General features: G+C 36.1%; 1 protein-coding gene and 1 long non-coding RNA gene across 2 annotated transcripts; both read left to right on the forward strand.

Annotated features, from left to right (window-relative positions):
- The first annotated feature begins 2,935 nt into the window (after positions 1–2,935).
- LOC146761516 (uncharacterized) lies at positions 2,936–63,030 on the forward strand. The gene is made up of 4 exons (XR_014944221.1): positions 2,936–16,434; positions 17,358–17,422; positions 41,480–41,662; positions 56,345–63,030. It is a non-coding gene; the product is annotated as an uncharacterized LOC146761516 (long non-coding RNA).
- Positions 63,031–65,399: 2,369 nt separating this feature from the next.
- ZC3H11C (zinc finger CCCH-type containing 11C) lies at positions 65,400–72,619 on the forward strand. The gene is made up of 3 exons (XM_085542011.1): positions 65,400–69,324; positions 69,509–69,628; positions 70,155–72,619. The coding sequence occupies exons 1-3, from the start codon at positions 69,271–69,273 to the stop codon at positions 70,296–70,298; spliced, it is 318 nt and encodes a 105-aa protein (XP_085398137.1). The 5' UTR covers positions 65,400–69,270; the 3' UTR covers positions 70,299–72,619.
- Positions 72,620–144,179: the final 71,560 nt, after the last annotated feature.

Raw genomic sequence — 144,179 nt, forward strand, 5'->3', positions numbered from 1 at the left:
AAACAGAAATTGCATTTTATTTACCTGTTATCATTGTAATATCTGAATAAGCCATATGAAGACTAAGGTTGATAACAGTAATGGAAAAGTTAAAAATCACTGAAATAGATTACACGAGACAAGAGATGCCCTTTTTTGTTTAGTATGGACCTGACAGTGAGATATGAATGCTTTCCAGTACTCACTAGTGAGCAAAATAAGCTGTTTGGCCAGACTTCAAGATAATCACAATCTGTGTCTTATTTCCTATTCTTTTAGTTACTTTTCTTTTTCTCAGTAAGCATATGAAGTAAAGAAAAAAAACACAAGAGTCTGTTTCAAGAAAAAAGAACAAACACGAGATTTACAGACAATTATTACTAATGGAAGTATAACTAACTTTTATTATTTATTTACTTATTTATTTTCTCCTAGATCAAGCCTTGGCACCTCTTAGGCCAAAGAAAAATGATTTCATTAATATCAGTTTGGGTGATATGTTTGCTTAGGAATTTTGGCTATTGCTATTTAGATCCTTCTATCCTTTAACAGGAACAAAGACTTAGCCATAGGCTGTTTCTCTGCTGTGACTGTTTGCATGTGTACCGTATGTTCTTTATTGCACACAGTTCTATAATATCACAGGTTTTTGTTTGTTTTCTGTTCAATTTGCTATTTTTAATCTAGTTTAATAATGCTTACAGTTTGTGTAATCTTGACTACAACAGAATGTTTTTACATCAGCACACAAAATATAATTTCTTAAGAGGCTTCCAGATAAATGCTTATAACAAAATCAAATGGATTTTAAAATCTAACTGTTATAGTTAACATTTTTATGCCTCATATTCAATTTTTAGCATTAAGTGTAGTCTGTATGATCTTCTACTTGGTTATTTAACCAACTGCAAATTTCTATCTGCATGTTTTTTTCAATTTCCTTCCTAAATCCTCATATATTTATCAAATAAAGTATACATAGAAGAAATTTTACGTTGCACAAGGTGGTAGCTACACACTGCTCTCCACAACCATTTTTAAACAGTAGTCACTGCAGACTGATGTGTTCTAATCAAACATTTTGCAAAAACTGATGAGGAAATTTGTCAGTGATTATGCATTTTAAGAAAGATTTGAAAACACAAATTAAAACTAATATAAACTTATTAATGAATGAAAAAAATCCATCTGTGTGAATGTGCTGAAAATAATGTCAGTCATATATTATAAACTTACTTGTTGCATTTCATTTTTTTTTTTGATGGAACTCTTCCTTTGAGACAATGTAGGATGACCACACTACACCCATAATAATAGCATTACAATCTAATAGGAATCACACTTAAAGGGGTTTTTCTTTCTGCACTAGCTGAGAGGCTATGAGAAACGTAACACTTTCAAGCTGAGCAGATAAGAAGGAACATAGATATTGTCTCATTTTCTGCAGCTGGTCTATTTTTGGTCTTTTTCCATTGATCGTTTTGTTTGTTACCAGTCCGATGTAAACAGCTGAGCTGAAAACCACAGCTTGTAGAAGTTCTTCATAGGCAGCTTAGAAGCTGATGGGTTAAGCTTCTTAAATTCTGATCTTTGCTTCCTTGAACACTACTCAGAGTGGAATATATGTAAGTGTGCATTATGAACACATAATTTATTCATCCAGTGGATCACAATGATCAGGTAATAAAGATTCAGAGGTTACACTGGAAAATACAGGTTAGTGGTTGTTGTAACATGAAGTTAAGAAGATGAAACTGACTCTTTCAGAAGAGGATGAAATTAATTTAGACAAGCTCTGAATAACTAATGATCACATTTTGGCCTACGGTGCTAGTGTTTTTTTTCAGAAAGCAGGTCTCTTATGAGACCTCCATTTGTCAGAATCAGAATGTGCTGAGCAGAATAACATACCTCATTTGCTTTCTGTGATTTTGGGTCAAAATGTGAGAAGAAAAGCTCTAATAATTTCCAAAATATTGATTCTTTCTATCAGTATCAACTCTTTTCGTGATTCAGCTTCAAATGCTGAGTGAAACCACAGTATAAGCACTCTCTATTTCTACTCAAATACTTCCATCATTGTCCATTGTGATTAATATTCTCTATGAGAAGAAAAATCTTTTTTGGAAGTTTGAAAAAGAGTTGCTTACAGAGTAGTTACGTTAATACCAATTTCACTCCCAACATGTAGTTCTGTCAACACTAGAAATGCAATTCATGTGTCTAGTAAGTACAAATCCATTTACCATTCCTTTACTACTCCCCAAACACCTTTTCTTTACTGTCAGCAACTAAGCTATTATATAGTACATGAATGACAATAGAGAAATGAATATTCTTTGTTCAAAATATATGATGCAATCTTCTAAGTAGCTACATTGTGCCATGTAAAATTCAGCAGGGAATTTTTGCTTCAAGTGATGAATTGTATCTCACTATAAAAGAATTTCTTCTGTTATTTGGATCCCTGAATGCATAGCAATCTATTTGAAATAGTAGAAAATTTATACTTATTCTCCATCCCAATTTGCTAAGCTGTGAAGTTCATACAGAATCAATCACTAGTTCCAGTTGTAGCTGGACTGAACCTATGGAGTCTAGAACTGAAAGTAAAATGACGAGTTAAAGAATTTCCCCCTAACCTGTAACCAAAATTTCCCCTCTTCTATTTGGAAAACCATTCTGCCATATCCTGTTAGAGCAAGTGAACAGTCATTCTTCCTTCTGTTTATAAGCTTCATTTAAATATTGGAAGGCAACAATTAAGTCTTTTCTGGAGTCTTTTCTGTGCTGAACAAGCCCTACTCTCTCAACCCTTCTGCACAACAGAAGTGCTTCATCACACTGATATCTTTGTTGGCTCTCCTGTGAACCAGCTTCAACTGCCCCAGTTCAGTGCACTGAGGACCCCAGGCTTGGATGCAGTACTCTAGGTGGGGTCCCTGCTGGTGACCCCTCTTTTGATGCATCTCATGACACTGTTGGCCTTCTGGGCTGCAAGTACATAATAAACTTTGTGTGGTAACAAGACACACTTAAATACCACAGTCAGCTGTGGTAACATACACATGTGGTAACATAGTAACATACAGGTTTGTCATGAAAACTCCCCTAGTGCAATGAGGAAGGAAACTGCTTATCCAGTTCTGAATAAAATACAGTAAAATTGTTTCCTGAAACAGTGAATTGGCTCTATTTTTACACACAGTATTTGCTTTTCCATTTTCATTATCATTGGCTGTGTTTTTTTTTTTAAGTACTGTTGTGTGGCAAGTGAAGGAATAGGTTCCACAAAAGAATTCTTCTGTCAAATGTATGCTTTTTATTTCTGGTACTGGTTAAATAAAAGCTGTCAAACAACTGGATTTTCTTCCTTTTTCACAAAGAAATTGTCCACTGAGTATTTGTCTTTTTCTTTTCTTTTCTTTTCTTTTCTTTTCTTTTCTTTTCTTTTCTTTTCTTTTCTTTTCTTTTCTTTTCTTTTCTTTTCTTTTCTTTTCTTTTCTTTTCTTTTCTTTTCTTTTCTTTTCTTTTCTTTTCTTTTCTTTTCTTTTCTCTTCTTTTCTTTCCTTTCCTTTTTTTTCTTTTCTTTTCTCTTTTCTTTTCTTTAATTGCATTTATAGCTTCAAGTCATTAAACACTTTGCTTACAGGTGACCTAGCCTTACACATCTTTAATCGTATCTAAAGGTTGTGAAGTCACATTTGTGAAAAGAAAGAATGCTCTGAAAGCTTATACAAATACTGATTTATTTATTTTTTAAATAAATGTTTAATTAAAAATCTTGACATAAGTTAAAATACAGTGATATATACCTTTCTTTAGAGATAATTGTTGTTAATTAAAGAAAATCTTAGAATGTGTTGGAAGGGATCTCAAGGATCATCAGGTTCCAAAGCCCCTGCTTCATACAGGGCCACTAACCTCTAATCTAATACCAGGCTTCCCATCCAACCTGGCCCTGAACATCTCCTTTGGACTGGAGTTTCCACAGCTTCTCTGAGCAGCCTGTTCTAGCAACTTACCAGTCTCTTGGTAAAGAACATCCCCCTGATACCCAACCTAAGTCCTCCCTCCTTCAATCTAAAACTATTTCCCCTTGTCCTGCCATTATCTACCCTTGTAAGAGTTGATTCCTCTCCTGTTTGGAGACTCCCTTTAGGCTGCTATGAGGTCACCCTGCAGTCTTCCCTTTTGCAGGCTGAGCAAGCCCAGTTTCCTTAGCCTGTCCCAGCTCAAGACTACTATAGTGGAAAGTCATCTTGCTTCTTTAATCTGGTTTTACTAAAAGCTTTTAATAGTTCTGTTTCTACACTAGTTAAGCTGTAAATATATTTTGTGTGTCTTGAGACTCCTATTTCTAGGCAAGAAAAAGTGAGTTTCTCCTTCACCTTGACAATTAGAAAAAATAGTCTCTGAAATAATATAGTTTTTTGTTTGCTTGGTTGGTTGGTTGGTTTTTTTGTTTTTTGTTTTTCCCCTCCATTTTACTTCTTTTTGTGTTTAATCTTGTCATTAGCTTCAGGTCTGAATGTATTTACATGTATACCCTAGCATGAAAAGTGTAAATACATACATTTTGATTTCAACAGGGTAGTCAATGATAGGAACAACTTTGTGATGATGTATACTGTTCTGCTGGTAATTCTAAAGGGTAGACACGTGTGCTGGGGAAACTTGATTTTCTGGTTGGACTTGATTGATACAGTTGGATGGATAGCTATGGATAAAGTTTCAGAAGTCAGATCAGAGGTGAGAAATGCAAGTTTTTTGTTAGCTTCTATTCTTACAAGAATTCATTATCAAGAATAACTGTTGAATAATCTCTATAGTAATCTGGATTTTAGGGATCAAGGGAAGTTTTAACTCTATATTCTGAGATTTGACATTGTTTTGATAAAAAGGCATTAGACAGAGGAAAGGAATTAAATGCAGTATGAGAGAGAAAGGTGGGAAGGGAAAGTTGGGATGAAGAACTCTGGAGATAAGTAGAGCTTCCATTAGAAGTTGTTCTTTTTTGGCAGTTGGGCCCTTCCTGGATGAGACTGCTGTTTTTCTTAGGTGGTTATCTTTAGCAGTCACTCTGACTCCTGTGTGAAAACATTAATTCCACCTGCTGAAGAAAGGATGTAAGCCTGAGCATCATGTTTATTTTAACTAGGGCACAACTAGTCAAGATACTATGTTCTGATATATTTTGAAGTGTTGGTAGACATAATGGGGGCGTAAGCTCACATCTGGCTCTAAAACACAACTCTTATTAAAAAGTTTTTGTTCTTGTTTTGCTGTGCTAGCAGTTTACATTTAGCTGAATGATATTTGTTTGTTGCCATAAAAAATGAGATATAAAAAAGAAGATGTGTTTAAAAAAAATTGTGTTTTCAGTCATGATGATTTTTTTTTAATTTTTTTTTTTTTTTTTTTTTTTTTCTGGTCATATATGAGAAGAAGGAAAAGGAATGTATTTTTATTTTCTACCGATTTTTTAGTGAAGTAGAAGATTAGTCAACTTTAAGAGACTTATTCCTTTTGCTCATTTTTCTTGGTACCTTTTTGCCCATGGAGATCCATTTCAAGATTTATTTTTTCATTTTTTTATTTTTCACCAAAATTCTAAGGTGTTTACTTATCTTGTGTTGGAAGACCTAAATCTCAGAATGACATTAAGGACTTAGGTATCAAAATCACTTATGAAGGTGGAGCTTCGGCACTTTTGAAACTGTCATATAGATATACAGAACCAAATTTCTTGAAATAAGGATATTTAGAAAGGTTTAATTTTTTAAAAAGTGAACTTAAAAACCAAAACAACACAGAACATTCATTCAGCAATCTTATCCATGATAGCTCAGGGTGAGTATGACTAGGAAAGACCTTTTAAAATGTGTTTCCAGCATATAATCTGTTGACCCAGAAATTTGTACCTCAAAGAATAACAGAGTAAAAAATGTTGCCTTTAAGTATACTACCCATAATTGATCTGGTCAGTTTTATTGACTGTATCTCAAAGTGAGTGATAATTTTGCTGTGGCTTTTTTTGTAGTTACCTGTTTTAACAAATACTGTCTTCTTTCATAATTTTAGTTTCCTTTCTCTCTTCTTACCTCTGGGTAACCTTGAACTGTTAAGGAGGCAGTGTGGCACAGTTCTCTGTTCTTTTCTTAAGACTTATTTCCTTGGCTCTATAAAAAGAAAGCTGATCTATACTCACTCTATCTTATTCTCTTCTTTGCAAATATTTTAATAAGGTGAACTCTTTACTGCTGCGCTTGTGTGTTTGAAGTCATTATCATAGAATAGTTGGAAGGACCCTCAAAGGTTATCCAGTTCCAACCAACTGCCATGGGTGGGTATCCTTTGCAGTTGACTATACTGCTCACAGTCCATCTTGAACTTCAACACTTCCAAAGACAGGGCATCCAATATTTCTCTGTGCAGTCTGTTTCACCACCCACTGAGTAATGAAGTTATTCTAAGTATCTAATCTACACTCTTTTAGTTTAAAGCCCTTACCTCTCATTCTATCTCTACACTCCCTGATAAAGTCTTTGCCCATCCTCCTCAAGTTCCACTCTGAAAGAAAGATATTGAAGTGCTGGAGCTTGTCCTGAGAAGGGCAGCAAAGCTGGTGAGGGGTCTGGAGCACAAGTCTTATGAGGAGTAGCTGAGTGAGCTGGGACTGTTTAGTCTGGAGAAGAGGAGGCTCAGGGGAGACCTTTTCATTCTCTATGCTTACCTGAAGGGAGGTTGTGGTGAACTGGGGGTCAGCCTCTTCTCTTGTGTAACTAGTGATAGGAGTAGAGGGAATGGCCTCAAGTTGTAGCAGGGGAGATTCTGGCTGGACATTGAGCAGTATTACTTTTCCAAAAGAGTGGTCAGGCACTGGAATGGGCTACCCAGGGAGTCACCACTCAGAATTTAACGGTAAATTTGGTTAGGGGAACAGATGCATAGCAGTTTGCAATAATTTTCTATGGGCCATCACATCAGCATGGAAAATCCAGAAACTTGAGTGTATGCTTTTTTACTCCCTTATCAGGAAGGATAGAGAAAAGTTAGAGCTACTACTTCATTAATGAACACAGCCAACCTAAGGACATAATGTAACCACTTGTATGCCACAGGAAGAACTGTATGACTTCTTAAAGGAAGGAGATGACTGAGTAACATACTTGTAGAAACTCACAAAAAAGTCTTGTTGACAGATTTAAAGATGAGAACCAGAGTCTGGTTTAATCATGTCTTCAGTTTAATTCTTCACAGTTAGATTTAGCAACTGCAACAAGACCATCGCTTTTGTATGGCCATTGTACACTGGCCTCATTAAACTTCTTTGGACTGTACTGAAGTGGTTTTTCAAAGGACAGTGAGTACATACTGAATTACCATATCCTTAGTGTAATGATCAGAAAATGATTTCCTTGGCCACTTTGGTACAGGAAAGCAAAATGGAAAGAAAAAAAGAAAAAAAAGAAAAGGATGTTACATTAAGTATCTCTTTGACACAAACATCATAATGCTTTGTCTTGGCTAGCAAATCCTCTAGATAGGGAGCATATTTGACGTAGTATAAAATAAATAAAATCAGAATAGGGCATTATTCAACACTAGCAGTATGCCAGACATTACAGCAATGGTGGTTTTTTGTTTCATTTTTTTCTTTGTTTGGTTGGTTGTTGTTTGTTTTTTTTTTCTTTTTTCCTTTGGTGTATCTAGATTCTTAAAAATGAAGTAATAATTCAGTGCCCATTCACAGTGCCACTATTTTTTACAGAGATAATGTGCAACATATACAGTAGAATGTGTCCCTTTGAATTTATTTTAGAGTTACTGATCCCACCTATTTATTTACCTACATTTAAGCATTTCTTAGCAATTTACACTGTAGCATCTGCCACATAGAAGGGCATCATGATTTATCTGCAGCTCTGAATACATTACTTGTTAACCTTTACAAACACCTAGCGTGACTCATTCTGTCTTATCACAGCAGACGTCAGTGGGAGTAAGCATCACTCAACAGGACAACCAGTTTGTACAAGATATAGGCACATGTACCAAATGTACCCAGATAAAAGAGTTGGTTAATTTTTAAAGTGTTGAAAAGGAACACGAACACAACAATACAGTCTGTGATGGGATTTGTGGCATATGTATTGGTAGTCATACTGAGGGGACCAAGTACTAAATGGTAGCCCAAGTAATGAATGAGAGAAAGATTGCTTATAATCACCTCCTTTAAGTATCTCTCCTTAAAAAAGCATCTAACTTTAGCCCTTAATTTCTTCATTTCTTCCAGACCATTCAGTGTTGTTGAACAAGTTGCTGCAGTTTGCCTGAGTAGAATTTTTTTTTTTGCTGCATTTTGCCACATTTCTCTGCCTAATGCTAATTTACACAGGCTTGGGAAGCACGGTACTTACACAGCTTATCTTTCAAGGAGTTTGGCCATGCCACAATTTATAACCTTGTCATGGTCATGGAGAACAGAAATTTCCTAAAACATATATATCTATGTGGCCTGTACTTTTGACTGATTTTATTGTTAGATTGATAGCTATTTTAAGACCAAACAAAATTTATGGCAATTTGCACTAAAATGGGTAAAATACCAAATTAGAAAAACATGTATGTATCAGATGAAAATCCAGAAACAAAGAAAAAATCAGTCATCTGGGAAGAATATTCTCTTTATTTCTCCTTCAAGTTTGTCCATTGGTACAGTTTTCAATTTAAAAAACAAACAAACAAACAACAACAACAACAACTAATTAATAAGAGCCTTTGGGTAACTTTTCCATGTTTGTTTTCTGAAGTGGCAGGTATTACTGGAATTGTCCCAATCAAGCTGTTAAAAAGAATAATCAGATACGGTCACCCACTCAGATTTTGTTAAAAAGTCAAACCGGAGCCCACTAAGAGGAAATGGCCTTTTGTAATGAACTCGACACCCACTGCCTGTTAATAAGAAATACATCTCTCTTTTTTTATTTTTTTTTTTTTAAGCATACCAAATGACATTTTTAATATGATTATTTCTATACAGAATTGCTATTGTTTGAATTGGAAGGGGCCTGACTCCAAGGGTAGGGTATTGACTACCTCATTGGCAACCTGTTCCAGTGCTTCACTGCCCTTACTGTAAAAATTTTTTTTTCTTACATGTAGTCTAAATCTTTCCTCTTTTAGTTTGACACTATTTCCCCTTGCCTTATTGCAACAGACCTTGCTAAAGCATTTATTCCCCTCTTTCTAATAGCCCCTTTCTGGATATTAAAAGGTCACTATCAGGTCTCCCAGAAACATTCTCTTGTCCAGGCTGAACAGCACCAGCTCTCTCAGCATGCCCTTGTAAAAGAGTTTTTTTCTTTTATATATTGCATTACATCTTCTTTGTAAAGTCTAATAATTTTCTTTAAAAAGCAAGTAACATCTTTCATCAGAACCAGCAAATCATCAAAAGAGAAATCAAGAAAGGCTTAAGCTTAGATCTAGATGCCTGAATTAGAGACTTGTTTCCTATAAAAACTTCAATGTCAAAGAAAAGCTATAAGGTATTATAATTTTTGGACTTCCAATAAAGTTTAGAAGCACTAGAGACTCTATACATTGCTGTAGGTAACAAAATAGCATCCTAAATTGAATGCTCCATTCAAAGTTGTATGAATATTTTCTTGTATTATCAAGGCCAAACAATATTAGACTATGCAGAACTCTTAAGCATTTTTTCTTACTTACCTCTTTCCTAGTCACACATTGCTGACTGTGAGAATTTGACTGATGTGATTACATATTAGCTTTACATCGTATTACTTTGTTGTATTTAATTGATTTTTATACAGAAAATTATGGGTGTTATATTTGAAACACAACAGTTTTTCCTCACAGCTCCATAAAGGGCTAGTTTTGAGCTTAGCATTTAAACCTTTTATAACATTGTGTAAAAAGTTTTTAAGACTAGAGGAGAACTTTGTAATCACAGCTTTTCTGCACTGAAAATTTTAGATAATGAAGTTATCATAGGTTGGATTACCTTGGTAATGATGTACCAGATTCTGACATACAATGTCAGGTTGTGGCATTTTCATAAAGTTTCTTTGTGCATTGTATTCTGACATGGTGTGACTCACATAATTTGACTTGATATGTCTTACAGTGACACTTTGCCATAGATATGCAAATGCTCCCATTTTCTGAAAAGAACAATAACAATACTCTTGATAAATCAATCAGAAAAACACTGATATTTTTCACATTTTCAGGATATAAATAGTATTGCATAGAATTCACTGGGTCATGTTAGCATTTATTCATGTTCCTATAGGTACATATACAACACCAACTGAGCGACAGTGCTTAGAAAACAATATTCTGTTTAAAACCATAAACACTTTTGTAAGAAGTAATGCTTCTTTTTTATATACTTTGCACTTATTTTTGAAAATGTAGCACACATGCACATAAGAACACAAAGCTATTATAAATTCAGCATGCTATATTTGCTTCTAAATATTCTCGTGTTTTGTGCTTTCTAACAAGCTCCCATGATAGTGGTGCTCTTCTGCTGATAAAGAACAAGGGCAGTTAGGCTTTGTCAAGACTCTTTTGTGGGTGCCTCAGAGAGCTCAGACAGTAGAAAAAGTTGGGAAGAAACCTTTGGTAGGTAAAGTTGCAGCACATATTATTCTACCTGGAACAAGGAGAACCCAAGAACTACTTTGACTTCCTGAACTGAAATGTAGTTTCGGGTCAACTAAAGTCAGAATACAATATCTTTAGCCTTTAAATTACTTTTATCAAGAACATTTATTAATTTGCATTCTTAACAGGGAATGCAACAAGTCACTTTTCAATAGAGAATACATTTGTTTGTATTGCTAAGAAAGTCTAATCCCATTTCAGATATTTTGGATGAAAACAAACAAAACAAAATGACAACAGCAAAGAGAGAAATACAGCTAAATATTCCATGAATTTATGAGCTGTCTTCAGAATCTGAAACCAAATAGCCAAGCATGCAACCAACCAAATGAAAAAATATATATATATTATCCAGGAAGGTAAGATAGTGCCCAAAACAAGAATACTGGTTTCAAGTTCTTTAGGAACTATATTGTAAAATTATTATTTTTTTAATTAAAAAGGAAAAAAAAAAAAGTGTTCTATCTAAATCTAAACCTAAATCACTAAAGAATCATAGTTTTTCTGCTGGGTTCTCAAGCATAATATCTGCAAATATTAAAAAAAAAAAAAAAGGTAGTTGTAACAGACAGTGCTTTAAGATAAATTTGTATTTGCTCATTATTAAGTTGAAACTGCGCTAAGCCATGTTTAGTTAGCATAAGGATTAAAATAATTTTATAAATGTTTTTATAAAAATAAATTTGAAAAGATCGTGAAGTGCTTTGTTAAGCTTGCTGTATACTTTTAGGAAAAGTATGAAAAGGGGAATATAATTTTCCAACTTTCATGTACCGCAATTAACAAAAAAAAACAAAAAACAAGAGAAAGGAATTTTACCGTGTGTGTGTTTGTGTGTGTGTGTGTGTGTGTGTAGAAGGATATGAACTGAGAATTTCAAAGCATTTGGTTTAGGTTATTGATTAGAAATTAAAACTGGATACACAGCACAATTCATATATTATAAGAGAAAAGGAAAAGATAAATGAAATAATAAAAAGGTCATTAACAACAAGAGCTTTGCTACTATAGAGGCATGTCTCAGTAATATAGCAGGTTACAGGTCTATTCTCTGGGTAGCCACGTGTTGCATGTATCTTAAGTATTTAAATATACTATTTGTTACAATATTAGGTTGTAAATTATTATAAATACATTTATTATAAGACATACCGTGAAATATAATGTGAAAAGGGGGATGTAGAAGTTGGTTCTTACATGAAATTATCTCTGAAAACATGATTTCATTAAAGAAGTATCTGATTTTAACAACAAGAGATTCTTAACACGAGCTTCAAGTAGGACAAACTGTTCTTAGGCTAGAAATAATCCATAACAGATTGAACATTCAAAAAAAAATTACAAATGTACACCAATGATATTTCAGATATAAAATGAAAATCTCTAAGATACATAATAAAAAAGAGCAAATATTCATAGGACTGCTCGGATTGGAAAAGACAACTAAGTCCAGTCTCAACCAGACCATACTACCCTCCACTAAATCATGTCCCTGAGTACCACATCCAAACAGTTTTTAAATACGTTCAGGGATGGTGACTCAACCACCTCCCTGGGGAGCCTATTCCAGTGCTTAACAACCCTTTCTGTGAAGAAGTTTTTCCTTATATCCAGCCTAAATTTCTTCTGGCTCAAAGTAAGTCCATTTCCCCTTGTCCTGTCACCTGTCACCAGTGAGAAGAGACCAACCTAGCTCTCTCTGCAATCACCTTTCAGGTATTTGAAAAGAGCAATAAGGTCTCACCTCAGCCTAGTTCCTTCAGTCGTTTGTCATAGTGCATATTCTCCAAGCCCTTCATAAGCCTTGTCTTGCCTTTCTTTTTTGCTCTACCAAAACAGATTGTTATGAAATTATAGCAAAATTATTTAAAAGTGTGTAGGGCCAGATTATGAGTTACTGAAAAGTATCTGGAGAGCTGTTAATTGTTTTTCTTCAGGTACATTTGTATATGAGCCTAATAGTTTGCAATGTACTGCTGGAGCAGAAGTACTCAACTGTATCTAGATACTTCCTATACCTGCAATGCTAGAGATATTGCAAAATGGTCTCTGTATCCAGGAAATATTATAAGCTCTTTTGAATGTACTTAAGTTTTAGTAAGACATTCACAGATAATTGTCAAAAAGATTTGTATTCTTTACTTGAAAAATACCAAGCTTGTATGTATTGTAGGAGAAATGTGTGTAATTCTTTTTCCTACTGAGATTGAAAAGAGAAATCAGATTATGTTTGGGAACACTTGTGTTTTCCCGAGGGAAACAACAGACAATAAATTGATTGTGACTATCTGTATCTCTAGTAGGACTTAAAGGAGCAAGTTTCAAATGGAAAGAAATAAAAAAGAAAGGAATGTTTATTGTCATTTTGATAAAGTTTATAGTGTTTCATCTATTTCTGGAAAGCTTGTCATGCATACTGCATTTTAACTCTGAAATACAGAAATATTTAAAGATTAATTTAAATAAAAACTAAATGAGTTTTGTAAGGAAAAGCAAACACAAATCATACAGGGACATCTTTTTAAATATTAGACTCAAAGAGAAAGACAAATACCTACATATGTATCATTTTTGTCAGAATAAATGTGAATTGGAAAATGAAAAGGGAAAAAATGAGTGAGCATAGTAAGAACACAATTTAAAGTTGTATCTTTATTCTTATTATGGAGTGTTTTTTTCTTTATAAAGAGGACATGTTAAGCGTATGGTTAAGGTTTGCTTTGAAATCTTTTTTTTTTTTTTTTTTTTTTTAAATTTTTCTTCCATATTTTCCTCCAAATTTACAGACCCAGTGGTGTCAAAATGCCTCAGTGTTCAAAATGATGCAAGTACTCCATATGTTTATAATGCTTACTTTTGAATTTTATTTTTAATAGAAGAGCTAAAGGACAAAACCTTTTACTTAAGGAGTAATACAACATGGATATTTGTCAGAAAGTAATATAGCCCATGGTATTTAACACATATTAGTCCACTATAGATACCTACAATAGAGATGACTGAGACAGAACAGGAGCTATGTACCCTTTATCAGATATAGAAGTCAACTCAAGGACATAAGTTGGTTCCTTAAATTTGAAAACATGAGTTAATAACATATTGTTCAACCAGTTCTTGCACTATATATGAGAGTGCTTTGCCTCAGAAGACAGAATGATTACTTGAAATGGAGTGGAGAAAATGTTAGAATTTAATCTGAAGAGAGCTTGTTTATAGGTGACCTGGAAGAAATTAATGACCAAACACTGCAGAAAAAGGAAATGGGAAATTTAAGAAACTTGAAAACTTAGATGTATACTGATGTGGGAGAAGGATAATTAGAAATCAAATGGTGCATCAGGACCTCTTAATGATTTGTAGATAAAAAATGATTGAACATAAAGTGAAAAGGATTAGTAAGAAAGAGTAACAGCAATGTGAAGAAAATACAATAACAAGACTTAGACATAAAAAGAATTGCAAAAGCCAGAATCATAAGAACAGTAATAAAAAATAAAAAGTGAGGACTAAGTGAGAGGCAGCACTGTTGCAGAAAAATACACAATGGGTTGCAAACTTACCAAAAATAAGCCTAAATGAATCAGAAAGAACCTCTTTACAGGGGAAAAAACTTCATTGTTTTAACAAAATGATACTACAGCAGATGTGATAATCTAAATTATATTCATTTGGCTAGTAAAACATCCTTTCTTTCCCTACAACCTCTGCTTCATTAAGTGAAATAATGCATGTAAGACATAGATGGTAATTATGGTACTTTGCTTGTAGGCAAAAAAAAAAAAAAAAGAAAAGAAAAGAAAAGAAAAGAAAAGAAAAGAAAAGAAAAGAAAAGAAAAGAAAAGACAAGACATTAACAGGAGAGAATTTAGAGGACAAAAATACAGTTAAGGTTGTGAAAGAAAATAATAACAGGAAACAATAAACTGAGGCACCATGGTGATACTTGGATGGAAATATTAAATGAAGTGTTAGGGAGAGGGCTGATTCAATATGCTTCATATCTACTAGTAGAACAAGAAATACTGCATTTAGTTTTCAACAAAATTGATACTGTTTTGATCTTTGCAAATAAACTGTGAAGTAACTTGATGACTACATAGGTAGGTAGGCTGTAGAGTTTAATTGCTGGCAGGTTTTTCAAGTGTTGTGATTTAACTTGCCTTTTTCTCACTCTCCCTCACCCTCCTGCCCCTCACCCACAATGGGACAGGGGAGAGAAATTAGAAAAAAAGGTAGGACTCATAGGTTGAGATAAGAACAATTTGATAAGACAAAAAAAGGAAGTGAGAAATAACAGTAATAATACATATCTATACGGTGCATTAAAAATAGCGTGGCCTGCAGGTTGAGGGAGGTGATCCTCCCCCTCTACTCTACCCTGGCGAGCTCACATTTGGAATACTGTGACTAGTTCTGGGTTCCTCAGTTCAAAAAAGACAGCGATCTCCTAGAAGGAATCCAGCAGAGGCCCACAAAAACGTCAAAGGGCCTGGAGCATCTGCCGCACAAGTAAAGGCTGAGTAACATGGGTTACTGAGTTCAGCCTAGGGAAAAGATCTGATTTATCTTTATAAATATCTAAAGGGAAGTGACAGACAAATGGATGAAGCCAGGCTCTTCTTGGTGGTGCAGACAAGGAGCAATGGCCTAAAACTTGAACATAGGAAGTTCCATACAAATTTGTGGAAGATTTTCCATGTGGTAAAGGTGATGGAGACTGGAACAGGTTGCCTGGATTGGTTGTGGAGTCTCCTTCAATGCAGATATTTAAAACCTGAAAAAAAAAGCTGAAACCAGGACATCAGGATAGATGTCAGATGTGAGTAATAAAAAATCTTTAAGTCAATATGAAAACTCACTTATCACAGAAAATCCTGGCATCTTCCTTCAAGCATGCTTGTCCATTAATTTTCTGCGTGTATGTGCCATGTTGCTGCCATTGCAACATAACTGCACAGTGTTCCTGTGATCACCACAATGACAGCCATCTGACATCATCTGTGTCAGTTGTTTGCAGCTTTTGCTGGCTGTGTAGTTTTGATGGGTTAACCTTGGCTGGCTTCCAGAACCCCACCAAGCTTCTCTCTCATTCATATTACTCAACAAGACAAGGGGAGAAAACAGGGTAAAAAACCCATGGCTTGGGACAGAGACAGGGAGATGATAACTTTTTCTATCCACCATTGTGGGCAAAATAGGCAGAATTTATGGAAGATTATTTTTACTTACTGCCAATTAAAAATAAGAGTGTATAGTAAGAGAAAAATGCAAAACTAGAAATACCTTTCCCATGACACTAGATGAACTTCATGCCTTCCTTTCCAGCTTTCCACTTCCTCTGCTTCTTCAAGCAGTGCAGAAGAATGGAGGTTGCAATCAGAACATAACAGTTCCTTTCTGCCTAAGTTTTCTCCTCACACTTTTGATATTTTCTAGCATGGGATCCCATGGGATAAAATCCTTCAAAAATTGCTCTCGTTATTCCTTCTCTACCCGAGGCTGCAGGTCCTGCCAGACAACATGTTCCTGTGCGGGCTTATCTCCATGGACTGCATCTCTTGCCAGGAAGCAGATGCTTTCTATCCCTTCTAAAATGTGTCTTCCAGAGGCACAACAACCTTGGCTGGTATGCCTAGCCCCACACTGACACTGCTGAAGCCAGCTGGAACCTACTGTGTATGGCACGGGGTAGTACTGGACATCTCCACATCTCACAGAGGAGTCCTGTAGCTCCTGCTGCCAACACCTGCCCAGGTACAGTAGTCATTACAATAGCCAAGACAGTCCTGGACTACAGTAAGTGCCAGTTTGGAAACAGTATATCTACTGATTAAGAGTAATGTCTGTTATCTTCCAATAATTAAAGATAAACTGGGATGCCAGTTCCTCTCAGAAAGGAACAGGAGTTGATTGATTTGCACTGTTGAAGAAGGGTAAGGACTGTGAATTACAACTGTATGCTTAACTCCCTGTATGTATTGTTGCAGTGTCTCTAAATAGCTAATACCACTGTTTCCTTTTGTGTTTTCAGTCTGTTAACAACATTTGTTTTCATCACAAATCCATCCATCCAAATCTCCAAAGGCTGTTCAGCAAATCTGTGTTCTCTGTCAGAAAAGCCAATCTCAGTCAGATAAGATCAGATAATCCAGACATGAGTTAAACATTTCAACTTAAATTATTGACACAATCTTAGACAATGAAATCAAGGGTTTTGTTCTGTTGAGCGGGTGTTGAAGATTAGAAAGATGTTTCAGATATCTAGGAAAACAAACCTGTTTTGTTTTTTTTTTTTTTCTTTTTTCTTCCCGCCCCCCAAAATATTTCAACTCCTGATTATGGTATAAATACAAGATCTGTGCCAGATTTTCAAGGAAGGGAAGAAAAGTATTTTCTGAAATTCAGATGTTATATTTTAGTATATTTAGTGTTCTTATAAGCAAGTGTTTTGGCTGTCCATAAATCACGAATAATTTTTCTGTTAGCTGAACTCCTTTATAATTATATAAAATTTACTTTTCAGGAAAAGTTGAGATCTTCATTGAAATGCAAAGTGTGGGATTGTTTTCTTGGTGTTTTGTTTGTTTGTTTGTTTGGTTTTTAGTGTTTTTTGTTTGTTTGTTTGTTTTTCCTTTGTTAAAATCTTAACATCTTGTGAATTCTTATTCTTTTTACAGATTCTGGATCAAATTTTCTACGTGTCTTCATCACCCAGATTTGCATGGAGGACAGAAACAGAAAGGTAAGAGGGTGAGAACTCATTTTTTGATGTTAAGACAGTTTACTAGGTAACGCAAAAGCTGTGCATGCAAGCAAGAAAAACAAGGAATTCAATCACTGCTTCCCATGGGAAAGCAAATGTTCGTACACTTCTGGGGAAACAGGGTCCCTCACATGTAGTCGTTTACTGGGAAGACAGATGCTATCATTTTGAATGTTCCCCACTTTCTACTTCTTTCCCAACAGTTTTATTGTGGAACATGGCACTATATGCTATGAAGTATCCCTTTGGACAGTCAGGATCAGCTATCCTGTGTCACTTCCAAACTTCTTTTGCACTCCACCCTGCTTGCTAGCAGGGCAGCACTAGAAGCAGAAGCAGTAGAAGAGACCTTGATTCTGCGCAAGGACTACTCTGCAACAACTAGAAATATTTGTCTATTATCATCACTACTTTCATCACAGATTCAAAACACACCACCTAACAACCCTCCACAAACAAAATTATCCTAGACAAAAACATGACACTGCATTGTGCCAAGGAATCGTAACTTGGTCACCATTCCTAAAAACCTACTATGTTGCATTTTATGACTGAATATCAGTTTGAGAAAAAATTCTGTGCTGCCTGCTGGTAAACATTCCTCTATGCAAGACTTCCCTGGAAGAAAGAGTGGTGAAATTAATGATGAAAAGGAGACAGAGGAGACCTGATCCAGCTCTACAAATATCTCAGGTGTGGGGGCAAAGTGGTGAGGCCAGACTCTTCAGCAGTGTGTGGAGACAGGACAAGGGGAAACAGACAGAAACTGGAGGAAGTTCTGCACAAATGTGCCCAAGAACTTCTTTACAGTGAGGGTGACGGAGCGCTGGAACAGGCTGCCCAGTGCGGTTGTGGAGTCTCCTTCTCTGGAGATATTCAAGACCAACCTGGACCTGGTGTAGGTACCAACTGGCCTACCTGTGTGACCTGGTTTAGGGAATCTGCTTTGCCAGGGGCTTGGACTCGGTGATCTCTGGAGGTCCCTTCCAACCCCTATGATTCTGTGATTCTGTGAAAGAGCATGTGAGAACAAAGTAAAATAGATAAAAATCAATAAGAAAATAACAAATCTGGAGAAAGCAATCAACAACTTGAAATAATGAAATTATTTTTGAAGATGGAATGTGTCGTGTGGAAAGAAGAATTGGTATGATATTTACAATCTTTACTTGTCTTAAATAGAAAATAAATACAGAGATAAAACATCAGGTTAGTGAGAGAAAATGATGAAGCATTAATCAACACTTTTAAATAAAAATGATCATATGCTGTATATTTTTGAAAATCAAAAAAATATTCTTCAGTTTCCCCGCAATGTATATTGTTTTTTGGTTTTATTTTCTATGAGCATGTAATTCTTGCAACAAGGGAGAAATTAAAAATTCAACTTAAAATTAATCTTCTCTTTTGGTTCATTTGGTCTTTTAGGCAAATGAACACTCCATTCTATAAGATGAGTTCATGATTATTTCTTTAGAACAAGTGATTACTTAGACTAAGAATTACTGTTGCTTTACCTTTCTGTACATTCTTTATTTTTACTTTTTGTAGGCAATGTTATTCAAGAAATGCTTGAATAGGCAATATCTCTTTAATTTTTATAGTATTCAGTAAATTCATTTTATATGCAGAATTTGGGATGTGAGTATTTCAGCTTTTTAAAATACCGTCTTTCCTATATATTGACACTGTAGGGAAAATTACTTTGGATCACAGCAGCCAGCTATTCATTCTTATACTCTATTACACTGCAGATAGTTTAAGATGAAGGGCTCAATTCTCTGCTGCAATGTCACTTCATAGGTTAAACAAACAAATCTCTAGTAAACAGCTTCTCAGCTTCAGAAAGAGCAAAATCTTTTCTTCCTTTTTTTTTTCTCTGTAGCAATGCTTTAATTTCTTATTCTCAGTGTTCAGCTGCTGAGCATTTTACTTCATTAGTCAGTTCTGTTCTTCCAGAGCTTGATTTCACAAGTCATCTTCTGAAGAAGCATGAACAGAGGAAGTTGCTAGGGAAGGAGTGAGAGCAGCATCTATATTTAGTCCAACAATCTCACAGTGCTATTCTAAACAAGAGATTTTAGTGTCCATCATAAGTGGTAATTTTTGTCCATATTTGTGCCACATTTTCTGTGTTCTCCCATCTTCTCAGGTATGCCTATTGAAGAGTCAGGAGCAAGGCTGTGGTGGAGAATGCATCTTGCGTGAGTGATAAAGCTCTGGTTTGGATGCAGTTCAATCAGTTTTTCTCATTGATATGGCATAGATAACAGGTTCATGAGCAGTCTCTGTGACTGGGTGGCTCCTTACTTCATAAACTTTTCTAATTTTACCTCTTATTCTGTCTATATGGTTATCCATCTTTAACTCTGAAAATGATTTTCAAAGATGAATTAAGAAGTTAAAACACAGCTATTGATATTTCTCTTGTAGTCTGATATTCTTCCTGTGTAACAGAAGATGAATAGTCAGTTATCAGTTGCATGTCAGAAGGGAAATGGAAATGCTTATTTTTAACTAAAAAACAGAACTTTGTGAGATTGTTGTTGTCTCCTTTACTATAATGCAATTCTACACTTAATGTTGCACAAGGGTGCAGAATTATGACCCTAATAGACATGACTTGGAAAAGCTCTCCTAAGGACAGGGGTAACTGAATTAAATTAATGTCTCTGAAATAATACTTCTTTTATACACCCTAGAACTTGATTTATTTATTTATTTTGTAGAGGGATGACCTTTTCAAAGTACTTTGTCATGCATCTGAAACACACGATGCCTAGTGATGGTATATTGGATAATAGTGTAAGTGTATTTGATATATGGGATGTATTAAAAAGTTATATGTTTAATTTATTTAGTTTCCTCAGTATTTTTATTTTTTTTTTTCCTCTTCTTGAAGGTCCTGGAGAGCCTAAACAGCTGAAAATGTTTATATTATGAGGTAAATTCCACTTCTTTGATTAAGCAAATAATAGTTACATCCATTTCACTAGCACAGTTCCTGAAGTATATGACAGTGGTAAATCATCACAAATTTTGCACTGATTTTTACTAAATCTGTACTCCTTTTTTATTCTTTTCTGATATTACCAGGAGATATTACAAGATAAATTCAAAATTAATCACGCATTTTATAAAAAGTGTCAGTCTGCCATCTTTATATACTATTTCCTTACTCATCTTCCATCCCATTACAGATTTACATAATTTAATGGCAAATTCATTAGGAGTGACAAATTCTTTCATCTTAAACTTGTATTATTCAATATTCAGGACATATTTAGCTGTCATATAGAGTAAGAAATCGAATCTATGCAAATTCTGTCTCAGTAATGAAGAGTTTGAATTTGGTCCACAAGTGTCCATGTTTGAAATGCTTTGTGAAGCTTCAGGTCTGAGAGTATTTAACAGATGAGCATCTCCCAAAGTTAGCATATGTAGAAATAGATTAAATCAACAAATGTTACTATGTTTAAGGTATTGATCAATATTTTACTAATTGTAGTTAGACAGGATATCTTTACTGTAAAATGTCCCTGGAGAAAATCTCAGTATTTTTGTTTTAATAAAATACTAATTTCATGAGCAGCAGGAACACTGTTGTGATTAACAAAGGAAACAGTAATAAATTAATGTAATAAAGCCTGATTTTGCTTTAAGCTGACCTTGACTTGAAGGGCCAGAACCTGAGTCTTGGTGCATATGCGTACATTTTAAAACATTTATGAAGAAAAACATAATGTAGTATTACTTGCTACTTACTGTTTCGTCTGCTAATCTGGGCCATGATATAGAAAGAAGAATACAACTGGTACTAATAGCAGAAAACCAACATATGTATCATTATAAGAAAAAACCACAGTGAATAACATCCTAATGAACAGAAGAAAGGGGTGTCATGCTGTAGAAGGAATGATTAAATATTATGTAAACCACGGTTATTAAAGGCAAGCGGTATTAGTCATGTAACACATGCAGAACTTTTTCAGTTAGCTTTTGATGAAATTGGATGTAAGTATTTCCACTTAAATAGACTACAGTATGTGCAGGCCATTTTCAGTGATAATGTAGAGTTAATAAATTAGTTTTATTTTCTACATTTTATTTTCTATAATTTTCTTCATCTCTCAGCTTAAAACTAGTGTACTTTAAGTACAATGCCTCTAACTCCTATTAATGTACCAAGGAAAGCTAGAATCTGTAAGCTGATGGACAAACTTTGTGAGAGCATGCATGCATACATCTGTGTAAAAGACAGAACAGCCACAGAGGCTAAGCAATGAAAGTGGTATGTCAAAAAGTATTTCTTTATTAACAAATAATATCTAAACATTGTAGCTGAATGCCAAATTCAGCATGTACTTCTTTGCTGTAGAACTCCAGTCTGCATAATGTTTCTTAATTGTTAATTGCAAGAGATTTAAGGTGTTACAAATAAGTACATTACAAGATTTTTTTCTTTTTTAAAATAGGATACTTTCCTTATTATAGTACAATACCAGCAATAATGAAAATTTTTATATTACCCTCTTCTTTAATTTTTCATGATAAAAAATAAACTTTTCACCTAAAAGGTATTCCTGCTACTTCTTCTTTTCATCTTGACATTCCTCTTTTTCTTGACAGTTCCATACAAGTGCTAAGATCAAACCTCTTCTGCAAGACTAATATGTTAAAAAGCATAAACTGCTTTTTGAAGAGTCAAAAAATCTGAAAACACTCAACAGTTGAAAACTTTTCTACAGAGGGCAAAGCAAAAATCTTCACCTTATTTTAAGAAGTACTGAGTTAGATGCACTGTATAAAATATACTCTGGTATTTTGGCTTCTTCCAAAAGTCAGAATGCTTGTAATTCTTTGTTGTTGTTGTTTGTTTTTTGTTTTTTGTTCGTGTTTAAAATAATAATAATAATGATTTAAAAAAATAGGACAGAGAAGCAAATTACAATCTAGAAAATTGAAATGGAAAGATTTTTGTTGAAATTTTTCTCTTGAAGAGGAAATGTAAAGGATAAGAAACCAAGAAAAAAAGAAAGAATTTCAGAAGAACTACATGGGAAGTGTTATCTCTCTTAGCTACTGAGTGAAGAACTCTAGTTCCCTTGACTTTTAAGTTTCTTCAGTACATAAATTTGTCAGTCATTTGCTTTTCAGAAACAGCTATTTCATTTACCAGAGATTTGATTCCCATAACAAACCTGTACAAGTGCCACACCCAAAGGCAGTATTTTCTAAGAGATTTAGAATTTAACTCCTTGAAGTGTCTGAAATTCACTTTGCTTTGTTATCTCTTTCATGAAAAGGCTGCTTGAACTCAGCTAATCTTCTAAGCAGTAGATTTAGGATCTGATTTGATTCTTATTACTTGTCAGTAGAATGCTGATACTTACTTCGGATGAGAGCAGGACCAAGTCTGCAGTCCTGTGGTAAGTGTGACTGGAGTCTTATAAGCTTTCTATTTCTTTCTATTAGTGCTGTGGCCACCAGTGTTTTGGAATCACTATTTTGTAATTAGACACTTTGTTTTTTAAAAGCCAGCCTTTATGGTATAACTTGTTTTTTGTAGCACAAGAAAACACTGGATTTAAAGCTTTTACATCCAGTCTTGCTAAATTAATTAAAATTTGAAGTAGAAATTATATCCCAAAACATCTAGAATAGACTATGGAGCCCAAATCCCACAGGATTTTGAATTTTAGTATTTGTGTGCAGTTATATGTCGTCTTCTCAATGCAAATAGAATATGAGATTTTTAAAAAATCATGAATACTCTCTACATGTATTTTTATAAATATCTTCAATAGAAAACTCCTTATTCACTTTGGCAACTGGCACCGTCTAGCTACAAATGTCTTGATTATGATAGTGTTGACTCCTGAGCAAAAAGTGCATGGAAAGTATTACTAGCATACATTTCTATGATAAAATCACAAAGGATTATCTGCTATCATACTGAGGCACTTTTACAGAAATGCCTTTAAAATAACCAGCTTGTGAAGTTACTAGTTATACAATGAGAAAACTGTTCATTTAGTGCATGCAGCTTTCTACATGTAGTAGCTAGACTACAAAGTTCTTTGAGCATAGCCTGTCTATCTAAAGCAAAATTTATTATTTTGTTATTAAACCACATCTTCACAAAACAAATGATTGTGGCTCTTTTGGATTTAAAAGCAGAAAAACAGTAACAGCAAATTAAGTACAGTTTCAATTACTATAATTAGTCAAGTACGTGGAGTCTTTCACAGTGCTGTTATAATTAAGTTTCTGTCAGAGTAATCTTTGTTATTCCTTGTTATCAGAGGATTATAACTCTACAGTGAACACTGAATAATTTCTGAACAAGCTTTCTTTTGAATTATAAACTATTTTCCCCTTAAGTAAACAAACATAACTGTAATCACTCAGTTGCTTAATGTACAAATGTCTTGGAAAGTGAAGCTTGAGACTTTTTTTTCTCTGAAAACATTGTGTTCTGCCTAAAGCAACATGAGATATAATTTAATGTTATGCTTCTTGTCTGCACCATGATGTTTTTTGAAATGGACTCAATTTGTGAGAGCTGGAGCTAATGTTATATGGTGCAGTGGGATTTGTACAGCTCATGCCATCTCTGGGCTATGAATTGGTAGATGAAAGCCTCTAGAAGCAGACCAGTTTTCCAGCCTGTAAGAATCTTGTGAGGGAGTGCCAGTTTATTCACTGTTCTGACTAGTATACATTAAAATGTTGCTTGAGCTGATGGGTCAAGAAAATGGAATGCAATCATTAGTGTAATACAGTTACTGCACACACAAATTTGGTGTAGGACTTACTGTACCGAGGCCTTACTCTGATATCTCTGAAAGTACACTGTGGCACTTTACTCTTTATGTTTTTGATTCTTCCTTAAGGTGATATTTATCCAGGTTCAGAAATATTTTGGAAAAAATTTAAGTCCCTTGTCATGTTGAATTCATTTTATATACATTGCAAAAAAAAAAAAAAAAAAAAAAAAAAAAGATCTGACTAAACTATTTTTGCATTAATGCATTTCTCACATGTGTCTTTTTAGTTGCTCTGCTTTAACCAAAAATTAATTGAGACTTTTGAGACAATTTTTTTTTTTTTTATAGCATCATTTTGAGATTTAAAACTCTAGTCAACTTTGAGTCACTTTGGTCCATATTTATGGCTTTTCACTTAGAGCTCTACCAGAGACAAATGGAACTCATTAACTATTATGGTAATATCAATTATTATGATGAAGATTGCACAAACAAGAGATTTTATATTTTAAGTAGTTTCGACAGACAGATAATGAAAGTTGGAAGAGAACTAGAGGCACCTACGCGTTACAGACCTGGTTTCTAAGCCCAAAATTTAGAGTCTTAAAGTCATTACTGCTGTCTAGACTTGTGTATAGAGAGTTTATATTCTATTCTCTTTCCCCTTAAAGGAGAGTTGGAGAGTTTTTATGACACTGAACTGTATGTTTCTAAGCGTATACCAAACTGAACAGCAAAATGCAAAATTTTGAGCCCTGAATTGTTTACCTTTACCTTGTTCACAAAGTGGAATTCCTGCTTCCTAGCCTGCACCATAGCCACGAGCTGGGATACATGCTTCTGTCTGCAAGAAGTTATTCACTTGTGCTCTTTATGTGACTGAAAGATTATTTAATTACTTCATGTAAAGTGGAGTACATTCAGTGATTAAAAGTATATTAATGATCTAGCTAAATGGTGACTGATTCTTGTATAAATATATATTGACTTAGCTTTTTATTTGTTTAGGTACCAAATATAATCTTACTCATTGTGGCCTTGCAATATTTGAAGGGAGCGTATGGACAGGAGGGGGAATGACTGTTTATGAGATTGGATAGTGATAGGACAAAGGAGAATGGTTTTAAACTAGAACAGGTGAAGTTCAGTTGACATATTAGGAGGAAGTTTTTTACTCAGTGTGGTGATGCACTGAAACAAGTTGCCCAAGGAGGTTGTGACTGATCCCTGGAGGCATTCAAGGCCAGTCTGGATGTGGCTCTGGGCAGCCTGGTCTAGTGATTGGCGACGCTGCACATTGCAGGGAGGTTGAAACTAGATGATCATTGTAGTCTTTTCCAACCCAGGCCATTCTATGATTCTAACAGAAAAAACAAACACACAAACAACAACAACAATAAATAAAAATTAAAAAAAAACAACAAAGGTCATTGTGACACACGACACATTTACCTAACTGGAATCCCTCAGAGGTGGGATTTTACTATGCTATCCTGTTACAAATTTTTACATGGATTGGTTAAGTTAGGTCGAGTATGTCTGCAAGGTCTGCATCTTATGCCTTTATTTATAGAGAACACTGAATCTGGGTAAATTGTAAATCAGAACAAGTGGAGGCAAAACTGGGAAAGAAATACTCTTTCTCATCCATGTTTTCTAGAGATTAAAAATTACATATTCAGTAAACTAAAGAAATGCTAAATTTGTGGATCACAGTTTTAGATAGTACAGAGTCCTTAAAATACTAACCGTTAAATCATAGTTTCAAAGTAACCTTGCTTATTTATGAGATATAAATTTAAGCATATTTATTATGAGATGACTTTAGGAGTTAAGCTAGAATTTCAAAAATGTTTAAGAACCTTGCAGATCTATTAATACTTGTTCAGCGCTTCTGGAAAATCCAAAATCCTAGAGTCTGGAATAAAAAATTCCTGTCTGGTAGAGAGTTCAAATGGAAGTTGTGTTTCCTTAGTGCAATGACTTTCTCTGTGAAATTCTACTATGAAGTGCAAGCTTTTCCTAATTTTCATAGAGGAAGGAGAGCTAAAATGTAGTTTACATGTTTGATGTGATATGGGCCCGCTTCAAATATGGAAACAGTTTTAGCTAAATTAGACACCAGATTGCTGCTTAGTTTGCTCTCTTGGTTCCACCAGCTGCATTTACTAGCTCTTCTTTTTCTAAAATGTAAGTCTTGATACCTTTTGTGTCTATAGATCATTTCACGTAGACAACTAAACATAAAATGATTTAATCTTGAACTGAATTCTGCCCTAGACATTCACTCTTAGATGTTAACATCTGAACTAGTCACTCCACTGTCTTTTACAGTGGAAATTTTAGACCCATTTTAAATTTCTGATTTTGATTAGATGAAGTATTTCTCTACTTTTATATAAAGAAACCCTGGGTTGACAAGGTAAGCCTCCAGTATCTACTAGATCCTGAGATTTACCAAATTAGCAGTTTACCATATCTTTATCATTAGTATTTCTCATAATCTAAAATTTAATAACATTCTAAAGTGCACTGATGTCCTGGAAAGAATCTAAAAAGTTAAAACACTTCTTGCCAAAGAATCTGAGAGATCAGTGAGAGCTACTGAGTATAAAACATCTTCTAATTGCGTTAACTATTCAAATACCTTATTCTAACCAGGAAAAAAAAAAAAAAAAAAAAAAAAGATATGGAATTAATACTGAAGTGAATTACAGACATGTATGTCTCAGCTAGATATGTATAAGATCAGTCATATAACTGAACAAAATTTGAAATGGTACTTAACGTGATTACATAAGTTTTTCTTTTTAGGATTTACTATATTACATTTATAATGTAAAAAATTCAGGATTTAAAAAAAAAAAAAAGGTACAAAAAACCTAGGTGGAAAAATGCTAAATGGTACCTACCTTGTTTTTCATATACAGGTGTTTTTCATTGTATTGTTCTTACATATAGTGGGCCTGTAGTCTCAGGAAAAAAAATCATTTCATTGAAGCTGTGTGTTTTAAGATTGAATATAAAGAAAAATTGACCATTACAAATGCAAATGTTTTCTTACACTGTCAGTAGTGTTTTTGTGTGCACCTGTATTTGCATGCACAATTTATGTTATTTTCCAGAACCTCGCTGAATCAGGACTCCCTACGATTTCTCAAGCTTCCTGTATGGAGGCACCTAAAACTCAAAAATGTAGGCTGTCATAGCCATACGATTTGATATTCTTCATACAGTATTTGAGAATGAGCACTATAATGTTATATTAATAATCAGGTTCTCTATGACAACAGTTTTTCCATAAAATTTACAAAACATACAGCTTCAATTTTATTATATTTCCCTGAGGAGTTAGCAGTGAAAGCATTTCAATATTTTTTTATTGTATCAGATGCAGAACTGGAAGGCTTTTAGAAATAAACTAGTCTGACTTACCTAAGTAAGATGAAATGGTAAAAAAAAAACCAACAAACAGTGTAGTTTGTTAGAAGCAATATAGATTAAAAGAAAATATTTCACATGTAAAATGTCATTTAAAGCAGAAACCAAGAGTGATTTTTAAAAACTGTTACAGAATAGAGCTAGTATGAATTGGCAGCTCTCCACTGATTGCATTGGAACTTTGCCGATAACATTAGCTGATGATCTGACTTTATATGAGTAAACTTCACAGCATCCCTTAAATCAGCAGGAATAAGATGCCTGAGTGACTCAGTAAATCAAGGAAAGTTCAAATAATTATTAAAAAATAAATAAGAATGGCTCTTTAATGCAATACAGTTTTATTCTGAGTGGCATTTCATAAATATGCATCCCAAGAATCTTTACAAAAAAATGCTATAAATAATTCAATTATGTGTTTTAATAATTAGTAGTGTACTTTGATACCATAGTAACATATATTCAGCCAGCACATCTGATAATCCATGCTGAGGAATTTTTTTATGAGTGACCCTTCCCCTTGCATCTTAGTCCCCAAATCAATTTTATTTTCCCTATTGATGGGAAATGTGGGCAGGAGTGCAGAATAGTTTGTGGCCTGTAACAATAAGATATTAAAAAACCTTTGCTGTAAATTAAGGAACCAAATGGCTGCAGGAAAAATGCAAAACTTTTGATTTCTGACAGTGGCTACTCTTCAGTTGTCATACTGAGGCTTTTCATTATACATTTATGTTTAGTAACTAAGGATTACAAAGATATTGATTCAAAATAGTTAAGTAGTAAGTGTTTTCATGTAAAAGGGATTTGTGATCATAGTTTTACCTAAACATGGTCACCTGTTAAGTTGAGGTAAGTTGATAATGGAAAGAGAATTTTAGAATTGCAAAACTATTCTCATAATAAACTGGCTTTCTCCAGTTTTACTTCATTTTTCAAGAAGATTATTATTCAAGGGATGGCATGAATCAAAACACATTCATACACTCACAAAGATGAAGGATGTCTTCAAGCCCCATGTTGAGCAACTTCCACAACTACTTTACTTATTGCAGTTTCCTGTTCCCCTTGAGAACTCATTTCCCTGCACTTTAAAATTATTTTCACAAGACTTCCCATCTTCTTTATATGTGCATCTATTTAAAGTCAAATGTACTTTTGAAATTAATTTATACTGATTTATCATTGAACAGAGTACTTTGGAAGACATGACAAAGGATTTTCTTAATGCTTATAGTCTCTAATGCAAAATTTAAAATATCAGTACCTTTTTGTTGTGTGGAATCATTTATCCTCTTTAAAGTGCCAAAGGCCAAAACAAACAAACAACCACCAAACAAAAAACAAACAACAACAACAAAAAAAAACAAACAAAAACCCCTATACTTTTTATACTAAAATACTATACAAAAGGTTTTTTTATGTAACTATAGTAAGAAAGGCTCTTTTCCCAGTAGGAAAGACCTCTTTAACTTACCTGACAAAGATCTCTTCCATACACTTATCATTCCTGCACGTTTTGGTGATTAGTTGAGAGGCTGAGAGTTATTTGCATCTTTCTTCCCTGCTACAGCATTGCTGCCTGGGGATACATGGAAACCTTGGTTAATATTAAAGAAATAATTTGGAACATAAAGCAGCACACTAACTCCTTCTGCCTGGGCAGTAACATTACTCCTCATTAAAGCTTGAGGAAGTTCATCTCACATTCAATTACAGATGCCTAAAAACTGTTTTCCAGGCAATCTATGCTCCTTAGACAAGAGAAAAGGGAGGAAAGGATCTGCTTTTCCCCTGGGATTTTCTGATCTCTTTGCTTATGATGCTTCCAGCCAGCTGGGAGAATTTGCTAAGTGACTTGTTGGTCATAGAGATGTCATACTGAGAGATGATGAATGACTCTGAGCTTCTGCTGTAAGGTCTAGAAGAAATAATGCAGTAGTCTCAAAGGAATATTCGAAGTTTCATCTTTAACAGCTTTAGAAAAACAGCAACATCTATAACATTCTAAATTCTACAGAAAGAGAAGCCCAGCTATTTTTTTTTTTAATTTATTTTTTTTCTCCTTGAGGGCAGAATACTTTGTATGATTTTAACCCTTTTGAATATGAATCTTATATTTTTGCCTTTGTTTAGGCTGCAGGGGATAGAAGTTCAGGAAGACAGAAATCAGGCAGATTATGTACCACATTGGCTTTCCATGCCTCAACATGTTTTCTATTAGCAGGATTTTCTCTGATCAATAAACTATGATACGTTTGTTAATACAACAATTTAGAACCACAACACAGGGCAAATTCTCATCAGTAATGAAAACAGTAGGCAAATAAAAGGTAGGATATAGACTGTTACAAACTGAATTTGGACTGTGTTTTGATTCAAGTGCTTTATTTCTCAGAAGCTGTACAATTTGCAATATTTTTTTCCTAAGTATTCCTTTTGGCCTTGTATATGTCACTTTCTCAAACTTTCTTTCAGATTTTTGTCAAAACATTCATTCACATTAGAAATTATTTAGTGTTCTTTGATACTGGATAATTTATCAGTTAGAAAACAAAGTCTACTTGCAGCTGAAAAAAGTCTGGTTTGAAGCTCAAAAGTATTCCTCCTGAATGATTTTTTTAGAAGATAATTTTGAAGCTGAAAATGGTAACTACATACAATATATTTTACATGTATTGTTTCCCTACTTTGAACTGAGTTCTCATCTCTGGATGACAGGCAGTTCTTACTATTTATTAGTGGAGTGTAATTTCCTAGAATAAATTACTAAGTCTAGAAAAGACCTCCAGGGTCATCTAGTCCAACGAGCCACCTACCACCAGTATAACTCCACTAAACCAGTACCCTTAGTACAGTGTCTAAATGTTTCTTGAACACCTCCAGGGATGGTGAATGCACCATCTTCCTAGGCAGCCCATTCTAGTGCCTCCTTCAGAGAGAATCTAGTGCCATCCTTCAGAGAAGAATTTTTTCCTAATATCCAACCTCAGCCTCCCATGGTGCAACTTGAGACCATTCCCTCTAGTCTTGTCACTAGTTACGAGGGAGAAGAGACTTACCCCCACCTTGAGACAGCCTCCTTTCAGGAATCTGTGGAGAACGATAAGGTCACTCCAGAGCTTCCTCTTCTCTAGTCTAAAGAATCTGAGTTCCCTCAGCCGATCTCCATAAGACTTGTGCTCTAGACTCCTCACCAGATTCATTGCCCTTCTTGGAACATGCTGCAGGGCTTCAATGTCTTCCTTGTAGTGAGGGGCCCAAAACTGAATACAGTACTCAAGGTGCAGCCTCTCCAGTGCTGAGTATGAATGGATGATCACTTCCCTGCTCCTGTTGGCAACACAATTTCTGTTACAAACCAGGATGCTATTGGCCTCCTTGGCTACCTGGGCATACTACTGGCTCACGTTTAGCCAAGCTTTAACTAACATGCCCAGGTCCATGTCTTCTACAATGTCTTCCAGCCACCCTGTCCAAAGCCTGTAGTATTGTCTCAGGTAGTTGTGATCATAGTGCAGGACCTGGTACTTGGTCTTGTTGAACTTCATCCCACTGACCTCAGCCCAGATATCCAGCCTGTTCAAATCTCTCTGAAGGGCCTTCCTACCCCAGGAAGATCAGTGCTTCTTTCAAACTTGGTGTCATTGGTCTTATTTCCACCTGAAGAAGAATTTAAAATTTTCTTTGTAAGTCTGCATTGCAGATGTATATTTGATGTCAACTGCTAACCTGTGCAGCAGTTTTTGCTGTTTGAAAAGGTAATTAGTTTTCTTTCCTTTGATAAACTTCAATGTCATCTATTCAATGTTATTTAATGATTTTATATAGCTTAAAAGAATAGATAGATTCATATGTTTAACACTACTTAAGAGTTACTTTTGATGAAACAGGAAACTAAAAATTTTCAGAATGTAAAAATCTGTAGCTCCAGTGATCTGCTTGACACCAAAAAAGTATCTTGTTCCAGTGCTAATGCATAGTGTACAGTGTTCTTCACCTTGAAGACTGATGATGCATCGACTACACCTAAAAAGCAAAGAAGGAATTGCTTTGCATGGTTCAATTCCTTTTTTAAGATTTCCCAAATGCTCATCAACTCTAAAGCCTCTTTCATGTAGTTTAAGCTTTCCTTGTTGAATCTGATCATGACTTCATTTGCAGGTTTAGAAAACATGTCAGAGGCATAGCATGCTTGGCATCCTGATGACAAACAGATCCATAACTATACAACCTGACAAAATACTTTAGTCAAAGATATTTTTACTTTGGTAGTTCAAGCATCTATCTTTTTAAAGTTCTTAATTTTAAAAAGCTTCTACATGATTTACAACAACAACAAAAAAACATGATGACTTTTATAAGAATTTTTTTGTTTTTAGTTTTTTGAGAGGTTTTTTTTTTCATTCTTAACATTAATTTTACTTTCAAAATATACATTTTTAGCAGCTTATTTACAATATAACTTAGCTGATTTGGATACTGAAAATAATATCTTTTAGGTAAACTTAGAAAACAATATGCTGAGCACATAGAACAAAGGTTTCAAGGACATTTTGTGTTGAGTTTGAACAGAGAAGCTGAATGCTCACTTTCAATGGCTGGTTTGAAATGACATACCATAATGGCTCCAAAGGAGCTGTAACAATCTACCCAGTCAATGATCCATGAACAAAAAAGGATTTACTCAATTTGAAACCAATACCTTCTAACATGTTAAAAAATAAACAAACAAAATCTCCTATGCTCTGCTGATTCACACAGTTTTCTTCATTTCCTCATAGGTACTGCACTTTTCCCTTGTCAGTATAATTCTCTCTGCTGTAGAGAGAGTGGAGCTTCAGGAGAGCTCAAAGGACTTAAAATGGGGGAATGTGTTGGTCTGTTTGTTCAGTAGGACAGTGATATTTTTTCTCTCAGGAAGAAAGATAAGCCTTTTTTTTTCTTTTTCTTTTCCTTTTCCTTTTCCTTTTCCTTTTTCTTTTTCTTTTTCTTTTTCTTTTTCTTTTTCTTTTTCTTTTTCTTTTTCTTTTTCTTTTTCTTTTTCTTTCTTTTTCTTTTTCTTCTTTTCCTTTTTCTACCTTACTAGTGATTTTAGAAAAATGTGCTTTCATACCCACCTGAGCCCCTGACAAGAGCACCTTTGGATGAATTATCTATTTTACCTAAATCTTTTTCTTACTATATGAAGATTTAGACTTATTAAATGAAACTTCTTTAAGTAATAATTAGCTGAAAGAAAAATATGCAAATATCTTCATTGTGCAAAGGTAAGAATCATGCTATGAACATGCACATTTAGAAGTACTAAGTAATACTGAGAAATGAAAATCATGTTAGTATTATATATTTAAGCACAGAGTCAGTTTTGAGACTTGCATTTGAAAAATAATCCCTGAAGGTTACTGCCAAATGAAATCATTTTCTCTATTGGAGTTTGATGGACAACAAACGTATAGAGAATTAGTAAATCTTTAAGATGCAATCGACTAATGAATATACAGAAAACTTTTAATAATGGAGTAATATAATTATGGGGGGGAGCGCTTGAATCCTAATATTTCTGCTGAAACTTACATTTAGTTTTGAAAACACGACATAATAGTATACACAGAAGTCCCTGATCCTTCATAAATATATTTTCTTTCCTTTACAGCATCTTAAAATGCCAGCAGTTGTAAATCAAAGTTAAACAGGAAGGGTTAAGAGAAGCATAAAAATTATTCCAACTCATAAGTTCCCTGATGTCTGCTTACTAGAATCTGAAGTCAACATAAACTAATATACATTCCTGAACAGTCTGACAGTTTCAATTATATACTTGACTTAAAAAGAAATTCCATCAGCTATGTGTTGAATTTTATATATCCATAATACATAAAAAGGGGAAAGGTAAGATTAATACCCAGTAGCTTCTTCAGGCCTATGTGTTTTTTGAATTCTGATAAGAGTAAGTAAAGAAGGAGAGTGTTTATAAAAAAGAGTTTATTAAAAACAAAAATATACAAACAAAAGCCCGCAACAGAATACTGGTATTCTTCTTAAATAAGGAAGTTCTGTTAGTTTGAAATAAAGATTAAGTATTATTATTAATTATTTTTTCCTAAAACTGATTAGGCTTATTTCCCTAGTATTTAAAACATAAATACAAATCCTACATGCTAGTTAAAATCTCAGCAAGAACTGCATTTTCACATATAATCATAAATTTTCAAAAGTTAAACACAGCATTAAAGTACCACAGTACTAATGGTATATTTTAAAATGACTTATAATTGTAGTCAGATTCCCATTAATGACTTTAATATCATTCTTAGTATCTACTTTCATGTGTAACAAATATGTTTCCATAAGCAATACCTGTCTTAGGCTTTTGTTTATGGAAACACATGCATTCCATAAACACGTGTTTATGGAAATACATGCATACAGAAGCATTCTGTCATCCATCCATCCACATGCCTGTTCTACTATCTCTCTGTATATGAAAGAAGTGTATTCATCAAATACAAACCCAACTAAAATAATGATAGAAGAGATGCATTAAACTAAGCAACGACACTAGCTTTTTGTGTTTTCTGTCCTTAATTTCTCAATCATTTTTCTGTATTTAAAAACATAATAAAAAATTCTCATTCTAAACAAAGTACAATACACTGAAAAGAACTGATATACGTAGTCACAAATCCAACCAGATCAATCAAATGCCTATCCATTGCACACATTTAGCTACCAGACTTGGGAGTCTTTTTACTGACTCCCCTGATGGACTTAATAGCAGATTTCTTTATTTCTATTTTGCAGAACTTCAAAGTGAGCATGCTGGGCATGCAGAATTGTCTGTTTTCAGATGTAACCTGAGGGAGCTGAGTAGTTGTATTATTGTTTAGTGCTTTCGTTTAACAATTCTTGTGATATATATTCTACCTACCTTGAAATACAATAGTGACTATTTCACAGCTTCTTTTAGAACCCCTTGTCATTTCTGTAAAAGAGCTAGAATTTCAGGTTCATCTTTTCTTGATGTGAAATAGTAGTCTTTTCAATAATTATTAATTCAATAATAAAGATAGTTTGTGATAACAGCAGTATCAAAATAGGTGTGCTCAATAAACTAGTGGTCATACCCTCATACTTGTCTGTTTTCTTTGTAGCAAATTTGAAAACTCATCAAATCTGTAAATATTAAATCAAGTCGGGCAATAGTTGTGGAAATCTCAAAGTTATCACAGAAATATCCTTTCCCTTTTTTAATTATGAAGTTATTTTGTTGAAGTGTCTCTTCTCATTTGTGTGAATGTGGAAAGAGCTGTGAGGTATGCATCTAGCTTAAATCACTATAATATTAATAAACAACAATAAAAAGACAGTAGTGAAGCTAGCTGTTACAGCAGTGAAAGGTCATTATGTTGCCTGCTAATTGTGTAGCTTGTCAGATTTTAAGTAAAAGTAAATAAGGACTGAAATTGTCCAAGAAGTTTCTGACATATGGTGCCATTATAAATTGCGATTGTGTTTTTATTACTTACATAGAAATGGCACAAAAATAGTCATGACTTTGTCAAAAATCACTTGTCTCAAATATTATAATCCATGAGGTGGAATGAATGGAGCATTGCTTTGTAATTAATTTTGTAAGTGACATTGTAGACTTTTTCAAAATTTCTTCTGTAAATATTGCCTACTACTATCTTGCACTACTTATGTTTTACACATATGTGAAATAGCATATATGCATAAATTATGTATAGATCCCATGTGAAAAAGAAAGTCGATGATATTTCATTTGCAGATCTGAGCACGGATTTGAAAATCCTTACAAACACTTGACAGATGCTACCGAGTTTTACAGAAAAACCTCTAAACATAACAACATGTACTGCAATATGTTTTCAAGTTCTGAAAGCGAGTTAGTGCCCAGAGTTCTAGTAACATTTTTCTATTTATTTTGATTTGTATTTGTGGTTTCAGGTAAATTATATACCTTACAGCCTGCAGTGCTTTTTATTATTATTATTATTACTATAATTTGTTTGTTTATATTCTTTTGTAATTACAATTTAAATAGTTTCTGAAATGTCATTAAATGTCTTAAATAAGGTTTTTTGAATTTCTGAAAAAAGCAGCATACCAAAAATGATGCATGAAAAATGATTCTGGGCAGTAATGACACAGTAACCATCAGAGAACCTGTTTACCAGTCCCTTGGGTGTCATAATAATATAGTGGAGCAGTAATTCAAATTTCTTTTATAAAGGAATGTTCCCATAACCTGTAATCAGTGATGTTTTAAACTATGAAAAGGAGGGTGCACTAAGATGGCTTTGAAAACAAGGAAATAATCAAACTGGCTATGTCTGCAGCAGTAAACTGTGTTGTGCAGTGGAAGATGACTTGCTCAGCAAAGTAGATGAGGCTGAGAACTTGATACCAAATAAAGGTTTCAGTAACCAACTCTTATGTCTTAAACCAACTCTAATCTGACCAGGTGGACTGAACTCCATTTAGTGCTTGGAGCATGTGAGGAAAAGAATCCATTCTGAGCATGCTAAATTTGTAAGGTGATGCAATCAAAACCGCAGAAGAAGGGGAGACTGGCTTCAGAAGCACCCTCCTCATTTAAAGTGCTTGTGTAGACATGTTCTATGGGTACTGCTGCAATTTCTGTCTTAAATATTATGCTGTTTAGCAAGATATAAAAGAAACAGTATTATTTTCCCTGACCCCTAAAAGTGGCTCTTCAGCATAGTTCAATTAACTTATTTTGCTCATTCAGTCTCATGCAAAATAGTGTTTTATACACTTGCAGGTACAAGCAGTATATTTTAACAGAATACGAGCTGTATCTTAAAAGTCTATCTGATGATAAATAGCAAATAATATATGCCACATTAATTATGTGAGCTCTTGATAATTAAATGCAATCAAAATTCTACCACTTTTCCATTTCTTCCTATCTGATTTATCTTTTCTTAAAAATTAACTACGGTGATGGTTCAGAATGTAACTGTATTGCTACAGCAATGGCCTCTCCTGTAGCAAATCTGAACATATCTGGCAGAAACCATTAGTATTTGTATGTGGTGATGAAGCTCATTCTACTCATAGCAGCATTCCTGATTTGGCAACTCACCATGGAAAAGGAAGAACTAAACTGAATAGGGCCACAGTGATCTCTGTGACTTTTTTTTTTTTTTTTAAATTTATTTTTATTTTTTAATATATATATTTTTTTATTATTCCCATAGCTGAGAGGCCCAATCATAAAATAGACACTGGAAATAAAAGTGGGAAAAAATGGTATAGCTGAGACTCTATTTTATGCTTTTATGGCTGCAAAGGAGATATTCTTAACTATGTCAAAATAAAGCCAGCCAAAAGATAGGGCACACAGGTAATTCATGACTATAAAAGAAGTAGCATGAAGTGTCTTTCTTACTGATTTTGAAAATCTATTCCCTACACAGCTGATATCAGGGTGAGTATTCTGTTGCATAGTGACTTCTAAGATTCTGAAACTTTTTTCCCTTTCACTGAAGTCTCTGTAACAAAATATTAAATTGATACGGAGGGCAAACTAGGGTTTTCAGTATGAGGTGAGTGTTCTCCTTGTATCTGAGTAGTTTTGAACTGAATTGAGCTGGATAATAACTTGAACTTCAGCCTTCAATATATATTTGTACCCCAACCATCAGACAAAATTATCTTTCCATCTTCCATATGAATACTTTATAAAAAAAAATACATTAGTGAGCACACTAACAGTATTCAAATAGCTATTTATTATAATTGAGTAAATTAAAATTAAAATTAAACAAACACTTCTAGACACTTGGAGAATGTTTTCTTAGTTTTCTGTCCAAGTAGGGAAAGGATATAGCGGAAAGAAGAACAGACTTAGATATGGGCATGTGAAATGACTTTGTCTGTATTAACTAACCTTTTTTAAAGTACTTACAAGTTCCTTCACATTATGCAAAGTAGAGTTGCATATGAAATGGTTTACTTGTAAAAATAATTATTTTTGTTTTGAATGATACACTTTTTTTCTCTTATTATTTTTATACACTATATTTTCTCCATAGTATGCACTGGAAAAGTAAACCCTTCAAATGAAGAAATATCAGTCATGCCTTTACATAAAAAAATCAATATTCTCTGTGGTTTATTCTCCTGCTTACTTAGACTTTGACAAATGCATAATATGCCCCAGAAAGCCCTTCAAGTGCTCATCAATAATTGTTTCACTTCAAAAACAATAAAAACCTAAAATATACTTTCATTTGACAAATGATGAAAGAACTTGGGCACTTTATTATAGTGCGCTTACAATATGAATTTCTCGGGGACAGAGAAATGTGCAATATCACAATTCTGACTACTGCATGGCAAAGAAGAGCGGTTGGTTCCCCTACTTCTTCAATCACTTCTAGCATAAAGGCTTTTTCACTAGAATTTGAAAGAAGAACAGATGGAGAAACTTTCTTATTTTAAATAAGAACATCTTACTGAAAGCCTAAGGTAGGTATGCTGCTTCAGTTAACATCTACCAGTTAGATTTATGGTGTTATATATACAGTTTCAGAGCTTTTTTTTTTTTTTTCTCTAGCAATTTATCCAATTTACTGCACTCTGAGTAACAACATATGGTAATGAAAAGCTGATTTAAGAATACAAAATGGAAAAAAAAAAAAAGGCAAAAAAATATTTTGTATCAAGGCATATCTAATTAATCCTCAACCACTGTATAGAAATATCTGCACAGAAATTTAAGATAAAGACAATTAGTATTTTAAAGCTGTTGCTCTATGACTCATCAAATCAGAAATTGTTTAGTTTAAAGAATGGGGGTATGAGGATGCTGATATATAAAATAATGCAAGTACAGAGGGGCTGTATGAGCAAGAGAGAAAAATCTAAAGAAATGAAAGTTAGTAAATTTAAAATTGATAAAATAGGATTTTTGTTTGTCTCTTGTCTTTCACAAAAAGTCTAATCAAATTTTAGAAGTAATTGGACCAACTAAAGTTCCATCAGTACAAGCCTTTTTAAACTTAAAATTTATAATACTACTGAAAATCCTCAAATGTGATGAGGCAAATTCCTGGAAAAGGTTGGGGGGTGGAACTTTTCTTGTTTTCTTCTTTTTCTTTATTATTTCTTATAAAATGTATTTTTACTTCCTTTGGTTTTGTTTTTAATAATTGCTTTCCAGAAAAGAACACAAATTTCTTGAAATATTTGAGTGTGGTCTACAATCAATTGAAATGAAATTAAACTAAATCAAAATGATTTATGTCCTTTCTATATTAGAAATAAAACAGAATCCATTAGACAAAAATGACCTTTCCAAATTGTTCTGATTTTATAAGTAAAATGTGCACAGAGGGAAAAAGTTATCTCTATTTTTTGGAGAATGGGAGGGGGATAAAAAGACCCATCTCTGCGTCTAAAGGAGTAAAAACTCCTGAATAGTTAATCCATATGTGTAATAGCAAGTTGTAGTTATTCAGAAATAGAAACAGTAATTGGGGAGAATGTTCAGTGACATGATTCACACACTAAGCTTATTAGTGTGTAATTGGTGTGATTTGGCAAAATATTCATTGTGGGAAAATCACGTCAATACTTGCACAAAAGACACATTGCAGTTGTGGTGCAAGTTGTTTTTGTTGTTGGTGGGGTTTTTTTTTGTTTTTTTTTTTTTTTGTTTTGTTTGTTTAATTTTATCCAAGAAATTATTTCTCCTTGTACTTCTTATGTTACAAGGATCTCGTAGATGCTCCAGAGGAAGTAGTAACTTCTTAAGGGGAAATTTTTTGCTTTTGTGTGGATCTTTCAAAAGGCTATTCATAAATGTCAATAAGATCATACAGCAACGCACAAAAGAATAGTACATGGAAAAGTGGTCTGTCAGGGACTGTAAAATGCTATGTAGTCCATGCCCTTATCGCAAGATTAATAATATCTGTATATTTATAGTCATATAATCTTAAAATGTTTGAACATTTACAGTAATGGCATCTATGGGAAATACATTTTTTAAGTATACAAACTAAAGATTGAAAAGCAACATCTCGCCCCCACCAAAAAAAAAAAGAAACAAAAAACCAAAAACAAAGAACAACAAAAAAACCCACCAAAACCTTATGAGAGTATTTTAGAAGAAGTTATATTTACTACACGTAGATATCAATGCATTTGTGAATTATGCAATTCCAGTCACTCTTAGTAACAACTGTAGCTGTGTAAAGCTATCTGGACAAGCTCCAAAAATAAAACTCTAATGTGCTGTATCCTGCAAAATAGCAAGAGGTACACAGGCAGTGTACAGTAACAATGATAATTCTTCCAACACCCATCAAGCAATTAATCACAGTCTGGTGCGGGTTGGAAGGGACATTAGAGATCATCGAGTCCAACCCCCGGGATTCAAGCCTCCTGTGTAGCAGAGCGGCACTTCTACCACTTGTGCCACAGGGGGGATTCGAACCCGGGTCACCGGGGTTGCAAGCGGCATTCCTATCACTGCGCCATTGGGTCATCCTTTTTACCCTTCTTAAAAATGAGCGCGATGTTATATTTTTTTTCCTGTCAACAGCAACTTCTCTGAATTGCCATGAATTTCCAAATATCATTGAGAGTTGCTTGGTACTACATAATCTAATTCCCTCAGGACATTGGAACCCATAGACTTGTTCAGGTTCCTCAGGTGGTCACAAGCCTGATCTTTGCTTACAGTGGGAGGGATGTCTCTTCTCCAATCCTTTCCTACCAAACCAAACAGTGAAGGATGCATGTTGAGCAGTTATCAGAAAAGACCAAGGCAAACAAGCTGTTAAAATGTATCAACACTGCATGGACAGTTAAGGTAGTTCAAGTTTGGATTTTTTTTTTTTCGTGTTGTTTCCACATGGTGATATTTATGTCCATCATCACTTACATTCCTCTTTCAAACCACACAAAGAGAATATCAATAATTGGTGTACCATACTGCCATATAGTAGCTTGTGAAAAAGAGCTGGCTAAAAAACACAGTTATAGTTTCCATTAAATTTCCTTTAAGTTTGTTGTTGTTTTGTTCTGAATTAGCTTGAAATGGAAAAAACATTAGAATTTCCTGTGAGCTGGAAGATTCCCAAACTTTGCAGCTGCTCAGTGAAATAAGCACTGAGCCATGATACTGGCAAGAATGCAAAACTTGTCAAACCTCATGCACTGATTGTAAGATGTACAGTGTTGACTCCGTTCTCATAATTGCCTCATGTATTTCTAGAATGGCACCTCGGCCTTTCTCCTTTTCCATGACCTCACGTGCCAGACAGAGTAAATTGGAGAACTGCTGATCTGATAACCAGATGCTCCTGACATGTGTGTCAAGGGGTGGAAAAGAAACCAGAGCTCTGCGAGGAGAGAAGGAAAAAAAAAAAAAAAAAAAAAAAAAAAAGCTGGAACAATGTTTTTGGGGAAACAGTTTATGATAAAAAGACCTATTTGAAGGCATACAGTTTGGCTACTATCTTAAAATCTCTCTTACTGCATAAAAATTTGATATCTGCTGTCCTACATCACTGTTCTTCCAGTATATAACTTGATGCAGCGTACCCTCATGAGCTGGGGAAAATCAAGGTTAAACAGTTGAAAACAGATGTTTAGCTGAGGTTCTCAAAAGAGTTCCACATTTTCATTTATTCTCATGTGATATTCTGTACTTGATATCTTGAACTGAATAAGGGGACCTTTTATGTATGTGAGATATCATAACTGAAATATAGGAGACAGTAAATTAAAGATTGTTTTCTGACAAGGAATTTTGTTCCCTCAGAAAATCCTTGGACATCTGAACTGCTGAAATTTAAAGAGATTCAAAGGAAGAAAATCCTGACAGAATCAGTGCTACATTTAAGAAACTACCTATCACCTGTCCAGAGGAAGAATCAGAATGATACTCAGGGTGTTTGGAAACAAAGGGAAAAGAACAAGAGGTGTCCACAATTATAAAATTATAGTAAGTACACAACTTGATAACTGTATTAAAGTCTATTATACTCTCTTAGGGTCACTTACCTGAAACAGTATTTAGGAATCCATATTTATCCACACTTTTTCAAGGAACTCAAGTTTAGGAACTATGAACCAAGAAACTAGAAACATGACCTAAAGAACCACAGTGAACTTTTTAAGGCATAAGTAGTGTAAGAGAAGCCAAGCCTTGCTTCATGGAAAAAGTGGAACAGATTGAAGAGATGAGAAGAACACAATGAAACACATCAGTTAGGCAGCCTGGGGCAGCCAAGTGGGGTGAATTGAATGAAAGGAAATAAAAATTGAACTTGATAGAAAAGGCATAGAGGAAGCAGAGTAGGAGCTAAAGGAAATAATGAATAAGAAATTGCATCAAATCACATTCCTTTATTCTGTTATTGCTTATTTTGTAAAGTTTCATAAACTTTGTATCAGTAGCAGAACTGGAAAAGGCAAAGAAACTATTTGGAAAATGGAAATGTGTGCTGTTATATTATTCAAAATTCATAAATCAATAAGTTATGATTTTATTTATTTATTTATTTGTCTTGTACACGTTTTTCACATTAGTTGTTCAACATTTTTTTTATACGTCTACCTTGAACTTTTCTGTTCTGATATTATGTTTTAACAAGGGGTAAAATAACAAAGTCAATTTCTGGTATGCCATTTTAAACTTTTACCTTCCAAAATCCAGCCTTGTGCCAGTAATTTTCTGAGTGCTTTGCTTATTACAGGCTTGACAGAAAACTTTGGGTGAAAATAGTTTGATAGTAGCCTGACATAGTAATTATACATAATAAAAGCACTCTTTTCATATCAGAACTGGACTACCTTTCATAAAATATCATTAACACTCAGAAATGTTGTTTGGGAATGAAGTATTAGAGTAACAAAATTTAGGGTTGTTCCTGTGCAAATCTGTGGTATTCCACAGATTCATTCCATGGTGCTCTTTAACAGTAGAAGGACAAAATGCATACTTAAAGAAAACTGATAGCTGTTGTCCAGCTACCTGACTTAAACACATTTTTCTAACAATATTTTTCTTTTTTTCCTCTGGTCTAAAATATTCTATGAGCTTCTTAGCACTTCCTTCAAAATCTTTACCATTCTCTTTACCATTCTGTTCTTGTTGTTGTTGTTGTTTGTTTGTTTGTTTTTGTTTGTTTGTTTGTTTTCCTGAGGTAGAAAAACCATCTATGAGGTGAGACAACCTAAAGTACATTTCTCAGAGGCATATGTAATAACTGAACTAGTTGTGAAAATTTTAAGTATCAGACCTTGAGCTTACATCAGTCCAAAAGACATTAGACATTCAGAATAGTCAAACGTGTATGAGGTAGAATTTCTAAAATTATTACTGCATCATTCAAAGCTGAAAATCTCATTATACAACTAGAAACAAGACTTTGACACTGGCATATGAAGCTCTGTGGTATGGAATGTACAGTCTAATTCCACTTATTACCAGTTCTGGGCATTATAAAAAGAAGTTAAAGTTGCCACTTATAGTTTTCTGCCTGTGCCTTTATGGTTTCATGATCAGCCATAGAATAATAACAGTTTCTCAATAGTGATTGTGGTTTTGATTCGTGTCTATGACTTCGGTATTTGACAAATAAGCATTATTTGGGATAAAGGTATACTGAAAGATGATAGTGGCCTCTCACTTGCTGTTCCTGTGGACTTCGATTCTGAACTGAACATGCCATATGAAATCTACCCTAAAATTCTCATTCTCAGAAAACAACATTTAATCAGTCCTTATATATCTCTTTAGTAGCTACTTAATATAGTTTAAAGTAATCTAAATAGAATACCAAACAAGACTGCTTAGCATCTCTTTTCAGAGATCTTATGTGTGCATCAAATCAGGTGACCTGTGTTTGGTTCTCTTTTTGGGGAAAAAATAAAACCTAAAGCAGGCATGCTTTTGATGCTTATCACATTTTTAAAAAAATGTATATATAAATATCCCTGTTTCTTTCTACCTAAGGGGAATCTAATCAGACCATTTCTTTCATCTGACTCCAAGACATTCTACCTAGACTTTATCCCAAATGTCTTTTCTCAGAATACTATTCTAGTCCATATATTTCTAACCAGCACTTCTATTCATGTGAGTCCTTTGTATTTATGTCTATTTTCTGCAAGCAGAAAGAGTTTCAGCAGATAACATTCAATATTTTGAAGCTAATCATAATTTCCATAAGCTTTTCCCTCTGTATTTAGACTTGGTGATGGACAGTCATTATTCTCACGAGTTTCAATAAGATTTAACCCAATTTAAAGCATCAAAGAAGGAGATTTGTATATATTCAGGATCTGTGAGGATCAGTAAAGTTTTGAGGAAAACACTGACAAGAAAATTTGATCATGTTCATATACTTAGCAGAAGAATAAGAGTGGATAATGACAAAAACAAATTACTGAAATCAGACATGTTTTGGAAAAAGATATACTGAAACTTAATGTGAAGACACTACAGTCACTTGAAAGAAAAATGGCTTCGCTCTTCATTGGTTTACAGAACTACTGCAAGCGTAGCCTGAAAAGATTAATTTCCTTGCACAGATAAGACACAGAAGGAACTAGAAGTAGGAAATGATCTCTTTCTGAAAAAAAAAAAAAAAAAAAAAAGCTTCATACACAGCTGTAATATAAAATCTTAACATACTAAGCTGATAAATAAATTAGTTGGGTGAAGCACGGCCAGTTATAAAGAGCAGGGATGCATTATCATTCTGTTTTCTGTTCAGGCGGTACAAAGCAATATTTGCTGCTAAACATAAAATCATATGTGCCTTGGATTACAAAACTATATGTAGAGTATCAGTATGAACCAATATCTTCATGCTTATGATAAAACTCCTGTTACCAAAATGAATTTGGGCATTCAGAAATAAGAGAGACTCTTCATTTTTCTTTATAGAAAACATTTCAAATCTTGTTTTGAGTCCTTTAAACAGAATACATTCTGAGACCAAGAGAGAAAGAACTGAAAATTCCTTCAGGCATATAGAAATGTTAAAGAGCAAGCTCCATAAAAAAGACCTTTGGGAAAGAGGGAAAATATATTCCAGAGTTATTTAGCTAAGTTGTATTGTGTTCAATCAGCTGTTAATGTAAGCTACAAGGAAGACTGGTTGATGAACTTCTGCAAGTCATATGCTCCTACAGGTAAAATCTTACTCTACTTATCTGTTCACCCTCAGTGAGACACTTTCCTGAAGTGTTGAAAAACCTATCCCAAGTCAGGTTCTGCACTGTTGTAACAACATATGAAGTGGCAATAAGTGTTAGGGAATGGACAGATGAAGTCAGTACAGAAGAAATTTAGACACGTGTACTATTTCAGCTTTGTGTCTTTGATGGTAGAACTTTCAGGTGGACAGTTTAATTATAGTGCTTAGCACTTACATATATACACTAAGCAAGATTAAAATGCTATAATCTTGATAAATATGAAATCACCAGCCACTGTTGATATGATGTAATAAGATATTTACATATATAATTATGTAGAACTAATAACACAATAAAAATGTACAGTTTCTTAACTGTTGCTTGGTAATCAAAGAAGAAGGAAGAAAACTCATTAAATTGCTTCCTCAGAGGAGTGCCTAAACAGGTACAATTTCCCATGTAATTTATTTTTGGAATACTCCAGTATTTTTTAAGACATCTCTGATGAGATACACATATGCACCACTGGCAGTTTTCTTGGTATCGCTACTTCTGTTTGGAAAAGTGTCTGAAAGTAGATTCAGTTCTATGTAACAAAGCACAGATGAGTTTTATTTAGCAGTGGCAGGACCCACATAAAGGTAAGATTTTTATAAAGTTCATTTGGACATCAGAGTCTATTCTTGGAGAAAATAATTCTTTCTCTTGACTAGAAGAAAGAATGATGGATTAAAATAGTCCTTCAGGTAAACTCAGTGGTTTAGTAGTTTAAGAGAATGCTGTAACTGGAGATGGATACATTTCCCTTTTGAAATATGCATGGATGCATGTATGTTTGTGGTTGCATGTATGTCCACAGGTATTCAAACTTACTCTTTTCCTTTCTGTGTTTGACAATATCAAACAGCCTTGCATCTATGATTAAAACTATAATTTGCGATTTCATAAACCTATTCTTTGCTCTGTATCTATGCCAAGTGTAAAACTTCATCATAAACATTAGAGGAAAATAGATTTGTTGTTATTTGTCCTTATAGATCAAATAATGGATGTTATTTGCAATATTATTTTAATCATTACATGTTTCACCTAGTGTTGACCCACACTCTTGAGTTAATGTGACAGTTACTTTTACAAATAAACTGAAGACGGAATGAAAGGCATAATATTAGGAGAGATGCATACAGAATAAAAATGATGAAATGTGGCAAGGTTCTTCAAATTATAATATGCACAGTTAAGAAATGCTTTGAGATATTCTCAACAAACAGTAACAATATTTAATTAATGTCAAAGGAGACCAAGATTGAAAGTGGAATATTCAAAGTTTGTGAAACACACCTAATATATTACATGGGAATAAAAAGTACATTTTTCATTGTTTACCAGCTGATGCTAGATATATAGTAGACAGTCTCTTTGGTGTACAGAAAAGTATGATTTTTTTCTCTCAAGTTAGCCTTTAAGATAATTTTTTACTCCTCTCAGTTTCTGTCCTTTAAAAATCTGGATTTCTAGGAATCTAGAACAGGCTGCTATATTATGGTTTTTGTTTTTTTTTTCTTCAGTAGATTCTTAGGATTTTCCAACAAACTCTCTTGCTGTTATGATCACATAACACCAAACCTGCAAGAAAATATTGAACATCTGCATGTTATTTCTGTACACAGCAGAACACCTAGAAAAGTATTATGTGGGATGCAAGAAAATCAGTATGTGAGCTGTGATAGGTTGTCTGTGACTGACCACCCCCAAGAGAAAAAATAAGATAAGGTCATCTTTATGATTCATCAGATAGAACAGAAAATGTGTTCCATTTTACACCTACATTTTCTCTTTTCTGACGGATCCATTTACTAAAAAAGAAAACAAAAAGATGCAATGAAATGGGTTGTGACAAGGCTTCTACAGTTGTAACAAAACTCTGCTAAAATGATGTTTAGTAATCTAGAGTTTAATTTATCATTTCACATTCAAACACAAGGTTTGTACATATCTGTTGAGGCAGCATTAATCTTGATATATGTAGAAGAAAATTGTGTTGTTTATAGTAGCAGCAAAGCAGCTGCTAGCAAGATAAAAATCCCTTACAGTAGAAAGAATGAGATGCTCTAAAACAGTTGTTGCAGTATCTAAAATATTATTTACTGGATGGGCGTTTGTTGTCATAAGAGATTATGCTACTTTACCATGTGTATTTTCTATAAAACAAAAAAGAAAAATAAGTAACAAAAAGGAAGACCAAAAAGGAATATATAAAATCTGAGCAGTATGGAATAAGAAGCCAAAACTGGAGTCATCCCTGTACATGGCAGGCTGGTTGGAACTTCATGAACTTAAAGTTCCCTTACCATTCTTTGATTTTATGGTGCAAATGTAAAATACAATTTTGGGGATTTTTATTTGTTTTTACTTTTTGTTATTTCTCTGCTTAGGCATTTGGGGGAATTCTGCAATAGCATGTGTTTTAACATACACTGAAGATAGTAAAAACTTTGTCTAAAGTTTAAAAGTAAAGCTGTTCACACACATTTCTACTTAAATGATATTTTGTTTTCAGGTTTTTTTGTCTTTGAGGCAAATAATGTAAGTGGAATAGTGATATGAGAAATTCTTGGAGAGCAAGAGACAGATACATTTATCTCCCCTAATTCGGTCAAATTATTTCTCATTTGTTTTTGAGAGGTATTTTTTTTCCTTTAGCATCAGAAGACTGTCAAAGTCTTAGGAGCTTTTAATATTTACAGTATCGTGGTTTAATAATTTTGTAATTTTGCTATCAGTATTCTACATCGTAACAACATATAAAGCATGAATAATTTTACTGAATCTGCAACTTACAGAAGAAGACTACATCTCACAGAGAACATCATGGTCAGAGATGGGTCACGGGACCTGGACACTATATTATCTCTCTCGCAGGCTAGACTGATGTCTTTTGAATTCTGGCGTTCAGGAGAGCAGTGTGTGGGAGCCTTCAGCCATTTTGCCTAGATTCACAGTAGGCCTCTCGGTTTCGGGACTCATTCTCCTATTTTGCTTGATTCGTTAGCTTAATTTCAATTATATTATATTATATTGTTTTATCCTGTATTTCGATATAGTATTTAGTAAATAAGTGTGCCTCTGTTTTCTTTTCCTAATTAACTTTTCCTTTCGGCCTAGGGCCCCTGTAGGGCCTGCAGCCCCTCCCCCTGTCATGGACGCAGGTAGATTTTGTTTAAACCGTGACAACAGCTTTTATTTTACTCGTTTCATTAATCTTCTTTCTGACCGTCACTATCTAGAGATGTTTTTGTAGATTAAGATTTTTAATCTCAAAAGTAAACCTATAGAATTTTGTATAAATAAATTTGAAATGAGAACTTTCTAGTTTTCATATAAACACATTTGAAAGTTTCTAAAGCCCTTACGGATGAGAAATTTAATTCAGACACTGCATCTTTATTTGAATGTTTCTAAAGAGGTTATAAGTAAGTAAGTTTAATTATTTGACTGGTATACATTTTTCTTAGGCAATATCTCTCTTACAGTATTTTATTGATTTTAATAAGTGTGAAATGATTGGAGCTATAATGAACACTTTATGCCTGAGTGTGCAAGGACTCTAGATATTTATAAATGACAGGTCTACAGAATACCTATGAATGAAAATGACTCCAGGTAACTGAACCCTGCTTGCATTGCAGGTATATACAGAGCCAGATAATGAAATTAAACCCTTAGAGGAGTCTCAGCATATTTGACATGAGGTAATTTGTGGTTAGTTCTGAAGTAGAGAAAATGACATTCAGATTTCCTACAGATCCTACACAGGCTGTAGTAGCTGTATCTAAGACAAGACAATATAATGCTGTTTTTAGTGTTTAACGTAAACATGTACATTGTTTGCAGTACTGGGTATCTTTACAGCAACAAGTATTAGATCATCTACTAGTTTCATGAGTTTGACACAGAGTACCACATAAACAAAACCTTTTTTTTCTACTATAAATACACAGACATGCTGACAAATACTCATGACTCATGTTATCTGATATTATTTTGGGTCATTTTTCAGAAAATGCATTATATATGTGTGCTTGACCTGGCAGTCTGCTAGGAAGTATCAGTACCATGAGAATTATTACATACATGCCAGCACTGTGACACTGTCCAAAGGCTGAAGAAGAAAGAAAAAAAAAACTAAAAACAAGTCTTCCTCTGTCCCAAATGGTAAAACTGAAAAGAATATAGAAAAACTTTTTTTTCGATTGAACATAGAACTAATTGCCACCCTCACTGAACCCCTCGGTACATTTGTGCAGCAGCAGAGCTCATAGCCAATGATCTCAGCTAAATGAAGATTAATGCCAAGATTCAAGCTAAACAGTTCAGTTGGTGTACTAGCAGAAAACCTGAGAATTCAAAATCTGAGTTTGAAGAAAACTTTAGGAAATTCCCTGTGAGTCAGATGGTTTATACAACTGGATCAAGGACAAAACTGTATTGACAATATTTAGCACTTGATGTTCTATGCTTTCACTTTCCTTTTTTTCCCCCAAAGAAGACTTTTCTTCTGTTTTCATGTAAATTCTGTCTCTTCAGTATTGCACATCTTGGGGTATCTGCAATCTAAGATTTTTTTCTAGACATGATCGAAGTGCATGATGCACAATGTGCCATCCATGGAAACATATGGCCTTTCTATTGTGAAAGCTGTTGCTGCTCCCTTCAGCATCTTGCAGGGATGTCTCTGTTTGCTGACTACTCCAGAGCACAGCTGTTCAAATACTGGGCAATGGCCAACTCCTCCAAGGTATCTTTCTGGGACACTAAAGCATCTAGTCACTAGATCATTTCAATACTGATTTCATTGCTTAGACTCCTTGAGTGTTCTAGGGCTCTTCTTACATTAGATGGATTTATTTTGTTTCTGTTATTTCTCCTTCCACCAGACACTTATGTTCTATGAGTGTTGTACTTGCCAGTCAGATACTGCTCCAGCTATGAGAGCTGTCAGGGAGACCCTATGAGGGCAAGCAGATGGCAGCGGTGGCTGAGTACAGCCCTGAAAGGATGAGCACAGGGGAACAGCTTTGGTGATGGCCACTGGGTTCAGCCAGGAGTCTAGATCATCAGGCAGATCCATAAAGGTGAGATAGAGTCCAAGGTCAGACACAAATCAAGGGAGAAAGTCTGAGCTTAAAAGCAGCTTCCAGACAAAAGGGAACACGTCCCCTCCAAGACATCCAAATGTCAGAGAGCAACATCTCAAAAGTTGGGCCTGAGCCTGAGCAGCTGAACGTTGTGTGCAGCAGAGATGGATCTAGTTGTGGCCATGAAAACATCCAGTGCTTTCAAGAGCTGAATGTAAGATACAATAAAAGTAGATCAGATGTATAAGTAGGTCAGCCAAACCTGTCTTTTTTCTTAGAGGTCTTCGGTGAATCACTGGGCCACAGCCTCCTTGTATCCTTTTTACACAGCCACAGCTAAATCCACACTTATATTTCAGACTTGCATTAGAGTCTCCTTTACACATATAGCTGTCATTGTTGATTAGTCACACCAGGTTCACATTAGCCAGTAAAAGTATTGTTTTTCCTCTTTCCATGGTAAATTTTAAGTCAGTGTTTGCTCAGAAAACAGATTTCAAGTAAGGATCATAGAATCTAGACTTTTCTTTGTATATACTATTATTTAGTCTGGCTGCTTTGGATTTTTAAAATAATAAGGGAAATATCTGTATAAATGAAGTAGACTGGATGCACAGATTAATATTGTTCAATAATTAGAAACAGGCTTTACAGTGCATCTGAATAACAGAGGAATATAATCATAGAGGAATATAAGAATCTGAAGGAAATAAATTGTTTCCAGTAGAACAAGGAGAGAAAATCAAATTAAAAAAGGAAATTGAAACTCTCTCTTTAGTTAGAGGCAGGATTTGAGGATAGAGAAGTCTGAAGCATGTACATTAGGGAAGATATTAAGGTTCAGAATGATACCAGTGTTTGCAGACAGACTGAACTTGACAGAAGACAGAAAAAATGAGAAGTGCATTTGGAGACAGCACATTTAAGATGACCTCAGAGAAATGTTAGGGAAAAGCCATGAAAGGAAACAACCTGAAAGAGACTGAATCTCTTCTGCAGGCAGTAAAGAAAGAAGCTGGAGCTCAGGAGAAAAAAAAAATAAAAAAAATCATGTCTTCGTCTGTCTCAAGGGCTTTCCTCACAAAGAACAGCAATGGCTGCTATTTGCATGGTGCGTGCCTTTGTCATGAGTTCCCACAATATGTAAATTCCTAAGATAGTAAATGTGAATGACATGTGATGTTATTTAATAAGGCCCAAGGCAGGGAGATAAAGTGAAATAACTTATTCTGGATCAGAAATTCTGCTACATTTTTGCACTTCACATCTTGTCTACTTTTCTAGCAATTATAGATCATTTCCATTTTAAAAATAGTACGTTCCTACACCATTATGATTTTTATTTTTTTTTCCTTGAAATAAATAAGGATAACATTTGCAGCTTAGTTAGCATACCTTGCATAATCTTATGGCACAAAGATCTTACAGGGAAAAGTTCATCTGGGCTGAAGTAAGTGTGGCTTTTAACCAAGGAGATCCTCAAAATTTTGCAATCTCCATTAAAAGGCTAAGGAGTTGTATTTAACATGCTCATTAACTGAAGTCCCATTAAGTATCATTGCATAAATGGAGCTTGAAAACAAATCAGGCAAACAATAAGGGGACAGAAAAACTACTTTAATTGCTTGGAAGAGTAAATCACTGATGGTAATGGCTGTATGCTATGGAAGGTGCCAGGGTGAGAATCAGTTGCCTGTTAACCTTGCCCAGTGATAGTTTATTTTATACAGGTGTCTGGCAGAGCTTGAATCTCTACCACTTGCAGATTTAAAATTAAATTTTGACTGTGTGGTCCTTTCTTTACTACAGCTGACACTGACTAACACAGTTCATTAAGAATTTCCATGGCATCCACAGGAAATTTTGGATGTAGGGATCAAACTCACAGCACTGTACTGTCAGGTTCAAAACCTAGAAATGTCTCTCAGAAGTATTTTTTTGTTGTGGTTTGTTTAAGAAGGAATAATTAAGACTAGAAAATCACTAGAAGAGAGCCACTGTTGCCTTTTATGATCCCGTGTTACACTACAAGTGTCAGCTGGAAGCATGTAGTACGGTACTACAAACATCTTCCAAATAGAAAGAATAAAAGGGATACTCTGAAGCAGTGAAAGACTTTATTTGATTTCACAAACACAAATTTTAGCAGTCTTTTGAAGCACACACACACAAGAATTGTTTGGCTGAAGTTTAGTAGATGCAAGAACATTTCATCAGGAGATAGCTAACAGGAAGTTGAGAAATTATTCTGTTTCCCAAGAGCTAAAGTAGGTCAAGACAAAGAAATGGTATGCCTCTTTTATAAAGAAATGTCATGCTCTGATACAGGATACACTTATAAGGGAAATAAAATAAACATGCAAGTGGCAGCTATATGGAATAAATAATATTTCTTTCCTTTATGAGCCTTAAAATTCCTTTAGAAAATGATTGGACATGGTACCTAGCACAGTAAATAATGTTAAAATTACTTGGTTTTTTTCTTGACAAAATAAACCCAATTCCCTCTTGTAACTTTGTCAGTGGTTTATGGGCTGGTCCTGCCCAGTTCCATGACTAGTGAGGTGGACAGTATTCGCAAAATCCACGCCTCCAGGAAAGGGAAACAGGGGACCTTAAAATAATTAAAAACAGTGGTAGTGATCTGAGGAGAAACAAACTAATTTACTAAATAGGGTATTGGAATGCAAGATAACACACTATAATACAATATAATTAAAATTGAAGCTAATAGATCAAATATTATGAGAGAGAGACTGTCCAAACAGCTGAAGGCCTTACACTGATTCTGAAGCAATGTACACAGTCAGGATGGGCAGTGGCAAGGAGAGGTGAAGAAGAGGAGTGCTGAGATGAAAAGCCCCATCAGGTGACCTTGCCAGGAGTTATATCTCCTCTCTGACCACAAAGTAACCCTGGGAACTGTAGTAAAAAGAAATAGCTATGGATTCCTTTCCTGGCTTGTAGAAGTTTGCAGCAGAAAGAAATATCATTAAAAATTTTCTACCGGTCTTCTAGTAATGTGCTATCTTTTCAATGCATTGTAACGTTTTAAAACAAAAGTATATGACTTCTGCTGCTTACTAAAAGCACCATTTGATACTGTGAGAGGAAGAGTTCTTAAGCATATATAGGCTTTAGTCTTTGTTAAAATGTGATGTGTTAGCTTAATTTGAACATAATTTTCCTTGAAGCCAAATCTTAAATCCCTGGTGACAGAATCTGAGAGAGAAGTACAGTCCTTGAGACTGGGAGTAGTGAGAAAAGTACAAAGGTGGAAAACAATTTGGCAGAAAATTACAAAACAAGATACAGACAGTCAGTCACAAAAGATGAGGGAGAGAAGTTGAAAAAGAAGTTAAGCATCAAGTATAATCAGATGGAAAGTCAAAGACAGACCTTCATAGTTTAAACAAGTCAAAGCCCAGGATAGTGCTTCTGGGATTCCTTGGTGGAAAGGTTTAAAATGAAGATTTTCTCAAGTGATTTGTACCTTTAGAGGAGTTTCCAAAAAACCTTGAAAGAACAGAATGAGTAAAGCCATGGATTCTGTTGCTCATTGCTCAAAATGAACAAGTGAGATGATCAGTTTTCTGTCTTGAGAATGGAACCAGGATATAAAGGTAGAATTAACTCAACTTTATCTAGTGACTGCTAAGAAAACTGTTTACAAAGGCTCTTCTGTTGCTTTCCTTCATATTTCTTTCTCAAAAGACTATTCATTGCGAATGAATCATGTTCCCACAGCTTATCATGCAACAAACAATTTCCAACATCCATTCCAAATGTTTTGAATATTGTTAATAAATATTGATTCCAATAGAAATACTTCTATCTTATTCATTTAGTTGCTTAGTGTTTCTATTCTAGTAAGTGTAGGCTGTGGCAATTTTATGTCAATCCATATGTTTCTAATTTTCTTTTTCCTTGTGTTGCATTCTGCGAGTACAATTTATAGGACTGTATGCTCTTTGATCTGAATCTTCTTATCCCTTTCTGCAACAATTATCATGACTGAAAATCCTGAATTTGGTCTTTGAAATGCATAAATGGTTGCTAAAGAAGATTTATAAGAAGCAAAGCAGGAAATAAAATCAGTCTTAGAACATGCTTTATATTATGTTAATTGGTAGCAACTGAAGATTAGTCTGCCACACTTACTTTCTGATCCAGTTTCTTCTTGTGTAATAAAATTGTTTCTCCCCTGCATATTAGAGGCAATAAAAATGCCCTCCATGGCCCCAGTCTTTCAGACAGCTATGTATTCTGCTGACAGTTCCATTAACTTTGCTGAAACTACCTGAGTGATCTTAGTTGGGCAGGCAAGTGAATAGAAAACTGAAATAATATTTAATGCACCTTGCAGAAAATTTTCTGTATAGATTTTTTTTTTCTTTCCAAATCATCAGACATTATTGGATCATGCAGATATTTAGCAGAATGGTTTGCATTCTTTATTCTGAAGTATATCTCATTTGATATTGATAATGATTATAATTTTCATATTGTTGCAGTTAGTACTTTTTTTGATATACAAAAACTTGTCTACTGGTTTATTTAACTTTGGAGGCTGAGGATATTGCACTGTAATTACTCTATATCATTTATCATTTTCATTAAGTATTGCTCAGACCATCCAAAAAAACTTCCTGTGAAACAACAACAATCAAAAAACACAAGTGTTTTTAACAGCATAGTTCAAATTTATTCATTCATTTATTTATTTGTTTGTTTGTTTGTTTATTTATTTCCACATACTTGTTTTGAATAAAATGAATTACTTATTTACTGTCCTCAAACATGTTTGCATTTCTGCATAAAACAAACATTTTCCTTGGTACTCCATCAACTCTGGTTCCATCCTTTCTACTTACAGAGCATGTAATTTTTTTATTGTCTTAAATGTGCTTTGTATCCTCTATGAAGAGATCAGCAGCACCCTGGCATAGATTGCTGTCACCAGGAGCATCTAGTCAGATCAGAGAGAATGACCTGCTGTTCCTGTAGAAAAAGGAAGGGTGGACGTCAAAGGCCGTTTGATGGAGAATAGTCATATTTTCAACTGATCCTGAAAATACTACTGGAGTTTGGAGTTGAATCTCTGTGGTTGTTTTAGATCAAATTAAGACACACTTTTATGACCAAATGCAAATGTTTCTATTTAAGAACCAGTCACATAAAACTGTTTTCATGGTCAATGGAGAGACAGCAGAAAACTCAAGGAAAAATACACCTTACTTAAGAGCATAGATTAAAATATTTTATCAAAAGTAAATTGGAGTAATTCTGGCTAATTCAGCTATAGCAGGAGTTATATAAATATCTACAGATAGGTGAGAAAATTCCCATTCCTCTGGAGTAGGAGAAAGAAACAGTTCAACAAAACTGAGAATTCACAGGAATTTGAGATCTGTGAATTTCAGTGTCACCAAAATGTTACAAAATAGCCATTTTGATAACACATTGATGTTATCATCAAGTCCATCCTTATTCTACTTCATTGCCACTGTTTTCCAGTTTGCAAAAGAACTTTCTTATTCAATTCTTTATTGTCAATGTAAAAGTTACCCATCAGTGAATTGTAAATGCACACAGCAAACTGTAAAAATGAAACAAATACAAATATATTGAACTGAGTTTCAAAAGAAATGTTCTGGTTTCTGTAGTAGTTGTGTCTTCATATTACACAAGAACAGACATAACCTTCTGTCCTCTTCTTTTTACAAGAAGATAATGTCCAAGTTTTCGGTTATTTTTACTATAGTGGAATCGAATCTGTGATTAGGATGAACAATACAAACTCATCCTCCTTCAAAGAACATAAACAACATAGATACTGAATTTCATGATATTGAATGGAAGCATAATCAATTATAGTCACAGTGTTATATTTCTTATAGTAATTACTACTCTTCTAGCTGTATTAGTTTCACTGTTTGTTTTGGGTTTTTTTGGTTGTTGTTGTTGTTGTTTACTTGTTTTTTACAAAAGAAACCAGTTTTTAGAATATTTTCCCAGTGCTTGATTTTGCTCTTTTTTAAGCATTTCTTCAATGCTTAGAATTTCAATCATTTAAAAGATTAAAAACAATTATTTTTAAACAATTGAAATCTTCACACTCCTTTGTTCCCTCCCCTCCACTAACAGTTATAAAGATCAAAAGTAATTTTATTGTTTCTATTTAAACAACTTCTGTTTCTGTAAATCATTATCATCCTACATTCTGACAGCCTGTTTTTTTTCTTTTCTTTTTTTTTTTTCTCTCTCTTTTTCCATCTTAAAAGTGCAAATAATATAATTCAACTTTTACCTGAGCTGTTGTCTCTTCCCATTTTCAGATGGATTGCTACCAGTACACTAACTGGCTGGTTGACAGTGAATTGGACAAGATCTTCTTCTGGAAGTGTCTATTTCCATGGCCATTTGTAAGATTCCTGGATCAATCCTATTCAGCAGCATCTAACACCAAGCATCAAGCATGAGGCTATTGACAGATTCTCTGTTTGCACAATGCACTGAATCATGCCAAGCAGCCTCTGACAGCTCAATGCCATATACACTGGAGCTCCTGCTACTTTTCAGTGACCTGCAGCTAAACAAAGTTTTCAAGAACTTTGTCTCCATGATAAATTTAAGTATTGACGTTCATTTTCTCAGAGGGGATGATCTTCAGACGTAGCATAATGTGGCTGCATGTCAGTGTCCAGGTGCAATGTAGAGACGGATGCTTCTGAATTTGAGCTGAGAGGGACAGTTCTGAGAGAAAAGCATAATACAATTGATATACGTTGTGGAGCTGAGAAAAATGATTACTCGATTCAAATAAGACCAAGGGAAACAAGACTAATTTTGAATTGAGTTTGGCTTCCCAGTGGTATTGAATTCTGTACACAGATATGTTCTTCGTATTATTCCTTTCAACTTGAAAAATTTCTAATCACTTTATTGGTCTATAGGCACCCGCCTTTGAGATACATGCAAGTGCATTTTACTGTCCAGTAAAATATTTTAGGAATGAAGGGCAACTCTATGTTTTTGTATTTTAGATCTATTGTATAAAAAACCACCTGTGCTTTGGACTGTTTGAGTTAAAAGTAAAAAGATGAAAAAATCTTCACTAAAGAATGATCTGCTGGGGGCTGAGAGCTAGAGTTAATTTAAAATATCTTGCCTATATTTAGATTATTTATTTTGTATTTGAGAATACTATGTACTTAAAATAATAGTTCTATCATAACTTAGCTTAAGCCGTATAATGTGGATTAAACACCACATGTTAAAAACACACCTTTTCATTTATTCACAGTGCAGACATATCTTCTAGGGCATAGAAAAATAGCCTTACAGAGGATTAATTCAGGATCCTAAATCATAGGATTATACATCTTCAGTCAGAAGATACTATGAACTCTTAAAGTAAGAGATATTATTGGAAATGATGTTCAAGAAACAAGTAGAAATGTCCTTGTAGAGACTAATGATTTATTTACTTATCAGGAAACTTCACTGATTTGTAATACTTCCTGATTTGTTCTGTTTGAAGAATAAACTGGGTCTTGAAACAAAGGCCCTGAAACAGATTCTTGAATAGCATAGTTTCTTTCCTGAAATGCTGAAGTAACTCAGAAGTACGTGTAGTCTACTATACTATTTATGTTACCACTGGGAAATATATATATATATGTGTGTGTGTGTGTATACATATACATATACATATATAAATATATAATTTCTAATCTAATTTCTATTTCTAATATATATATTATAACATATATATATATATATAATGTATAAACTTTGACTTATTCTTTGAAACATGCTACAATGAAGAGTCCTAGTATCGGAAAAAGCCCCTCTTTTGAATATATTTTTGTGTACCAAGGTGCCTATAAAATATTATTACAAAGTCTAGGAAAGTTATTTTTGTGAAATCCAGTCCTTTGATATGTTTCAGCTTTCCCTTTCTAAGTATATTTGAGCTTGTGAGCTAATGTGCACAAGCCTTTTGATAATATTACCTGTTAGAATTGTGATTCTTAGGTACAAGCACACTTTCTCTTCACACTTTCATCCTGGAACTAAAAATATTCAAGAGTCCTTAAGGTTATTAGTTATTTTCACTGCTGCCTTTGCATTTAGACTTCTGAAAATTAACTCAGCTTGGGGGGAAGGGTGGGATGTCTTTTTTGTGAAGAGGAAGTCTTAATATTTAGTCAAAGGAATTCAAATTCCTGCATGACTAATGTCAGATAGTATCACTGAGAGTCAAGTATTCTTTTTATATTATTTTCCTTTCTTCAGTTTTTCATATTGACATTTAGTGTCTTAGCATTATTGCTTTGCTCTAGTTTTAATTAAAATGGCAGATCATTTTTTATGTTTTGTGTAACTTGCAATGAACTACTTGTCGGAGAGTATTGACTTCCACTACTTTCTAACATGATTTTCTGAGTACTTCTTGAAACAGCCCCTACTACATTATATATTAGAACTTTAAGGACCCTAAAAATTACCTTTGAGATTTGCAAAAAAATCAATTTTTGAAATTTAGACTGTGTCTCCTTTATCTCCTCAATGATAAAGCCATATAATATTTCTTGTATTATTGCTCTTTATCACAGCCTTTGTAACTGGTCTTCGTTTAGCATATTTAACATTTGTTGTTGGTGGTGGTGTTGTTTTTAATGAAGTTTCCACAAATCCCTTCTTATCCCTTCTGCAATATCTTTACACAGAAAAGTTTCATTTTGGGTACAAATTCATGTCTAATTTGGCCTTACTTTCCAAACTGTCAACATTTTAACAGGAATTTAATGAAACTTCTTGCTTATCCCATTAATTTCTAATGCCACCATAATATTTCTTTTTAATATCTTTAACTCTTTAGAAAATCACTGACATTTGGTTTGTCTGAGTGAAGTAAGCCATTTCTAAGCTCTTATCAAAATATACTGTAAACTAACAGGGCCTTTGTGAGTTTTTAGGTTGTTGTTGTTCTGGTTTTTTGTTGTTGTTGTTGTTCTTTTTTAAAGTTTTAGGTATAATGACATGCATTTTATCACTGATGTGATGATTCATGCTGGTTTACAAATAATAATGTTAATGAACTCTTAATATGTATTTGTTACCAGCTGCTTACAAAGGAAGTCTTAATTTCTTGTATAAGCACTTAATCTCATAGATTTTCAAATATCTCTGAAAATTTTAAAAGCATATTTTTTGTATTCTGCTTCTGAAAATCTTCACATCATTTTGCCTGGAGAACAATTCTCCAGTGACTTTGAAATATCAGGAACATCATCTACTTATGAATAAACTGGTGACAAAAAGCACTTCAGCCTCTCCATTTGACAATCAACATTCAGTTTGCTAAGTGTAAGTGTTCTGCAGTCAGTCAATGGACAAAAGCCAAAAACACTTAAAAATGTTGTTTCAGTAACCCTGTTTTCTTTTTGTTGTTGTTGTTTAAATACTGCCAGAAATATGAATAATTCTTAAGGAAATTAATGTACTTTAAACCAGTCTGCAGGAATATTTCATGCTTCTCAAATTCATTGCAGCTTTCTTGACTTGGCTATAGCGCTGATGTGGGTTGACCCTGTATAGAGGCTTAGTACCCTCACAGTGGCCTGCTCACTTTCCCCACAGTGGTATGGAGGAGAGTTCTAGAAGAGCAAAAAGTGAGAAAAACTCTTGTGTCAAGATAAATGCAATTTATTATGTAAAATAAAAGGTGTGTCGACACAAGAAACAAATAATGAATTCATTCACTAATTCCCGTTGGCAGACGAATGTTCAGTAGTTTCTAGAAATGTAAGGCCCATTGTTCTTGCTTACACTCTGTCATTACATCAAGAATGCAAAGCTGAGATGGGTGTTTTTCTGGTAAGATGAAACATTCAGAAAACATTGAATTTTAAGTGGTTATAGACTATGAATTCACAAAAAGACTTGAGTGTGGCAAGACTGATCATTACAAGGTCTTAGCACAATTTCTCAGTGATAAGTGTATGTGTTCAAGACAATACAACTGTAAAACCTGTTGACACCAAGCTGAGCAGTGTGGATGACGCGATGGAAGGAATGACATTCAGAGGGACCTCAACAGACTTGAAAGGTGAGCCCAGGTGAGCCTAATGAGGTTCAACATAGCAAAGTGCAAAGTTTTGCACTTGGGCTAGAGAAATCCCAGACATCTATACAGACTGAAAGGAGTAGTCCTTGAGAGCAGCCCTGCAGAGAAGGACCTGGGAGTCCTAATTGATGAGAAACTTAACATGAGCCAGCAGTGAGCTCTTGCAGCTCAGAAAGCAAATGGTATCCTGGACTCCATCAGGAGAGGGATGGCTAGCAGGGACAGAGAGGTAATTGTCCCTCTCTGCTCTGCTCTTGCAAGGCCCCATCTGGAATACTGTGTCCAGGTATGGAGCCCCCAGTACAAGAAAGACAAAGAGCTGATGGAGACGGTCCAGATGAGAGCCACAAAGATGACCATGGGGCTGGAACACGTCCCCTACGAAGGGAGGTTGAGGGAGCTGGGCTTGTTCAGCCTGGAGAAAAGAAGGCTGCGGGGCGACCTAATTGCAGCCTTTCAGTACCTGAAGGGAGCCTATAAACAGGAGCAGAGTGAACTCTTTAAAAGGGTGGACAACAGCAGGACAAAGGGAAATGGTTTTAAGTTGAAAGAGGGAAGATTTAGGTTGGATGTTAGGGGAAAGTTCTTTACTATGAGAGTTGTGAGGTGTTCGAGCAGACTGCCTAGAGAGGTTGTGGATGCCCCATCCCTGAAGGTGTTCAAGGCCAGGTTGGATGGGGCCCTGGGCAACCTGATCTAGTAAATGGGGAGGTTGGTGGCCCTGCCTGGCAGGGGGGTTGGAGATTCATGATCCTTGAGGTCTCTTCCAACCTAGGCCATTCTGTGATTCTGTGATTCTGTGAAAACTGACCCATAAAGCGGGGAGTTCTTCAATTAATAATTCTGGCATAATCTGATGAATCAGATGAATTTTGCTAGGAAAAGCAAATTCTAACTCATATGCTATAATTAGAAGAGGAATTTTCTGTAACTATATACTTGTCTTTGTATAATTGGTTCTGAAGCAGCATTTTCAGTTCGTATTCCTAGAGTTCTATTGATTGTAGGGCAGTTTTTCACAGATTTCAGGGTCCTGTCAGATTGACCAGCTACTCTAGGGGTCTAAAAGCATATTCTTATATTGACATTTTTTTGGTGCGTTGTATTATTAAGTAGAAAGGCAGAAAAAGGCTGTGAGACAGAAAAACCATCCTGTTCTGTAGCTTCATTAGCACCCATAAATCCTGTTGCATGTAAATGATCTGAAAAACTCAGAGCAATTAGCTTTTCCTTTCAGCTTGAGAGTGCAGATTGGTAGCTAATCAAGCTGGGAAATTGAAATAGACTGTGTAAAAAATTGTTTATGAGTAATATTGCAAACAAGCATTGCAGATAGTTCTGTACCTGCTTTAATGCTATAATAAAATAAGCGGTGAAATCAGCATTGAATCCATTTAGGTGTAATTGTACAAATTGCTAGCTAATCAGAGTGAGAAAATTGAGCCAGGGCTTGGGAGAACAATGCTGCATGCTATTAACTTAGTGTTTAAATAAGTACTTAAGGAATTTAGGACTTGTTTTTTGTTGTTGTTGTTGTTTTTTTATTTAATATAAACTATTTTTCTTTTTAAATAAAAGAAAAAATGCATGCCTGATTCTATTTTTTTTTTTTTCGTTACTGTAATCTAGGGGAAAATCCACAAACACTAGCAACATTAATTCTGATACAAAACTGATGTAAACAGTAGAAGAATCAGCATATTTTTATTTGTTTTCTGCTGTGTTAAGCCATAGATATTTCATTAAAAATGCAAAACTAGAGAAATGCATAGAATTTTCAGAAATAAACAGCTCAGTTTATCATGCCAGCTGCAGTCAGAAGTTCAATGGATTTTGACATGCTCAACAGGAGGACTTGAAAATTGATTAGATGGTAAAGATTTGACTTGATATTTCTTTCCTGTAAATTCTTTAATTACATATATATATATTATTATTATTATTAATTTTACAAGGTCTAGTACGGTATGAATTATCCAGCTTTCTGGATGTAGGCTGACAATTTATTCATGATGTCATGGAGTTCTCTCTAGAGCTCACTCTGGGACAGTGGGAACAAACCCAGAGGAGCAGGAACAAAAGTGCCCCCCTTTCTCTAGCAGCACTGTGCGGCGCGGCGCGGCCCGGCCACGTGCGTTTCGGGAGAGGGGAAGGGAAGGGAGATTGCGATTGGGTCTAAAAAAAAATGAAGGAGGAAAAAGGTGATCTGAGAACGAACGGCAGTTTAATAACCTAATAACGCTAAACAACAACAAGAGAGTTTCAACAAAGAGAATACCAAGTCCCCAATCTCACTGATGGAGCTGTAGAAGATGCGAAGCCCTGACCGCGTTGTCTCCTCGCAGGGAGCCGGGCCAGCAACCCCGTCCCCTTCCCCACTTCCCTCCGGTGCCACTCCCCACATGCCCACTTAAGGCAGTTCACAGAAAAAAAACTTGTCCCTTTTACTCCCATTATTAGGCATGGTGTTCTGATGTGGAATACCAACACCAACCAAATTACAAAACCATAACAGATGATTTTGCTTCTTAAGAAATATGATTCAAAATATAGCTCACCGATATTGAACAAGCAAGAAATATATATATATATATATTTCCCACACCAGTATTACACCTACTACTCAACTAAAATTCTCTCTGCATGTTATATCCATTACAGCCTCAGAAATAACATAACCAATTTGTAAAAATCCAAATAATCATCCAATATCTGTAATCATTTAGGGATGGAATGAACTTCAGCAGATCACCTAATCCCTTTAATACACTGGACAAGAACAACTTTATTTCATTCATTTCTGGTAGGTATTTGTTTAACACACACACACACACACAAAAAAAAAAAAAAAGAATGAAAGAATGAATGAATGAATGAATGAATGAATGAATGGAGAAGATAGCAGAGTCTAACATGTATTCTATACAAGTATTACTGTGAAAGACTTTTTTCCTAAATTTTCATCTATATTTTTGTAAAACTAAAAGTTGTTATTGTTTATTCTCTTCACTGTAAACAATGTATTCCCTTCCTACCTACAGCAACCTTATGTGTTCTTGAAGAACATATCAGAACCCATTCCAGTATTTCTCAGGCTAAGCAGTACCGTTTTTTTCAATGCTGTCTTGTACCTCATGTTTTCTAAACCTCTGATTCTTCTCATTCCCCTAACATCCAACCTAAATCTTCCCTCTTTTAACTTAAAACCATTTCCCCTAGTCCTGCTATTGTCAGCCTTTTCGAAGAGTTACTCCTGGGAGTAAGTTCCCTTCAGGTACTGAAAGGCTGCAATGAGGTCACCCCGCAACCTTCTCTTCTCTAGGCTGAACATACCCAACTCCCTCAGCCTGATCTCATAGGAGAGGTGCTCCAGCCCCCTGATCATCTTCGTGGCCCTCCTCTGGACCCTTTCCAAAATCTCCATATCTTTTTTGTACTGAGGGCTCCACACCTGGACACAGTACTCCAGATGGGGCCTCACAAGAGCAGAGTAGAGAGGGACAATGACCTCCCTATCCCTGCTGACCACCCCTCTCCTGATGGAGCCCAGGATCCCATTTGCTTTCCGGGCTGCCAGAGCGCACTGCTGGCTCATGTTGAGTCTTTCATCCATCAGGACCCTCAGGTCCTTCTCTGCCGAGCTGCTCTCAAGGACCACTCCTCCCAGACTGTACAGGTGCCTGGGGTTCTTCCGGCCCAAGTGCAAAACCTTGCGCTTTGCCATGTTGAACCTCATTAGGTTCACCCGAGCCCAGCTTTCCAGCCTGTCGAGGTCCCTCTGAATGGCATCCATTCCCTCCACCGCATCGACCTCACCACGCTTGGTGTCGTCAGCAAACTTGCTGAGGGTGCACTCAATTACCTCATCGATGCCATTAATAAAGATGTTAAAGAGCACCGGTCCCAAGACAGACCTTTGAGGGACACCGCTCGTTACCGGCCTCCACCTGGACATAGAGCCATTGACCACCACCCTCTGTCTGCAGCCTTTCAACAAACTGCTTATAAATCTAGTTGTCCACCCATCAAATCCACTTCCCTCCAATTTGGAGATGAGGATGTGATGGGGGACCATTTCAAAGGCCTTGCTCAGGTCCAGGTAAATGACATCGGTCACTTCCCTTTGTCCACCAACACCATCACTCCATCATAGAAGGCCACAAGATTAGTTAAGCATGACCTTCCCCTGGTGAAGCCATGCTGGCTGTCTTGGATCATGTGCTCGTTCTTTATGTGATCAAGCATGTTGTCCAGGAGGATCTGTTTCATAATCTTCCCAGGCACGGAGGTGAGACTCACCAGCCTGTAGTTCCCTGGGTCCTCCCTGCTCCCCTTCTTGTAAATGGGAGTGACATGACCCTTCCTCCAATCATCCGGGACCTCACCTCACAGCCATGACTTCTCAGATATGATGGAGAGCGGCTCGGCAACAACCTCAGCCAGCTCCTTCAGGAGCCTGGGATGCACACCATCTGGCCCCATAGACTTGTACTCATTCAGTCTTAGGAGGCACTCTCGGACTTGCTCTACCCTTACAGCCGGGAGGGATTTACCTCCTTGGTCCACACATAGAGGTATGGGGGTGCAAGGCTTAGGGATGTGAAAAAGACTAGAATCCTGGCCACCAGTGAAGACCGAAGTGAAGAACTCATTAAGCACCTCAGCTTTCTCTTCATCTGTTGAAGCCAGTTCTCCTTTTAAATTTACCAAAGAAGGTACACCCGTTTTGGCCTGTCTCTTCTGGCCAATGTACCTGTAGAAGGTTTTCTTATTGTTTTTCATGTCCCACACCAAGTTCAGTTCTGCCTGCGCCTTGGCTTTCCTGATCCCACATCTGCAAGTCCGGACGGCATCCCTGTATTCTTCCCAGGTGACACAGCCTTGTTTCCAGAGCTTGTACGCCCCATTCTTCACCCTCAGTTCTCTCAGCAGGTCCTTGCTGAGCCATGCCGGTTTTCTACCTCGCCTGCCCACTTTCTTATTCAGAGGAATGGAGATGTCTTGTGCTTCCAGGAGGGCATCCTTGAAGAACAGCCAGCTCTCCTCAACATCCTTGTCTTTGAGGGCAGTGCGCCAGAGGATCTTTGCCAGCATTCCATTGAGTAGCTTGAAGTCTGCTCTTCTAAAGTTCACGGCGCTCAGTCAGGTTAATCCTTACTGAAAAAGAACGTCCCCAACATCCTTTGCTTGAGTAAAGGCTAAAAGAGTGCTGCCAATATACCACCATTTTGCAGTTCTCCCACCTTGTTAATCTAAAAGTAGCAGAAGTCATTCTGAGTGTCAAGATTATTAGCTTTTTTTCCCCACAGAATATAGGCTTTTATTCAGGACAGGAGGAGTTGTGGCAAACAAAAAAACAAAGAAAACCCTACATTTTCTAACACTTTTGCTGGACTAGCCAAGACTGAACACCACAAGCAAGAAAACAGGGCTGGGATGATGGGGGTTCAGATATACACAGGCCGAGTCTGTATTCATCCTGTATCACTTTGAGCACATGGAGCGGTCCCCATCATTAACAGAGAGAGGTCTGGGCATATCCAGGGGAGTCCTCAGGTCAGCTGCATTTCTTGAGATGTGATTCTCACTCCTCCCTGCTTTGGAAGAAGCTCAGGCACATGTGGGTAGGTAGGATGAGCCCAAGGCTCAGCAGTGTGCTCTCATGACTTCTCTCCTTTCACTGGAACTGTATGTATGGAACAGAAAACATAAACAGCCTACACAGGTCTAGGGATGCTGAGGATAGGTTCAGACTATATCAGACTATAAAAAAAAAAAAAAAAAAGAAAGAAAAAAAAGTTTGCATTGAGATTAATACAAATGAAAGTTAAAAAACAAAAGCAAAGTGACCTTCAGAAAGGTCTCGACCGTAGAAGATTTGCTTCTCTTAAATTTACAAGTCTATAGAACAGTAGAAAACTCTCGCGTGTCTCTCACCATTCTGTGATTCTGTGAACCAACCCGACCCGACTCGACCCCTGGCCAGGCACACACCACCCAATCCTGGTGGCGGGGAGCAGAGTCCCGTGAGCTCTGGCAGCATGGGCTGTGGCCTCATCTAGGAGCAATATTTCTGGAGGAGTCAGGAGTTAGAACCTAATTTTGCAGCCCAACTAGTGATGCCCCAAATGCTTCCAGACCTGAATGCCTCTGCCCAGGGCCTATGAAAATCAGGGCACTCCTGTGCGCCCACATGTAATAGTAGTTTCAATGTAGGTAATGATTCTTTCAAGGTGAAGTGTCTGCGGGTTCCACAGCAAAAGGGTCGAGGGCCCCATTGAAGCAGGGATGGATTGAGAGAGAAAAACAGAGAAAACTGGCTGCCCGCCATCCCCTCGGTCACCCCCCATAGGACCCTACTGTGCTCCAGGCCCTTCACAGCTCCATTGCCCCACTCTGGACACACTCCGGGCTCTCAGAGTCCCTGATGCTCTGAAAAAACAATAAAGGAAGTTGTCCAAGGAGAGGCTAAAAGAACCTCATTGCTCATTCACTGCAGGGAAACATCTTCAGTTTGGGTGGTAAAAGGAAGAGATCAGCCAAACGGCTGCATAAAATGACAGCTTACAGTCAGGAGGAGGCTGTCAGGTGTCACGGTGTTATTAAAGGCCACAAGAGCACAAAGGGAAGGAGTGCAAGAGCAAGATTAGGGCAGGGGAGCTCCTGAGGGCTGCCAGCAGATCTGCAGCCTGCATTTGATCTGTGTGAGACCCGCGTGGCACAGTTTGACTTCAGCACATCGGCACTTCCTGAGCACAATGGAGTTATCGGTGCTTGGGGGGGTCCCAGCTATTCCGTGCAGTGTAACAGCAGCAGAAACCTGCTGCAGAGAAACCTCAGAGTGCTCTGTGAGATCTCAGCTGCAGCTGATCTTAGGCTGTGGAACCTGAGCACAGGGACAGCAGAATTCCATCTCCTGTCCTGCACTGAGCTGGGCCTGGCAGGGCAGGCAAACCAGGGGCTGATCTTTGGGAAGGCTCCTGACATGGATGTGAGTTACAGCTCAAAGATGAGTGTGATTCCACAGTTGTTATTGTCATCCTACAGACTCCACGTTACACAAAGCGGAAGGCACTTAAACCTGCCCTAAAAGCATAATTGCAGTGGGAATATCACATCTCACCCATGATTAACGGCCTTAAGCCTTGCAAACACTCCACTCTATGTGATGTCATTATACCTAGCTATATTGCTAGCATGCTGTAGATTCGGTGCACGACGACTTAAAAAAGACACCTTTAATGCTTGTCTCACAGAAAGGAAGAAGTGACCATGAAACATTATTATTTCATCTGAGATGTAGTTAGTTATGGAATGGAGCACTGATGAATCATGAGGCAGCTCCGCTCCGAGCATCATGCAGAGGAGCTCATGGGCTTCTCTGTGAATGCAAACCTCCCTCTGAGAAATCTTAACTGCAAGAAACCTGGCCTGAAGGTTTGGCCCCCATCCCCAGTGATGTGACAAGAGTAACCTCAATTCTCCATTGCTTTACTTCAGATAACCCCACTGGGTGAACCTCGTGTTGGTCTCTTAGAATTGGATCTAGGAGGTGTTAGCTGCCTGTGTTTATGATGAAAGAGCAGCAGTGATGTGGGTCTGTGTGAGGTCACTGTCATTGCTGGGGTAGGAGGGTTTGGCCCCCACCTGGCGAGCAGAGCTGGTGCTCTGGTGAGCGTGCTGCGCACAGAGACTGAGCTGTGAGCGTTCCTCGTTAGGGATCATTCTTTGGGAGCCCACTGCAAGCACTGCTGCGGCGTGTGTGTGAGCTGGGCACAGCCCGGACTCACCAGGCCAATAAGGTGAGCTGGGTTTGGTGCTGGGCAGCTGCCGGAAGGAGTCTGAGCAGAACAGCTGGGCTGGGGAGGAGCTCCCAGCTCAATGCAGGCCCTTCCAAGTGGCTGTTTCCAGGGGAAATTGATTCTTTGTGAGATTCTGTCACATGTTTTGGTGAGGATGATGAACTGCCATTACTGCCCTGTGTGATCTTACAGTGCAATAGAAGGCACAGCAATAATAACGGGTTATCAAAGTCCTGGGCTGCAGCAGGTGAGGATAAGCCCAAGTGCAGCAGCTGTGGGCACAGAAAGGAAGGAAAAAAGCTGCTGACCATTGGAAGGGATCAGGCAGGGAGGGATCTCCAGTCAGACATCCAAACCTGCACTGCCAACCCTTCAGCGACATCTGGGAAGGGTTTGCATGCGCCTGGGCTGCTCTGGGTTGGCCCTTCCATCCCATCAGGTGCTCAATCTCTGCTTCAAGCCGTGACTGAGCATTGCTGCTACAGCCCTGCAAAACTGCTGCTGGGCCCCAGCCTTCGTTTCAGACATTAGAAGGAAAGGAGAGTACAGACTTCATGGAGTGCAACCTGTGCTTTATTGACCCCAGGATCCAGCACATTTTTAACAGAACCCCCTGAAGTCCTGGTGAGATCCAGGTTCTCTGAGCTGAGCCGTGGGCTGTGCAGTGACATCACAAGCACGGTGAGCTCACAAGCGCTGCCTGGGGCAGCGGCTGCCACCAGTGAGTGCCAGAGCCGTGAGTGCTGTGCAGAGTGTGGACACGCTGTGTCAGCCCTTGTCCCGGCTGGCAGTGACGGTGGTGGTGGCTGCTGGTGCTGCCTTCTCTCACTGACGGTGTTGCCCAGCCATTGCGCTGGTTTGTTAGCTGGAAGGGAGGAGAACTGCAGCTGTGCCCGGGTAAGCCAGAACTGGAGGTTTCTCAAACGCGTGAGTGGTAGCAGTGCATTCACTGCAGCTGAAGCAAGGGTAGATGATGGAGTCCTTCTCATGGCAGGAACACAAAATGTGTGCTGCAAGGTATATAACTGCTGATGGGATGGAGCACAGCACTTGCTGGGGAAGTCGTGGCACTTAGACACACCTTGGATCCAGAGCTGGCACAGTTCTTGCAACCAGCTGCTTCCAAGGCATTGCCCTGCTCAAGAGCCCAAACTGCATAAAAAGAAAGCTGGGAAAATGCTTATTCCTCATGATTCTTCCCTACTTCCTGTAGGGTTCCGGTCCGAGAGGACACTTTGGGGATCCAAGCAGTTTGAGCACAACTGTCTCTTTGCAAGGGCAGGAAATTCCTCTGGAGAGAACCCAGACGGGCTCTAAGAATTTCCCCATGTCTCAGCAAAGAGGCGACTGCTACTTCTACTTCTACTCCACCTGCACTAAGGTATGGTTGACTTTCTTCTGCCTGGGTTTTCTTCCATTTCCTCACGTTGAAGAGAAAGGGGTGGAGCAGGGGAGACCTGCAGGTGATGATGTTACCCTCATAGCGCTGCTAACAGCCTGGGCTAACGGCGTGGACATGTTTCAGGCCATGCTCTTATTTTCCTGTGGTTTCCTTGTGCTTGCAGGGAGACAGCTGTCCCTTCCGCCATTGTGAAGCAGCTCTGGGAAGTGAACAAGTCTGCAGACTGTGGATGGAGGGCAGCTGCTCAAGGAGAAACTGCAAGTTCCGACACATGAGGATTGATGTGAGTGTTTGCCTAAAGATGTGCTCTCCAGCTTAGTCTACAACACCACTTTTCATGGCTGTGGTTGGGCTGAATGCACTTCTGCAGGCTGGATACGTTTGCTGTGAAAATCTTACTGGTTTCTGTTTCTAGAGGGGACTGGGAGGAGGTAAAGAAGGCAGAGAATTCAGTGCCTTAGGTATATCACAGCGGGAGATGTTTGCATTAGGAACCAAAGGCATTTTCTCCCCAGATGCAAAAAGCTCGCATTGCTCAGCCTCCTAAAGCTGCTGGAGCTGGGTGGTAGGAGAGAGCGGCACTGCCCTCCTGCCAGCAGGGCTCGGTTGTGCCCTAACAGGCCTTCTCTGTCCTGGATTTCTTCAGAGCAGTTTGTTCTGGCTGCTTGGAGTAGTGAAAGGAGGGGCAAGAAATGAGGGTACAGAGCTAAGGCTCCACACGATGGTTTCTGATGACTGTTGGAGCGCGGCATCTCCCTGCAGACCTGATGTGCCTGTTTCCATGACCCTTCCTTTCCTTCTCTCTCCAGAAGCAGCGCAGTTTGATTCCCTGCTTCTGGGAGAACCAGCCCGGAGGCTGCCAGAAACCACACTGCGCCTTTCGTCACCTGAAGGAACGCGGTGGGAATGGACCGACCGCACCGCTGAGCCACAGTGAGTGTCCGATGGCGTGAAGCATGAAGGGCTCAATTCTGAATGTCAGTTCTGAGCGGGTGCGGGATGCATGTCACCATTCATTGGGGAGGCAGGGGAGAGTCGTGATAGTGAAATATCAGTCTGTGCTTTGGATGTCAGAGCAGCGCTGGGCTTTTTCTGGAGTAAGGAAGATGCACTGCAGGTCTGTGCTGACTGCACAGCATTTGGGCAGCAGAAGGCAAATGTAACAAACAGTGCTTGAAAACGTGAAGCTTGTGGTTGACTGTGCTGAAACCTGCCTCCAAAGAGACGCTCGTCAATCATTTCTTGTTTCCTTTCTGCCAGAAGCTAACACAAGTGGCCTTCCTCCAAAGAACGGCCTTGCAGCAAGTCTGGGGAACCAGGCAGAGGTTGACAAGGCACCAGAGAGAGGTACAGATACTCAACAGGCTCCTGGGTTTGATGCTCTGTTTTTCTACTGAGATCTGACTGTTCTTTCCTGGGACTCTTCTCTGCAGTTGACATCCCAGCTTCCTCCTGTAGCCCGGTTGGACGGAAACGCAAACGGTCGGAGGAGAAGAAGGGAAAAGCGGGAGAACTGCCCTGCAAGAAAAGAGTGAAGGGTGAGCACGAGGAGCTTGTTACGGTGCCTCAGAAAAGCAGTGCTGCCACTTTGCATTGCTCTGTATCAGACTTTTCCTTGCTCTGGATTATTACTGAGTGCAGCTATTGGGTTTCTTTGTTCCTTTTTATGCGTTGTTGGTAGACAGAGATGACTGTGTGCAAAACGTGGCTGAGAATCCCAGACAGAGCAATGTAATTCCACTGGCCAAATGTATTTAACTTTGTGGAAGGGTGGTGGGATTGATAAGAGAACGTGGATCTCTCTTGAGGCACAGCTAGACAGTACCATATCTCTCTTCCTTTTACTGTAGGTGGGCGCAGGGTCTCCGTGAGGCCCATTGATTGGAAAACCACCTTCCCCCCAACACGGAGACAGAAACGAAAATCAGCAGAGATGAATCCATCTGCTGCTGAGGACACGGATGAGCCCCCAGCTAAAAAACTACCCATGGTAAGAGCAGTGGCAAAAGCAGTAGTGGATATGGAAGGTTTACATTGCCCTTGATGAAAAGGCAGAAATTCCAAGTGTTTCAGTTAAGTGTTTCAGAAGAGAACAGCTCTTCTGTTTCCCTGGAAGGCAGCAGATGTCTCACAAGGTACTTGTGGAAACTCTGACCCATGCTTCATACTCTGTCTTGTTTCTTCCTAGGAGACTCTTGCTTCAGACCCGGCTGAATACACCGTGGTCTGCACCAAAGTCATAAAGCTTCCAAGCAGGTGATGACCACAACTTGTTCTTCATTAATGCCCTTTTTCCATCAGACAGAAGTTCTTTCACACTGGGGGAAAATGGGGTGTTTGAGGTGTGTCATGGCGTAATGCAACAAAGGAAGAGGTCATCTGAGATAATTGAAACTGCTTTGTCAAAACCTCTGCTGAGTTCCTCGTGGGGAAAAGTACCTCAGCCAGCAAGCAGGATTTTGCAGAGGATGATTTCTTAACATGTTTACAGTCAAAGCAGTGAGGGTGGCAATGTGTTTCTGCTACAAGGCCCAGCCCCTGTTTGCCAGACTCAAACTGCTCTACCTGAACAGATAAATCCACACCGTGAAAAAGGCACCTGCTGGTTTCCTTAACTCCAAAGGCAGCCGCAGGTTAATCAAATCACCATCCCTATGTGGGTGTGAGGGGTGGGAGGGTCAACTACAGACCTCAGAGCTGAAAGCACATCTCAGAAATGTCACGTAGATTGTTCTCTTCCTTCCCACAAGTCTGGAACTGCTCTAGGGAAGCCATGCAGACCCCGCGGCACAGCTGGAGGAATCAAACCCTACATTAGATTCCTCACAAGCGGCAGAAAAGCAGCAGCTGAGCAGCACAGGGGTGGGGGAAGCAGCCACCGCTGAAGACAATGACCTTGAGGAGCTTCAGATGGAGCTCACGGAAGAAGAACTGGAAGGAGAAACTGATGTGGATGATGAGGGTGTGGATGAGCTCCTTCTGGACCTGTCCAGCATGACGGCGTAACAGCATCGCCTGACTGTATAGTTTAAAACAACAACAAAAAATTAAAACCAACCCTGTTCATTTCCAGCCCTCCTCCTTTTTGTTGTTACTCTGAGGGCATTTCTGAGACTCTGCACTGAGTCTTAAAGCCGAGTCAAAGTGGTGACAATCAGCACTGACTGCATTCTGTTCTGATTTCCCTGTGGCTCAGAGTTCAGGCCCTGCACCCACCACCAGCTCTGGGTGCTGCTTCAGCATTGACGGCACAAAGCACCTCTGTGGGCACAGAACGACGTCCATCCAGGGCTGAAACTGAAACTTCCTCCTTCCTCTGCCGTTCCCCGTCGGCCGTCCCCGGTCCGGGGGGGAGCGGATGGAGCGGGTCCGGGAGCGTGGCCTGCGATGCGGATACCGCTGTGCCGATACCGCTGTCACATCATCACATCACATCACATCGCATCCTCGGCCCGTGGCACCATGCACAAGATGGAGGCCGGGCACCGGCGGCGCTGGGGCCAGCTTACCTCCTCGGCTTGTTTGCGCACCCCCTTCTCCCGCTCATACTGCTTGAGGAGCTGCTCGTTGTCCTCCCGCAGCAGCTCCAGCTCCACCTCGTGCTCCTGGTTATCGGTTAGCACCGAGTCCAGGTTCGCCATCACCGTCACCACCAGCGGCATCAGCTCCATCACCACCTCCTCATCATAGCAATGGATGAGCCGCTCAAACTCGTGGTAGATGCTATTGGCCAGGCCCGACACCTGCTCCAACATCACCGACCCCGAGCAATAGTCGTCGCCTGGGTACCCCCCCACGCCGCCATCATCCAGGTGGATCTCCAGCATCGTGCCAGCCTCACAGTCGTGCGGGCTGTTCTGGCAACTTCTGCGCATCCTGAGCCGCGCTGTGGCAGCTGCTGGGAGCCCCAGAATGGTGGGGGTCTGGAACTAGCCGAGCTGGAGGGGCACAGCAGCCCACCGAGAACACAAAACACAACAGAACACAACACGACCCTCTTCAGCCTGGAAAAGAGAAGGCTGTGGGGTGACCTCATTGGAGCCTTTCAATACCTAAAAGGAACTTATACCAGGAAGGCAGTAAAGTCTTTGAAATGGCTGACAATGGCAGGACTAGGGGAAATGGTTTTAAGTTAAAAGAGGGAAGATTTAGGTTGGATGTTAGGGGGAAGTTCTTCCCTAGGAGAGTGGTTAGGCCCTGGAACAGGCTGCCCAGGGAGGTTGTGGATGCCCCGTCCTTGGAGGTGTTCAAGACCAGGTTGGACAGGGCCCTGGGCAACCTGATCTAGTAAAGGCGTATGTTTGGTGGCCCTGCTAGGCAGGGGGGTTTGAACTACATGATCTTTGAGGTCCCATCCAACCCGGGTCTGTGATTGCTCTCCCTTGTGCTCTCCAGACCCAGTTTTTCAGCTGTTATGCCTACCAATAACAAGTAGAGGGGAAAAAAAGAAAAATAATTTGCTGCATGTATTTCAGAGGCAGTGCTGCTCTTTTTAATTTTCTCGACAATCTGCCTGTCTTTCTTTCTTTTTCTCTCTCTCTCTCTCATTTTTTTTATTTTTTTTTTTTGGCATTCTGACTCAGGTTCTGATCATGATCTCCTGCAACCTCTACATCCTTTTTTACAGAACTATTACCTAACCAGATGCTTTTGAAACAAGTTTATGCACATGATTAATCACTTGGCACTTGCCTGTGTTGAATTTCATCCAATTGTTTATTCAAATTCTGGAAATGATTTTGAATTTTCTTTCAGTTCAGCAGCATATCAGCTACCCCTGTTGGCTTAAGCTTTCTGGAATGGTTAATAAGAACATTCTGTACTTAGTCAACTGATAAAAATATTAAATGATGCCTCACTTGAGACAAGAGAAATTACGTTTACAGAGAAATAGACAACTATTGTTTTAAAAAAAATGTATTTGATTAAACTACTAAAGTACTACTAAAGTAGAACATGGGTGTACAAACATACATAAGCATACAAAATGATGTAAATTTGCATGTATATTTCATTAAATTTAATTTTGTTTTCTTCAGATTTCAAATATTCTGAACATTTTAATATTCAATAAGACATAAATTAAGAAAGAGTACCAACAATGCCTATGTAACAGCAGCACCCATTTCAGCTTAATAAACTTGCACAAGATGAAAAGCAATACAGGGATTGTGAAGTATAATGACATCTATGGTACTGAAATGACAAAAACATGTAAATAAGAAATAGTTTTTTTGAAAAATACATCAGTGACTGTATGGTCTAGGGGTCAGCCAGAGAGAACAGAGGATAAAAGGAACTGAGTGCAACTGTCAATAACTAGAGACTATTACCAGTCCTCTAATTACATTGCAGGCACTATCAGAAAGCCAAACTATGGAAACAAACACACGATTAACTCTGCACTGTGCTATGCCATCTGTATAAATCCAGTCTACAGCACCTGCACAAGCAGTAATTTGTTAAATCAAGAATTGAGCTCCAACAGTATTTCCCTTGAATGCATAGTTATACATAGCACAGTCAACACCACACTATAGAAGAGCATCTAGAGTTTCTTGTTTGTTTGCTCTTGCTTTACTTAAGAAATTATATTTCTATTAAGAAATCAAAAGTTATATTGCACAATCCAAGAAGAAATTGGTTTGCACAAATACGATAATGACATTTGTCTCTTATAACTGAATAGCAGTTTAGTAGAAACAGAATCTGCCCAGTATAGTCCTGTGAATGACATAAACTGAGAGAAATAAGAAATTAGGTTGCATGCTTAGAAAGTGGAGTACATTATTCACTACTGAAATACTTAGCATAATAAGTCTGTGATATTTTAAGCAGATGATTGCAATTTACAAATCTCCCACTGGACTTGTTTTATAGGACATTATTTTCCTGCCTTTAGTACAGAAATTTTCTTTGTATGATGACTCAAATAAAGCTCAAACCAAATCAAACAAGGATCTTTTGAGAGAATATCAGAACAGCTGGGAAAGAATAAGATACAGTAGTAAAGAGACAAATAAAAGTCTGCTAAGGTAAGTAAAAAATAGAAGCAGTATTTCTGTGGAACCAAAATCTATAAGCAGAAGAATTTTTAGGTGACAATTACTCATTTCAAACCATGACAGCTCAAAATGATAAAAATCAGAATATTCACACAATGAAAAAACTATTGTTAAAAATAGGTCTATAAAATAGGAATCTTTTACCTGTAGAGTCATATAATGCAGAACAATCACCAGGGTAACAGAGCAACATAGAAAAATACATAAGGAATTAATGAAGAAAAACATCTATTTCCTAGTTTGCAATATGAAGGTGGAAAGAAAGGAAATTGATTCAAATAGATTTCACGGCCCTCTGAACACCTGCACCAATAGTTTCTTGGAAAATATTTTTGAGCATCAGAGAACAGCTCCAGAAAACAAAAGGGATCAGTTATAAATTATTCCACTGTTCTTCCCTCTGCAGTTTCAGACACAGCTGGTACTTCAGTATGAAAATACAGTTCATGATCTGGTAGTAAAAATAATAGTAAATAATGATAAACATTATCTTGAAAAGGCCTCCTGTCCATTTCCTTAGTGATATTTTATTATTCAGCACTCAGAAGAGAATCCCATCAGTACCCAGTAAAAGCCATTAGGTCAAGGCAGTCTTGAGTGGGTTGAAGCACTTTCTTGGCTGTTGTCATGTTGGGAATCTGTCTCCCCTCTACATTCCCATCTCCACCTCTGCCACCCACCCCAACCATTATTAAACCCCTTCTCTTTTCTAAGAAACATAACAATTTTCTCATTTTGTCTTCAAGCACAAGCATATGTAGAGAAGTAAATCAATTAAAATCACTGAAACTGGAGAGATAGCCCAGTGATAGTTGCCTGTAGCTAAAGCAGGGAACTGTTTATTGTCATCTTGTTTGGATTATAAGTCATTGCAATAGAGTTTCATTCACTAACGTATATTCTTTGAAAAGATGTGGAGGGTAAAAAGCTGTATATATTTTAATGATTTGCCTGTATCTAGCACCACTTAAGAGAATTATCTAAAACATCTGGAGGAAATGTTTCAGAAGTTCAGACTTTTTTAAAATTAGACTGATGTGCAGGGGAACAAAAATAAGCTAAATCTGTGTTTCATACTAAAATAAAGGATGCAGAAGTTTGCAAGTCCAAACAATGCCCAAAAATATATAGGGATGTGTGGAATATTTATTCTTCTCTGCATTTAATGTGTTTATCAGTCAAAATGAAGGTGATCTGGAGAACCAAATAAGCTCAGCCTGCCAGTCAATGAAGAATACCGTCTATGAAAGAACAACTTCAGTGCACAGTTTTTGGATTTCTGCACAGTCCAATGTGAATACTTCAGGAATTAACTTGGAAACAGTTTTCCTAAGTGACACGTAAATACAAAATTAAATGGAATCACAGAATTGTAGGGGTTAGAAGGGATCTCTGGAGATCCTCTAATCCAGTCCCCTGATAAAGAAGATTGCCTAGAATATGTTACCCAGGGAACAGTCCAGGTAAGTCTTGAACATTTCCAGAGAAGGTGACTCCACAACCCCTCAGGGCAGCTGGTTCCATTTCTCTGTAACCCTCAAAGTAAAGAAGTTCTTCCTTAGACTCTACAAGGATCAAAAAGCTGTATCAGAAAGAAACATACATGGGTGCCAAAGGCTAATGGAAAGCTCTAGACTTATTTGTAGATTATTTGGTTTTGACTGAAGTCTGTACATTATGAGATTAATTTTCTGGAACTACCAGGGTCCATCACATTCAGTATTAGATATAATACTCAAATAAGTAAATAAATAAATGAAAAGTAAATATAGATTCCTGAAATCAGCCTTGAAGAAGAAGAACATATTAACTGAACATATTAAATAGTAATGATTTGTTCTGCAGGTTGGAGAGAAGAATAGAAGATATAAACACCTGGTTTTTATTAGAAACTGGAAGTGAAACTAATACATTCTTGGAGAGTGAGATGCTGCACTAGAGACATGTAAGATTTCTGATAGACACTAATAAAAAGAATAAAATAATAATAAAGGCTTCAGAGAAGATAAGAGGAAAGAAAAAAAAAAACAGATAGAGAAGTGCAGCCTGCTCCTAAATCAGCTAGTTCTTAGCTGGATAAACAAAAGATTTTGTGAGTTATAAAGTATGTGAACCAGACTGCAGTAAGCTAAAACCAATGTACTCCTATATAAAGGGCAATTATTAATCTCTTTTGGCTTCTTGTCTCTGCTTCTATTAGAAATGGTTATGATCAGAATATCCCATGCCATATGACATCCCAGGTAGCTTGTGCCTGAGACTTTGGGTACTCTCCTTTGTGCCTAGACTCTTAATCAACCTTAGAGTCCCTTAACAATGACAAAGTGAAAAAGCAATGGAATATAACCAACCGAACCAATTAAATAAAGTCACCTTCTTGTTTAGTGCCTATTAGAACCTTGTGCTGCCCAGATATTACAGAGAATAATTGAACTACTTACTGTGTAGCTGGATTTTATTATTGTTTTAGCAGTTGTTTTGTTCTGGTATTGTTTTGTTTGTTTTTGTTTTGTTTTTTGTTTTTTCCTGTTCTCTCACTATTGAGTGACACTTAACTCCCATAAGAATGATTTAAACAGAAAGTGTGTCTTTGCTATGCATAAAACTGAACCCAGGTGCTTTCTAATGAGTAAATAAACAACATAGTGTGTTAATCATTGTTGCTTTACACCTGAAAACTGCTATGTAAACTACATAAACACCTCTATGCTCTGTTACATATGTCACTTTCATTTTCTACAGTAAGTGTTTAATTAGATTGGCATCTGAGAAGCTAACTAACATCCATTTACTTTCATCTGGTTTGAACTAAACATTTACATCAGATCTCTGTGAATGCTAAAAGACTGCATGATTAAGATGAGCCATAACAAAACAAGGATTATGATACAATCCTGAATACAAAGAGAAGAGGTTTAATGCCAATAAAATATATGAATGGAAGAATCACATAGGTTTTATCATTGTCAGTTTATGGGGTGGTTCGGCCCGGTTCCATAACTAATGGGGCAGAGGGATTTCACAAAATCTGCACCTCCAGAAAAGGGAAACTGGGGACCCCAAAATAATTAAAAGCAGTAACAACGATCTGAGTAGAAACAAACTAATTTACTAAGGATGGTATCAGAATGCAAGATAACACACTATTAATATATATATATATATATATTTTTGAATTGAAGCTAATAAATCAAATATAATGAGAGAGTATCTGAAAGCTGTAGGCCTTACAGTAATACTGAAGTGATGCACACAGTTGGGATGGGCAGCAGTGAGGAGAGGCGAAGGAGATGAGTGACAAAGAGAAAAGCCTGATCAGGTGACATCACCAGGAGCAAGGAGCCAAGAGCTCTGACCACATAGCCCCCTGGGGAATGTAGTTTTTCTTCTCTTCCAGACAGATACTCGGAACTGGAGCATTAACACTCCCAGTGTACTACATGATGTTATGATGTGGAATACCAGTAACCAAAAATTATAAAACTGTGACAATCAATCTTTCTTCTAGTCTTCTGCCAGATCTCTTGGACTTCCACTCTAAATCAAAATAATTTTTATGTACATGATATTTTAAAAAAATCAAGGTAATATTTTTCCAAGGCATGCTACTTAACAGGGAGTACAGACAAAACAATGAAATAATATCCCTAATTAGCATTTATTAGGAGGCAATAATGATGGACCAAACATAAATCAACAAAGAAATACTTGTAATACATCTTTTCTGCATAATGGGCAAACAGAGTCTAGCATGTTCCCCTTGTAGCTGTTCTTGACTTAATTGGAGTCATGTATCCCCTTCAGTGTTATAATTTGTAAACTGAAGACCCCCTACTTCTATTTTTAGCACTACAATGTCACCCTATGAGCCAGACAACATGATTAAATAAGGTGGCTAAACACTCTATATGGTGGATGGAGACAACTAGATATCCATAAGAGATTAATTATCCTCCTCATCATGTAAGCTCTCCAGGAACGCCAGGGACACAAACAACAGAGTTTGACTGAAATTCAGAGAAAAACAACTCCAGAGCTTGAATTCAAGATTTAGAACTGTCAGGAGACAATTCTGTCTATTGAGAAGTTTCATGTGGATAAACATTTAACTGGATGAAACTTTTGTCCTTATTGTAAAATAAAATACATAAATAAAAATTAAAAAGTATGTATGGTAACTCAATGACAAGGCACAGGATGTAGTGGTCTGTGTGTAAAACTGAATTCATACTTGGTTGCAAAAGTCAAGTCATTGTTTCCTGGTAAAGTTTGAAATCAAATGAGCAAATGAGAGAGTCTACAAGTTAGCACAAGGAAACAGTTCGCTTATCTGGGATCCTGTATGACCTTTGTGGCTGGATGATTCTGTGAGGACATTAAAGTTGATCTGCACAGGGAATTTCTGTTGTCTTTGGTGTTACATAGATGCAATAATGTGGAATGTCTAGTACTTTGTAATTGGGTAAATTTAAATGCCTATATTTAGAATCCTAAATAGATGTTTTGGATTTTTTCCTAAGCAGCTGCACACTGTTAAGCCATCTCACAGAGTTTTAAATATTCTGAGAAAATTCTTGTATACAACCAGTGAATACTTGATATTTAAGTAACATAACTATCATGCAGTATACATAATTCAAAAAAACAAGAATAGCAGCTCATTACTCTCTTCTTTAACAACTATTGACAAAAAAAGAAAAGAAAAAGTGCATGTATGGTACCATCTTTGATTATCACACACAGAACTGGCAGAATAGCAAACTAATGAGTATTTCAACAGCTGTGGTAGCTTCTCTGCATGATGGGATGTAGCAGGAGAGGAAGGTAGAGGTAGCTTCTTAATAATGATGTAGTAGGACCAAGAAAAGATTATTTTTGAACAGAAACAATGTTTGTATGCTTTTTGGAGGTGTATGAATTTAAACTGGCTTTGCTTCCGAGACTAAACTAGTCAACAGTGAGAACACAGAATCAGTATGTGCAATGGATCTCTGGCTGGTAAATGCAGTCTTTTAAGCTTCTTCATTTCCTAAGGGTGCTTCTCTAGTTATGAATTTAACAAAACTGCCTGGCTTTCAGTAGAAATTAGTCCTGATTCCATAGTTATAATAGTTAATAAAACAGCCCTGCATGATCCGTGATGAGATCACTCTAAACTTGTTACAAAAGCTGGATACTTACAAGTCCATGGGGCCAGATGAATTGCACCTAGAGTGCTAAGGTAGTTGGTGAATGTTATTGCCAAGCCACTCTCCATCATTCTTCAGCAGTTCTGGCTAACCAAAGACATCCTGGTGGACTGGAAACTGACAAATGTGATGCCCATCTTCAGAAAGGGTCATAACGATGATCCTGGTAGCTAAAGACCTATCAGTCAAACCTCAGTGTTGGGAAAGGTTATGGAACAGATAATCTCGGGAGTTAAAGGTCAACTAGGGGATCAGGCTCAGTCAGCATGGGTTTACAAATGGTAGATCCTGTTTGACACACCAGATTTCATTCTATGACAAGGTGACCTGCTTAGTGGATGAAGGAAAGGCTTTTGATGTGGTCTACTTGGACTTCAGTAAAGCCTTTGACACTGTCCCCAACAACATTCTCATTGAGAAGCTGGCTGCCCATGGTTTGGATGGGTGTATGCTCCATCGGGTGAAACACTGGCTGGATGGCAAAGCCCACAGAGTTGTGGTCAATGAAGTTAAATCTAGTTGCCAGCCAGTCACGAGCAGTGTCCCCAGGGCTGCTTCTATTTAACATCTTTATTAATGATCTTGATGAGGAGATTGAGTGCCCCCTCAGTAAATTTGCAGATGACACCAAGTAGAGAGAGAGTGTTGATCTGCCTGAGGGGAGAAAGGCACTGCAGAGGGACCTGGATGAACTGGATCAATGAGCTAAGGTCAACTGTATGAGATGCAGCATGGTCAAGTGTCAGGTCTTGTATTTTGGTCACAGCCACCAAAGGTAACCCTGCAGGCTTGGGGAGGAGTGGCTGGAAAGCTGCCTGATGGAAACAGACCTTGGTGTACTGGTGGACAGTCGGCTGAATATGAGTCAGCAGTGTTACCAAGTGGCCAAGAAGACCAATGGCATCTTGGCTTGTACCACGAATGGTGTGGTGAGTAGGACTAAGGAGATAATCCTGCCCCTGTACTCAGTACTGGTGAGGCCTCACCTTGAGTACTGTGTTCAGTTTTGGGCAGCTCAGTACAGAAAGAACACTGAGGTGCTGGAGCAGACCCATAGAAGGGCAAGAAGGTTTGTGAAGGGTTTGGAGAATATACCCAGTGAAGAGAGATTGAAGGAATTGGGGCTGTGTAGTCTGGGGAAAAGGAGGCTGAGGGGAGACCTTATTGCTCTCCTCCAATACCTGAAAGGTGATTACAGCAAGAGTGGGGCTGGTCTCTTCTTACTGCTGACAGATGACAGCATGAGGGGAAATGGTCTCAAGTTGTGCCAGGGGAAGTTTAGGTTGGATATCAGGAAAAACCTCTTTACAGAAAGGACTGTTAAGCACTGGAATAGGCTCCCCAGGGAAGTGGTTGAGTCACCACCCCTAGATGTGTTTAAAAACTGTTTGGATGTGGTGCTCAGGGACATGATTTAGCAGAGGATTGTTAGTTAGAGTATGGTTAGGTTGAGGTTGGACCTGATGATCTTAAAGGTCTTTTCCAACCGGAGCAATTCTATGATCAGGATGAGGCATCTGCCATAGGCTGGAGAAATAATGACTAGGAACAGGCAGTCCTTTTTCTGGTGTGGAGACACAGGGCTGGGAATTGACTCAGTCTTGATTCCAAATTCAGTACTTGGGCAGAAGATACCAACTTTACATTCATCTTATTTTCACTATAGAGAGTATGGTCATCCAGAACTTTAGCTTTCAATATTAATTGTGACAGGGTACTTAAAATAAAGGTGAGGTGATTGGTGGTTACCAATATGGCTTCAGCAAGGGAATAATGCCTAACAAACTTCGTGGCCTTTTATGATGAATTTACAGTGTCAGTGGATAAAGGAAGAGCAACTGACATCATCTACCTGGACTTGTAGCATTTGACACCATCCTGTACAACATCCTGGTTGCCAAAATGTTTTGATGTATGGACTACTCAGTAGATAAGGAATTGGCTGGATCAGTGCACTCAAAGAGTTGTAGTATATGGTTCAATCTCCAGGTGGAGACCAGCAATGAGTAGCATTCCTCAGAGACTGGGGCTGGCACTGGTGTTTTTTAACACCTTTATAGGTGACATGGACAATGGGATCAAGCATACCTTCAGCAAGTTTGCAGACACCAAGCTGAGTGGTGCCCTGACATAATAGGAGGAATGGATGCCATCCAGAGGGACCTGGACAGTCTTGAGAGGTGGGCCCATGCCAAACTCTTTAAGTTCAACGAGGCCAAGTGCAAGGTGTTGCACCTGAGTTGGGGCAATCCTAAGCACAGATACAGGCTGGATGAAGAATGGCTTGAGATCAGCCCTATGGAGAAGGATTCAGGGGAGTTGCTTGATTAAATATTCAACATGAGCTGGAAATGTGAGCTTGCAGCTTACATAGGCCAACCATATCCTGGGTTGCATCAAGAGAAGTGTGACCAGCAGGTTTAGGGAGCTGATCCTGCTCCTCTACTCTGCTTTCTTGAGACTTTTCCTGGAGGACTGCATTCAGTTCTGGGCCCCCAGTACAAGAAGGTCATTAAGCTCTTGGGGTGAATACAGAGCAGAGGGCTGGAGCATCTTCTGTAAGAGAACACCTTGAGAGCGTTAAGGCTCTTCAGCCCAGAAAAGAGAAGGCTCTGGTGGGGAACATATATTGGCCTTCCAGTACCTGAAGGGGTCCTACAGGAAAGCTGGGGAGGGACTTTTTAGAAGGGCATGTAGAGACAAAATGAGGGGAAATAATTTTAAACTGGAAGAGGGTAGATTTAGAAAGGAAATTAGAAAGAAATAATTTGCTGCGATGTTGGTGAGACACTGGAACATGTTGCCCAGAGAGTTTGTGAGTGTCCCCTCCGTGGAAGAGTTTGAGATCAGGCTGGATGAGGCTTTGAGCAAACCAGCCAAGTGGAGGTATCTCTGCCTGTAGCAGGAGGTTGGAACTAGATGATCTTAAAGGTCCCTTCCATCCCAAATCATTCTATGGTATGATTTCATGATTTTAATTAGTACTTTTAAATTTATATTGGTGATGATAATGACTGATAATAAGAACTAACCGTTATCAGACAGACATTTAATAATGAATGCTAGTCTAGGAAAGTTTAAAATTGCTATTATTTACCTGTCTTTTAATGACTCCCATCTCTTTTTCTTTAACTGTTATGTTAATGTATTAAATGGTCTCTTGTATTGTTTTGTTGTATGTATACTTCCCACCTGAAGTAAAGATCTGTACTGATACGATCTGTAGAAATTTAAAGATACAGAAATTTTGATAGGATTGAGTTTTTATCTAAAGGTGCTTTCATGAGCATTATCTTTTGCAAATTTTTATTCAGAGTCTATATACAGTCTGTGTGGACTTATATGAGGACTCATTTACGTAACCTTAAGACCTGCTACAACTGAGAGCTAAATGTTTCTTTAGAATGGAGAATTAGTTCTAAACTTTTTTTTTTAATTATTTTATTTTATTTTATTTTTCTCTTCTAGAAAAATAATTACAATCTATTTTTGTAAGACTTAAAATACTGGCGGTGTTTCAAATCTGTTTTATATAGCATTGCCACTGTAGCATATATGATGTAGAAGTTAAGTTATAGATACAAAACTCAAGTTTGTGAAGTTAGTGTGTTATATTTCCTTGTAGCTGAGTATCAAGAATGGTGTCTATTACTTGCTCTGTTCACTTAGATCATTGATTCCTTGGGGTATTAAGAAACTCCCTCAGCAAGACTTCTGCACTGACAATACATTGGATGTGAGACAAGATGACTGAGTGAGCTCCTAGTGACCTTCAAAACAAAGTATTTTAGTAATTGGTGCAGAAACTTTGAAGTGGGAGTTATGGCCTGTCTTGAAGATTTCCTCTGCTCTATCTGTACTAATGTCACCTGCCTACATATGTTGATTTCAATCCCAACTGCAGAATCTGTCCCTTCCAGAATTTCCCTCGGGCTTTACTTGCTGTAGAACCAAAAAAATGTACTTAAATAAGAGACTTGCAAATGGTCAGTAGAAATTGTAGACCAATCTTTCATACATAGGAAAAGCAGAGGAGATTTTGTGTAGCCAATATCTGGAACTGGTATGTAGGACAATGGGCCAGATGGATTTTATGAGCAGAGCAGATCAGGAATTTGGAAAGACTGATATGGCGCAGCTGAAGATACCCTTGCAAGGATGCATGCAGCAGAGGTTCCTGTTTCCATCTGGAGAGGAATCGATTTCCCAGTTTGATTTTTCATTCACCATGCAAAAGTTATGCAAAGCCAAGATCACAAAATATATATATTTTTTTTTTTTTTGAACAAATGTTCTGTTTGTGTGTCTGTGCAACACAGTCCAGATCATCCAACTGCCAATTTCCACATAAAATCTGCTGCACAAATAACTAAATATTTTCTAGCAAAAAAAAAAAAAAAAAAAGAGCCAAGCTTTCCAGCTGCAAAAGAGCAGTTATGTCTGGCTGAGTCTATACAGCATCAAGGTCACTTGGACTGTAGCAGTTGTTTTATTCTGCAGGTATTGCCTGGAGAAGAACTGCAAAAGACTGAGGTATTAATTGCAGAGAGTTGTTTGCCCTGTGGATATTTTCATCTTTGTTCCCAGAAAATTAATAATGTGATATGCAATTAGACCAATAATTTTTTTAAAGAGAAATAGAACCGTGTCTCAAGATTTGACATAGATAACTATAAATTATCTTGTTCTGACTGAAAACTACCTGTCTCCTCAGGTTGGAAGCTGTTCTCTAGGGAAGCATGGGCTCAAAGTATGTTTAATCAAATTATTTTTCATAATTGTTTTGAGGTTTCTATTGTTAGACATTTTCTGTGTTTTTCCATAGCCTATCATACAAAATTGTATTTGTTATTGCTCTACAATGCAAGATATCCATCCAGTAAAACTGAGATGTCTAATAACAAACTGTATGAATATTTAGGAGTGTAGATGACCCTGGAAGTATTCTCATATGTTCCAGTAGCACATTCAATACAGAGGTTAATTTAGATTAGTGGGAAAAGTGTATCACTTTTATCTAGTATCTGAGGCAGTTGAAATATTTTTCTATATTGTCTCTTAATACCATAAAACATAATAAAGACATGCGTTATGAAGATACTTCTAGAGAGAATAGAATTGTCCAGTTGTACTTAAAATATTTCCCAATATCTCATGATAGGCCAACTTTATGATTGTAATAAAAAGTACTGAATGTAAAAATGCATTTCTGGATGTCCATAAATTAATGACCAAATATAAAATTTTTCCCATTATCCAAGTACCTATAGGTTTCATAGTGTTCCTTGATATTATCTTCTCAGTCATAGTTATGACTCAACTGATGGGACAAAGGGCTTTGATAAATCATCAATCTTCAAGAAATGACAGGAAACATACATAGTTCTGTATGACTTTTTGCTAACTGTAGTGGACATAATATTTATTTACAACAGTCAAAATGTTACAAGATTTTATTAAACAGCTTTATATGTAGGCTAAGTTTCTTATCTCTTCCCTATTTTCAGTGAGGATCTGTTAATGATAGGGGCAGGTCTAAAGGCCATTCTTGTCTAGCATTAGTCCACGGAAAAAAACATTTTTCTTTATAACACAAGACATTTAACATGTTTTTGAGAACTGTACTTGTTTTGGTAGCAGGGGATGCCTCTGTGGGGTGAGGCTGGAGCTGCTGCATTCCAGGTGGCTCCAGTGGCCCCAGTACAGGGCATGACTTTGTCCTAAAGCCAAGATGGTGGTGCCTTTAGGGAAACATTTATGATAACATAAAATACCACATGGGTAGAATGGAAAAAAATCACATAAGAAACAGTACTTTGAGCACGGGGGTCAGAGAAAAAGGGAAGGAGGTGCGTCAGGTACTGCAGACCATGGAGTCTAGTAGACTAGTAGAAAAGATATCCACACTGCAGTCCATGAATGATCCCATGGTGAGGAAGGTGGAAGCGTCCAGAAAGATGGGCCCATGGGGAGCCCACTTTTGAGCTGGGGAAAAAGTGAAGAAGAGTAGTAGAGGTTTGTTACAGATTTATCACAGTCCCCACTCTCCATTCACTTGAAGCATCCAGGGCATAAGAGGAGGTAGACATGCTGGGAATGAAGGAACAAAGCTCAGCCTGGGAAGGAAGGCTCTCACCATCCCACTCACTTGGTTCTACATTTAATTGACAATGAGATAGTCTACTCTGCCTGTGATAGTAATTGGCAAGTGATCTTCCTGATCTCCCTGTCTTTATCTCAAGTCATGAGCTTTTCAATCTTATTTTCTCCCCCATGTCCCATTGGGGAGGAGTGAGAACAGCATGGGGGCAGGCAGACAAGGCCAAGCCATCTGTTTTAAATGATATAACGCTGGTATCTGTGAAAAATGTCATTTTATAACCCTTTATCTGATTAAACTTGAAGATAAAATGCACAAGCATCCTTTGCTTTGAATATGCAACAAAACCAGAACAATCCTACAGGTAATTTGGAACTTTTCAGCGTGTAAGATTTTTTTTTTCTTTTGCTTGGAAAAAAAGAGAAAAATCAAAATGCATTCATTTGCATTCTACTAGAAAATGAATATTTTAATTAAAATTTGTAGTCTTGTTCTTTTTCTGGCCTGAACTGCATTCCTCACAACCAGTGTAATATCTCAACATATCTACTTCCTACAGAGCATCTGGTGGTTCCATAATTGTTTATGGGCCTTTTACTCTCTTCTGGTAACTTGCTACTTATTTTCCTGCTGAGAAGAAGCCTTGATATTCCTGCTCAGATTTGATTTTGGTTTTATATATTCAAAACTGGTAAACAGAAAAATTTCTATGGTAGAAGAAATTGAGTTTCTAGTGTGCTTTTTGGTGAGATACTTGGCTCTGGGGTGGACACATTCCACACTGAAGCAGGGAATTGCCTCAGCTGGTTGAGGGGTAGCCTTGTCAGAGAGCAGCATTTTGATGTCCCCGTGGCAGAGCCGGGGCACTCCCTGTTTGTATAAAGCCTTGCACTGGGAAGCACAGTACTCAGGAGCAGAGTGAACAGGATAGACAATTTGGCATGGTGTGGCACAGAAGATTGTGTGGGCAGTCAGAAAAACAGGGAGTGGTGGTGCAGTTTGTACAGGGCAGATGAGCAGGGAGGGTGAAGAGGGCGGAGTAGCTCTGCCCATTCAGGAGACCGGCTCACATATAGGCTGCCTCCCAGACAACATGCCTTCTTTACATCTGTACTTAAAAGCCAGACCAGTTTATCCTCAGGGCACTCTACACTCTGACCTGGAAATCTGGGACAGGGAGCAGAATAAAGCCCCCATGCTTAAGGTGGATTACATTTAGAGACCTACTACTCCACCTGGACTGCCAGAACTCCATGGGGCCAGATGGGATTCACTTGAGGGTGCTGAGGGAGCATGCAGAGGTGACATCTAAACCACTTTCCATCATCTATCAGTGTTCCCGGTCAACTGGGGAGGCCCCTGAAGATTGGAGGCTTGCCAGCATGACTCCAGTCTACAAGAAGGATCGTAAGAAGGATCTAGGGAGCTACAAGCCTGTCAGCCTGAGCTTGGTCCCTGGAAAGGTTATGGAGCAGATCATCTTGAGGGATATCATTCAGCATGTGCAGGACAACCAGGGGATCAGGGCTAGCCAGCAAGGGTTCGTGAAAGGCAGGTTTTGCTTGACCAACCTGTTTAGTGTATGAGATAAAGGCTGATGACATAGTCTATCTAGACTTCAGCAAAGCTTTTGACACTGTCTCAAACAGTATTCTCCTGGAAGAGCTGGCAGTCTATGACTTTTAGCTGGATAAAAACCTAGTTGGATGACCACCCAAAAGGTGGTGGTGAATGGAGTGAACCAGCTGGCAAGTGGTCATGAGTGGTATTCCCAAGGGGTAAGTATGGAGACCTGTACTGTTCAGTATCTTTATTGATGTCCTGTATGAGGGGACTCAGTAAATTTGCAGGTGACACTAAATTGGCAGGAAGTATTGATTTACCTGGGGGAAGGAAAGCCTTTCAGAGGAATCTGAACAGGGTGGATCACTGGGCTAACACCAGTGAGATGAAGTTCATCAACACCAAGCACTGGGTCCTGCATTTTTGCCACAGCAATTCCAGGCAATGCTACAGGCTTGGAGCAGAGTGGCTAAAAGACTGTGTAGAGGAAGTGGACCTGGGGGAACTGATTGATGCTCAGCTGAACATGAGCCAGTGTGCCCAGGTGGCCAAGAAGGTCAGTGGCGTCCAGCCATGTATCAGAACCAGTGTTGCCAACAGGAGCAGGGAAGAGAACATCCCTCCAAACTCAGCCCTGGTGAGGCCACACTTTGAGTACTGTGTTCAGTTTTGGGCCTCTCACTACAAGAAAGGCACTGAGGCCCCCGAGTGTGTTCAGAAAAGGGCAGTGAAGCTGATGAGGGGTCTGGAGCAAAGGCCTCTTGAGGAAAGGCTGAGAGAACTGTGAATGTTTAGAATGGAGAAAAGGAAGGTTCAGGGGAGAATTTATTGCTCTCTACAACAACAACCTTAAGGGACGTTGTGGCGAGGTTAGGGTCAGCCTCTCTTCCTGGGGAACTAGAGATAGGAATAGAGGGAATGGCCTCAAATTGCATCAGAGGAGATCCAGGTTGGACATTAGGAAATACTTCAAGAGAGAGATTCATCAGGTGCTATAAAAGGTTGCCCAGGGAAGTGGTGGATTTGCCAGCCCAGAAGGTGTTCAAGAAACCTGTGGATGTTGTACTGAGGAACATGGTTTGGTTGGGCAATATAAGTGGTAGGTGGACGGTTGGGCTGGATGATCTTAGAATTCTTTTCCAACCTTGGTGATTCTATGATTCTATGAAAAATCATGTCTGATTCTTAAAAGAACTCTCCATTAGTTAGCAAATGCACATATATTATTTCATTTTTTATTTTGAATATTTTCAATGTTTTAGAACTCCATACCTCTAATGTCTGTGCCACTCTGGAAGCCAGTAGTGAGTATGAGTTTAGCTAGTTTCTGCAGAAATCACAAAAGCTTTTCAGTCCCAAATATAGACTGCATGCTCTGCTTGTGTCGTGATGCCACACAGGAAGATATTTGAAAGCATCTGCAGAGTGTCAGTGAGCCCATTTCTGTGCCACCACTGTATGTGCAGTACAAATCTATTAAAGCAAGTGGAGGTAAACTCAATTTATTCTGTGGAAATAGAAAATGTTTCCTAATAATTGTATAAGAATAAAGATATATAATAATTAGCATAAATTAAATAGAGTGTGCCATGGCAAATAAATGAAATTTCTTTATTGTAAACAGTAAGGTAATACAGAAGGAAGATTCAGCTCTTAAATATCCAGTAAGACAGTTTTATATAGTTCTTCATAATGAGCTCAATGATTAAATATATGTAAGATAAATACTATATCTAGACTTAGAACAAAATTAAGAAACTGACTGTTAGTTCTCAGACTTCACTGAGGTGTTTCCCTGTTCACAAAATCAAAATGAAACAAAACAAAAAGCACACCAATTTGTTAAAGGAGACCCTGTGTACCTTCCAATAGGAGAGTTAAATAAATCACTTCAGTCTGCTACCTGCAGATTAAATCTTTTTATTTTTTATTTTTTTAAATTATTCAGTGCTTTGCAAAACTTATCACATTCTGAATAAAATGTGGACCATTGATATGAAGTATAAATACTAAATATTTGAGGAGGCATTTTTGGGGTTAAGGCTCTTAGGACTGGCCAGGATAATGGAAAGTATTAGGAGCTGCATCTTTTCATAGCGGAGGCTAAATAGAAGGGCTGCTTTGAAAGTAATGTCTCTTATTTTGTTTTGTTGGATCACAATGTCAGAGGTGTTTGTTGGTGGCATGACAGTTGAACTTTCCCACCAATATTCCATTACATTTTTTTGCTGAGTGACAGATGGCAGCAGAGGGGCAGTCTGGCAAAATTGTGTCTGATGTGGATGTACGTGTAGCAAAGGTGTAACACTGAATTCCCCCACACAGAAAAAACTGCATCCATTGATATTCATTGATGCTTGATCAACACTTATGGAGATGAAACAGTGAATGTGAAGGCAGTGAGGTAGTGGGTGCCATTTTAGCAGTGGTGACAATGACTGTGTGTCACAGGCTGGTGCAGATTTTTACAAACATGGCATGCAGGCTCTTGTTCATTGTTGACAATAACTCATAGTAAGTACATGGTGGCAACAACACTGAAAAATCATGTTTTGTAGCTGAGAATGCTCTGTCAAGTAGTACTGTTGTGTTATTTGTTTCTATTTTTGTTTTCATGGAAAATTTAGGAAGCACTACTTTCGGAATCACTTCTATGCATTTAGGTTCTGTGTATGCTGTGTACAAATATAATATTTCTGCTGGTGTGCAAAAATGGTTGTGTCAAAGAAACTGTGAAACAGAAATCTCATAAATGTTTTTTGTTGTTATTTTCAGAGAAATTTAGGATTTTCAATTCTTGAACTGCTACAGAAATAAATTGAGATGGCGTACATAACTAAGGTGTAAAAATCACTTCACATGGCTCTTTCAGTGATTCAATTGAAAGTTCAGATGTACTTAGTTGCACCATAAAAATCTTTACCTAAGTAAAGATCTAATAAAGCTGGTAAGGAATATACTTCATGTTCCAGTTCTTAGACTATTTAGATATACCGATGGGATTCAACCATTCACGTATTAGAAGAAAAAGTTCCTGTTTTTTCTTCTCTTGCTGATGCATTTGCCATCTCCTATTGTATCCCTTTATGATTTCACTGTGACACTTTGGAAATAATGCAGAATATTCAAGGACTTAGTGCAATAATATTACCTGATGTATATAATGATGATATAAATGCCTGATTAGCATTTATATCTTCATATCTCAGATCATTCTTGCATTGTTAAGAAGGTCGAAACAATCAGTAAAAAAAATGATGTTTGAGTATACAGTTTTCCAAAAGGTAACAGTGGAGAATTCCAACCATGAAGTGAGATTCAGGGACAAATTTTTGACTTATTAATTCAAACAGAGTTTAGTTGAGACCTAAGTTTCTGAATTACAGAGAAAGAATAATTTGGTTTAAATCACGGGAGACTTAACATCCTCATTTGTTTTAGTCTATGTCCTGATCTGGGATAACAGATACATTCTGATTTCTAAGTAGCATTATGGAAGAGCATGAGTTTAAAATCAAATAAAAAAAAAATAAAAATTAGATGTCAACATGGTAGCAAAATTTATAATAGCTAAGTATAGAAAATGTTTACCTTTTACACGGTACACATTTACAATATTAAAATTTAATATTATGTGAGCTATCAAGTAAATGGATGACAAAATTCTTTAAATATTCACAAGCAATATTAGTTTCTAAAAGGATACATTTTCTTGATGGTGGTAAGTGCAATTTGACATAACTAGGCATATATAGAAAATAAAGTCTTAGATAAGAATAGTTGGACTGCAGAAGTGTTGAGCAAGGATTTCAGTGGTACTGTTCCATATCTCAAACTGGAAATTCTGAATTTCTAGTAGTCTGCATTCATACAGACTTTCATGTCTGGTGAATTTACTTTTTCAGCAAAAGGATTTCTTGAGGCCAATGCTTGTATGATTCTTAGAGTAAGAAATTTGGTCAGGAAAGGATGAGAGAATGGCTGCTTTTGGTGAGTTTTGTTTTTTATGTTTTTACTTCTGCTGCAGTAAGAGGAAGGCCATTCTGTACTACTTTGAAGCCTGTGTTGTACATCTGCATGTGTATCTGATGTGTATACAGAGGGGAAATTAAAAATTATTGATGCTTCATACAAAATTGGTCTCGTATCCCTTATACAAGACTCCTATTCATCTGTTCTGGCTGGTGTAACTGTTATTTTGAGTTTCGTAGACAGATTTTCAGGATAGATAAATATTATTTCTAAACTTAAAACATCAACATTTAATTATTTTCTATGCTGTACTGAAAAGCTTGCCTTTACACAATGAAATATAAAGGCAAAATTTCAGGTTTTCTTTGTGGTTTTTTGTTGTTGTTATTTTTAAATGCTGAGCATCACAAAGAACACAGTGCAAACAGAACCTCTACATTCTGTTAATAAAGGTTATTAAACGGGGCTAAAAATGTTGTATACACTAGGAAATAGGTGTCTAATTGTGATCTTGAGAAGAATTAAGAAGAAATTAATAAAGGTAAAGACCATAGTAATTCTGCCTCGCCCATAAGGTGGTATGACTAAGGGGAGAATGATCTAAACCATACAAGTCCCAGGTTCTATAAGTTCTGCAGTTAATTATCAAATCCTTCAGTAGTTCCTCTACTGCATGTTTTGGTACTTGGCAATAATATGTTCCATTTTCAAAGGTGATGTTCCACATTAAAATTTAGATATGAAAATATACTGAACATTGATGCTTCAATTAAAAGTGATCCTATCTTAATGAAAAAGCCTTTTAAAAATATACATTCCCTAGAATGTTTTCACAAGATATATGGTATAGTTTTGGTCCTTTTCCCACATTTTAATGGGTTTTGCTTAAAGCAGCAGAACAGTTCTGTCCAGAAAAAAAGAATGATCAAGTGTGTAATGTCCAAATGATTTCACTTTTGCTATTATCCTCCTTGCATCGTTAGATGGAAAACAAAAAACAGGGAGTTTCAGGTTTGTTAGCAGATGCATTGATCATGTTGATTCTAGGGAAAAAGGATGCATATGAAGATAAAATCTCCATATTGTGTGCCCCGGTGGCGCAGTGGTAGGGATGCCGCGTTGCAACACCGGAGGACCCAAGTTCGAATCCCCCCTATGGCGCAAGTGGTAGAAGTGCCGCTCTGCTACACAGGAGGCTCGAATCCTGTGGGTTGGACTCGATGAACTCTAAGGTCCCTTCCAACCTGCATGAGACTGTGATACTGTGTGATACTGTGATATTCTTTATTTGTAGGAATGCTGTAGTTATTTATAAAAGTCCTTTTTCTCCCATTATCTATGAGGATTATGGACCTAGAAAGGTCTAGAAGGTATCAGAATAGCTGTTAAAGGACTGTATGTGGATTGCAAAGCCTTTTTAGGAGCCCATAGGGGTCACTGTGGGACAGTCCATATGGATGAGATTTCTGTGGTGCAGCAGGCATAAAACAGCATCCCTGCCCTTGAAATGGACAGAGCCGTTGACATGAAATGACAAAGGAAACAATACTAGAAAGAAACAGTGGGAAATAATGTGAGTAGAGGAAAAATTAACTCTGTATACTGTCTTTGCAAAGGTTTTTATTTTTTACTTTAGCTTAATTTCACTTTGGTTCCTTTTGCTATTTGGAAAATTGGAGTATATATGATGAAAAATTCATCTTGATTTTCAAGGGAACAAACAGTGCATGATTATTCACATTTTTAAGAACACAAGGTGTATTCTCAGGAACAGAACTTCTATTATAGTTCTATACCATGATAGGCTTAATGCTAATGAAAATAAGATTAAGTTCTCACAGAGGAAATTTTCTTGAAATTAAATTAAGTTTAACTTCTTGCTGCAACAGAAAAACATCAAGGATTTGTCATAATCTCACTGTCCAGTATGCTGAAGAGTGCTGTTCTGTTCTACATCACTGAGATTTCAATCTGAGACTGAGTTCCCACTCTACAGTACTGAACTAAGACTAAGGGCTTCACTGACAGCTCTTCAGTCATGACTACAGTCTATTTTAAATCTGATTTCTCATGAGTTTCACAGGAGAATTTTTATGCATCTAATGTAAAAGGAACCTAAGTAATATCATGGACAATGACAGTGTAAGCTTATTCCTGAAATTCTCCACTGAGAATCCACCGTAACAGCCTCTGGGTGTTCTCAGTTCTGTTTCGCTGCTTTGCCATCTGGGGAAACATAAGAGAACCAATACATCAGATTCTGGAGGTTATGGTTTAGAGGTTATTCCTTTTAACAGGTGAATTGGTTTCCTCCTTTTCCTCATAAATGTAAATTGGAAAAATATTGTAACTAGAGAAAACTGGAGTTACTAAATACTGCAGCTTTGCTTAGATGAAGATAAAAAAGTTGTAACATCCTTGACAGTGTCCAGTCACAGCATGAAGGACAAATTTTTCACAGACTTTGCATTAGTGTGATGTATGGCTCTCTTTCCCCCCTCTCCTTTGTCTCCCTCCTCTTCAAATACATTACATTCATCCAGGTAAATGTAAATATAAGAACAAGCAAGAACATTACTTGATAATTTAATTCTCCTTTACTGTGCCCTTGAAATTTCTCATGAAGCATTATGAGTGACTTGATTTATAAAGTATCAAAGTACTGAGAGATCTCAACTGTTCCTCAGAATTAGACAGTGATCTTAAATTGTTAGTTTTTTCTTTATTATTGTCTTTCTTTGTATACAAAATGAAATGTGATGGAATGCAGATGTGTTTAGTCTTTAAAATTATAATGCAAATTGAGTTGTTTTTATTAAATAGTTGTTTTTTTTTATTTTTGTGAATTTTAAGATTACAGAGCTATTACATTCACAAATAAAATTAAGAATGCATGTACTCATTCATTTTCTATTGAAACAAAAGCGGCTTTAACTTCCTGACTCTTTAAGAATATGCTACCCATCTGTAGAAAAGACTCAAAAAAAGTGTTTCAGCATGGCTAGTTTTGTTTGTTTCTTTGTTTTGTCTCAATGAATGCTTAATGTTGAATGTTTCATACTTGTATCATTTACTTTACATTTACATTTACATTTACTTTTACACCTCATGATCTTTATTACAGAGGCAAAATCTCTTTGAGTTTTAGAAGTCTGATTACCAAGCAGACCTACCCCTTGTGTTACTGTATTCACTGAAAATATTAAATTAAATCTTCCTAAAAATTCTGAAGCCCCCAAAAATGGGAATACTGGATTTTTGGCTCTACACTCTTAAAAAAGAAACAAATCTCCCAAACATGTTAGTCTATCCGCTCTTCTTACAGAGAAGGTGTTGGAATCTACCCTTCAGCTGAAGAAATTAGCCCACAGGTTGAGATCCCTGATAATTTATTTTTTTTTTCTTTTCTTTGTTCCCCATTTCAACTGGTGCTACCTGTATATATTATTAGCTGGTGGTGTAACTTAATGCGAGTAGATATGACTAGTCCTTTTTAACATACCTGCTCTGCTGGTGACTTATTAAGGCATCGGATTTAGAGTCTCAGGTACATTGACTGGAAGTTGTCAGGCTTTCTTTTACTTAGACAAGTGCTAATCTAGTACAAAAATAGAGTTTCACAACTATTACTTTTGGAGAATGATGTTTAATTTTAGACATCAAGAAAACTATAAGACTAACAATGGAAAAGCTTTAAATTTTGCTTGTTTTGGAGAAGTGCAGGACTTGATGACCATGCCTGGCTCACAGCCTGTTTCTTAGTGGCTTGATATCTGTATACTTGGTAGGTGGCATAACTTCTGATTTATAATAGAGCACATAAAGTTATAATGGATATGAGGGTAGAGGAGAAAAGCTACAATACTTGGCAGGTAAACCCACCCAGTACTTATCAGACAGATGGATTATCAAACAAATTGCTACTGGAAGGATTTGAGAAAAGTTCCTTCCCTCCTTCCCTCCTTCCCTCCTTCCTTCCATTTTAATAACCCAAGACCAACAATTAATTTAGTCCAAGAAGTTCAGTTAAGTTCAGGCTTAAACAGGAAACAGTTCTTAGTGGAAGAAAAAGAACGATAAAAAATATATGCTTTATTTATCACCCTGCAGTTCTTATCTACACTTGTTCTATGCAGAGAAGTAATACAGAGTCCAGTTGAATCTGAGGACTGTCCATCACCTAAATTATCCAAGGTAGATATAATTGATAGTTTGGGCTCAATTATCAGTGTATTTTTCAGTCTCATCAAGTTGGTATTTCCAACTTTTTTTTTTTTTTTTTTTTTTTTTTGAACAATTTTTTGATGAATACTATCCACAAGAATCAGCTGTAAGAACAGCAAAAAAGGCTTAGTTGTCTGTGATATGCTTAAGATCGTGGGAACAGTCTTTATACTATGATGAGTAAAAATATTTTTTTCTCACTCAATAAATGCATATGTTACTACTTCCAATTTAGAAAGGTAGTTTTAAATAAGTGTACCCAGACTTTGTTTGTTTGTTTATTTATTTATTTATTTATTTCTCTTGTGTATTTACCATGAGAAATAAAATTATAGAAGTAGTAATTTCTAAGTTTCTAGTGAGTAGAAGTACTTTTCTAGTTGACTATAAAGTATGATTTATTGCAATGACACACACTAAGGTTCTAGTGAGAACACAAGTACTCAAGTACTCTTCTAGTTAACCATAACAGCATGTGATTTATTTTAACTGCAGATTACCATCAGTGGGCACAGTTATATTAGACCCATCAAAAACAGAGATCTGAATTCATCTCCATTTCTCTGTGGTGCTTGAATAATTTTCTCTAACCATTTGTTTTGAAGGGAGAGATAATATTAAAATATATGTATTTTGTAATATTTCAGTATATGTATTGTGTAGCTTAAATTATTGACAAATTGCAGGAACATACTTTTCTTGGCCTTATTCATAGTTTCTAGGTACTACCTAGTACAAACTGTTTTAATTTAGTGACAAGAGTTACATGCCAGATTCTGCTATAGGTGAAACTTTGTCTTGCAAAAGTATATCTGACCATTTTCTTAAAACATGCGGGGTCACTGAGAAGATCCTGATTTTGAAGATAGATCAGTTTATACCATGTAAGAATTTCTCACCTATTTGGCTATTAAACTATATTTTCTATTGCATCATCAATAAGACAAATATTGACTATATAGAGAGCTTAAGTAAAATATGATGCCTAAAAAGAAGCAAATACTGAAGACCTGCAGACTATATGTGCAAAAGAGCTAGGTAGATCAAAAGGACTCAGCAACAGGTTTCCATATCAATAACCTAGTCTTCAGATTTTAATAGCTTTAGTAGTCTAGGGAAATAGACTGTATATCCAGCAAAATACAAGTTTATAGCTCGGTGGATGGAGTTTCAGGTTTACATTATAAATAAATGGCATTGCATTAAATTGATCTTGCCCCTTACTGCACAACACTATCTGACAGTTGTAAAATATTACTACATTACCTTGCCCTTTGTACCAAAAACAGCAGCACATATTCCATACAATTAATTTGCCTCAGGGAAGACTAAGATCTTTTTAAACTGCAGCATACATTAAAAGAGGCGATATGACCATGTATTTCCCCTATTTATTTCCAATTCAAGTAATCCTAGCTTTTGTGGTAATGAGGCTGAAACTGCCTGAGAAATCACCTTCTACAATCATTTTTTGTTCCTTTGAGCTAATTATTCTTCTACATGTGATAAGATAGATGGTGATTTATGATATGCAGCTTGTAAAGAGCACAGTATATTTGCTTTCTTAAATAAAACATGAAAAATTATCATCAAAATCTTGAATTTTGAAGTAAGTATAGCCTTAAATCTTGTCAAAAGAATAAGTGGGCCCTAATTTAGTAAATATTTTACAGAAATTTATGACAGAAGATCAAGCTTTTCTGCTCACTTGACAGCTCTGCATATATCATAAAACTTTAGAAGTACTACTTATTAGAAACGTTCCACTTTGATTTCACATTTGACAACTCTTGCAAGGTCCTTCTCTCACCTAGTAAGCACAACACTAAAGGAGCAGCCTGGGTGGATTACACAGTGAATAGGCAAACATATTACTTTATGATGGCATTCACTGTCGTGTACTTTTCACCATTAGAAAGTGTCGATCAGTAAAATTATAAGGAATGAAGTTTAAGAACTCAAAGGCAGTTGATGATCATAGATCTTAAAACACTCCCAGTTCTTTAAGCATCCTTGGTAATTACGTGTAATTCATACAGTATTTGACTTGTTTGATTAACTTAGCTATCAATTAAAAACAAAAACAAACAACAACAACAACAAACCCTGCATTTTTGGGGTCCCTTAAGATGTCAAAATACAAAAAAATAAAAGAGAAATCGATAATCCAAAATTTCTTCTGCATTCCAAATTCTTTGTGATGTTAGAAGAAAGGTACTTTCAAAATTAATGCATAGAGATATCTTCCTCCTTGAGGTGTTGATTTGGTGTACTGGAATACAGTTTATGTGACATAAGATTATCTATCAAAATGCCCACAGCTGAGATTGGGGTACTTTGGTTGCTACTTAACCTTGTGTATAAGCTGTAATGTGATTTAGGCAAGTAACCATTCCACCAATTTAGAGTCATTTCATATGTAGCCTAATTGAGGTGCTTAGATAACATTGAAGTTCAAAATTTAAGTAGATAATGACACTTGTAATTATGGACCTCGGAGATTTCCACATCACAGTTCAGACTGAGGGCGATGAATTGAGTATATTCTCTGGGAAAATATCTTTATTACATGCATTGTATTACATGCATTGCATTGTCTTTCTTTGCCAATACATCTTGTTCTGGTCATTCTTGAGGAGAATATTTTAAGTTAGACACAATCTTATTGAGATTTTATGAAGTGTTTTTACTTAAATTACCATGAATCCCCTTTAAGGTATGTACCTTTGCTTCTGGACGTTAATCTGTTAACGTTAATCTGATGTTAAGGCCATCAGAAATGATGGCCTTATCTCACTGAAGTGCTGTAAAGGACATCCACGGCATTAAAGATCATGTACAGAAATTACTAACCTGTTAAATATGCTCATTGGTACTGCTCAAAGATAACGTAGCTTGCCTGGCTTGTGACATAGTGGAATATAAAACAGAAAACGTTTTTTGCCCTGTTCTTATACTTTGCCCCGTCAGTCATTTCATCCACCAGAATCTCTGCTATTTTTGGACAGTCCTATATCAAAAATATTTCATAACAAACTAGCATGTGTTACAAACAAAGGTACCTTATTTTTACCTTATTTTAGTATAGAAAAAATTCTATCAGGAATTTTGTGCTTAGTTATAGCACTTAAAACAGGCTCTGTGTCTGAAGTGCAGTTTGGTATAACTGCTTTGTCTTTGGTGAAGGTCTCTGACAGCTTACCTGTGACATTCAGTGATCAGCCCCTATCCTTTTTTTTTTTTTTTTTTGATCAGTATTCCTGTTATGCTTGTGTTGACTAAGCAAAAGACTGAGACTTGAAATTTTCAACATTTGGATGGGCCTGAAAATATATGGAAGATTTGGAAGATATTTCTATGCATATTTTTGGCTCAGTTATTTAATGCTTTTGCATGTATGGCTTGATGCTAATAATTTAATTACCAGAAAATTAGAATGTTTATATTACAAAAGGAAGCATGCATGCCCTTACTACAGTCATAGTATTATGATCACTATGGGACTGACATAACTGTGCTGACAAGAAGCCACATGTCTTGGAGACCTTTATCAGTCTGCTCATGGCATTAGTGGACTGGGCATGGATTTAATTATTAACCATTCAGTCTGGTTTTACAATCTATGCTGACCTGTGTTCTAAGGGTTGTAGTCACCCCTATAATCTGCTAGGCAATCTACTAGCTGAGCTGTTTCAACAGACTGCTGCAGTGCTACATACCACTTCCATTTTCTAGAATTTGTTGTTTAAGAAAAATTTTCATTCTCTTTGCTCCAACTAACTTGCTCTTCAGTTTTATGACATTCTCTTTGCTGTTGCTATAAATTTTAGAGCAAACTCTTCAGAAATATGATCAAAACTATTTGCTTCATAACTGCATTTTTTTTGATTAGCTCTACTGATCACCAGTTCCCTTGTTTAGAAACAGAACTGTACTCCCAGAATCACTTCTCTCTTTTCTTCTTCTCTTCAGGAGTAATCTTCTCTATCAGCTTATTTACTTACTCACTGAGAAAACTCACCCCTTTCTGCTAATTGCACTAAAGAATGTGAAATATAAAGTCTCAAATAATAAAAATGGAATGTAATTACTGTAATGTGCACAAACACAAAACAAAAACTCAGAAGGAGATCTTTAAAACTGTGTGCCTCAATTTCAAAATCCCAAATCCAACAAAATCAAGTTGTAAATGAATCTTTATGTTTTTTTACTTATGTAATTAGACACATTATGAAATTCCTTAACATTTCAATCTGCTGTAGTTACATATTGCTTGAAACAGGGAAGATGCCATCAGGTCCTTTGCAAGTATTGTTTTGGTTTATGTCAAAATGACAACAGGGCTGTACTGTGTATAAAAATATGTGCATGGTGAAGTGTAATCTGGTATTTAGATTCAATTCTGTACTTGCTGTGTGACTGTGTATAATGCAAGTCATTTATTTATGTTACAGTTATTCTGTCTACAAAGTTATGCTTATACATGTGTTTTGTGGATCAATTAGGCAAAAATTCTGAGGTATTTTTTGAGCAAGTGGAGTGCTCAGTAACTACTGAAACTCAGATGCATACAAGTGTTTCAACACTTAACACCCGTCAAAACAGGGAGAATTAAATGCCTAAATAGGTTTTTGTTGCTTTAACTGTGTGATTGGTGCTTTTAACTTTTCTTTTTCCTTTAATAAAGCACTTGTTGCTTGCAGAATGCATGTGAGAACGTGTTCAGCAAAGAAAATTGCATGCCACAATTTGTTTTTCAAATATTACAGTTGATAATGAACATATTTTCTGTTTAATACAATGCATTTTCTCTCTTAAGGCCTCATGTAGCTTTCCATTAATGGAAGTAGAAATAACTGAGAGGAAAATGGAAGCCTTTGTTTCCTTAGCTTAGTCATTCTTTTAATGTACACACATAATTTCTATTCTTGCCATACTGTGTGTGCAGAGGGTTTTTTTGTTCTGCTTTGTTTTGTTTTGTTTTGTTTTTTATTTGAGCTTCATATGTTCCTAGTTTATAGAAATAGTTACTTCTAACAAAATACCAGTGTTCATCTCTGAGTGCCATGAACAGAAGAAATTGCATGTTAACTGCATAGAAGGTGAGAATGTATGATGAGAAAAATGACTTGATGAACTTATAACCACAGGGTTCGCTTCTTCAGAACAGTCAATCCTCTGATTGTTGTTACACTGCTGTGTAACTATATAGACCTTTACCCAGTCACATGTATGAACTACTACTACTACTTAAAACAAATGCACTTATATAGGCAATACACAGCTGTGACCCAGGCTGCCTAAATTCTGTTACCAACAAAGATAAAAACAGCATCATTTTTGAAATATTCAGTTCCTCAGACAGATACAGAAAGAAGTCAATTAATTTGTGCCAGGCTGTACCAGTTAGTGCTGGGCCCACATATTTTTGTCTTAGTTCTTTATTTTTCTCTTCCCCTTTATCAGTGCCTGTGTTTTGTTGAAAAAGTCTGACACAATATGTGATTTTATAAATTAGGAGTACCTTGGATCAAGCAAGACAGTGGAGAACTTTGTAATGGAAATTTCTCCTTCCCCATCCCATATTAATTGGAAAGACAAAATATTGAAACATTACAATGACAATGTTGGAATTGAAAAGAACTATGAATTATTTTTGATGATTAAATTGATCCTGATTTCTGGGCACCCGGGCAATATATTATTTAGTCTTGCTATTTATTATTTAGTGGTATTTCTATAGAATCCTGAGAGAATATGCACAATCAAGGAACTTAGACTACCTTCAAATTTTAATCTTTTAAACTAAGCCATATTTTATCACATTGAGTTGTTTTGATTTTTTTTCCCCCTAATTTCAGAAATATTATGCATACAAATATTGATTCTTGTAGGATACAACATAATTCTTGTATGAAAAATATTGGGCTTCTGGAATTGCATAGTTTCTTTGCTGGTGTTTTAACATGTGCCTCTAATATTGGTCATTTTAGTTACTTGTAATGCAGGGACAAGCAAGATTCTTTATTTGCTGCCAAAAGTCTGATGACTTCAAAAAAAGTCTTAAAGGACAATACAACCTATGTCTTCTAGGGTAAGATAAACTGCTGCAAGAAATGATATCAGTATCTCTATTCCATAGTTTATTCCTATCACCTTTGGTCAAGGCTTGAAATCCGGGGTTCTTGTTAGATCCAGAGATGTGGGAAATGGCCATTGCCAAAAATGCTGCTTGCTGTTCTTGAAGAATTCCAAGTCATCATTTTTATTCTAGATAAGAATTTTGCCCTCTTATTTTTACCTTAGTCATCTCAAGGTTAGATAGCTACAATACATCTTCAGAATGTTCCTGCTTGACACAGCTGGCTGTAAGCTGATTTCCAGATACATCTTAAATTGCTACTTTTAACTAGGAATTCTGAAATACACTTGTCTTACATGCTTTTTTCTCAAAGAATAATAATGTGTAATCTACTCAAGTCCATTAAACATGTAAGTGGGATCTCACTGCACCCCAGTACTACACTGTACTTATGTCCAGACCTTTTATTGGGAAAGCATTCAAAAGAAACATGGCCCACTGTGGCCAAGCATCTGATCTAGATTTTCAGAGTGAGGACCCTACAACATGCAATGAAGTATCTCTGTTGGAGAAAATTTTCAGCAGTTGCAGTAATCTGCCATCATGAAAAATAACAAGCCTTTAAAATAAAAATAAATTTTAAAAAATAAATTAAAAAAAAAAAATTGAAATTCTACAAAATAATGGAAAATTAGAAGCAATACAGTTTTGGTGGTAAAAGCAACCTGAAATATCCTTCCAGCTTCACTAAGTTAGAGAACAGACTTATTTACCTGTGGGCTGTGATGCTGCATTTGAATGGAAGAATGTTTGTGACATTTTAGGGTTGTTTTAAATGCTCCTTAATGTGCCTGAACTTGTTAGAAAATCCTTAACTCCTAAAATTGCCTGTGGCTATAGAGCTTTTCTGTTGACTTCCACAAAAAAACATAGGCTACAGTTTTCATAGTATCATAGTATCATAGTCTCGTGCGGGTTGGAAGAGACCTTAGAGATCATCGAGTCCAAACCCCAGGATTTGAGTCTCCTGTGTAGCAGAGCGGCACTTCTACCACTTGCGCCACAGGGGGTTTCAAACCCGGGCCCCGGTGTTGCAAAGCGGCATTCCTACCACTGCAACACCGGGGCACACAGTACAATAGACATGGTTAATAAAGTGAAATAAAGAATATGCTAAAGGTAACAAAAGTTTACTGCTCATGTAGCTATCATGACATTCCACGGGAACTTGCATTATGTATTTCTTAAGGCAGATTTTAAATGCAGAAGTAATCTCTACAATTACCTTGTCTAGTCCATATATAATATATATATGATGTGATGTAAGAAATCGCTGCTTATTCCAAAAACAGAAGCAACATATTTTTTAGTAAACTCTGCAAAATAAACTAAAATTATGTATTCCTTCCAAGCTAGTAGGCCTGAATTGTCCCAGAAACACTCATACTCGGGGATAAAAATCTTAGTTCTTTTAAAAGAGGCCTAAGGATTACAAAAAATGAAACCTTAATGAGTACATGTTTAATGCTTTTAGTTGTTGTGTTGATGCTTTTAATAGAAACTGATTACAGCATTTAACTGCCATTTAACATAGTCTGGATCTGTTCCAACATGCTATAAAGGAGGCGAATAATTTTTTTTTCGCTCTGAACAATTTTCCAAAGATAGTTCTTGCTTTGTTATCAATTTTTTGTAATTGTTAAGTGGAAATGAATCAGTTAGAAAGCTCTGGCTTAAGACAGCATGAAACCACCAGGGAAATTCATGGATATGAGAGAAGCCTCTTGATCTGTTTAATACAGTCAATAAGGCTGAGATTCTCAAGGGGGGACTTAAGGTCCTTGTTTTCAGCTTTGTGCCTGTGATGCCTTTTGGACTAGCAGCATGTGTTTCAGAAGCTCCTTAAATCATGGGGGACTTGGCATCATGAAAAAGGATACTTCATAAAAGATTAGCGGAAGCTCATTTGATTCCAGGCTGTAAAGCTGGTAATATCTGAGGGTTCCTGATACAACATATATTTTTAATCAGGACTGAAGAAAAAAACTGCTTGCATGGCTCTCTTACTATATCTGTTTTGCATGTGCTTTTTATTTTTGTTTGTTTGAATTCATAAGCATTTTAATTCAAAAAGATGCATAAGACATGCACTGTCCAACAAACCTTTGATTTTGTGTTATTTTTATAAAGAAACAAAACACACTAATAAGCAGTGTTTCTTCTTAAAGGCTGTAGGAGATTCTAATTCTGACAAATATATTTTAATTCAGAACCATCCCCTTTTCTTTGCACGTTTCAATTTGATGCATTACTATGCTATGTGCATTTGTGATTTAATGTTGGTAAACCTCTAAGAGTTAGCATGGTGATTTGAAAATAGATATGCATTTTAGTTTTATAATGTATGAATCACAAAAGAAGGGAGGATCTAATTTAGGCAAAAGGACAGAGAAGGAGTCAGGGAAAATTATTTGCAAAATCAAGTATAATTAATTGAATATATGTATGTTTGTTTTCTCACTGAACAGGTGTGACAACATAGTAACCATTTAATTTATGTTACTTAAGCTCAGAAGTCTCCTTAAGGAGTTGGAAAGGAGTGTAAGGCTCAAATACAGCTGGTGAAAAGGGCCGTAAGTCATGGTTATAGTCTGTGGAAGAGTTTTCTCTCTTTTAAAGGTGTTTTCAAATTTGCTCTTCTGACAAAATCCAATCCATGTTCTATCACAGAATATATCCAGGATAACTCAAATATGCCTATGTGCATGAATAAAAGTAAATAACAAAAACCAACAAGAACATCTGTTCAATTTTTTTTTTTTGTCATTTGTGCTTAGTAACCCACAATATCTATAAAAAGAAATTTCTAAAATTCTTTGCAAAACTGTAAATTAAGCAAAGTTTTTATGAAGATGACTTTTTTATCAAAAAGTAAATGTTTGTTGTATTATCTACAATAACCTTAGTCTGTGCAAGCAGTCTCTCTATAAACTGCTTTCTCTCCTACCAATGAAACAAACACTTAAAACTGGAAAGAAAAGTGATCTTGTACAGAAGCTAGAATTACAAACGAACAGTTGGATGTCATTGTTCAGTATTCTTTTATGTCTTTTGTTTTGTAACACAGTTTGAGGACATGAAATCTTCATTTGACAAGACAGTGTGGCAAACTAACTCAGCTTTTCTTTAGAAATACAACCCAGGAGGTTATTCTCTAAAACTACTCTTAAACTAAGAGCATTTTTTCACTGAACTGTGTATTATGATGGAGGAGTGTTCTATTGCTTGATATTTCCAGTTAATTTGCACAAGGTTAAATTTATGCACGTTTTTATCCATAATTACAAATTACTTCCCCTCATTTTGAGTTTGGATTTCCTCAACGGTTAAAAAAAATTCTGTGAGCAGAGGAGCCTGCAATGAATTAGCGTAAAACAGAAAATGTAAGCCTGGTTGTTGCAGTATTAAGCTGCTAAGAGCTTGACTTATCAGTAGATATTTTGACAGGAAGCACAGGGAAAGTGTCCTAGATAGCAAATCTGAGTGACCAATTATAAGCAAAGAGCAGGCTGAGAGCTTTGTAAATGCAAGTAAATTACACAGATCAGGCTTCTAACTCTGTTATCTCCACAGCTGTCATAGCTCTAATATTATTTTAAATTATATTATTTTCTGTAGGATAATTTAAATATGAAACATTAAGTCTATTTCACTGGATTACCTGTATGCACTCAGAAATCATAACAGTTTCTAAACTGTTATCTGTTTCATGTATATTTTTCTGCTTAGTTATTGGTATCAGCAGGCAAACAATCCTAGCCCACAAATAACTGCACTATTCAGAACTGTTGATCATTCTAGAAAGGTGTAAAAAGGATTCTGTTGGCTCACAGATGCTGGTATCTCCATTCACCTCTCTTTGAATAAGCAAGCTAAAACAGCTTTCTTGATGAGATTTCAGATGTGTAGAGTAGCCATGAACCAAAAATGTCTGTCCTCTGATTCTTTTGTTTCGTGCAATGTACAATTTCATAAATATTTTGGAATAATTAATAAATCTAAAGAAATTGTGATTTTAAGACATTCTATAAATGGAAAAGTGACTACAAGTGTCAAATTAAATATTTGTTCTGATTTATTTTTTTCATATCAAGTCCTCATATCAGTCTAGCTTTGTGTTTTACAAAGGTAGTGCTGTTGACTTAGAATTCCTGATGAGCTTCAATTCATTACATGTGGAAATATGTGCGCCTGCTTCAGGGCCTAGGAAGTTAAAGTTCAAAAATTTATTTCTCCAGGATAAAACAAAACAGTTGTTCAGCATTACTCCAGTGATCAGACAGCTTCATATCAATGTCAGTTTATTGTTAGCGGGAGAAATTGTTTGAACTGTGCATTTCTTGCTATTATCGTCTTTGTAAAAGAACAGGATAGCATCAGAACCTTTCTTCCTTGAACACAGCATTAAGAAAGAGCAAACAGTTTCCTACATAATGATTTCCTTCTTACTTTTCTAGCAAATATATCAACAAACTGTCACTCCTTCTGTTTTTCAGAATCAAACTCATGATTTCTTCTCTTGGCTTTCTGTGTGTTTTTTCTTGTTTTGTTCTGGTTTGGTTTGGTTTTTTGTGTTGTTATTTATTATTATTATTATTATTATTATTATTATTATTATTATTATTATTATTATTATTATTATTATTATTATTATCATCATCATCATCATCATCATCATCATCATCATCATCATTATTATTATTTATTAATACCACCAGTATATTCAGCCATGTTGTATGACATATTTGCAACAGGTTTGTGGAAAAATCTATCTTGCTGCACTTTGATTTGACCTCAGGCAATGTAAAGTGACAGAAAAGTTTCCAGATAGCTTATATATTCTACAAGTTATCACAGTGACTTCTTTCTAGCAAAATACTTTTGTTGCAATACTTTCAATCACCTACAATTAGAACTAACTAGTTAATGCCAAAGATCAATTGGAGACTCTAAGGATATATCAGTAGACAGTTATTCATTATAACAGGTTTGTCCATTGTGGTGTTCGAAATGATATAGTTATCAATAACGTAGGGGAACGTAGAGAAAGAAATACTTGATTTAGTCATTATAGAACCTTTTCTATCAGTTTTTCTATCAACATTAGTGTACTGAAAAACAGTATTAAGGTTTTTCTACTCCTAATTACTATTAAAACAGCAAGTTTTTAATAAGCTTTTAGAAAATACCTTTCCTGAGAGATCTGTATGTGACAGATCTCATTTACTGTACTCAGAATAGGAAATATATTATCTTTCAGATCATCCAAGCTCAAGCTCAGAAGTTAGTGGTTTGTCTGCCCAACACTTTATTAGTCTGCTTCCATAATTAACTCTTGCCATCAGTAATTAATCCAGCTGTAACATAGTCACAAAGTCCATTCAGTAGGGTGCTGAATAATTTTAGTAGTTTATTTTTTACAGACTCCCTTTGCATAACTAAATTTGACTCCTTGCTTTAAGAAGCCACAATCCTCTGCACTCCTTTGTTATAAATATATAAATAAATATATTATATATAAATATATCCTGGGCTGGATGGGGCTTTGAGCTACCTGGTCTAGAGTTGTCCTTGCCTATAGCAGAGGGGCTGGAACCGAATGATTTCAAAATTCCCTTCCAACCTGAAACATTCTATGATATAGTGATATAGCTCAAAATGGAAGTAATAATAGGGGTTAATTGAGGCAGGAATACTCACATTTTGAAAAAAAATGTATTGAAATTTTATGACAGAACTATTTTTCTTTACACACACAAAGACCAAATTATCTAGAGTAGGAGAAAAACTAACCCATAAAGATTTCTGAGAATTCTCCATGTTTTTTGGAAGTGTGGAGGGGTGGAAAATTATGAATAACTTCAGTTTTCTCTTGCCAATAGAAATTATACCCTCACTTCTTTGTCTTCGATAAACTGCCTCCTTCATCTGTACACTCTGTTTCCAGCTTCAGACTGAAACTTGCCACAGACTATTTGTAAGTGGAATAGTTACACTTTGATATACCAGATATTCCTTCTCTTTCTTTCTTTCTTTCTTTCTTTCTTTCTTTCTTTCTTTCTTTCTTTCTTTCTTTCTTTCTTTCTTTCTTTCTTTCTTTCTTTCTTTCTTTCTTTCTTTCTTTCTTTCTTTCTTTCTTTCTTTCTTTCTTTCTTTCTTTCTTTCTTTCTTTCTTTCTTTCTTTCTTTCTTTCTTTCTTTCTTTCTTTCTTTCTTTCTTTCTTTCTTTCTTTCTTTCTTTCTTTCTTTCTTTCTTTCTTTCTTTCTTTCTTTCTTTCTTTCTTTCTTTCTTTCTTTCTTTCTTTCTTTCTTTCTTTCTTTCTTTCTTTCTTTCTTTCTTTCTTTCTTTCTTTCTTTCTTTCTTTCTTTCTTTCTTTCTTTCTTTCTTTCTTTCTTTCTTTCTTTCTTTCTTTCTTTCTTTCTTTCTTTCTTTCTTTCTTTCTTTCTTTCTTTCTTTCTTTCTTTCTTTCTTTCTTTCTTTCTTTCTTTCTTTCTTTCTTTCTTTCTTTCTTTCTTTCTTTTTCTTTTCAATCCCGTCTCAGGGATTGCCTTATCTTCCTTTATCCTTTTCCTCCTAAATCAATATACAACATCACCAAATGGGCAGCTAGCATTAACTAATATTTAACTTGTCTAGGCAAATTATTTCTAGTTTGAATTAATACCCAGTCCTAATGGGTATTTTCATGTACTTGTACTTTTGATCATAATACTAGCATTTTGTGTTTAGATTATCCAGTAAGATAAGTTTTGTCTCTGCATACTATTAAATCAAATTTTGCCTGCATGCTCTGGTTCCACAAGTGTGCATACTTGTGAAAGTGAATGGGATGAAAAACTCCTCAGAAAACTCATATAATTATATATAAATCGTGAACATTTATGCTTACTCATTACTTTTGCTCTGGTTCTGTGCTTGTTGGGGACTACGTCTGATGAAGACTGAGGACAGCAGAGAAAATTCCCATAATTTCAGTGCACTGAGATCAATTCCATGCTGTGTTAGCCTCAGGACATCCATTTTACTTTGGAGGTATTACCTCATTACTGTGAGCTTTGGAAGTCTTTTTAAAACCTGAGCAGATATTTTTAAAATCTGAGCAGATTTTCATTTATTTATTTATTTATTTATTTTCCTCCTGCTATGTTTCCTTTTCTACCCCTTTCCATTTGGCTTTCTTAGATGTTTAGGAGCACAGTGCTCAAATTTCTGACAATTACATTTAGTGTCAGCTCTCCTTTTCTTTTTGTCCTCAACAAGCCTTTAAAAGCCATTCCAGCTCTCTCAGCAGGTGACTGCTGGTTTGTATTGCTAGAAAACCATGGCTTTCTAGACAGTCATTCCATCAGCCAGAGGAAGAAAGCTGCCTTTTGAAAGTTATAATGACCTAAATTGAATTGGTACAATTGGTGAGGAAGGCCCATGCATTATGCAGCTGAATGAGAATTGCACAATTTACAATTCTGTTTCTCCAAAGAAAGCCAAGTGACTCTTCATATCAGGAAATGAGGACAATATATTTAGTAGTATGGAAATTCACACTTGAGGCTTTTTATTTATTTATTTATTTTAAGACAACTTTTTGTTAAATTGTATTTAATTGCATGGCTACTGTATTTTTCAGCAAAATCTGATAAACCAAAACCTGAGTAAATATCAGGACACTAGAATTTTATATATTAAATTCAGGACTGTACCAATTTACTATCTACCTGTAGCTTTGGTATTTTATTCCTATAGTGTTTGTTAGGAATTTTCTAATGGCTCAAATGTCATGACACAACTTGACTGCTAGGGAACAACCTCAGATGTCATGATGTATTTTTAGATATTGTTATCTCTACATCTATTTATTGATTGATTGATTTTGTAAGAGCAGTTTAAAAACTCTTGCATAATTTTTATAGGATACATTATGCGTGTACTTTGGTTACGTTAGAATTTTTTACTTAGGTAATGTTTAAAAGCAACTGGATTTCATATGCTCCGCATTGTTTGGCCATGGTAGGACTGCTGCTTAGATGAGACTGTTGCTTAGAGATCCTGTGTGAGAGTGGGCATGACACAGGTAAGGAGATAGGAACAAAGGCTTCTGGCTGTGTTATAATACATGATGAACCATGGGAGATTCTTGCACATACAGAAAACAGTAAGAGAGAAAAAAAAAATAATGTCAGTTAAGTTCCAGAGAAAAAATCTCTGAAAATTATTTTTAATGCAGATAAGCGGTGTGAACAGTTTCATCCTTTGTTCCTAGTGGCAGTCCTTTTTTTGACATGTAGAACAAATTTTATGTTACACACTAGAAGCATTGAAATCCCTATTTGACTCTTCCTATTCAAGCAAAGGTATCACTGATTTCATTGGCAGCTCTGACTGATTAAAGGGAATTGAATAGGACCCTGAAGCTGTGGTGTTTTGTTATTGTCTTTGCTCTTCTGTCCCTTTAACATTACTTGTAAAGGGCTTGAGGCAATAGTGACAGTAACAGTGTCTCAGGTGAACAAGCAAAAGAATAACACAGAATCACAGAATCACAGAATCGTAGGGGTTGGAGGGGACCTCCTGTGATCCCTGAGTCCAACCCCCAAATAGGATCTCAAGAGTTGTATTAAGTGCTAATATGAGAAAACTCAGTATAGAACATACTGAAAGGATTTGAAAAGTGTAGGCTGGAATGTATTTTTTCAAGTTTCTATAAAGTTTTTAATTCATAATACATAAACGTATGCAGTATACTATACAGTGATAAAGTGATGGACCCCTATAAAAATATTTATATTTACTTGGATCTGTCTCACCACTGTGGACCTCTGTGTTCCGACCTCAATAAGTACTTTTTTTTTTTTCCAACACAGATATATTAGATCATATTCTTCAGCTAATATTGTTAAAAATTATCTTAATTCAAACAATGTGAATCAGTATCTCCAAACCAAAGGTTTCTCCGTTATTCTCCTCCATGCCCATGCTCCGCAATACTTTTCCCCTGACAGTAAAAAAATTTTAAAAAGGGGGGAAAAAATGGAGAGAACAAGAAAAACAAAGGTTTACACCAACAGGACCTTGTGCATGTCCATTCTTTTCCTGGAATTCTTTATACACAAATATATCTACACATGTAGGTCACTCTGAAAGTAATGCCTCTAACTTATTTCTGTGGAAACTACTGCAGAAACAAATTGCATATTAACTGCATTTCATAGAACAAATTCTTTTCTATAAACACTATTTTCCAATGTATTTACCGTTATTACGTAGGCATTTCCACCAGCAAAGAAAAAGAAACTGCACTCTGTGCTCATAAAAATCCACACCAGCAGAGGTGATCCAATGTCATGGTCATGACTGCTGAAATACACCACCCACTTCCTCACTGTACACACATTTACTGTTTGATCTCCATCAGTGTTCAGTAAGTGTTGATGAACGTGAGCATTTTTTTTCCACATGGAGGAATACAATTCCATGCCTTTCCTTTGTATGTGCTTCCATGTCAGATGACAGTCATCCAGACATTTGTGGCTGGATGACTGTGAAGAGGAAAGGGACCTGGGGGTGTTGGTTGATGCTCAGCTGAACATGAGCCAACAGTGTGCCCAGGTGGCAAAGAGGACCAACACCATCCTGGCCTGCACTATAAATAGTGTGGCCATCAGGAGTGGAGAGGTAATCATCCCTCTGTACTCAGCTCTGGTGAGGATGCACCTTGAATATTGTGTTCAGTTTTGGGTCCCTCACTACAAGAAAGAAATTGACCCTGGAACATGTCCAGAGAAAGGCAACAAAACTGGTGAGGGGTCTCATGAACAGTTCTTATAAGGAGCAACTGAAGGAGCTGGGACTGTTTAGTCTTGAGAAGAGAAGGCTCATGGGAGACCTCGTTGCACTCTACAAACTTCCTGAAGGGAGCTTGATGAAGAAGGATTTGGCCTCTTCTTCCAGGACCTGAGGAAATGGCCAAAAGTTGTACCAGAGGAGGTTTAGATTAGACATAAGGAAAAGCTTTCTCTTCCAGAGTGGCCAGACACTGGAATGGGCTGCCCAGGGAGGTGGTAGAGTCACCATCCCTGGCAGTTTTCAAGAGGTGTCTGGATGAGTTGCTACGAGATATGGTTTAGTAGCAATGGTAACAGGAGAGCAGTTGGACTAGTTGATCTTATAGGTCCTTTCCAACATTGTGATTTTGTGATTCTATGATTTTGTCCCTCTGCTACCATTTGTCACATGGCAACAAAATGTAATAAAATATTAATGGGAAAGTTCAACCTCTACTGCCATACCAGCAACATCCATTCCTGATATTGTGGGACAACATAATACAATATAAGGCATTACTTTTGGAGCAGACGTATATATATGTATGTGTGTAATTACATATACATACATTCAAAAATCTCCTTTTTGCTTGGAAGTTTCTGTAAGGCATGTTTGTTGAGTTGTTCCAGCATATCTCGTTTAATATAGATTCAAGTTTCTCTTGAATACTTTGTCCAGTGCTCTTTCAGACTTAGCCTCTTATATATACAGGATCAACAGCTGTGATTCTGGAAGGTGACTTAAAACTATTTTGATGGGATGGAGACAGAAACAAAATAGGCATTCCCCTAAGGATGCTTTAGCAACAGTATTGCCTTTGCTCCAAGGATCAAAAGGGTTGTACCAGCTCCTAAATGAGAATACCATGCAAGTAACTTGACTATCTTTGATGCTGAGATGAATGGGATTCCCTGACTTTCATTACTGTTTGGCGAAGTTGGCTGAATGCTGTATTCCAATCTCATCTTCCTCACCCATAGCTTTTTTTGGGTGTTTTGACAATCTCATAAGATTAAGCCTTCATGACTCAATTTATTTCCATCTTGTATTTTTCATGCAGTCATTTTTCAGTAAGCCCATAAAAAGAAAAAATAACTCACTCACTGCAGTACAGATTCATGTTTCCCAAATCATATAACCATTCACAAAGCTGGTTGCAATTTATGGATTGGTGTGTTGTGAGTAACATTATTTCTACCAAAAGAAAGCTTTTATGTAGCACCCAGAAGAATACAGTTAATAATGTATTGCCTAGTATTTTGAATAATTTCAGCAAAGGAATAATTCTGACACTATAATCCTACTGAAGACTACTGTTTCCCTTACAGAACTGCTTTATGGCTGCTCTCATAAAATCCTTACGTATCTTGTTGACTTTCCTCTCTAGCTCTCTTTCCATAATAAATAGAAAGTAAAATGAATTGAATTAAAAAATTTCAGTCTTCAGTAAGAAATTTGAAGGTCTTCATAGAAAGCAGATTATAAAAGAAATTTCAAATAAAACTTATTTAAATACTTAGTTTGACTTGTATTCATTGCAGATTGTTGTAAAAAGTTTGCACTTCTATTTTCCTACTTCAGATGGATATTATTATCACTTAAGAATTGAATCATATTCAATGTATAAAGTTGATTATCATTCTTGCTGAACATCTACTGTTAAATGTACAGATCTAGAAGAACTTTATTTAGTAGTGAATTTCTGGAAACTGGTTGGACTTGATGATCTTCAAGGTCTTTTCCAATCTGGGTAATTCTATGATTGACTCAACTATTGTTTCTTTGTTTGGTTCCATTTCTTTGTTACTTTATTTTTGTTTGCTTGCTTTCCTTTTTTTTTTTTTTTTTTTTTTTCTTCACTTCTCTCAAAATCTAGTTCTGAACATGGATACAATATACAATACTTAGAAATCTTCTAATTTCCAGCTCGGAAGTGGTCAGATAGATGTTCAAATTCTCATCTGTGTATATGCGTCTCACTGTTGAATTTTAGCTTCAGTGATTATTTGACCACTGTATGGCACATCCGCAACTTCCAGATTTCTTTTGCTAAGATAAACAAGACAATTTTCTCTTACCTTCTAAATTAGTACCTCACTATCTGTTCCTTCTTTGTAATTTCCTTTGATTTCATTTTTTCTTGAACCTGGTTTACCAGAACTGTATCCTGATGATTATGTTTGATGGAAGTAATATTGTCTGAATACTGAAAAATGTATTTACTGACACATCCTATATTTGCATTTAACATTCACGGGTAGAAAATGCTGACAGTTCATAAACATCCTATGACCAAATTCTTGTTCTTCTCTATTTTCAGCTTCTCGATTCTTGCTGACAAAAACATTTGCTTATTAAGCTCAAAGTGCATGACTTTGTATCTGTGCATCTTCTATTTGTATGATTCTCAAGGTCATCCAGTTCTTTTCACAGTATCCCTATCTGATGTTTGCTGATGTTTCCAACATTTTCAAAATATCATTTGCATGCTTTATTATTATGTTTCCAGTATCTCTGCCAAGATCATTAATTAAATTATTAAATAAAATTGATTCTCAGACTGATCTTTGATCTGCTGGTATCCAGACTGATACTTTCCTTTTTTAGCATTACCTATTTACATCTTGTCTTTATTTAACCTACAGTTCCTCTGTTCATTGTTATTTTTTCCATCTAAAAATAAAGAATTCCATGTGGTTCCATAGTGAACACTTTACTAAAGTTCTGAATGATTGTATCTATCACCTTCCTTCCTTTTTTTTTTTTCTTTTCTTTTTTTTTTTTTTTAACCTATGGAAAAAAAAGTATTTTCGTGTCAAAAGCCTTTACATTAATCTGTCAGTATTAATATTTTCACAGTTTTATCACACTTTATTTCAGTGTCTCTATTTTTTTCTGTATTATTTTTTTCCAAAAACTACAGTCTATGACTTTGAGTCCTACTGGTATCATACTTAGAGTTCTCTAATAGTTCAGATCATACTTTTCCTTCTTAGAAGTGAAATTACAGTGTTTTCAGATTCTTTGTCTTAAATTTTTAACATCATGTAATTACAAAATCAGCTGCTATCAAGCCTCAAATTTCTGTCTCCATTAAGACCTGAATATCTCCACTCCTCTCCGCAATCCGTGTATTTACAAGTGACTTCCTTTCACTATTGCTAAGATTCTTTTCCTCAGCCACTAATTACAGTTCTTTTCTTTCCCAGTACTTCTGTTTCTTTTCCAGCAGGGTCAATCTCTTCCACCTCCAGAGAAGTCCACTTTATCCATCCACTCTCATTTTAAAAAATGGAATGTAAATATTGATAATGGAAAAATAATATAACATTCATCCCACTGAAATATAAATCCTTGATAATCTTCCATATCTCAGGAAACCTCAAGAATCCTTGGTGAAACAGATTATATTATTACACATTCTCACTGTTTTTAATTACCATTTTGGCTTATCAAACAGTTTTCCTTGTTTGAAAAAGTCTGAATGCATTGTTTTTGGCTTTACACAGTTCTTAATAAAAGCCATTTTTCAGTTATTAACTCTTCCACTGTATATTGTCTGTAACATTTAGACTGTTCTTATTTCAGTGACTACTTTCTAAAGAGATGCTCTGTTCTCTATGAATGTCTTGACAATACTGAAAGTATATCTCAATTTGAAATTTATTTAAAAGCAGATTACATTTAAATTAAAATAAACTTATTAAGCTTCACTGGGAAACCTCTCCAGCTTCTGCCAATCCAGGTGGATTACAGTCTCTTCAATACTATACTTGGTGTTTGTCCATTTATTCTCCTCTGTGCAAACACACTACTTTGCAGATTCTTTCTTTTCTACTCACTACTTATATGAATTCTGTTTCCTTGCTGTTGTAGACATGTGTGTTCACCTAGTTCAGAAATATGTTTTCCTCACTAGGCTTCTTTAGCTACCCAGTTCTGCAGGCAGCCTTCTCTCTTCATTCCTCCAGCATATTGCTTATCTAACCTGAACATCAGTATTACATTGAATTTTATTTTTCTCCTTTAAATATGAACTTTCTCTAATAATTAGTTATATCAGGAATCCTCTCCAGGGTCATCCTCCAGCTTCTGTACCCATCACCTCTCATTATTTAGTTTGTTCTATAACTATCAACATGATTTTTTCTTCCAATTAATCTTTTTTTATTATTATTATTATATTTCTTTTCTTGTGAATTACTACTTGTTGTGTTAATTACCTGTCAAAAATCATGCCTTCCTTGATTTCTTAAAATAATGTATATAGTCCAGTCCATTGATTAAACTCTTGTAATTCAAAGGATGGATCAAATGTTTAACTTCAAGGCTGAGTTTTGGGACTACACTAGCTATAAACCAGAGTCAATTAAATTGCTTACCTGCAGATTTAGAGCCCTCAAAAAAAGATTGGTGCTAACCCCAAATCTGTTATTCCTTTGTAGACTCTAGTTCTAGTATCTAGTTTCTCTGAAAGTTATGTCTCTTCTACTTATGGAGAATACGACAGTATCACGGTATCACAGTCTCGTGTGGGTTGGAAGGGACCTTAGAGATCATTGTGTCCAACCCCCGGGATTCAAGCCTCCTGTGTAGCAGAGCGACACTTCTACCACTTGCGCCACAGGGGGGTTTCGAACCCAGGCCTCTGGTGCTGCAAGTAGCATTCCTACCACTGTGCCACCAGAGGCACGTTTAAAAAGTGCACAATAACACTAATAGATGGAGCAAATTCTCAGCCACAAAATACTATTTTTCACCATAGTCACCACCACTGTCTGATTCATATGGATGAGCTGATCGAGATGCTTTTTTCACAGTGTGATAACTGTTCATAGCCACCTGAAAAGAGGCTTGTCACTGTTGCCACTGATGAAATGCATCACCCAGCTCCTCACTGTGCTCACATTTGCTATTTCATCTCCATAAACATTCAGCAAGCATCAGTGAATGTCAATGGATGCAATTATTTCTGTGTGGAGGAATTCTTTGATTCAGATACACTTCCATGTAAGACACCATTCTGTCAGACTGCCCCTCTGTTGCCTTCTGTCACACAGCAACAAAATAGAATGGAATGCTGGCGGTAAAACTGAATCTCTGTTTCCAGTCCACCACCATCTGCCTCTGACATCATGGGCTAACATAATAAAATAGAAGGCATTACTTTCTGAGCAGTAATACTCAACTATTCAAGTGGGTAGGACTCTGCACCACAGGTAGATTAGGGATTTTAATAAAAAAAACATTCTGTGTTTTGTTGTTGTTGTTCTGTTTTTTTTGTTTTGTTTTGTTTTAATTTGTAAAGCTTAAAAACAGTCGAAATTGTTTTCCTACAATCTATTATTTCATGATTAATATAATTATGTGGATCAATAGCCCCATGCATTACAAATTTTAACTGATCATATATTTTCTTACCTGCTAATTTGGCTGCAGTCTCCGCAAGCTGTGCCCATGAAAGATAGGAGTAATCCCATGAATATGAACAATGTTCATACTGAAGTAGTCATGTGACTTTTTTTAGTGTAGGCCCTGAAGTGATATATGACACCCGCGTGTCAGAAACTTGAAAGATAGAAAAGCTTTTTTTTTTTTTTTTTTTTTTCCCAAAGTTAAAAAATAAAACAAAACAAAATAAAAAAGTGTCCTGTAGCTGCTTGGAACTGGTATTTAAAAAGTAAAAAATGCTGAAGGGGGTATGAAGTTTCCCACACATATAACTACAGCAAGGTATTTGAGGACAGATGAAAAAGATGGCATGTTCATGGATCATCCAGTCCAACCATCTATCCATTGTCAAAATGTCCCTACTAAAGCATGTCCCTTATTACCACATCTAAACTTATCTTGACCACCAATGGCAAGGACTCTATCACCTCCCTGGGCCGCCAATTCCAACACTTGACCTCTCGTTCAGTCTGAGGAAGGTCTGGATAACTGTCACTAGTATAAAATTGCCTTTATTTAGATTCTTTTTGATCATTTGGCAATTCTGTGCCAGTAGTCATCAATGCTTTTCATAGAAAATAAATGGGAATGCTAAAATTATACCTAGCTTAATATTTAGGAACATGAAAAAGCTAAAGTAGAAATCTTGAGAAGTAGTTTTCAAATTCTACTTTAACTAGATAAGGAAAATAATCAGAAAGACCTGGTATGTAGTACTGTACTACCATATTAGTGACTGTCACAGTAAAAAAAAAAAAAAAAAAAAAAAAAAAAGACAGAGAGAAGAGAGAAAGAGAGATAAGCCCCACAATGAAAAGTGCTATAAAATTATTAAATAAAGGGACTTTATTTTAATGTGCTTCCAATTATTACATTTATTATATGACTCAACGTGATTTAAAGATTATTAAATATTTGTCATTTTTAGTTTATATTATATCTGTTAAATGAAGTTGTATTCCCTTTCCTGGTTTATTCTAAGCAATTTAATAATATAAATATTGATATGTTTTTCTTTTGCTACTGAAAACAGAACAAAAATTATACTTGACATAAATCCCCATGATAATTTCTGTCTTCTAATGTCTTTTTTACAGTCCAGAGCTTCCATTTCAATCAAGATGATATCTTTATGCTATTACTTTAATTATCATATTCAATATCTTATGAAAAAAATGGCAGCATATTTTTACTAAGGGCAATAGTTCTTTAGAGTATATGTTTGAACTGCATGCACATTGTTAAGTACACAGGACTAGGAATTAATAATATACAATATGGGGCCCTGGGCAGCTTGTTATTTGGTATGGAGATCGGTGGCCCTGCATGCATCAGGGGTTTTGGAGCTTGATGAACCTCTCCCAACCCAAATCATTCTATGAAGGAGGTAAGGAAGTTTTCACTATCATTATTATTTTGTATTAAGTACACAAAGTTTTTGTTTATGAATGAGCAATTAACACATATCAGTACACAGCAACAAACAAACAAACAAACAAACAAAAACAAACAAACAAACAAAAACCAAACAATAAAAAGGGTGAATTTTCTGTTTTTCTGGCTCTTAGGGGATGAATAGACCAAAAACCATCCACTTTAATAATAAGCATCTCAGAAGTGGTAGGTAATACTGGTGAGGTACACTGTTAGAAACGTGAATATCTACAAAAAGTAGTCTTCACTTGCACTGGTTTCCTTTAGGTATTATAACACCACTAAATTAGGGTTCCTTATGAATAAGAACGCTGGGGAACTGGTATTCAAGTGATGATATATATGAAAACTGGGTATAAAAGCAGAGGGCAATCTCTGTTAATTTGAAGGAAGTGTCCAAACAATGCTAAACATGTATCCTTAAAACATTTATTCAAAATCAATTAAGAAAAACAACCAGAAACAGCAAAATTGTTACAACCTTTATGATCTGTCTTATTTAAAGTCAAATGTTGGAACACTGATGGTCAAAACATAAGCAACATGAAAGGAGCTGTGAAACTCCTAAAATAACCTTGAGAAGGGTTGTTAACTGAAAGAGAGATTGAAAGAAAAGCAACCTGGCATTCTGCATGTTAACTGAATTTTGTGTTGTACATTAACTCTGGTATTTGATACCTCTCTATGGCACAAGATACTCTTATTTTCACTCTTCGGTGTAACAGCTTGGTGTTGAGAAGTCTTTTACCTTTATGTTGTTGGTCAGTTCCCCACAGTCTTGTATGAAGCATGTTCTCTGGGTTTACATTCGTTTTCTGATGATTTATTTATTGAACGTTTGAACAAAATCAAACATTCTCAGTGCAAAACTTGACACTCGTGACTGAATTCAATGTTCATGCCATTGTAAGAGATAGGAAAATAACACTCTATCTACCAAGTAAATCTGAAGCACTTTTGATTTTTACTCATTTTTCTATCATTTTTTTCTTCTATTCTTTACACTAATACCGTTTCTTCAAATGGAATAGAAGAACATGTAGGAATTATCATTAGAATAGCAGTTGATCTATATATTATTGTTTGGTCTTTTTACAATTTCTTATATAAAACAACTATTTACATTTGTAAAAATGGTGTCTCAGCAATGCAAAGTTACAGTATAACTTTCTGATTGTCAGGTAAATAAGATATGATTTTTCTAACCACTTTTCACCCATTACCAAGAAGGATGTTAGCAGTATGAAGCCATCTCAGCACTCAAAACAAACAAAGCCAGCTAAAGTATTTATATATATATTTTTATATATTGGGGGTTTTATACAAATCGGGGGCTGGACTCGATGATCTCTAGAGGTCCATTCCAACCCCTACAATTCTTTGATTCTTTGATTCTGTGATTTAAGTGTAAATAACTGATAAAATATCAAGTATCATCTGGAAAAGAGAATATTACTAAAAATGTCTTCTATTTTCTAAGTAAAACAAAATCTAAAAAATAAATTATTGCTAAAATGTTTAATAGCATTTTTTGTTTGTAATCAGAAAATATTCCCAGCTTCTATATTAATCTCAAAGCTGATTATCAATATTTTATCAAATCCCTCCTTAATGTATTAGAAAGATTTGGTTAAATAATGAATTTCTTTCATTGTTGCAAGAATATTTGGTAAGCATGGCTGTGGATTCCTGTGGATACCTGGATTCATTGGATTCTTAGGTATCCAAGCCGTTGGTAAACTCCTCTGGAGTTTTTCACTCACTGTTTCTACATTTAAAAGAATACTAGAAAAATAAATAATTTAGGGAATTAGTAATCAAATATTTCTTACTTTCTTACTAATTAAAGACTTGATGTTACCAGAGCTTGATGCTGCATTACATTTAAATATATTATGCTTATTTACTATGCTTATTAGTGACTTTAACCAATGGCACAGCCCTCATCTGTAATATTGTTCCATTGCTGGTCATTTCAATAATGTTTTAATGGACTAAATGCATACAGAGATAGAATTGTTTTGTTTTGTTTGTTTTGTTTTGTTTTTCCCAGACTCAAAAGACAGAGTAGGAATCTTAAGCTACAGCTTCATATGATGCAAATAAAGAATAATTATTTTCTAGAAAGGACAGGAAAATGCTTTAATGAGCATGAAAATTAACCTATTTTCACAGACTGAGTTGGTATAAGGGGGAGCTCTGAAAATAACAAATAGAACAGTAGCATTATGGATATGTCACACCTGAAAGGAACTACATTAACAAGGCAATATCAGACAAGTAACCTCCTTTGGAAAGGGAGAAACATATTTAGCAGTTTTGATCACCTTCTTCTTTGAGCTCATTAGCTTTATTTCTTATTTTCAGTATGCATCTATTATAACCATTTTACTCTATTTGGTTTAATATGTCTGCTTTTAGTTCATTTATTGAATTTGCAACCTAGACAGTAGCTACAGTTTTCAATTTTGCTGAATGTTTTCTGAAACTGTGTTTGATGAGCATAACCTTTTTGTCTGGGTGACAGCCATATCTTCTGCGAATTCCAATGTGTGAGTCTTTACCTCTCTTGTCTCTTCTTGGGTCATTTTAAAATAATGGCATTATGCTGGCTACTCTCCAGTCCTATCAGATCTCATTTGATCTATTTTGAAGAGCATAAGCATATAAAAATGTCTGTCACAGCTTCTTCAGTTTCTATTCTTACTTTCATGACTGTTTTGGACACACATTGTTTGGTCAGGACTCTATCAATTTTAACAGCTGTTTCACCTTATAATAACCATACACGACACACTCTGTACGTAAATTAATTCCAAGTCATCCATATCCATAAATCTGATTTCAGATATAGTCAAATATGTACCCTCATCTTTTAAAGGCCAAATATAACCATAATTTGATGCAATTTTAACATCTTATACATTTTCAACAGGATAATTTGCAACGTTAAAGTTTTGTTGCAGCAGTGAGGATACCTATAGCTAAAGCTAAGGGTCTACATAACAATTTTTACTCAAATTTGCAGAAATTATTCTCTTTTTTTCCTGCTCTAGGAAGGAAGTATCTTAGACCAGAATTATTGCTGTGATAGTTACTTGTAGTTACTTGGGTCTTCACATCTCACTGACCCAGAGACATTTTTCTCTTCAGTGATCTGGTCTGTAGGTGTGCAGTCCTATTAGTCAAATGAGAATTGCTTTATATTTCTTTTCTTCTCTTGATGGGCACGTCAGAATCATAAAAATTAGCTTTTGAAAAGAACTCAGCAAGGAAGATATTATCCACATGCTCACCTCAGTAAAATCAGCTTGTTTGTCTTATCTATTCTTAATCGTCTTCAGTTATGGAGGTCTGACACCCTCCTTGAGCAATCTGTTCAGCACTTATTTAAATTTTAGCTCCATGACCTTACCTTAATTTTAATCTATTATTCTTAGAAACAGGATTAAAAAATAATGTATGCTACTTCACACATTACAGCAATTGAGAAACCTCTTAGACTTTCTGAGTATGAGACACTGATTACGCCTAGCAAAAGTTTAGAGACAGAGCCTGGGGCTGATGCTAAATACTTATGAGATCTATTTGATGTGAGCTGTCCTACTGAAATCAAGATGACATCTGATTATAAATATTTTATACTGCTGTCTACCAGTGGATCATTTTAGTTGCAGAAGTTTTTAGTGTTGAGCTGTATGTTAACTCTGAGTTACTCTTATGAATGCAACAGTGATCCTAGCTGGATCATGTGCAGGATGTGAAAATAATACTTCTGAATCTGTCAGAATAATCTGTTAATGTTTGAATCCAGTTCCTGAATATATCCACTTGAAAGCATTATTAATTGGGAAATCTCTGTGTGTCTTTTCTTTCTGGTCTCTCAGCAAAACCAAATTATATTGATGGGACTACTTGGACATAATGGTAGACTGAAAAAAAAATAAAAAGCACTGTGGCCTAGGTGTGAGGTTGTATCATAAAATAATGTGCACTGTAGATCATCAGAACCACAGAATCCCTCATTGAGGCCAAGATCCTATTATGTCCCTGAGACCAGTGGCTGAGGATAAACACCTGTGCAGGTCCAAGGGCAACTGGCACATACTCATGCTGTACTCTACTATAACGTTTTGTTTTTGAAGAAATTCTAATTGAATTCATTAGGCACAATTCAATTTCCTACATTAAAAATTAAAATAATAGAATTCAAATATACAGCCCATGTTAAATCACTTTTCCTGTTGAATATTTTGATCATACCATGATAATTTTTAAAAGCAGAAAATTTGGCCTGGAATTTCACATTTTCTAAAGACATTAGTAGCTTTCCAGTATATTTAAAATTTTTCCTCCATATCTAACTTTAAAGTTAGTAGTGTTTCCAGAAATGTCCTTCCACGCTCACAGGATGGTCAACCTTACTCTCTTACAACTGTTATAACAACATATCAGCACTTTAACAGCTGGATCTGAAGTAGAACTATGTTGTCTTGTTCAGTTGTTTGTTACAGATTGGTAGTCACTATTATCTTCATACTCTCAAATATTAGTCAGGGTCATACCTAATATGAATCAATGTTTTTTCCAGTAAATTTAGTAATGGTTATCTACTGCTAGCAGGAGTTCTTTTCTGTGTATTACATACACAGATATACTACTCAGATCATATAGTGATAGTAAATAATTGATAGAAAGATGACTGATAGCATGTTTCCAATTCCTTCCCTTCCCTTCCCTTCCCTTCCCTTCCCTTCCCTTCCCTTCCCTTCCCTTCCCTTCCCTTCCCTTCCCTTCCCTTCCCTTCCCTTCCCTTCCCTTCCCTTTTCCCATAAAAGAACAGGAAATCTGAATCTGAAATTGATTTGGAATCTCACCGGCTGAGAAAGCTATTGTAATGGGATGGATCAGCTGCTAAAGCAAAAAACAAAAACAAAAAACTTTCAAGGTTGCTGGGATAAATTGGCAAGAAGTAAAAATGAACAACAGGAATTTTTTCTTCTCATTTCACAGATCTCTAAAATGAACAAAATACCATATTATGCTCTACTGGACTTTTTAATGAGCTGTTATTGTGACTGAGAGTCCATATACATTTTTTAGTATCTTTGCTGAATGCAGAAATTTGATATAATATTTTATATAAATCACATTTAAGTAATAAAACATATATATATATTTTTTTCCTTGAAAATTTACATCAAAAGGGTTGAAAGAATAGGATTATGTCTCAAGGAAGTGTGCAGATGTCTGTGATTTCAGCAGTTTTTTAACAAGCTGTGTACTCCATTCCATCTTCAACTCCTGCTAAGATGTGTATTTGATTTGTTCCTATTAGACTCATGAACAGTATAGGAAAAATGTCAAATTTACAAAGATAAAATTCATTTAGTTAGGTACACAATCATTAATCTTAATTATGTCTGACATCCTCACCATTATATGATCAGCTTCCCAGAACAAGAGAAACTCACATTCTGTCTCCTTTAGAAATCCTTCATCGAAAGAGACTAGTTATTTCAGTCCTCTGAGAAAGCAAACAGTGTAGTTGAAATGTCATGAAAAATAAAGAATAATAGCCAGTATTCATCAAGAACAGGGAGATACCACACTGCCATGCTTGTTAACTGTAAATCCTAGCACTGCTTTCTTGAAGTGTAGTGAACACATAAGATATTGAGGCAGAAGATACATACAATTTTTAAAATGACACTTTTCTCTATCATCTTTTCTGCCTTCACTGAAATGAATGAGAGCTTTTAACTGAACTTAAAAAATGAACAATATTAAATTATTTTTTTAATTGCTCTGAGAGATATTTTGTTTACATTATGCAAAGAGGAGGAGAAAGAACAACTAAACATATGTATCTTACATCTCATGTATCTTGATCATCTGCATAGATACAGCTTTCAGCTGTAACCAAAATAGGATACATTATGATATATATATAAATATGAAACATATACATTTATCTTCTGATAAAACAAATAACTAAATAAATGTAAAACTATTGTTAGAATCAACAATAATGTACAATTGTCTCATTGTAGTGTACAACAGTGAATAATTCATTATTTTCAAGAGATTAAATAAAAGTGATAACATGGTTGCAATCTCAGATGAAGCACTGAAGGGAATCTGTCTTTGTCTTTTTTCTCAAATAACATAGTAATAAAGAAAGATATAAGAACTCCATTCTGAAATGCCCTGATTTTTGAATGTTATAAATTCAAAAGAAAATTAAAATTTTGGTAAACACTGTTACATGGCTGTGTGCATAAGGTGTAATGTTTACTCATTAGACTACAATGTCTCTTTAAAAGTAAACTCTCAAAACTGCTTCAGCAAAAACAGAAGGATGGTAGGATTAGGGAATAAAAAATTACCTTCATGTACTGTCCTCAGCTTGGAGGTCATTACTGAATCCATTTCTTACAAAGACCATCACACACTGAAACTTAAACTGTAATAAAAATATCTCCGGATTTATTGTTTTTCCTGCTTAATAATTCTGTATTATGAAAAGTTTGTTTTAATTAAATCCCTCAGAAACATAAGGGTAAATGATCTGCAAGCAACGCTTTTAAGACTGACTGTGAGAAGACAGAACATTGAAGCTGAATATGTCTCACTATCTCATAAGAAGAGCAATCAGTTTTCTGTCTATCCTTTATTTGTATGCTCTTTGAGACAAAGGCTTCCTCTTAATATGTAGACAAAGTAAGGCTTCATAGTTTGATTTGAGGAAAAGCACTTGCAGTACTATTGAGAATGATGATGCAAGTAAGACAGAAACTCTGAACAAATTCAATGCCCTTATAAAGACAAGTGTAATCAGAAGATTGGACTGCATTCCAGTAACAAAGCTGGCACAGTAGCTGCCAATGAGCTTGTAACTGCTTCATTACCCATGCTTGACCCCTTGCAATGAATAAGCTGAGCCATTGTCAGATGACAGATTAAGATGGCAAGAGAACAAGCAAAATAATTACATTCCTGAATGAAATTTTTCATCAGAATTGTAATTAAAAATAAAAATAAAAAATGCCATTGAGGTTGTAAAAACCAAACCAAATGCCAGATATTGTCATCTGAGTTACTCTGGCTTGAAAGTGAACTCAGATGTGAATTTGTTCTTACACATATTTAAGTATATTCTACTTTCTTCACATATGATCAATGTCAATACTTCTATTGTAATTTTCAAAACATAGTTTCTAAGAAAAGGCTTACTTAATGAAACAAATAGAGACAAATAGTAATGAGTTCCCAGTTGCTCCAGATGATAGCAGCCTTGGAAAGTGAGTTCAGGATGAATCCTGCATTCATCTAGCTTTTAGCTAGATCAAGATATAGGAAATTAATTCCTCTTTTCATTAACTTAAGCTTCAGTTTCTTGTCCCATCCTTAACAGTCTTTCCTTTTTACACTACCATCTCTTGGAGATAAAATGTATCTTATTTTATGGTAACACAATAAAAAGGAGAATCTGTCTCTTGAAGAAGACACAACCATAGCAAGAGTAATTAACCCAATATAAACCTGAATGTCAACAGTGGTTAGATTTTGAATTATCATACAGTTCACCACAATATATATGTTTGTAATGAAAGACTGAAGCAGAAAGAAATACTACAACATACCAGGCAGCTGAATTCTTGTACTGTCATTACTGTATTTTTTAAAAGATTTAATTACTTGTAGAGGTTAAGATAGTTTTGCCTAATGAATCGAAGTACTATTATCATATGCTACACTGCCTGTCAAGTCTAGTTTCTTTTCTGTCCTTATTCTGTGTGGAGTAGAGATTAACTTGGCATTGTGCATTTACAAGACTAGAGCAATGAAGTGTTCATCCTTTACATCTGAGAGGAAAATGTGTGTTTGCAAATAAACAGGTAAATATTATTTATTATATTAATTGTATATATACATATACTATAATATAATAATTATATTATATATAATATATATTAATTATATTATTTTATTATATTTATTATATATAATAATATTATATTAATATTATTAATAAATAATATTAAAAAAACAAACAAAAAACTAATGATTATTTGATTTCTTTTGGATTAATAGTATCTTGCAAACTAAGTGCCATTCAAAATCTGAAAAAAAAAATAAATTATGAAATATATATATCTTTTAATTATCAAGTAGAAAGTGTAATGTAATATTGTATTACATTGATCCTACCTAGTCAGAGATTTAAATTATATTTCTGAAACATACACTCTGTTTCCACTTCACCTAATAACCTCATGTTATATATTTCATTGTTTAATTGCAGGTACTTCATAGCTAGATTTTTCCAGTTATAGAATTTGGTATATCTCTTCCTTTCATGTAGGTAATGTACTATGTGATGAAATATAGCTCTTCTGCAAAACAGCTTGATGAGACTTATAATGGCATATAGGCCTGTTGTAGATATCCATACTAGATAAAGGACAGAAGTAATTTTTAATGTAGATAAATATCGAATACTAAAAGAAATGAATACAACTTTTGGAAAATGAATTCTTTCCTCACTTATCTTGTCAAGCAGACAAGAAAAATGAAAACAGGATCCTATTAAATCATGATTTACATGTGCAAAAACTTTTTGACATGGAAAGAATCTTAGAAAATATTTAGCAGGTGTTAGATGAGAATGAATGTCCCTACATGGTTACAAGATAGAAAATGGAAGATACAGATAAATGGTCTATTTTCATAGTGGACAGATTTCTCAGGGGCAGTTCACAGTGACCTGTACAAGATATGCTTTTGTGACATTCAGCAGTCATGAAATGAACAATTCTTTGATGTTACTGTGTTATTCATTATTTCTCTAGTTTGGAGAAAAGAAGACTTAGAAGCAATCTTGTTGCTCTCTGCAACTTCCTGAAGGAAAATGGAGAAGGAAGTGATGATTTCTACTGGTAAACAATAATAGGATATGCAGAAATGGCAAAAAGCTGTCATGGAGAAGTTCAGACCAGATATTAAGGAACACTTATTTGTCATGAGAATGGTCAAACACTTGAACAGACTTCCTAGAGAAATGGTAGATGCCCAGTGTTTGTCACTGTTCAAGAATGATTTGGATAATGTCCTAAACAATAAACATTTGGTTAGCCCAGTAGTAGTCAGGCAGTTGAACTTTTAATGATTTCGTTGACAACTTCCAGCTAAAGTATTCTGTTCTATTCTATTCTATTCTATTCTATTCTATTCTATTCTATTCTATTCTATTCTATTCTATTCTATTCCATGAATCAATATGAAATCTGGGTCTTAAGATGAATTATTCCATGTAAAAAACAGTTCAGTATTTAGTAGCAGTAGAAAATAAACAAGCGAAAAAAGTCATGTTAAAATAATTTGAAAAGCTTTATGTCAATGTATGAATGCATGTTTTGGTCTTCTACACTACAAAAAGAGCATGTCCAGCAGGTTGAGGGAGGTGAACATCCCCCTCTACTCTGCACTGGTGAGGCCTCATCTGGAATACTGTGTCCAGTTCTGGGCTCCCTAGTACAAAAAAGACAGGGGTCTCTTGGAAAGAGTCCAGCGGAGGGCCACAAAGATGGTGAAGGGTCTGGAGCATCTCCCCTGTGAGGAGAAACTAAGCAAACTGGGTCTGTTTCGCCTTGAGAAAAGAAGGCTGAGAGGGGAATTTGATCCAGATTTATAAATACCTGAGGTGTGGGGGACATAGTGGCGAAGCTGGTCTCTTTTCAGTAGCACGTGGGGACAGGACTAGGGGTAATGGGATGAATCTTCAGCACAGGAAGTTCCGCACCACAAATATGCACAAGAACTTCTTTACGGTGAGGGTGACAGAGCACTGGAACAGGCTGCCCAGGGAGGTGGTGGAGTCTCCTTCTCTGGAGATATTCAAGATCTGACTAGATGCCTACCTGGGTAACATGGTGTAGGGAACCTGCTTTGGCAGGGGGGTTGGACTCAATGATCTTTAGAGGTCCCTTCCAACCCCTACAGTTATGTGATTCTGTGATTCTGTATGTTATAGTAGAAAACTTCAGAAAAAATATATAAATATAACCGAACATGAAATTTGTTCTGAGTGAGGTATCACAAAGCTGTGACTAAATAATCTTATACACTTCCTAGAAAATAAGAGTGAAAGATATTTATTGGTGATGGGGGCTGATAGGATCAAGAGTGATCAGGGAGGGCAGGAATTGATTTTTTGTTGCTTTTTCCAATAAAAGAGTGAAGGGACATTCAATGAAGCCAAGAGGAGACAGGTTCAAAACAGAATTTGGTTCTTCATGCACTGGATGGTCAAAATGTTAAAAGTTTGCCCTCAGAAGTCGTATCTCTTTCAGGTTTAACATGTTTGATGGAAACTAAGAATTAATGGCTGAAAAATCACAGGATCAGAAAGTCTGTGATGTTGGGTGGTCGAACTCGCTTGGTCAAGCAGGTTCAGCTAGAGTAGCTGGCTCAGAACCATTATGGGCTTTGAGCAGTTTTCCAGTTGGAGATTCAATAACTCATGTGGGCAATTTGTTCCAGTGTTTGATCATCCTTAGAGTAATATATATATATATATTTATTATGCTTAAATGAAATATTGTGTATTTTGGTATGCCTCTTGTCCTGACACTGAACACCATTGAGGAGAGTCAGGCTCCAATTTTTTCACTTCCTCAAATAGATACATTTGTACACACTGAAAAGCTTCCTTTTCAGTCTTCTCCTCTCTGGAGTTTGCACTCAGCCTGTCCCCATATTGCAATACTCCAGTTCTTTCATCACCTTTGTGGTCTTCTGCTGGATCAGCTCCAGTATTCATACGTCTCTTTTGAACTGAGTTGCCCAGACCCCAGTCTGTGTCTCACTGATGCTGCATAGAGATTAAGGATCACCTCTTTTGTCTGCCTGGCCTCTGGGGTTGTGAGGAGACACTGAAGAGATACAAAAGATGTCTGTCTTAGGACAATTCTGTGGGTGAGAATATAGCCTATCACAGCAGTGCAATTTATTTTATAGATGAATAATGATCTCACCAATGATAATGGGAGTCCAAATATAGCATGGCACTCAGCCCACAAATTTTATACAGGCTACTGAATGAAATTTATTGTTACTCAGTTGTCAGTGTCCATTGGGTTTTGAGATGCCATAGAATATTAGGGATATCTGGAAGACCAACAAACACAACTTGGAACCAACCTGTGCCCTTGTGGGGCAGATCCTGGCACAGTACCTTAGGCATATTAAATTGCATTAAACAACAGAGTGTGGAGTGCCAAGTCTGATTTTTAATGCAGTCAGTCACAGATGGAGTTCATTCATAATTTATGTGCATTCTGGTAGCACAGTCTTGCATTTTCTCCTACTACTTTTATATTACAGAAGATTGAAAAATAAAATGTATTCTTTAAGTGAAAAACAAATATATTTAAATTTTTTAAATTACTTTGACTTCAGTCCTGTAACTGACTAAGAGGTGAAAGGAAATTGTAAAATGAAAAAAAACCTAAATTTATTTGGAAGAATACTTACCTGGATAAAAACAGCCAAAAAGATCTTTTGTGTTTTTGTATAGGTCTTCTAGTTTAGATTGGCAAGGTATTTTCAACATATGAGCTGCCTAAGTTCTAAACCAGAGGAAATTGTTTAATTGTTCAGAAATTCTATCATCAGTATAGACTTTGAGAGTTTTATCATCAGTCAGGCTTATGAAATGACAAAGTGTTTGTGTTGACAGTGACACTTACTGATTTGATTATAATTTATTTATTTTTTATTAGGTAAAGCATTAGGAGGTCACAATTACCAAGGTCAGGATTCCTGGATTTAGATTGACATAATCAATATTTTTCTTCATATTCTGTTTTTAAGTAGATTGATTCAGTCCAGACATAAAGCATACTTGAAAAATGTAATCAGGACATTATTTAGCATATTAATAATTTGCAAAATAAAACTAAAAGTTATGCCATCTCCTCTTATTGCATATATTGAATGACCACAACTAGCTATCTTACTATTCCTGATAGGAGCAGCTTTACCTCAAAAAGTCAAAGAATTATAGAATTACAAAATGGTTGAGATTGGAAGGGGACCTCTGGAGGCAATTGGTCCAAACTCCCTGCTCAATTAGAGAAATATAGAAATATTTGCCCAGGAGTATGTCCAGGCTGATAGCTCTGAAAAGGGAAGGCCCACAGTCTCAGCAACAAGTGCCATGCTCAGTCTTGTGACATTCAGTTGGAGCCTCCTGTGTTTCAGTTTGTGTCCATTGCTTCTTGTCCTGTTGGTGAGCAACACTGAAAAGATCATAGCTCCATCTTCCTTGCTCTTCCCCTTCAGATATTTACATATACTAGTCTCTGAGAACTCTCTTCTCAAGGCTAAACAGTCCCAGCTCTTTTACTCTTTTCTCATAGGAGAAATACTCCAGTTCTCAATTATCTTACTGGCTTTTCCTTGGATTCTCAGTAGTATTTTCATGAACTCTTGCACTGAGGAGCCCAGAACTGGATACTCTGATCTGTTAAAATTCCTCTGGAAGGCAGCATGATCCCTCCCCCTTCTTTGGGTCACTTGCAGACTTGCTGAGGGTACAGTTTGAACTATCATCCAGATCATTTATGAAGGTTAAAGAAGATTGGAGCTAGTGTTGTCCCATGGGGTACAGTGATAGTTACTGGCTTCCAATTAGACTTTACACCCCTATCACCACTCTCTGGATTCATCCATTCATTCAGTTTCCAGTCCATACCACTCTCTGCTCATCCAGCTCACACTTAATAGCTTGTGAGATAGCTTAATAGCCATGAGAATCTTAGAGGAGACCATGTCAAAGTTCTTACTAAAGTACAGGTGACATCTATCCACTGTTCCCCCATAATGTAACAGATTCATCATTTCACTTTAACAGTTTGTCTGATTGGTTAAGCATTAATTTCTGCTGGTGAATCCACACTGATTACTCCTTTTAATGGTTTCCATGATTAACCTTCCAGTAATTTCAAGAGATCTAGTTAAATTGTTGAAATAGTTTTGGTATTTGATTTACACTTATCAGTGGATGCTTCTCCCAGCCACCATCACTGATCAAAAATATTTCAGCCTTAAAAGAAAGATGATATCAATTATATTTGCTATGTTTCTATGCACAAACAAAAACAAAAATAACCTCCCCCTTGACTCCCAGGGGAGAAAAAAAAAAAAAAAAAAAGAAAGCAAAGCAAACAATCCAATTTTAGAGTCTTTTGGAATGGAATCGTGTATGTTCATACAGAGTCTGGTTTTGATTACATGAAGCAAAACTGGTTGTTGATACCTATTTTTATTTTTATTTATTTTTATTTTTATTTTTATTTTTATTTTTATTTTTATTTATATTTATATTTATTTTTATTTTTTCCTACTATTTTAAAATTGCTTCCTTTCTTGGTGAGTCCTTTTAGAGGAAGAATGATTAAATGGAGCTTAAGTTAGTTGGAAAATAAATATTCCCAGCTTGTTTATGTTACTGACTGCTTTGAGCCAGTACTGAAGGTTTTGGGGTCACTTTCTAGTCTTGATTACAATATCCAAATTTATGAACAATTCAGTTTGATGAACTCAACAAAGAATAATACCTGACCTTCTGACTTAACTTCTCACTTGATAGAATAAGGATGATAGTATTTATTGACCAACATCTTTTTTTTTTTCTTTTTTTTTCTTTCGTGTGTGTGTGTGTGTGTGTGTGAAACAATCAATTCACATATTTATTGTTCCTCTTAACTATAAATTATTATTCATAGAAAAGTTTTTAATGTACTTGGATTTTATTATATCACAGTGCATGCTGTGAAATCTCAGTTCAAACTAAAAAGAAAGACTGGAATGAAAGAGGAGGACATAAACACTAAATCAGGAAAGCGAATGAATTATAGTGTTAAGATGGATAATCTTGAACAAAGGAAAGAGTAGACCAACTATAAGGAAATATTTCAGAAGATGGAGTACCCTTTCAGACTTTAAAATAGCCTGTCTGGGCAAGTGGTCCACGTTTTGTAATTTAGTTTTTAAAAACTAACTTTACTAAAACACTTCTAGCACACACCTAAGATAAGAAACTAGAAAGATGGACAAGATAATTGAGGTCAAAAAGCTTTACTTAGCCTGTGCCATTACTGATATGTACAAAATGAAAACCTTCCATAGCGAGCGCACAATAAAAAAGATACATGGGAGCAAAATTTCAGCTGTTAGGTTACTTTGTCAGTACTACTTCTACCAGTGCAAAACATGTCTGAATAAAAACTCAGGAAGTCTTGATCCAAGTAATTCCACCACAATTCCATGAGGCTTCACTGAAGTTTATTGGATTTAGAGTGTCATGGATTAAGGAGCTACTACAAGTTGGATAGGAAGAAGAAATAAAACCTTGTCTGCATTCAATTTCCAGACATGATGAAGGATGTGTATCAAACCTAGATTCAATCCACCTATTATATGGAATTTCACAGAAGTGAACAAATAATGAAACTAAATTTAAAGGATTTGATTTAAAATCTTGCACCAGTACAATTTTACGTATTAATTCTCTGGTAGGAACGATTCTGGAGATAACATTTTTGAGGAACTGAATAAGATGCCCAAATTTGTCTTACTAGATCCATTTGTATTGCATCAGTCATTTGAATCAATATATATCTACTGACTCACTTTACTGTAATAAAGTGAGGTATGTCACTACTAGAGGTTTACCTTTTGTCAACACTGTAAACTTTAAAAATATAGCTTTTCAGATTAAAGTATTTTTCAAGCTATGATTTGATATGCTTAAGTATAAGCAATATAAGTTGATATACAGGACTTATCTCCATCTGTAAAGAAGGGTATTACCAGTTCATTATCTAGATGTCGACACTGATCGTTTCTTTCTACATATCTGTCATTTTCCCTTCCTAAGGCCATTATAATTTCTCTAGATTATTCTCTGAACATAGTCCTTGACTGTATCTGTACCTCACTGAAGTTTAGGGTAAGCTTTTCATTTATTATTCAAGTGGTGATATTAAATCCTACCAACTAAATGACTATTTAAAAAATCTTTCTTACATTGAAATCTTTTACAGCTCAAAGAGTACTGATACACATACAAAGTCTACTATTCTAGTGCATTAAGTCAGTTTAATAAAAGGGCTTTTTGAAGTCAAAAAGAATAAGCAGACTTTAGATTACCTTAATATATGCATTGGGATGGTCCTGTAAGATATGCTCCGTGATCCAGGGATTACAAAGTATTCCATTCCATTTTAAGCTTTGTTTAACCAGTAAACAAATTATTGATTAAAATATTAATTTCATATTGTATTAAGGAACTCAGTACTGGATATAACAGCTTCCTGCTGTAAGATTCTGATGAATATACCACTTTACTTTAAAGTAAATTTCCTTAACACAGCCTGCTTTAGAGTCATCATATTTTTTAAATTTCTATTTAATTTTAACAGTGTACTGTTAGATATAAATAGGCATCCAAACTCACACATCATTCTAGATGTAAATTGTTTTACTGTCAATGACCCATAGGCAAATACCAATAAGCTCAATGAGCTGTGAATCAATATTGGCTTTCTATTCATTAGGTGATCGCATTTTACAAACATTGAGTGGAGCAGTAAATGGTGATATTTCCTGAACGACATTAATGGCTTACACTTACAGATAGCTCACATTTAAAATTGAGCCTCGCTGTACTATACTACATTGTAGACACAAAATATATCTTGTGTTACAGAAATTCAGTAAAATTTACACAGCCAATAAAGTCAGTATGGTGGTTTCAATCTGATTGCAGAATAATCTTCTTGCAAACATAGCTAAATCTGACAGTTGTCATTCATTTGAAATTCACATACTTAACAGTTGTGGATACATTGGAAACAGCATTGAGTGGGAAGACTACATTGAACCATTTTAATATTGTTGCCCCATATCTCATTTATCTAGACATAACTGTATTTTGAACCATTTTAATGTTTAAAATAAATGGGCAGGGTGGCTCTGTAACCTTGACCATGGAGAAGCTAAAAGTCTGCATAGGTGGGGTAATGTTTGTTTGAGTTTAATAAAAGAGAAACTTTGTGATTTTGGGTACAGATGCTTCTATTTTAATGAACATCAGTATTCAATCTGTTATTCTTTGATAATGGAGGATCCTCACAGTTCTTTACTGGCCAAAGACACCTAAGGGAAAAGCACAAAGAAGTACTTTGTAGTGTACGAACCCACATCTCTTTTTTGGTTTGTTTGTTGATTTGTTTTTGTTTTATTCTTATTTATTTATGTCTTTGGAAATCATAGAAACTAAGGGTAGAAATAACTAACAGAGGTCGTCTACTCCAGTCCTCATAATGCAGAAAAGTCTCAGTGTCAGCTGCCAGGGTAAGGTTGCAGAGTCTGCCTTCCTCTTTGGAGATTTTCAAAAACTATCTGGACATTGTCCTCGGCAATCTACTCTGAGTGTCCCTGCTTGAGCAGGAGGGATTGGATGAGATGGCTGCCAGAGGTCCCTTCTGACCTCAAACATTCTGTTATTCTGTTCAGAAGCACTGGCTTTAAATTCCTTCCTGTACAACTTAGCTAACTATGTGTAAAGTTGAAGTACACTAACACGTTTCTTATTCTGTTCCAGCTCAAGTCCATTCATTAACCTAGCTGTCATGAAAACATTTGCCTGAGATTTGGAACTCAAGTATGAAATCATTCATTTTCTTGAACAAATTCACAGATTCAAGGAATTAACAGGTCTATTTGCATTAGTTGATTATTTTTGGTGGGGAGACATTTAGCTCCTTTGCTGACTTTTTGTTTCTGTTTTTGCTGGTATTATTAACAATCCAGAGGAGCAAGTACTGATACACGGAACATCTCACTGGATAATATTTTTAAAATGTGCTTTAGAGTCATTTTTTTTGTCTTCCTCATCTGCCCCAAATATGATTCAAATTAAATTATGTATAGAAAGCAAAGATTTAGCTTTAGACCGGACCCTCTCTGAGGGGAAAAAATAATAATAAAATAAAAATGTCTAGACCAGGGCCCTTTTTTGTTAAGTGTATTTTATCTATAGATATTGATGCAAAGTGACAATGTCTACAATCACTGACTTGATTTATTTATTTATTTTTAGCAAGCCAGAAATCCTTAATGTTTTTATTATTTATAAATAGATGCACAATTTTTAGAGGGTGGGGTAATTTTGTGTAATCCTAACACACCAAAGGTATTAAGGCAATACAACAGTGTACAATGACTAAAAAAAAAACAAAAAAAACCAATGCTGTATTAGAATCTGTTAGAGCTGAAGCACTCTTCCACCTTTACCAATAAAGTCATTTTCACTTTCTCCTCAGGAAAACTCTTTTTTTTTCACTTCCTTATTCTTTGTTGTAATATGTTACATGTTTTCTATCTTTCATGGAAAGGAGAGAATTGATCTGGAAAAAAAGATTCAGTTGTAGAACAACATTTACAAGGTGGAACTAATCAGCTGCAGCAATTGAAGACAGGGAATAATACACTCAGTTATTGAGGATAGTGGTTTATTTTATCTAGACAAAAAGAAAACAGAAAGATTATCATATTACAACCCCAATATATAGAAGATACCTGCCAAAAGAAGGATAATAAACTACTCTCCATGACACCTGTGGATAAGTTAAGAAGTAACTGACTTGCATAATATCTAATTTTATTCACTTATTTATTTGTAACTGTAAGAATAGTTCAGCAGTAAAATACATTTACTAAGGGGATGCATGATCTCTATCATGCCTTTAAAAAATAATGAAAATAAGAATAATATAGACACATCTGATGTCTTCATGAACAATCTGACCTACTAAAACACAAAACCCATTTTTTGTATGATGATATATACAAAGGTATGAATATTTTTGGTACCATATGCTCCACTGACATAATTTATTGACTTGTTTTCTTGGTTGAAAACTAAGTAATGTGACCTAATTTAAAGCAAGTAAAGATGTACACCCATAAGCAATTTAAAATTCTTAAAAAACATGCACACATTCCTATACTACTTTAAGGAAGTTGAGTCTCCTCATTAGAACCAAAGTACGGTAAAATCAGATTAGTTATTATCTCTAATGCCTTAGAGAACTCATGCCCACATGTTACCTTAACTAGTATGAGGAAAAAAATGTGTTTTCCTTAATTATTTTTCAGTTAGGATGTAAACCTGTATTCTAGATATCAGCTCTCAGTGCAGTGTAAACCTTACTTTCAGTCAATTTGAGTAAAAATCAGGGGAAATTAGCTACCCTAGCAGGATGATGGCTCTGGTGTTAGGTTTTATCTTGATCTGAATTTGTCTAGCTGAGTCATAAGCCCCGCAACAAAGAATGTTGGCTTATGACAGTATCATAATACAGGCAAAACAGCAGTAGTAATGGTTACAGAGATGATACTGTTCTGTGGAGCTGAATGCCTCAGAAGAAAATTGTAAAATCTTGCAATTAACAAAGAATGTAATGTATTGCAATATGCTCATTCTTACTTTAGAAGGTACTATATAATGTACATCTATTGATTAACATAAATCCCGGCTAACAGTTTGATCTATGGATAACAATGATTTGTATTACACATTTACACTTTAGATTGCTTTTATTACTGCACCCCATAATTAATAGTAATTCTCTCACTGGTATATTGAAAAGAATAGTTAAGTGGGAGGACAGTTGGATTTCAATACTGAGAATAAAGAATAACCTTAAAGAGCTTCCACAACTCTTATCTTTGAAAATCACTTTAGCTGCTGGCAATATTCCTAATGCTGTAAATGGCTGTAATGTAAAAAGACAATTCTTTGTTCAGAAAAGCAGTGCATGGTAAAAATAAATTAAAAGTAGATTAAGAACTGGAGAGAAAGCATTGAGTACAAATGGTGATAAAAGCAGTCAAAAACAAGGTGTAAGTTCTGTAACAAACATTACTAATCAGTATATGCAACTATGAATGTTTTTAGCATTTATGTTAATGCAGAACTGTTAGCAGAATCAGAGTCTAAGAATATGTTTCTTATTTCCTGGGCATTCATACTTGCTGCTTTGGATTTCAGAAAAGAGGCAGTGGAGATAATTTTGCTCTGGAAACTTAAAACACATATTTTCACAAGGTCATGTATATGCTACAGTCTGTTTGCTCAGAATCATAACCTCTGAAGGCTACCTAAACAAACTGACAACAGATATGTATCTAGAATTATAGAACTATCTGAGTTCGAAGGGACCCTTAGATGTCATCTAGTCCAACTCCCTGCAATGATCAGGGACAGCCACAGACAGATCAAATTGCTCAGAGCCTGGTATAGCCTGACCTTGAGTGTCACCAGGGATGGTGTATCTACCATCTCTCCAGACAATCTGTTCCGGTTCTTAACAACATTTACTGTAAAATAATTTTGTCTTATATGCAATCCAAACCTCTCCTTGTTCAGTTTTGAAATCACTTCCCTTTGTATTATCACAACAGACCCTGCTAAAGAGTATGTCCCCTTCTTTCTTATAGCCCCTCATTATATACTGAAGTGTAGCTATAAGATTTCCTTGGAGCTTTCTCTTATCCAGGCTGAACAGCCCCAGCTCTCTCAACCTGTCCACACAGGAGAGGTGTTCCATCCCTTGGATCATTTTTGTGGATTTTCACTGAATGTGCTTCTACAGGCCTATGTCTCTCCTGTAATGAGGACTCCATATTTGGATGCAGTACTCCAGGTGAGCCCTTATTCTACCTGGCCATGACAAATGATTACATCATTGTGGTTTCTTAGAGCAGCCTACTGGCTTAGCATACCTTCATTGCTGAAGACAGTCTGACTCTGTTCTCTCTCATATTTGCTGGAATCAAAATCATGAAAACTTTGAATAGTTTCTCCATATTACTTCCTTCTATGTGTGAAAGCTGTTTACAGATGGAAAAGAAAGGCAAGGCAAACATATATTTTAAGTAATTATGATATTATGCTTTTATCTTTAAGTAATGCCTTATTAGAAGTCCATTAACTGTGTTATACCAACAAGTTTGCAGTAATACTGCAAAGGGATTGACACCTGAAATATCACTGAATATACATTAGATTTCCAGAATATGTTTTCCTTTCTTCTTTTTTTTTTTTTTTTTTTTTTTTTTCCCCTATTTCCTTCCCAGAGAAGAGTACAGACCAATTTAAGTATCCACCCAACATCTATATGGTCTTGTGATTTACAAGAGTGGATGCTTTCACAACAGTGTTAAATAAATGCAAGTGAAATAACATATTATCTCAGAAGCAATATCTATGGCCAACTTGAAATACACATCTTTACCTGAAACCCACGTGCATGATAAATGTGGAAAAATATACAGATGCTACAAGAAGTCTCCTTTGTAATAACTACTAACCGATAGTAGTTAATTGAACTGTCTGCTCTTACTAAATGGTAAACTGGATTTGTAATCATTGAGCAAATATGAGCACATAGATACTATTTTCCATTTTTTCTGTACTGTTCAAAATAAGTGTAAACTGTTATTCCAACCTAACATTACTTTCAGGCTGATGTGAATAACTACAGGAGGTTCAGAATTATGAGATCAACTTAAAACTCAAAGGAAAATATATACTGAAAAACAATATGTTTATATATATGTGTATATATTATAATTTATAGCTGTTTTTCAAGGAGAAATATCCAATGGTAAAAGAATATTGCTCAATATTCATATGGAAAAGCTGCAGCACTTCTTTCAAAGCTAAATGAATACAAGTTTATTCCTTAGGACTGGAACTACAGCTGCTGTTAAATAAATATTGTGACATCATTAATAATTTTGTCAGGAGCAGCTGAAACCAGCAGGCTAACAGATCTGAGGCAGTTCTATGTACTCCGGTCCAGTCCACACCACTGCTGAGGTTTGTTCCTGATCAACACGCATAGTCATTTATGCACATCTGGGCACAGAGATTGACACAGATGCCACAGACAGCACTTACACATGCGAACACTATCAGTGTCCTCATCCTGTTCTCTTTTCTGGCTGACCAGAGTGAAAGTCTGCTAGTTGGAAATACATATCCATATGTATAGAAAGTGGATCCTTCCAGTAACTGGCCCCTGGATACAAAGAATCCTCAACTGCTGGCTGTTGTGTATCATTAACCCCTAAGAACTACAGTTCCCCTCCACTTGCTGGTATAATCCTCTTTATCCAGTGCTATGCACAGGGATAACATGGATCCCATAATGACTTCCATAAGACACCTCATTTACAGAGTAACTGGCCCTTAAATCATTTTGCTTCCTAATGCTTTATGCAGATAGGTACACCATTTGAACCTCAGGCCCTGCAGCCTTCCCACTCAATGGCTTGTACCTTCTGGTCCTTCTGTAACCAACTCACAGAGCTTCTGATCCCTCCAGTATCCAGCCCTAGAGTTAAAGTAGCTCTAGTATCTGCCTCTCCTTATTCTGATCACTGGATAGTTGCTTTGTGTTTGCTTGTGCTCACGTACCAACATGCACATCTGCACCATACACGCACAACCCCATCTCTCTAGTTGCTGGCCTCCAAACACAGAGACACGGTTACTTGTGATCCCACTTCAACTGCTGTCATTCAGACACATATCATACTCTCCTTTTCCCCCAAAATGCACAAACCTCACCATGAAAATAGAGAATCCCTAAGGACTTTAGTAAGAAGAGATGTCAGAATACACTGGTCAGATACAGGACATGGTCAAAAAAATAGATTCTTTTTTCCCACCTTGTTTCTCCCTGAATCACCCAGTTTTATCACCATGTATTTCTATTGAGCAAAACAAGTACACAGCTCCTACTGAATCTTTTACTTAAATATAAAATGAATTATGATTGTAATTCCAAATACTTTCTCATATCCACACATTCATTAATTAAATTAACTTTCAGGGCTAATTGGCACATAGATGCAACACTGGTGTGTTCATTACAAGATGGATGTTCTGCTCTAAGACACACTGATGTTTTTCCAAGATATGCTGATGCTTTTATTGAACACTTCCTCTTTCTCTCCTTTTTTTTTTCACTGACCCAATTTCAGAGATTTCAGTACATTAAAATTAGCAGATATATGTGCTCCTAACTTCAGCAGGATTAATGTCCCTAAATCTAAAAGCAAAGTTTTACTCTTCGTCTGGGAAGGACTGGAAACTACACGAGACAGTACTATATTTTGGATTCAACTCTTCTTCTATTATATTATCATGAGATATGCATTTTGTTGAAAAAAAAAAAGCTTTGATTTACTCAAATTGTGAATCTGTCCCAGTTTAATAAACATAAGAATATGGCTGAAGTATGATTGTGATGGAGATAACAATAATGGCCTCAAGTTTCACCAAGGTAAGTTTAGGTTGGACGTTAGGAAACAGTTCTTTACAGAAAGGGTAGTTAAACACTGGAATAGGCTCCCCAGGGAGGTGGTTGAGTCACCGTCCCTGGATGTGTTTAAGAGCTATTTGGATGTGGTGCTCAGAGATATGATTTAGCAGAGGGTACTATGTTAGTTTACCATGGTTAGGCTGAGGTTGGAACTGATGATCCTTAAGGTCTTTTCCAACCTGAGTAATTCTATGATTCTATGATAATCAAGCTGGCTGATTATTTCTGTCTATAGTTTAGCACGAGCTGGTATTTTTTCCTCTGCAGCAGAATAATGAATCTTAATATTAAACTATCATGAGTTCAGAGATGCTTTGTAAATAAAGTTAAAAATAAGCACTTTGATATATGACTATTTTTTATAACATATTAAAATATTTAGTGACATCCAATTATATTATTTGTCAACAAATGCATTAAATGTCATTATTAGAAGATACATGTATGGCTCAAGGCAATACTATAGACTTCAAAAAGACTTTGAGCTTTAGAGAAAGATATTTTTATACATCTATAAATAATATAAGTTATCAATAGAAAATTGTAATCCTGAAGAAGGCATAGCTTTAGATTAAATAGATAGATTAAATGTCAGGCCATAACATAATGGTAACTTTTAGATAACATACTGTTGGCAAAATATATTGCCCATTAAAAGTAAGTGAACTGAGAGAATTTATAAGCAATGTTAAGAACTAGCACAGTTATTAGAATAATACATTATTATTAGAAACTGTACTTAGTGTATTGACATGGCTATAGTTTTACTTTACTGACACTTTCTCTATGTAAATATATATATTTTTTCCATTCTATTTGCAAATGCAGTATAAATGTTCAGATAACATTTAACCTGGATCCAGGACTGTAAAGAATTAGATTTCTACTTTGTTAATGAGCCTAAAAGACATAAGTAGGGTAATGAAAATAAAAATTATATGAAATAATTATTGTCTGCATTTGAGGTTATGGCCGTATTGTAGGCTGACAAAATATCTAGAAGACTGTGTAATTTTATTTTTGAAAGATATCCAAGATATAAATATTTCAAAAATGCTTTGAAACATTCTCTATTCTTCCTGTAAAGATTTGGTGCTCTATTAGTACTCCACAGCTGTGGATAATTCAACATATTTTTACAACATGGCTCCAGACTGTCTAGGGGTTTCTTGAGTGAACAAAAGATTTATTTTTACTTTCTTCTTTTCCTCATAACTGAACCTTGTTGTATCCATTTTTGTACTTTAAGAATGCTCATTAGTTAAAGCAACAGTGAATATCCAATCTTCTGGAAACAGTGAAGTGGTCTAATGAGTCTTGGTAGGGTTATTATCAGACCTCTTTGTCTTCCAGAGAGACCAGCAATTTACTAGGGATTTAAGGTAGAAATCAGTATTCTCAATTATGTTGCTGCTGAGTTAAAAAATAAAATGTATGCAGGGTTTTAACATTCATTCAGATGATGTACAAGAGACAGGAGATTGACAAGTACTTCACAAATCCATTTAAATTAATCTAATTAAGAAGAAACAAAAGCAATAATGCAGGCTTCAAAGCAATGGATTTTGCTATGTGAAAAAATTGAGTCACAGTGGGGTAGTGGCAGTGACTCCTTTGCAAACTGTCTGGAGCCAGTCCACATAATTATTCTGGATGGATACTCCATAGATTGCTGAGAAAATTATAATGCAAAGGAACATTTCCTATTTTTTTTTTTTTTTTCCCTCATGCCTTATAAAGAAAGTATCCTTCTGCAATTACTTGGAAAGACTGGCACCAGATCTTTGTGGATAGTGGCTTTAGGAGTGACGTTAATTCTCAGAAACAAATTTTTCAAAAATTAAAAAATGTAGGCAGTGCAAAATAGAGCTATCTGAAGAATTAAAATTCCCAACAATTTAAATCACTCAGTTATAATCTGATATAGAATGTGGAAAGAATACCCATAAATTGTAAATTTTGTTTTCACCACTTTAACTAAGTTGTCATATAGGCACCAAAATGAATTATTGTTTCTCTGACTGAAAACAATTTATACTTCCTCTAGGATGGTCTATTTAAATAAAACATTCATATTCCCAAAATGGCTTCTTCTCTTTCACCTCCTTTGGTATAGGTTTGCAATGTCAGTGAATGCTTTCATCAAAAAGCATTGCTTTTTTTTTTTTTGCTTTTTTCCCTAATGTCTCTATTTTTTAGATAACACAAAATATATAATTTGTCTACTTTCATTTTCAGATAAGTTCTAATATTCTAATTAAGTTCTTAAGAGCATCAAGATGTAAAGCTACTTTACACCCAAGAAATGAATTAATATTATCACAGTGTTACATTTCATAGTTCTTGGGCAACTTCACATCCATGCCTGTGCAAAACCTTCCTGCTGATACATTTCAGCTTTGGAGA

The sequence above is a fragment of the Coturnix japonica genome, chromosome 3 (assembly GCF_054131305.1).
Source record: "Coturnix japonica strain WE chromosome 3, WE-NBRP24, whole genome shotgun sequence".
Classification (NCBI taxonomy): Eukaryota; Metazoa; Chordata; class Aves; order Galliformes; family Phasianidae; genus Coturnix; species Coturnix japonica.

Coding starts and splice junctions, on each gene's coding strand:
- ZC3H11C (XM_085542011.1), top strand. CDS start 69,271: ATGTCTCAGCAAAGAGGCGACTGCTACTTCTACTTCTACTCCACCTGC. Junction 69,325..69,508: donor TCTACTCCACCTGCACTAAG/GTATGGTTGACT, acceptor TTGTGCTTGCAG/GGAGACAGCTGTCCCTTCCG. Junction 69,629..70,154: donor TCCGACACATGAGGATTGAT/GTGAGTGTTTGC, acceptor TTCTCTCTCCAG/AAGCAGCGCAGTTTGATTCC.